Source organism: Cryptomeria japonica, chromosome 3 (genome assembly GCF_030272615.1).
Source record: "Cryptomeria japonica chromosome 3, Sugi_1.0, whole genome shotgun sequence".
NCBI lineage: Eukaryota > Viridiplantae > Streptophyta > Pinopsida > Cupressales > Cupressaceae > Cryptomeria > Cryptomeria japonica.
Window position 1 is genome coordinate 285,042,918 of NC_081407.1, and position 144,179 is coordinate 285,187,096.

At 36.7% G+C, this 144,179-nt stretch overlaps 2 protein-coding genes across 4 annotated transcripts; one reads left to right on the forward strand and one right to left on the reverse strand.

Moving 5' to 3' along the window:
• The first annotated feature begins 14,377 nt into the window (after positions 1 to 14,377).
• LOC131029621 (phosphoserine phosphatase, chloroplastic) lies at positions 14,378 to 70,836 on the forward strand. 2 transcript variants are annotated; one of them, XM_057960178.2, is made up of 7 exons: positions 14,378 to 14,849; positions 50,630 to 50,762; positions 50,841 to 50,948; positions 61,927 to 62,020; positions 65,268 to 65,417; positions 65,539 to 65,592; positions 68,001 to 68,250. In XM_057960178.2, the coding sequence occupies exons 1-7, from the start codon at positions 14,579 to 14,581 to the stop codon at positions 68,028 to 68,030; spliced, it is 840 nt and encodes a 279-aa protein (XP_057816161.1). In that variant the 5' UTR covers positions 14,378 to 14,578; the 3' UTR covers positions 68,031 to 68,250. The 2 variants fall into 2 exon arrangements, with proteins under 2 accessions (XP_057816161.1, XP_057816160.1); XM_057960177.2 differs by lacking the exon at positions 68,001 to 68,250 and adding an exon at positions 70,279 to 70,836 and having other exon boundaries at positions 14,382 to 14,849.
• Positions 70,837 to 105,107: 34,271 nt separating this feature from the next.
• Positions 105,108 to 111,992, reverse strand: LOC131029633 (BTB/POZ domain-containing protein At5g48130). 2 transcript variants are annotated; one of them, XM_057960203.2, is made up of 5 exons: positions 110,794 to 111,992; positions 110,335 to 110,590; positions 108,025 to 108,094; positions 106,737 to 107,879; positions 105,108 to 106,183 (listed from the first exon to the last, which is right to left on the reverse strand). In XM_057960203.2, the coding sequence occupies exons 2-5, from the start codon at positions 110,496 to 110,498 to the stop codon at positions 105,359 to 105,361; spliced, it is 2,202 nt and encodes a 733-aa protein (XP_057816186.1). In that variant the 5' UTR covers positions 110,499 to 110,590; positions 110,794 to 111,992; the 3' UTR covers positions 105,108 to 105,358. The 2 variants fall into 2 exon arrangements, with proteins under 2 accessions (XP_057816186.1, XP_057816185.1); XM_057960202.2 differs by having other exon boundaries at positions 110,335 to 111,992.
• Between the last annotated feature and the right edge of the window lie 32,187 nt (positions 111,993 to 144,179).

Below are 144,179 nucleotides of genomic sequence, written 5' to 3' on the forward strand. Positions count from 1 at the left end.
TCACATTGTATTGAGGGAGGTTGTGAAGAAGTCTAGTGGTGATGGAGGCAAACTTCTCTTTAAGGAATGTGAAACATAAATTGGATTTCATTGGGAAGATCATGGATGATCAACCGTGAAACATCTTCTCTTTTGATGATCCCATGCTCTTCCACATTGTTCAAATGACTTTGGGGGTTTAGTATATGGTCTTGAAGTACCATTATTGCACCAATGCAAAAATCGCTTCACTCCTCTTATCACGGTGTTTGAAATTCAGGGATAAGAAAACTACAAGGTGGATTATGTTGGTAGTGGTTAAAAGAGAGGGACACCTTGGTTCGGAAGGGTTGTTGTAGATGGTGGATCCTAGGGAGGGTTTCAACACTTCAAATGGCATATGGAGGCACATATGAGGGTATGCACCTCCTAATCGATCATTTCTCATTTGGAATGTGCCAAGTGATAGAGAGGAGTGGAAGGAGGAGGTACGTATTGGGTGGGATTTTCTAAAAAGCTACATTGCCGACTTGGAGAAGGAGTGAGCGTTGCAAGTTCAGACCAACCAAACACCTATGAGAAAGAGGCTCAAATTCAAAGTGGAGAATTATTGGGATGGATAGGCATGAAAGAAATCTTAGTGGGCCTAAATTTTTTTATTTTTTTTATGAATCTAATGAATTTGATAAATGATGTTTCAGTGGTAGGATCTCAGCTCAAGGTTGTATAATTTGTAGCAATGGTATCTATGGGTAAGGTTGGTGGGTCTTAGAGGGTTTGAAATTAAATGTTTTCTTGTAATATTGTATATTTTGTAAATCTTGTTAAAGGAGTAGAATCTCGGCTCAAGACTATATAATTCATAGTAATTGTAAGTATGGGTAGTTGGGGGTATTTGTTTTTCAAGGATGGTGGATTGTATAGGGGTGGGTATACATTTTGAAATAAATATGACAAATTAAGATGTAAGTTTTTTTAAAATATTAATATAAATACAATACCTTTAACCAATCAAAAAATAAATCCATAAGACCAAATACATCTCAATGAATAATGTCCAATTTATTCTTATATTTGTTACTACCTAGAGGAAAATAGTTTATGCTTTGTTTGTCATATGCACAGTGTTCACAAAAGTCAACTCTCATCAAAATAAGAAAAATTGTGCAACGATTTTTTAATTCAAAATAGTTTTTAAACTAGTCCCGCTTATGTGGACCAATCTATGGTACCACAATATACAAGTATTTTTTAAAATAGTTATATTGGTACAATTAACAATAGTAGTGGCGTCAAGCCTAAACAAATTCCCCTTCCTTCTTCCTCTTATATTGTCAAACTTTCTCTTACCAATTTGTAACCATGCATATCAAATGCTACATGCAATCTTTAATCATTCAACTTACAGATTGAATCCAAATTTCTCATTGAAATTGGAAAATGCAAAACAACATGTAGAGAGTTTTAAACCTTTTGTCACTGAAACACAATTAAATATTACCCCTTCTAGTAATAGGATACTGAGAGTTATCACTGAGTTATATTTTTCCTCCATTATATTTTTCATACGTGGAAAACCATTCCTAATGAGGAGTCATATTATACTATTGTTAGAGTTGGGTATAAAATGTTTTATACCATGCAATATTGGTTTAATATTATAGCCACCAAGATCAAGGCACTCCATGAAAGCACAAGAGATATCAACAACGAAAGAATAATAATTTTCTATCAAGGATGCAAATGATACAATGACATGAGATAATGTTACAAAGGGGAACCCTTGGATATACAGGCCAAGGTGAACATATGATGGCATGAGATTATGATATTTGCCTTGATCTTATGACTCGAGACATAATGTGATAACTATCCACTAAAAGTTAGAAGTTTCATACGTGGTCCTTAAGTAAACTTTAGTAAAATGTGTGATTAGGTCTTAGGTGTCAAACTTGCTCGACACAACAACGGGTACGATACTCCTATCACACCGAAATTCCCTTAATCATAACTTAGGTAAAATGTACACAAATGCAAATAATACAATATTCAAGAATGGGTTTAGCTACTAGGCCATGTTAGGTATCTATGTACAAATGCAATGCAATCAATGATGGAAGATGTCTGACACTAAATGATGAAGATGATCCAATATTGTTGAACAATATTCCTCTGCCTAGTAAGAAATAAAACCAAGATGGTGTGCTCCTCATTATTGAAAGGAGAGCGAGGGAATACAAACAAAATGTGATGCCTTTGAATTATGCTCAATTGTCTCCATGATGTCGAAGAGTGTTGGCTCCCACACTCATACCAAGCATTCTAGGACACACTATTGAAGATGAAAATAAAAAATCTCTTAAAAATTGATGTATAACATCATATAGAGACAAGGATACCTATTTTGAAGACAAAGGGACCTCCAAGTGTTGTTCATATGTATCCATAGTCATATAAAACTCAAAAGAATGATCATGCAGAGAATGAACAAGAGGATCAAAGTGCTCACTCATAACAATTGAATAAGGATCATCTTCATTAAAGAGGAGATTAATTCAACCAATGGTGTCTCCCAATATAAAATGTAGGACTTCACAAATGAATGTGTAATGTCTGTCAAGTGATCATCCCATGAATCCATGCCTAGAAGACAATATGAGTCTTACTGCACTAAATCATAAGGAGCCCAAACTATAGCAACACAAGTATCATCTAAAGAAAAAATCGACGAATGAGACGAAATATCAACACATAGACCTCTAAGATCTTAGAATACGAAAGCACTCCAAGATTCAAATGGTCATATTGAATCTCATTAAATATGTTCACACTAGATGTCATATCATGTGCATTAGTCAAATCAATAATAGGAGCAAAATTTGAGAAGGTGTAGACACAAAATTTGTGATCAACCTCCCCAATTACAACAATATCTTTGCTATGTGAATATCGAATAATGATAGAATCTAGTGGAAACTCAACACTCTCTCTTACTCCACCATGTGTTGTATGATAGATAGAAATGATTGATTAACAATGAAAGCACACAAAGAACATCATTGGATCTACTCTGTCATCCATATCAATAGATCCCTCCACAAAAAACACACATATATGTGTTGTTATCCATAAGGATATGTTATTATGAATAAGACAAATGAAGTTCAAGCATACCCTCTGGTGAAGCTATGTGATGCAAGGCCCCTAAATCAAGTATCCACTTATTTGAATCAAAATGTACAACTACAACAAGTACTTTCCTCTTATGTTTCTCTACCTTGATGATGCATAAGAAGAAGAATAAGATGACCCCCTGACATTGCTGAAGGTAAATTGACTTATTTCTTCTTAAGAGGATGCTTCAACTCATCATTTAAAAAAAAATATCATTAGTGTTCAACATGACCTATTTCTTGCAATGTGAATATTTAGATTTCTCCTTCTACTTCTATGGTGTGTTTTGGCAAAGCATTCAAGACGGTAGCTATAGAGGGGGAAATGAATCTAGTTTCCTCATTAATAGGAATTAATTATTCCTAAATCAAAGATGAAGAGGAGGATTTTGTGGGCAACTTTTGACAATATGTATACTAAGGGTGTCAAGTATATGGCAATGGATGAATTCAGTGAGTACTTCACTTTCTATAAAAGTAAGTTTTTTATGTATAGTTTGGGTACTCGAAGTGTTATGGCATCAAGTTGTTGTTATATGTTATACTATTTACTACTGCATTGTTATGGCTTGGCTATTAGATACAATTCCACGAAGTTGGAAATGATCACTCATAGATTGGGGTAAATAATGAGCTTACTATTGTTCTTTTTAGCTATGTTTGTTTTAGTACATTGGGGCTTAAAGTAGTTGTTTATTTTGAAACGTGTAATTTATATTATAAGTATTTTATTGTCTATTGTCATAGATCTATAGGCAACACATATTAGATTTGTATAATCATCTTTTGTTTTAGAAGTGCTAGGTGCAAGTTTCCTAATGGCAATGCATCGCTAGCTAAAGATGCAAAACAATCTATAGGGTAAAAATCCATATTTGAGAGGGGTATGTATTGATGTTGTATATTGTTAATATCTATTCATCAGTTGTACTATTGCTGATATATATCACAATATGGAGTTGCATACAACATCCATCAAGTTGAAATAAAATTTAGAATAAATATTGTTGTTTCGAGTTGACAATATCCCAACAACTCCAAGATCAAAGGTTAATTGTTTCCAAGTAGTATATTCATTATTTTGGAGGATTATTTTGTTCTTTTAGCAATCCATTTTGTTGCATAGATAAAATATATATCATTGCGCAAGGACTCTAGGTTTATATTTATTGGTGATAGTGCACATATGCAATCTGGAGAAAGCTTGAAAGGGAGAGACTGTTAATCCAAGAAGATGTTAAGAACGATAAAAATTCACAAGTAATATGGGATATGAGATTGCATATTAAATATTTTTTCATGATGTTACATAGCTCAAGAACATTTTTTAGAGATGTTTCAAGATGCTTAAGAGGAAGAAGCAACTTCATGCAAACACAGGATCAAGGTTTGGTATGCAATTATATATGATTGATCAAAGGACATTTTAAGATATTAAATATCCATATTTGTGGCATGGGAAATGAGAAAGTTTCTTTTGGCATGTGCAGTGGCTCTTTGGAAGTTTATGGCAAGTTTTGACAATTAATAGTTTGGTGAAGTTGGCATTTTCATTGGAAGTTCGTGGAGGTTAGGAGACACTTGGAAAAATGAAAAATTTCCTCTGTTTTGAGTAGTGGTATGGATGCCAATTTGAATTTTGAATTGGTTTCACATATAGATGAATTTGGTTCAATTTTCATTCAGTCTCTTGTTATTTTTCAAAAAAGTTGTTGCTTTCTCTTCATAGGATGATAAACCTTTGAAGGTTGTTATTCAAGGATGATAAATCATATAGGATTAAGGGTAGTGGATTTGAGGGTATTTAAAGTGTAATATCACATAGAGATTGCTAGTATGTCGAAAGTTAAAATTTCCTTATTTTTCATAGCAGTGCGGGAGGTTTTTAGGAGTTTTGGTGTGAACAAACTCATATTTGATTTTTGTTTTTTTGTAGATAGTAATAACAAAATTATTGGATGTAAATTTTTATTTTTTATTATTTCAAATTTGGTATTTTATTAATAATAATGTTTGGGTGTGTTGTAGGAAGTTTATTCAAAGATAGTGTTGCTCCTTGGTGCCTATAGGCACCAATTTAGTTCTAGATTTTGAATTGATGTTTGCATGAGTATATTTGTTTGAATACACCATTTTATACAAAAAATAAATTATTATTCCTTGATTCAATTCGTGCAAATCAATAATTTATCAAGTTATTTGAAGTTGTTTACTTTTTGGGTGTGTTTGTTCATCTAGTTGCCACCTAGCTGCTTAGTAGTGTTTAGGTAATTTTAGAAATTTTGGTAAAGATTAATTTTAAAGTTTTAAAATAATTTTAGATCTAATATAATAATTTTCAAGGGACATTACATCCATGCACTTCTCCAGGTGTGGGAATTTGAGCATATAGCATGCATGAAGCCAACGGGCTATTAGATAGAGATTAATTGGGTGAGACCATGAGCACATGCCTACACATTAACAGGACCATGAAAGAGAGGATATCTATTATATTTGATAGTTGGTTTTGACAAATTAGAGCCTACAAATATCTTATGGAGGTCGCATAGGACTATGATAGCATGATCAAGCATCCTAAATCAGATGGTGATGATTAAATGGTATTGACTCTTAATCGACTATTATGAATACATTATGATGCTATTCTAATATGATCAAGTGACATGACAATTTGGTCAGATACATGATCTCCCCATCTAGTATTGACTTATATGCAATCAACCCACAACACCATGAGACCCAAAGATGAGCCTTGATTGACTATACTAGATGTTGCCTTGAGTGATGCAGATGATGAGGACTAAGACACTTTTCCAATTTCCAATGAGGATGATGTAGATCTATCTTGAGGATCTACACTAGATGGTGGAGCATTACTTGCCATGCCATTTTGTTTCATGTAGGTTATCCCACGAGTGATCCCAGGCCATGGGATTACCAAAGACACAACTTAGAGGAGGACAAGGAGGATGATGATATAGATGGAGAGGATGAAGATTGAGATTAAGATTGGGATTGTGATTATGAGCAGTATTAGGATCATAATTATGAGCAAAATTAGGACCAAATGATCATAAAGGATAGGGGAGGAGAGCATAGGAGAGATAAGATGGATGATGATAGACTACTCGAGAGATCTACTTCTCAAGCACATGTATCGTGATCACCACCCTCTTCAATTGAGGCATCGAGTCATTATGAGAACGTGGAGACAAGTAGTGTTTCTACTATTATGCACCCAACTATATTAAAGGCCATAATGTCAAATACTCCTACTACTTCAATCAACTCCAATTGGCAAGATAAAGATCCATGTGAGATATTATGTATATACTCATTAATCTAAATATCATATGTTTGCTTCAATCTTGATATACATGATGAGATTCTTGATTTCATACTTGCTTGATTTATTATAGTTGGATCGTGATTATGGCATGACTTTGTGAGTCATGTCATAATAGAGATGGTATCTTTCGTAGACACCTAGTGGCCAATGTGGGCTAGTTGCATGCATTCACATAGTGTACAAGTGACGTGAGGACATATTCAATCTCATAGTGTAGTTGACAACAATGTATGAGAATAGGATGGTAGATTTATCTCACATGGATCCCATAAAAGATGAGGTGGAGAGAGTGTAAGCTAAGAGAGATCAACTACAATGTGAGCATATGAGAGTCATGGTAGAGGCAACAAAACTTAGAGGCCTTGTCTAGGGACTACATACAAAAAGTAACTCTAGGAGTTACTCATGTTTTGTAGTGTCACATAGATATATATACATCCCACAAACATAATTATTAGGACGTAAATATTCTACTAGTAATCATTTGTGAGGTGATGGGACATTTTGTTAATATACACCATAGTTTGTTCTAGTGGTGATATTGTTATACATCTTGCATTATAAATTATATATGTATGCTTTGCATGGATATCTCATGTGGTTTAATTCAAAAACAATGTCCTATATTGCTTTAATTAAATGCAACAAAGGTCTAAGTAAAACATAATGACAAGCATATATGTAAAATTTAATACACTTGTGATTGATTAAATAATCTAAAGAGATTCCTTAATAAGTGCAACAATGATTAAATTGATATGTGTGTAAAATATGATCTAATTAAACAACCTATCACAAGTGCTTAATTAAATACAACAAATGATTATGTAATATGCACATGTTAGGTTAAACATTGACATGATATAAAGAGCATTTATTTAACTAAATACAAATGTGATCTAACTAACATGGTACATGAAATACTAAATTACATGCTAACATAAAAGATATAATTTATTTGAAAGAGAAACTACAAAATTATTTCAAGACAATCTTATGTTTGTCATGAAATAAGCAATGTACACCAAGTAGAAACAATTTCCAACTATCTAACATAACATCATTAAAGAAGAAAGATGCTAGCATGCCATTTAGTAGTGAGAGAAAATAATATCAAGCATAATATCTATGTAAGTGACTATCCATTGCTACTAATTTATATGCACCTAATCTATACGCCGGTGATGATGTATGATCCTAACCATTTTGGGCTAAAATTCCCCTTTTCACTTGGAGGAGTGTTACTTTGTGTTGATTCTCATAGAACACCAAGTCACTAACCATGGAAGGTTGTTAAACATTATAGTTACATTGTATGTTATTTTGATAAACTTGAAGATGTTTGAGAGCATTTTGTTCAACAAGAATTTTAAGAAGTTGAAGATTTTGCTCTTTATAAGAATTGTCGTCAAGGATTCCCTTGAGATAAACTCGCAATGAATGAATCTCTAACTCTAAAGGCATAATTGCATCATCATCATAAAAAAGGTTATAGGGGGTGATACCTATATATCTATACAAATACTTCATAGGCCAAGAAAGCATATGATAATTGAGTATTCCAATCTTTAGCATGTTTATTAATAGTTTTCTAAAAGACTTAGTTATTTAATTAGAAGCTTCAACTTGACCATTTGATTAAGGATCTGCTAAGGTGTAGAGAAGAAACGTTGAATGTGAAATTCATTAGGGACCTTCTTCGCATATTTGGTCTTGAATGATGTGCCATTGTTAGAACCCAAAGTGGAAGGTAAACCAAATCTAGAAATGATATTCTCAAGGAGAAATTGACAAATTACTTCAACAATCGTGGATGAAAGTGAAATAGCTTTGACCCATTTTGTAAAGTAATTTGTATCTATATGATGATGCATATGTCCTTGGGAATGAGGAGATATTTTTCCAATAATATCCAAACCCCACACGGAAAAATGGCCAAGGAAACACTTGAGCTCAAAGTTCTTGGTTGGGAGCATGGATCAAGCTGCTATGTTGTTAATATTGAGGGAGCTTTTTGACAAAGGCAAATGAATCTTTTTCCATAATTTCCCGATAATAATTCATACAAAGTAATTTTTGGACCAAAGCTCTACCACCAAAATCCCCCTCACAAGCACCTAAATTGACTTCTTAAAGGGCAGTAGGAATCTATGATTTATTGAGATATCGAAGTAGAATACCATTATATCCTCTTCGATAAATAATGTTAGATAAAATGATGTAATGTGTGACAATTTATGTATACAAGATTGAGAATTATTAGTTGTGAGATTGGGAAAGGTACCATCACACAAATATTAAATAATGTGGGAGTAACACTCATCTGAATCCATGTTGTAGTAATAATAAATCTCAACAAAGCTCTCTAAAATTGTGGGTGAAGTAAGACTATGGATGATAAATTAGTGGTCCACAAATAAATCATCAAGGGACATAAGGGAAGCAATGCTTGCTATTACATTCATGTGTCGATTATCTTTTAGTGAAATTGTATCTATATGGTGTAAGAAGCAAAGTTCTTTAATAGTGTAAAGACTAAGTAATGACGTTGAGATAATTTATTTGTTTTGCTTGATGCATTCCCATTACTTGTCCTGTAATAAATTCTGAATCACTGAAGATACATAAGTGTTGAATTTTAAGGGAGATTCACATGTAAACTACCTATAAGGGCTTCACAGTACTTAATGATGTTGTTGGTACATAGGAAAATTAGACAATATGATAGAGTAATTGGCTTTACCAAAAGAGGTACTAATATGACAACAATATTAGAGCCAATTCAACATCTAGAACCATAAAAGAAAAAATACCATGTGTCTTATCTACATCCAAAAGGAGGACAAGATCACCATGAAATGAATCTTGTTTGTGAATAATGAATGGTGAAGGGGCATTATCTAAGTTTTCAATTAAGGCTTGGCCTTTAATTTGTTTTAGTGAAAAAAATTAAGGTCAATTTTTGTTAACAACATAATCCATTTAGTGAGGCATCCTAAAAGATCAATTTTAGTTTAAAAAAAATACTTCAATATATTAAATTTTATAATGACATGCGTTTGAGCATTAAGGAGATAATGTCTCAACTTTTGTATCATGAATACAAGAACAAGACATCGTCTCTTAATTGCAAGATATCAAACTTCATAATTGAGTAAAGTGAAAAATATGTAAGGGACAACATGCTCTTTACCTTCGTCATTGTGTTGTGCCAATAAAGTTATAATAGCATTAGATGAAGTAGTTGAAAAAAGAAGAAAATGACAATCTAAAACCGATAGTTGTAAGATAGGATGAATAGGCAATTTTTAAATCATCAAAATATTTTTGACAATCCATGTTCCATTTAGAATAATATCCTTTTTAAGCAATTGGGTGAAAGGAAAGGTTGAATTCACTAATTGTGAAACAAATCTATGAATGGCTTGGATCTTTCCCTGTAATTTGTGAAGTTGAGAAATATTCATAGGAGGTGGCATGTTGACTAAAGTGTCAATTTTCTTTGTATCTACTTAAATGCCATAATGTAAAACAATGATTCCTAATAGTTTTCCACTATTAGTGCCAAAGACACATTTATGAGGCTTCAAGCACGTGTTATATTTACAAGTGAATTCAAAGATTTAACAAAATATTTTGACATGACCTTGCGATGAAAAATATTTGTCCAAGATATCATTGGTGCAGTCATCCAATATTTTATACATGTAATCGTGAAAAATAAGAGTCATAGAACATTATTATGTGACACGCATATAAACTTTAATTCAAAAGGCACGACTACCTAGCAAAATGTTACCCATGGTTAAGCTATTTAAAATCGATCATGATGATTGATAAAGATTTGGTTGAATCCAAGGAAGCCATCCATAAATAATAGTAAAGCATAGCCCACAATGGAATCAACAATCATTTTATGTTTGGAAGGGGAAAGTCAACTTTTAAGGATGCTTTGTTAAGGTCTTTAAATCGAGTGCACATTCTAATATGATTGTCTAGTTTAGCAACAAAAATAATGTTTGAGAGCCAAGGAGAATAGTTGAGAGGGCAAACAAAGGCAACTTCTAGAAGCTTCTCAATCCCAGCCTTAACTAACAATGCAACCTGGGGGTCCATTTTTTGAATCCTTTGTTTAATAAGCTTGGCATCAACATGCAACACAATATTATGGGTCACAATTTGAGAATTAATATTGAGCACATTAAAAAAAATCCAAGTAATTTTTTTAGGACATTCATGTAAAAGAGAAGAATGTTCATGTTGTTTATCAAAATCTAAGCATTTTCCAATTTTAATCTCTATTTCAAGATTATCCAAGGCATCAATGGTATCTCTCATGATAATATTATTATGTTCAATAACATCTAATGGATGTGGGAGTTCTAGAGTGAGTTTGAAGATATCATTCAATTATTTAGATTTTTCTCCCAAAGTATGCTTCAACATTTAAACAATAGCGAAATCCATGATTCTGATGATATCAAGGAAGGTTATCGTAAGCTCCCATAAATTTAGCTAAGGAATTATCCATTGAGAGGATGTCAAATGAAGGTATTCCATAGGAAGAACTAACATCAATTAAGTAATGATTAATTAGAGGAAGGTATTTAGAAGAAGTAGATATCACATTCACCTTGAGAGATGGTCAATGAGATGCTTTTGTCAGTTTTTAAGGATTGTAATCAAGACCAAATGAAGCTTTACACATGTTAGGTTATATGAGAACTTTGATTCATTATTCAATTACACCACAACCATTGCCTCTATATCCAATCTAAAAATTGATATGAAAATCAAGACCATAAAGGGATGTCATAATTTCTGACAAAGATGGTGGAGCATCATAATTCTTAATTTCATGTGAAGAAGAGTAATTAGAAGACTTTGATGAAATAAAAGCTACAACAAAGATAATCTTAGATTGTTTAGAAGAATGGGAAACCTTCATGGGTGGCACTGAATCTACCTTTTGAGTCTCAAGTTCTAATGGAGAGATTTTAAACTGTCCAACATAGGAAGGTGTAAAGTCTAATGACCATCGATCATCCTCTAGGAGTACCTCCTTAGGCGAAGGAGTTTCATCAATAGGAGTTGGTGTATCCACTTTGCTTGAAGAAGGAATTGTAAAATTTAAAAGAAATTTAGATCCTACTTCCATTTGTAAACAACTTTGTAAGTACTTGTCAACCTCCAATGTGTACATCTTATTATTATAAATGAATTCATTGTGTGTTGAAGAGTAGAAGGGACTACTTGCATGTCATGAATCCACAATCTACCTGGAAGAAGTTTGTATGTGAGAGTATTAGGCATGACATGGATGGGCATGGATAAAGTCACACGAGCCAACATAATATGCAATATGATTGTACCTAATGACTATATACCACATTATCAAAGCTACAAATAGAGATAGAATTAGGTTGAATGAGAGAGCTATCCACATTTATATGATGCAACGGGTTTGTGCTACAAACATTAAGACCTAATTCATTGTCAATAAGGTACTTTTTATCTAATATTTATTAATGATCACAACAATCATGAGGTGGTAATATTGATTTTGAACTTCCAAAGCGAATAACTTGTGTTTTAAAAACACAATATTGAACTTTGTTGAATTCATACACTCTAACAAGTTTGCTACACTATTTTCTACAAGACATCTTGGAGGATCTCGTGGTATGTAGGCAAAGTTTGAATTGATTTCCAAAGAGAGATCTTAGTTAGAGTAGCAGGAAGAAACTTGACAAGATTATACTCCTTTATAAAGTGTTGAGTAAGACGAGGAGTGGAAGGAAGCACTGGTTGAGAAGTGGGAAGAGAAAAAGAAGGAACAAATGTTTTGGGATTAGGTTGATTATTGTTTCTCATGTTGCATGTGTGAGTAATTGCATTATAATGAGGTTGTTGCACGGTTGTTGTGACACTTGTTGATTCATCCTACTACTCTGAGTGAGTTATTCTTCAATGTTTAAGTAGTAATTAGGAGGATCTCTTACATATCATCTTACAACTATCATAAGGTATCTTCCATGCATGGGCACCCAAATACTACAATAACAAAGATGTTGTCATAAGTGTCATAGAATCTTATGATAGGTTTATGGTTATCATAAATGCCCTTATAACTTATGACATTTGTCATAACAACCCAAAATAGCTAATTCTCAAGGTGGGAACCAAGATCTTCCAAATTAAATTTTTAATCGTTACCATGATGCTTGTTTGGTAAATGTAATCTAGTAGCAACCTTGTAGTAAATAATTAATTATCGAAGCTAGTAAATAAAGATTTATTATACTAGTAAAAATAAATTACCATTGTTAGTGAAACCCTCCATCCCTTGAGTGACTTACAAACAATATTAAGGGTAATTAAATTATATGTGATTTATAGTGTTGATGTTATATTAATTCCAAAAAAATACATGACAAAAAAATAATTCATGGTTTGTTGGGGGTCAAAGAGCAAAACTATTAAATAACCCAATTGCTCAAGATTATTGGAAATAACTTTGCTAAGCTCTCATCCTCATATGTAAAATTCAAACATACAACATTACAAGATTGTAATTGGATATTTGAGTCTCCTTTTCATTACACACTTCAAATATTGGTTTAACAAAACTAAGAGGCAATGAAAAGATTACAAATATGAAGACAAGTGGTGTCTGATGTGGAGGATTGCATGCAATCAAATCTTTGTTGTTGAGCATATTATTCACCTCTTTTGCAAGGTTGGGAAAGTTTTGCAATAGTGTATCCAAGGTAAAACTGGGAATGCTAGTGGTATAATGGGTGCAAGAAACATTGGATGAATTATAATCAGGGTGTTTGATAGGAGGCAATGTCATGGTCATGATCATGGAGGGAGGAATGGCATTATAAAGTGGAGTGGACATAGGGCAAGGAGAAGAAATAGTATAAGTGCTATAATTATGGGAATAACACTAATGGGTAAATGCTTGTAAGGATGGTATGTGAGTGAAACATTAATGGAGTGAATAGTGGAGGGAACACTAGAGGAAGAGATCACATTAGGGATAAGAATGAGTGATAGTGGTCATGGAAGGATTAATTATGAAACACGAGGACTCAAAAAGAGGACAAAGGGTGAGAGGATACACCATTGGAAAAAGCTAACAAAGTATCAATGTAATGAAAACTATTTGTGTCAAATGGAGCACCTATCAATGCCTTATAGAAGAGTAGCCATCGTTGAGAAGACTGAATGTGCATAAGTGCATCAATAAACAAGTGTCTAGTAAGAGCAATATCTTGCTCAATCCTATATGTTTTTAAACTTTAAAAAATTTAGATATAAGATTAAATCCCTTTTTAGTAGATTTACGATTTGCAATGAAATTTGAATGAATTTTTTCACTTGCAACAACTGTAAAAAATAAATGAAATCAAATGAAATACAAATAAAATACTACACTTCTTTGATATAAACTAAAAATTGCAAATTCCTTTTTGCTTGACCCAAAGACATCTACGACCATTGAATCCTTTTCTTAAACCCAAAGACCTATATGACCATTGAATCTTTTTTCCTTGAACCCAAAGACCTATGTGACCATTGAATTTTTTTTCTTTTGACCAAATGAACATATGTGACCATTGAATTTTTTTCTATTTTTCTTTTTTCTATTTTGACCCAATGGACATATGTGACCATTGAAGTGCCTTCCCATTAAACCCTTGCCTACCTTCACTCCTTTTATCTTTTTTTCTACCTCCAAGTAGTTGTAATGATGGGTTTCGAGGGTTAGCTTCAGCACGCAAAATATAAAAATGTGGTCTCTACAAGCAATTAAAAAAATTACACATGGAAAACATTTTTAAAAGGTATTCAAATGCCAATTTACCTACTCCACCAACCTTATGAATCATGGGAAAATACCGCGAATCGGTGAGATGACATACGGGGGCTCCTCTTGGTAGCTCAAGTCATCCACACCCACCGGAAGCTTAAATCTTCCTTGTTCTGCTGAAGTGATACTGATTCAAGAAAATATGACTTTTCCCTAAAATTAAAGTTTCTCAATCCAACCACATTTTTTGTAGAGATGGCAGGGATAAGCAGAGTGCTTCTCTGCAATCCCTCCGAATCATCTGCTCTGCTTTGCCCTAGACTGCCAGTTGGGCTAAGTTTATCTATCCCTGTGTGCCTACCCAAATCAGATCTCCGCCATTTTTCAACATCCTTCTGTGCTACGAGGAGCTATAAGTGGGTCTGTTCAGAGACAAAGAAGAGAGCAGCTGGTCACATGATGCGTGCCCTCGGGGCTGAAGCCAGTCAGATATTACCCTTCACAGCCAAAACATCGCCTTCAGAAGGTAGATCTCTAATGTATTGGATCAATTTGGGAGTGAACTGAGATTTTTTTAATTTAGTTTGTCAATTGGTGTGAAATTTTAAACACCCCAAAAGATATATATCTTAGCTTTTGGGTGATTATTTATGTGTACACACACGCTTACATATATATAGGCATGTGTGTAATGTACACATTTGCGCATAGTTACATGGATTGAAACAATGCATATTGCCTGATTTCTCGCATTATACACATCACATCTGCCATAAATGGATCCGAAACAGCGTTGCCCATATACAATGCAGAACATGCTAGCAACCCACAGAGTGTGCAGTAAAATTAGCATTCTAGATTCTTCAACATAGACAACTCTACAACTTGGAACCAAGCCAATTTGGAGCAGCTTTGTGATAATGGAACCAATCAGAGAAAAACATTAATGCTGTAAAAATATTGGTGAGGATGGACACTTAGATGGAACTACCTGATAATATATTCAAAAAACCTGCTGCAATATGCTGAGGAGCTATTACTCCTCAAACAAAAGGATCCAAAACATTAGCTATATGCTATCAGACCAATTTAAATCTAGTATATTGTGGAATCTTATATGAGCTGAATATATATATTACAAGGGCAGTTCCTGATCGAGCTTGTTCAAGAATTTACCATAGACTGAGACGGGCTAAACGGGGTTAGTATTTTTCTGATCTCCATGACTTTTTTAAAAATCTATTAAAATGGCAATGTGCTGTGAGCAGTTAAACATTGCTTTTTTACATTTAGATATTAGTCTGATGGTTTCCACTGAAAATGTGCATAATTGGGATGCTGGGCTGATATTAGAAGCTACACAATTCAGGTTGTCAGAGTGGACAATGTAAGTGCATTTTGGATGCCTGTGATATGCTCTGAAGAAATGAATGAAGACCCTTTAGAATCAGCATGTTGTGAAAATGATTTATCACCGCCTTGTGAATATACCATGATCAAGTCCCTAGTTTAGTTCCAAACAATATGAAGGGTTGCAATGGTGAAACATAATCAATTTTCCAAATGCATATGAGTCAAGCTATGAATGGCAATATTCTAGAGGTTTACATCTTCACATCTCTCGCTAGGATACCAGTAGTATGAGCCAGCTCACAACAACAAAAAACGAAATGAAAGGGAGCCAGATGTCAAAATGGGTCATTGTACACTCTTCATTGTGGGGTTGAAAAGATTTACGAAGACAAGGATGAGTGTTGGCTGGTTAATGCCAGCAGATGCAAAGGCACCTCGATTAGTCTAAGTTTACACGTGACTAGAAAGGATTCCATGAATCATGCGAAGTGCACAAGCACGCATTTACAATGAGAGATCACAACAAAGTGTGAGTCTCATCATTTCCTCCTTGCTCAAAGGAAGGTGTTCTTATTTTATATTGTAGATAAGAAAAATACTTTGCAAAAGTTGTCTTGAGGAACCACTTGGCCAATTTGCTAGAGTGCCTTTATGATCAATTGGATAACTAGCAGTTTGCTCTTTTTGGATTGGCACAATTTAAAACCTTTTTTGATTGAGCAGATTATCATTGACTAATGATTTTTGAAAAATTGGAATGATAGACACATGACAAGAGATGCAAAACTCCTCCGGTTGAGATGGTTTGTACAACTTAAGATGGCTCACATTACCAATTTTTTGGATGCTAAATTGAGCAGCATTGTGTTTGACAACTTGGGGACTATTAAGGTCCATTTTGACAGGCTTCACCTTGTGGTGTTGTTTGATGTGAAACCTTTCCATATCCTAGTGAAATCAAATACCATATACCAAATTGTGAAGAATAGGGTACTAGATAAGAATATGGTACTTCTGTGTGAAGCTTTGTGCAAAATTTGCACAAAGGAAGTGCTGTTTCATGGAACTGTTGGTGGGTTGTGTTTGGAGCTGGATATGCAACCAGTATCTCAAATGTGCCAAAGCTTGAAAGCATAATAGATTTTGAAAGGAGAACGGTTCATGTTGATGTGGGTAGCCTGATTTTAGTTGTGTTGAATGATATGCAAGTAGTTGTTACGCTGCTTAATTTGCTAATGATCAACGTAAAAAACTTGGCGTAAGGTGTGATTAACAACCTCTGTCTAGCCATTACACCACATACGAAACAAAGTGGAGAAGTGCAACTAACAACTAAGAAGCTTCCTTAATGATTGACATGACTGGCTACGGAAGCTTGAATAGATATCAAAAGGACAGCGAGTGTCAACCTGAAATCATTCCAAACATGTTTTTTGAATAAGTCTGTAGTGTTGGGGGTATCAATTGTTTTGATGCATGGCATAAAGATTGCCATTATAAAATTAGCACACAACACAAAAATGCAATTATGCTGGTGTTGAATTATAGTCAAACAGCCGTTGAAGTATATGGAAACGATTCTATGATTGTGAAGGCACTTTAATGGCTGTTAGATTCAAGCTTTTGATTGAAAGGCTTAATTTGGCTGCAAAGATAACATCAACTAATAAAATCCTTAACAAACTTCCACAGGGGAGGGACCAAGCTTTCTTGAAAAAAAGTTGGAGTGGGGCTGAGAAGAACACAAAGCTGAGTGGCCTTAGATGGCAACCCATTCTTCTAGCTGTAATAAAGGAAAGGGGTCTAGTTCACTAGCTGTGGGAAACCTTTAATTATTGGACCAAGTTGTTGAATCTTTGGAGTAATTTTTTTCTTGTTCATCGTAGGATGTGCATTGAGTAGCCAAGATGTTTAAGTACTTAAGGAGGGCAAAGAAGATCCATCACTTCGTTGGAGGCACTATATTTGCTTGCCAAGTGCAATCATTGAACATAAAATGATCACATCAATGGTTGAAGTTCCTGAATTTTGGATTGAGAATTCAAGAAGTAAAGGCACTGATGATGAATATGCAAGGTGACCTTTCCTATTGAGAAGATTATGGTGCCACCTTTAAATTTTTTGGACTACATGATAAAATTCTTTGTCATAGATGATATAATTGAATTTGGTTTGCAATAAAAATTCTAAATGTCAAGTCTCTAGATGCCCTTCTTGTATAAGTACAACGCCTATGGCTTGTTGGCAAGTGCTATTTCTGTGATCAAATAGTTGCTGCAATTTGGGTTTGGCAAGCTTGAGAGCAAAGCAAAGAGCATCTTTCAAATGATAATATGCTTGAGCATCTAAATTCTATATAAAAGATTTCTATTTAGCATAAGCATGAAGGGGAAGGGCATCATGGGAATATTTATGAATGAGAATCTCTTAGAAGTTCATACTTTTGGAAATAACCGAGATCTAAAATGCTAGACAAAGAGGGCCATCTCAAAGGACCTTAAGTTTATTAGGATCCACATGTATTTCATGCATGATGAAAATGCCCAATTAGTTGACTGATATATGCAAAGGATTTCACCTTAGCTTGTAATTTGTGTCGGTGAATAATATTTCATAACTTTGTACACATGGAACAAGAGGTTATCCTAGGTCTTGTAATAGATGAAGATCTCATCTAGATAGACTACAAAATTGTCAAGATAGGGCCTGAAAATATCATTTTATGATGCACGTTAATGTGGCAAGTGCATAGGTGAGGCTAAAAGACAAGGCCAACCCCTCATAGAGCCAAAACTTTGTTGTAAAGGTTGTTTTCAAGAAATCATAAGGACATCATCTTAGCTTGCAATAAGTGTGGGTGAAAGATATTCCATAACTTTGTACACATGGAACAAAAGGTTATTATAGCTCTTGTTATAGATGAAGATGCCATCTAGATAGATGACAAAAGTGTCAAGATAGGGCCTAAAAAATTCATTTTATGATGCACACTAATGTGGCAAGTGCATAGGTAAGGCTAAAAGACATGGCCAGCCACCCATAGAGCCGAAAATTTGTTGTAAAAGTTGCCTTCAAGAAATCGTAAGGTTTTAGATGGTCTTGTTGATATCACAAAGTCAATTTGAATTTAGTTAAGTACTAGAGTTTGCCAGTTACTACAAATAGAAAGTGTTTTTTCATGAAGATTTTGTTGAGAGATGGTAATTTTGTGACAAGTGTGATTCATTATGTTAATGCATGATCGCTTTGGTAAGATAAATGATTGAATGAGAGATAAATGATGTCTCTCATTCAATCATTTATCCTATCGATAAATTATGATGAAAACTTCAAGCTATTAATCCTTCATTTGATGACCATTCTTTATTCACATACGTTCAACTACTTAGTTCGATCAATGCTTGACTATCGATAATCATCCTCTAGCATACTGATTAATATTGGTTTATATTCTAACGTATGAATCCGGATAATATCGGTTTGTCTTATTAACTGTGATCACCGATTATTAATCGGGCTAACCAATGTATTCCGATTTATATCGGTTAATATATTTAACAGTAAACAAAGATGATTATCGAATTAACTAAACACCGATTGGTATCGGGTGGCAATTTAAATATGCACCGATTGATATCGGGCTAACATACACCGATTGGTATTGGGTGGCAAGGTAAATACACACCGATGGTTATCGGGATGTTAAGATAAGTATACACTGATGGGTATGGGTTTGTTAACATACACCGATTCTAATTACTGTGATAAGCCAAGGGGCACGATCAAGTAATGTCTTGATCGGTCATGTCTAAAAGACATGACTGGTCAAGGCATTGCTTGATCGTACCCAGCATGCATTTACATATCAATTGGCATTTGTGAGAAGGACATCGAAATCAATAAATGCTCCTCTCACCTGCCATACAAAAGAAGATAATCAGATTTATCATATAAATAGATAATACATAGATCAAGAAAATATAAACGAGAATATATCTTGCATATTGAATTGAGAATTGAACATCATTTACACATTATACTCATGGAGATTTGTAAGATGTGTTGGGTTGTATCTTGCCTTTCTTGAGCAATTACTTAAACAAAACTTTTGTGCCTTTCTTTGAGTGTGAGTTGTATGAGCTTCATAACAAACCTTTTGTGCATGTCGCGTTGTAGGTGGCCTAGAGGAGCTCTGACCCATAGAGGAAGAAGAGTAAGAAACAACCAAGCTGCTAGAGGACTGCACATTGTAGACCTTGTTGATATGATGAGATAACTTTAGGCCAGGCTTTATGTCATGGAAGCCATTTGGAGAAGAGAAGTTGCCATGACATAAGACATTAGTGAGAATAGAGAGGGGATGCTCTATGCATGGAGCAATAGACATCAACTTTGTGGAGGAAGTCTTTGTAGAAGATAGGTTTTTGAGAGCCATATCAATATTTGGAAACAAAATGAGGTTTGATTTGCCAACCTATTTTGGAAGCTTGAATCCAAAAGAGTAGATAGATTGAATAACAAAGTTGGAGAGATATTTTGAATTTGAAGTAGTTGAGGATCCCTAAAGAATCAAGTAGACGAGCACAAAGTCATCGAGTTATGCTGCCTTGGGGTGGGGTTTTGTGCTAAGAGTTTGCATCATATGGGATACGTAGAAGATCTCAAGTGGTCACTAAGATCAAAGGAAAGTTTATGCTGTCAAGGTACACCTTGGACTTGTTCAAAAGACTTAGGATCTATGCAAAGGAAAACTGTAAAAGAGTAAATGAAGAGATCTATGGACTCAACATTTGGGTTGGTCACATAGAAGGTGATGCAAAGAAAGTTTCTAGGTGTGTCAAGCTGTTGCACATTTCAATTCAAGATGAGATATGTTTGCTGCAAGTGCTCTTTGTCAAGGAAGCCTATCTCAAAGTAGAGGAGACAAAGATATCCCAATAAGGAAAATGCATAAATTGGTTCTATGAAGAATTTAAGGGGCGATCACATTTCCAACCATAGAGGAAGAGGAGGCCACAAAGGAGGTGGCTTTAGAGGGACCTGCGCTAGATGTGGACAAGCTAGTAATTAGACATTCCAATATTTGAAATTCAAGTGAGAGTAGGGTTATTTATGGAAGAGTGCATGTTGCATAGACCGAAGAGGAGAGTGGACTGATATTGCTACTCTAGAGCATGGAGAAAACTTGATGATGTGCAAAGTGTTGCTCAAGCAGGCCAAAAAGGAAAATGAACCATGCTTAAGGAAGAGCATATTTTTTATTGAGTGCAAGTGAAGCGATGAGTTTTGTGAGCTAATAATGGAGGCAACACAAACAACTTGGTGTTAGAAGAGATAGTTCAAATCTGGGATTGAAAGTTGTTGCACACTCTATGCTATACAATGCCTCTTGATTTGAGAAGGGACGATAACTCATTGTGACAAAATAGTGTATGGTTGTATTTCACATTGGAGGCTATGCAGATGAGGTACGATGCAGTGTGATCCTAATGGATGTGTGATATATTGTTAGGAAATCCATGGCGAAATGATAGAAGTGCGAACCATAATGGGCAGAAAGACACCTTCATCATCATGTAGGATGCTAAGAAGTTTGAGTTGTTGCCAATGTAGGAAGAAGGCACTTTGATTCAGATAATGCTGAGAAATAAGGAGTTCCTTAAGGAGGTGAGGAACATAAAGGAGTGTTGTGTGATAGTGTGCAAGCTTGTGTATAGGGGAAATGTGTTGAATCTAGCTCAGAGGAGCTAGAGGTTGTAGTACTATTCAAGATGCATGTGGATATTGTAAAAAATGAGGTGCTAGAGGAGTTGCCTCCAGTTTGGAGTATCTCACATTACATTGATCTAATTATAGGGTCCCATTTGCTAAAGAAGGCACAACACAAAATGAGTCTAGACATGAGTGCAAAACTCTGTAGGCTGAAAAGAGGCTTAATCAAGAAGTGTATGAGCTCTTATGCAATGTCTGTAGTACTTGTGCCAAACAAGGAAAGTGAATGGAGAATGCGTACTAACTTTAGGGCAATCAATGAGAACATTACTAGGTATTGGATTCCATTTATAGTGGATGGATGACCTATTTGATTATTTGAGTGGATGAAATAGTTATTGAAGATTGATCTCATCAGCAGTTATCACCAGATTAGAATTTGATAAGTAGATGAGCAGAAGATCACATTTAGGAGATGTTGCTTACAATCTTGATCCCAAATTTTAAAAATTTTCCCCTGTCATTCTGCTGGAACTCTCTGGTTTTTGGGACATTTGATTAGGCAGGGTAAAATATGAGCATATACAGAGTTTAACTTGCTACCGACAGATACTTGTCACTACTACCAAGTGGGGTTAAGGCATTAGCCCAAGATTCACAAACAAGGCAAGTGATGCATCCTCAATCTGTGGAGTCCAAGCCCAAGGAGGTCCACCCCATTTGTCAAACATAAAGAGTATGCCCAAGTATGATATATCCAAACAAGCTAAGAAACGTGAAGATGAGGAAAGACAGAAGATTCTGCCCAACTGTGGTGCTTCTCACTTCTCTGGTCAACAGCAAAAGTGTCTAGGCAGCATCATTAGACAAAGAGAAAGTAGGAAACGCAGGGATATCACCATCATCTTCAGTTCATGTAAAACAAGAAATTAACGAAAATACCAATCTGCACCGTAATTTTCAAACTCTTCAGCCAATGAAAGAAAAATTATTATTAATCAAATGTGTTCCTATTGATCTTGGGCAGTCCTTGATATTGACAAAATCTTAAGGTGTTGAGCACCAGAGCATCAAAATCAGCGGCATTTCCTGAGAGAATCATCCTTTGGGTTCCACTGGTTTATATTTTGATCATTTAACGCAGGTATTATGATGAAGGATGATAGGTAGACTTCAGGGATCCAATTAGTATAGACACTAGACCAATAACATTACTACAATTTTGGAGCAACTAGAAGTCATTATTCTCTTTGCTAGTTTCAGAAATGAAGGTTTATGAAGCATGTGTAACACAATTGAAATTCCTCAGGAAAGAGAATTGCCGCTTCTTAATTACTGAACTGAACTATGATAGTGAAAACAAGAACCATCCAACTTTTGGCTCCTTGGTTTTATATTAGGACGGGAAGTCATTATCAAGAAAGAAGTCTTAGGAACAAAAAACAGTTATGATCCTTACAGCATCCATGTGAAGTTAAATTGGGCAGACATTGGAAGATATAGTTTAGAAATGGAGGTTTCATGAATGTCTGTGGGCAAACAACAACTTGAATGTGCTGCTGGGATTCTGCATAAATTCAGGCTGCTAGTTAAACAACTAGCAAAGTTGTTGACCCTGGCCACAGATACTTACAATGAGAAACTTGCATTCTGGATCAATATCTACAATGTTTTGATGATCCATGCTTATTTTGCTTATGGAGTTCCAAGAAATGGATTCAAGCTTTTCTCACTCATGCAGAAGGCAGCCTGCACAACAAGGGGCTATTCTTTCAATGCAATAGATATTGAGAATGTAATATAATGAAACCTCCTATACACCGCTCACAGATTGCCTGTTTTTGGCACTTCAAATGAAAAATATCAGAAGAACATAGTAATTATGTGATTGAGCATTCAGAGCCTGTCTGGTTCTTGCACAATTATTATACTCTCATTGGTTTGAGGAGAGGCTGCTCAAGTACAGATGTTGAATATGCTCATTTGTTACTTTGTTTGAAGAACAGGCCAGATAAAGACTCAAATTTTGTTGAGCAGTGTGAGTTTGTGTATGAAAGAGATATTGACGCCATTAAAGATCAGGCTTGTGCATCAGCCTTAGCGTTGTATGGATTGTTGCAAAAAGCTTACACATACATAATGTCTTCTATCTGGAAGAAGCAGAGCAAAAAAAGGCCCAAAAGTGTGATGCTGTCTTTTAATATGGGCAGAGTTATTCATTGAGACATGGAAGAGAAAGCAACAGCACTTCTAGATCAGAAGGAAAATGGAATTCAACTGGAGGTTGGAGTGATGGAGTATTGTGAGTCTCTTGAAGAATGTGGCATAACCAATTGAGAAGAAATTGAAGGAAAGTAAAAAATCACCAGGCCAATACAGATTGGTGGGGATGTTTTTGAGGTTATTAAAACTTTACCGGGTTCCGATGAGGTTCTCAAAACTGATTAGAGCCCGATGTGGTTCTCAAAACCGATTAGAGCCCGATGTGGTTATACAAACCACTTAATAAGTCAACAGCCTGTTTGGGATTTGTAAAAGAAGAGAAAGGCGGGAATAATGTTTTAAAAAAGGTTTCAATACTTTTTGTAGGTTTCAAAACTAATATTGAGGCCTCAAGGAGGTTTCATAATCTCTTCCTTTGGCCGACAACAACTGCACCTACAAATGAGTATGCAACGATATAGCAAAGATTGTATTAATGCCTCCAAGAAGAGTGGTCTCTTGGTGTGTGGTGATTGTGGTTGTACACAAAATGGATTTGTTGAAAAAGCTTTTTAGAGCTTTCAAGCGAATGCAATTGGCAGGTGTAAAGCCCAACTCCGCCAACCTTTTCCATGCATAACTCTTCCATTCAACAGAGTTAAAATGATTCTTCTCCATTAGAAGTTTCAGCAAATGGGTGGAATGGAAGACACTAGGTGCACAAAAAAAGGGGGAGTTTGAGGATACAAATTCTAGTGGGCCTGCAACAAGTAGAGGAGGAACTCCAAGATTGAGATTTCTTGATCGAAGTCTTAGACGACAAGGAGTAGTGCAACATTTGGGAATGTTTGATCAACATGCTTGGCGACCACAATGAGGACTCCCATAGCATTTGGTGTGTGTGCTTCGTGCATAATTATTTAAACATTTCTTACACCTATACCCTACATATGCAGATAAACATATGTTGGCTAGACAAACCAGCCTTTCAAGAAGTTAGGTTTTAGATTGGTTTATAAGTGCTAGAGTTAGGCTATGGAAGCTAATGGTGGAAGATATGTATCTACAAAAAACAAAGGAGTCATTTGACATGGATGTTACTTTTTGAAAGAGAAAAGAAAATGAGTCAAGGGATGAAACTGAAAGTCCATTGGGAGATGAAAAGAACATTAACAAGCATGGAAAGATGATGTTGGATGGAGGGGCGTCTTCAGAAAAGCAACCTGTTTCTAAATGTGAATGTTCCTAAGTTGATCAAGTGAATCTTATTCTTCCAAATTTTGCATGTGGTGGCATAAATGGTAAGGGAAGAGCTACAATTAAAGCCTTTGTTGAAGATCCATAAGCTGGTAGTCATTGTAAATGACACTTGAAAATACTCTTGGAGAAGAGGACTCACTTTTTAATATTTAAGGTCACTTAAATAATATTTTAACTTGTTGGTGAGTTAAATATTATATGCGCGAAAAATATGAAGTCTCTTTATTTTATTATTTGTAATTGATTCTTTTTAATTGGTCAGTTATGGGAATTGAAGGTTTTCCTGGGTGTTTATTTATTGTAAAGCTTTATACGAGAAGGGAGGATTGAGTTTTGGGAGGAGTGAAAACAATAGTGGGTTTCTTTCAAGCATGGCTGTTTGCATAGAGATTGTGGAGTCCATGAGCTCTCATTTTTGTTGAAGGAATAAGGAGATATTTGAATATGTGTGTTTAATTGTCTTCCTTTTGATTGTAAGTTTTCTTGTGTGAATTTGCAATATCTCTTTGATGCTTCTGTTATATCTAGTTTGGTTATATTTATTACAGAATTTTTGAGTTTCAAATATATATACTTGGAAGGGATTGTGGCTTGTCTTCCTAATTATCATTTGTGGTGTTGTGATGTTTTCACACATCGCCCCATTGCAAATGAGGACCCCCACTTTTTTGGTTTTTAGGGTAGATGTTTTGCTTAGGTTTTCCTAGTTTAGCAATAATTTCCTAGTGTTTGCCTTTGCTTATGAGAGGGTGTCATGTGAGAATGCAAAAGGGTGTTAAAATTGCAAGGAAATTATCCTAAGTGTCAAATTGCCTTAGCTTGTCAGTTTATTTTTCTAAGTGTTTAGTTTCAATTTTGCCTTGAAATGTGAGCGAAAACAATGAAAAGTCCCTACAATAGTCATTTTTCTGCTCCTAGGAGGAAAATAAGTTAAAAACGCACAAAGTCCTGATGGAATTCAATTTTCCACCCTTAAAAATTTGGGAAAATTCATAAAGTCCCGATGGAAATAGAATTTCCACTGCATAAATTTGATGAAACTAGGTAAGTGTGGACTTAAAAAGCATGAAAATCCTTAAAGTCCCGTTGGAGATCATTTTTCCATTGTGCAGAAGAGTTAAAATCCGTTAGTCCCGCTAGAGGTTGTTTTTCCCCTCCATTTTGAGCACCAAGTTACCTATTTTGAGCTTGTGACATGTGTTTGGAATGTTTAGTCTTGATGAGGGTTGTTTTTCCACTTGGAAAGAAAGTTTATAAGGCAAAAAATACATTAGTCCAGATGACCCATGTTTTTCCACTCTTGGGACTTAGTTAATAAAGCAAATGAAGGTGTTATTGTGGAAAGTCTCGATGACCTTGGAATTTCCACTTAGGACACAACAATGGAAATCAAGAGTCTTGATGAAGTTCGATTTTCCACTTAGGGCCTTATAGATCAACTTACCCATCAGAAATAAGGACAAGTGAATGAAATAAAGAGGAGTCCTGATGAAGTTTCCCTTTGGATGAGTCATAGTTTGATTACCTTTTCTAGGTGACAAATCTGTTTACCAATAGGACAAAAAGTTGGCTTTTGTGAGTGGATGGTGATGCCAATTGGTCTAATGAATACCCAAGCATGTTCATGTGATCGATGAATGAGGTCTTGAAGCCATTCCCTTTCAAGTTTGTTGTCTTGTATTTTGATGGCATTTTGGTGTTAGACAAGATTATGGAGGACCACCTTGCACACTTCCATAATTGATGGAGTTACACATAAATTGAAAGAAGTGTTGTTTTATGTGGAAGGAACTTTTATGCATGGGATTCATGAGAGCTCAAGACAAGTTGAGGATGGGCCCAAAGCATGGAGGCAATGAAAGTTTTATATGTGAGAGATCCTTATTTTTTAATTGCATGGATGACATACCATGAGCTAGAGACAAAAGCACATATGAAGATTACTTCATGGAGTAGGGATACTTGTTATGGAGACAACATTTGTGTATCCCTTAGAATTCAATGAGAGAGAAACACATTAGAGAGTTACACAATGGAAGAATAGAGGAAACTTCGGAAGTGATAAAGTGTAGGCCATGTTGAAGGAGAGAAATAATTGCCTTGATAAGTGCAAAGATGCACACAAACTTGTCAAGAGATGCAAACTGTGTCAGTTAGTGAAGGGCATGGTGTAGAGCACAAGGTTATATGAGCCATTCCTAGTGTTAGATAGACTTTGGGAGGAATTGTCCATGGATTGCCATGAACACAAAGAGATAATGACTGAATTTTAATAGTTTTTGACAAATACTTAAATATGGTGTGGTTTTTTCCTTGCAGACAAATGAATGAATGTCAAAGGTGGTGAATTTGGTTTTAAATGAAGCAACACAAATTGCATGGATTGCCACAAAGCATTACTTCTAACAAAGATGCCAAGCTCCTTAGTCATTTATGGTGGACATATTCAAAAAAGTTGGGTACAAGAGTCAATTATAGTTTTGAATGCCATTTTCATACAAATGGTCAAACAAAGGATGCAAATTCCTTGGCAAATTACTCAGATGTTTTGGTGTGAAATAAGCTTGCCCAATTGGACTCTATGTTGGCACAAGCAAAAATTGTGTACAATTTAGTAAACAAGTTGATTGGCAATGTTTTATTCCAGGTTGTGTTTAGGACAACATTGAGAGGTGTCACAAACCTATTGAAGGTGGATGGACGAAGGTATATCAGTACAAAGGTTGAGGACTTTTTGAATCACATGAAGGAGTTTCATGTGGAAGTCAAGAAGTAGTTGGAGGTGAGCATCACTAAGTACAAAGTACTAGCAGATGTGCATGGGAGGGAGAAGATTCACTTAGAGAGAGACTTAGTCATGGCGAACTTAAGAAAAGAAAGGTAACCTAGAGGAACATACAAGTAGTTGAAACTTGAAGACAGGCTCATGTAAATTTCTGCACAAATACTTTGAAAATGCATATGAAATTCTGTTGCTGGAAGGATTGGATGTCTACTTGATGTTTTCAATGTGTTTGAAGTTTATTCTATTCTTTGGTTGAAAGATACCACAGAAAAATAAATACCATGGCAGGACAGCATTGCTTCGAAGAGGCAGACATTGGGAGAGGTAGATACATGAAAAGCAACGAGATGAAACAGTGCAGATCCTTAATGAGTACATTTGGAAGGAGATTTGGCAGAGTGACTACAATAAGGGTAAAAGGCTAGAAGAGAATTTATGGATTCCCGAAACTGAAGTAGGCTGATTTGGGTGACCAAACTAGTCTATCACAAGAGTCAATTTGTGGGCACCCAACTCAAACTTTTCCCTTGGGCTGTTTGATGAAGGATCATCCTAGGGGTTGAGCAATCTTGCATGACCCATAAAGATTTGTGTTTATGAAATGTGTATTGAATGTTTTGGTTTACAGTTTTGTGTGTGTGAAAGAGAGCCGAAAGACTACAATGGTAATGCAAAGACCAATAGTTGAGACATTGGTGCCACATAGGCACATATGCTGGAGCAAATTCATCTTCTTGGAAATAAAGTATAGATCCCCGCAGAACAATGTCAAGCTGAATATGTTACATAGGTGATATTAATAAAGCCATGTAGGATTCAATCCATAACTTGGAGAGCAAATAGACAAGGAAGCCTTTTAGAGGTTGACAACTGTAAAATGATAATCACCTTCTTGTCAGATATGTTAGATCTTGCAGATTGTAGACTGTCACATGAATTCTAGAAATAGTTAGAGAATCAACAAACGTGCCAGAGACTTTGAAGGGTCATGTGAGCTTTGGGTACAAACAAAAGGTATGGAGGAGGCCTTTTAGTTCCCATGTCTTTGGAAGATCAAATGCCACTACATCAGCATAAAGGTGGATAGATTTATTTTGTAAAATGTTGAATTTAGGGCAATTTAATTTGTATTACTATTGGAAAGGGGCTATAATCATAGGTATAATTGTGCCTACTGTTGATGTGTTTTTTAGACACCTCAAACACAAAATAAAATACCAAAAGTATTCTATCCTCTCTTGATCAAAATCTTCTTGGATGCTAAGTTATATGATCAACCAAGATGACTCCAAGGTTTCTTTAGTCAGGTCTTGACGTGTAGATAGCTCAATTGGTTGATGTGATTGCTGGTAATCCAAGGGGCCTTACGTATATGTTTCTTAAGAGATATTACTTAGTTTCAAGGAATGCTTTTCGAATGATTTGCAATATGGCTCTCTTATTATTATTTTTTTGCTCAGTAATAGTTGTTAATTTTATTAAGAAATCAGGTTTTGGCCTGGCCCAAACCAGGTGGGGCTACAACCAGGGAGTCACCTCCCACAAACACAACAAACCCATTGACCTCCTCCATCTCATGAGAGTTAAGGATCAACCTAATACCATCATCCTTGGCTCTCTTATCCCTCTTCCTTTTAACCTCAATCCACCCTTCTTCTCTTGCATTTTCTAATAACTTTAAGTTGGAAGCACCCAAAACCACCTTCCCCCCTTCCTCCGAGCTTTGTGTGCCATCATGATTTTGCACCAGTGACCCCTGTGGCACACCCCATTTTTGAGCTAGATTTAGCCTTCAACTCTTGCATTTGCTCACTTCCTGCTTGATCCACACATTTGACCACATTGACACTGTCTTTCACCCCATCCCCTGAACCTCTTGTTTTTCTATGCTTTGATGTACCAGAGTCACCCTTAGTCTCTGGCACCTTACCCTTGCCAACACTGTGTTTACTACTCGCAACCTAAATAGCATTATGAGGCACCACCACCTTCTCTACCGTATAATGTTGGGTGGTCACCTCTTTCCACCAAGAAGCAGATTTCTCTGCTTTACGTCGGTCACAAGAAGTAGCCATGTGCCCAGTTCTAAAATATCTCCTGCATCTAAATGGAACCCCTTCAAAGTCCATAGGCTGCACCCAGTTACCTTTCGAAGATTGAAAATAAATTTCTGATGGGAGACCTTTAGATACATCCATCTCCACGAGAATTAGAGCAAAGGTAGTGTGCAACAAATTTAAAGAACCTTCATCAGCCATCAAAAAGGTTCCTAAAGAATTCCCTACAGCCTCAAAACAAGAGTCAAACCAAAATTGCATGGGAAGATTTGGAAGCCTAACCCAAAGAGGAATCCGATCAAAGGATTCCGACAAAGGGCTAAAAGTCGGGTGCCATGGTTTTAGCATCAATGAGCGGTTGTCCTCCCAACACAATTGACTGTCACCAAGAATTTTGTTCCTATCAGTCTCATTTTCAAAAACAACAACAAAAACTCCTGAGCATGCGGATAAATCTGCACACAACCTGTCAACAGAGGTTCCCAGTGAACAAAGATCCACTTATGGAGATCACCAAGGCTCGGCCACATACCTCTAAAACGCCCAATAAGCCCTAAACCTGAGAAAACCCTCTCATTATGATCCACCTCCTTCTTCAACTCCTCTGTCAGATTAACAATAACTGGCCCCGCCATTGAAGATGCATTCAATGCAGGAGAAACAGTCGAAATACCCGCCCGTTGAGGCTGCAAACCCTTTTGTGGCCTTTCACTCTTAGCTTATCAGCTTGATAAAGTATCCACTTTTTAGTGTTTTCTAGCACTATTTGACTGATTACTTCTGGTTGAGTGACTTCAGGAGCAGACCAATCTAATGAGGAAAGAGGCTTATCTTTCTCCTTTCTATAATGTGGCAATACTACATCTTCATCCCCTTCAATCTAATCTGGCACTCGCAACACTTTTGTTTGCCTGATCAACTTAAGAGATAGCCTTGAATACGCTTTTTCTGTTATCTCAAAATCATCAGCTGCATTAGCCCAATGGCCTTGAACATGCATGAAATGACGAAATTTCTCCTTGTTTACTACTCCAATGTTGTGGTAGGGATCAAAGTCACTCCCTGAGGTATGTGTCCTGAGATTGTAGTGTTGTAACTCCTCTTCTGATCCTTGTGTTGCTGAAATGGTGGAGCACATTTCAATTGATTTACCTTTCATGATTGGGAATATGTTTTTAGCTTTCTTCTTTCTCTTTTCAATTGCATCAAACTCGAATAACTGTCTAGAATCTAGATACTTCTAATAACACCATTCTATCTGTGGGATATCTAGGAAGACAATAGGCATAAGAGGCGCATCCTTTCTCAAGTAAGTGAATTTTGGGAAATGAGTAATACCAAAAACCATATTTCTTCACTAACTTCATAGACTCCTTAGATAACCTGATATGAGTGTGTAATGTCCCCTACCTGATTAACATAATTTGCCGATTTCAATATACAAAAATTGATTGAGAGACCAATCATGAGAACCAGTCATTGATATTCTTCAACTTATTAGTTATTAAGAAGTGCTTATTTATCTTCCTCATTAGATAATTAAACTCATTATTCATAGTTCTTAATATAGATATCAAACCTTGCTACTACTTCAGTTTTAAGGGAGAAAGGTCTATGTATGTTACCAAAGCGCTTAGAGACCAACTTCAATAGGTTCCCTTAAAGTTTACAGATCCAAGCCCTTACCTATCTTGGGTCTATACCCTCAAGGCTTATGGGTCGCTGATCCCCACCCTATCGTGGGACTTAACCTATTGCTTGGGTTTAGACTGCCCGTCTTTGGAACACCTCATCCCCGTCTTCATAAATACTGATAATAGCAGCAAGAATGAATAGTATATACATATTCTTCTTAATGTTTATTACCTTAAGAGTTCTTTCTGATTTACAATCTAATATTATTATTTTTTCTAATCAAGACATATATATATATATTAATTTATTTTTCAGACATTATTATAATTATATAACTGCAGAACAGTTCTCAGAAAGAAGCCTTGATACTATAACAATTTATGAATAAAACGTACCAATAGCAGAAAGATACAGTAATCTGCTTATATCCACCGATCTCTATTTTATTTCCTTATCATTCGATGCCTTCTTCCCCCTGGGAATCCTGTCCTTATAACCTTTTTCAATGGTCTTGTGTGCAAGGACGTGGCTCTCAGTCAACACCCTTTCCTTGCACCCCCTTCCGTCATCATGAGTTTTTTAATAAGCTGTTGCTAAGAATTAATGGAATCGTGCCTTTTCAAACAGCACTTCAATACTTGGGATTTATTTATTATATTATTTAATATTAATTATTATTGATTATAAATTAATATTAAATATTAAACATTGTTGATAAATTAATATTTAGATATTGATTATATAAGAATATAAGATAGAAATTGGTTATATAAGAAATAAATCAATAAGATGAGAAATAAGATAATTGATTTTATATCAATATTTATGTAGGGATATTACAGAGTGCCTCCTTGCAATGTTCTTACAATGTGCATGGTAAAGGCATCATTCACTCTTCTATAGTGAGCAATACTATTGTTCAGATGTAATTGTGGATATGCATCATATGATAACATTTGCCCTTCAGCTGGCTCGACTGGTGCTCTACAATTTAATCCCTTGTATTTACCATATCTAGCCAAAATGTATACCAAGTATGAACTCATAGAGAAAGTTTTTGTTTGTTCCACATTCTTCAACTGTACATGTAAATTATCACTTACTAACCTTGCCCAATTGATGATGTTACCTCCCTTAGCGACATCTTCGATGCAGTACCACATCCAAGGTTCATATGATGCAGTTTGAGGTGATCCCATTACTTTGTTTAGCATCATCACAAGTTCTGCTAACCCTTCCTTGAAGTCTGATTTGAGAAGTGTCTTCTTTGGTAGCCTCTTGTGACTTTTTCTAGGATCTATGATCCTATTCTTGTTGAGAATGTCATCACACACTTCAGGTTTGCTTTCATATAAGGCTAATGCGTCATCCTTGCTCTTTTAAATCATTGTGTCATATATAGGTACATTGAATACTTCAACCACTGATAACTTTGTGAAATACGCTATCTTCTTGCCATTTGGTGCTACAATTTGCCTTTACTCAGGGTTGTTTGCCTCATTGGGTAAACAACAGGAATACAAAAGTAATGCAGAAATAAACAGTGCAATAACAACATGAATACAAGAATAAGCTTTCCATTAATAACTCAGAGTGTATACAATGTTCATATCATTATCTGTTGTCAAAACCACACCCTTCAGTACCCGCAGGTAGTACAATATATAACAGTCGAAGGGGTGTGACACAACCGTCGCGACTCCAACTACCTACCTATCGGCTAACTAATTACTAACAAATAACATTACTACCAAAACATAAGATATACATATTTCCCGACAACATCATCCCCCCCCCCAAAAGAAGTCGTCTCCAACGACTACAACAAAAATGGAGACAATGCAACCCACACAAAATATACATCCAAGACAAAACTAGGGAGGGGGCTGTGGAAGCGTCCCTGAAGTAGAAGGCTGAGATGTCGGTGCATGGGCCGCCAAGCGGGCGCGAAGCTCATAAACTTGCTGAGTACGTGTAGTCACATCACGCTCCGCTACCAACACTTTCTCCAAAGCCGTCTTCACCATATGCGCGACTTCAAACAACTCCTTCTCTTTCGTATCCGCTGTCTCCATCATACAAACCAATTGATCCTGCAACAAGCTCCTCTCGGCAGTGACTGCATCCAACTCCTGCTGTACAAGGCTTCTCCCACTCTGCTCCGCCGAAACGCGAGTCTCCACCTCAACCTTCTCTGCACGGGCCATCTCAAGCTGCGCCAACAACTGGGCCCTCTCTACTGCCCACGAGGCCTGCTGACTGGCCACATCCCTCTCCAACTCGACTTGAGCAGCCTCGTGGACCACAGACTCATGTTGCGTACGCCTTAATGCATAGTAGGCGTCTCGGTAGACCTGCTCAATCTCTCGGACGATTGCCATCACCCGACTCTCCACAATGTGCTGACGCACAATCCAAGCCTGTAGCATCTCATCCATCTCAGTAGTTGGCCATCCCGGAGACTCAAAGCATGTAGCAAAGGGTGCGAGGCAGCCCACCTGCATAAACTGTAGGACTCTCTCTAACTCCACCACAACCTGCTGCAATGCTCGTGTTTGAGCCGTGGCCACCACTCGCCTACCCCTCATCACCATGTCAACTAAATAGGCCTCAATGTCCTCCCCCTCCTGTTCTGAAGGCTGTGACCGTGATGGAAGTGGCATCTGTGTAAGGGCGCCAAGGGGTAACTCAGAAGTCTCTGTCGGAACCGATACTGCCGCATCCTGTTGGTATGAGGGTACCTCCTCCGCCACTAGAGGTGTAGCATCCCCCTGCTTCCTGAATGGCAGAGACGACCTCTCCCGCCTCGTTCCCAACTGCTGGTACATGTGTCTCGCCAGAGGAATCGTCCAAGTCTACTACCTCAGCTCGAGTCTTGCGGCAAGGTGAGAATACAACAGCTCCCACAGGTTGTACCAATGTCATTTGAAATCGCTGCGTCAGCCAGCTCTCCATAGCCACGATCGACGGGTCTGTACGCATCTCTACGATCGGGGAATGGGTCGCCATAGCCATGGGCTCCTCCAACAAAGAGGCAGAAACAATCACCACTGCCTCAATTCCAACAACATCCAACCGCACCTGAGGCTTCATATCAACCACCTCCCTTAGCCCCTGCTCCTCATCGACCACTACCCGATGCGACGACTCCTCTGTACGCGACTCTGCCATGTCTTCGGTAAGTGCCTCCGTGGTCGGGGCTGGTCCCGAAGGTGGTGCCCGATTCGGTGGAGGTGATGCTACCTGTTGTTGGATGGGGCCAAGTGCAACTGGCGTGCGACTCTGCCCAAATGCCAGAATAAAGGTGCCTCCCACTCCAGATGACATCACAGGTGTGCCCATCGGTAGCAAGGGTGGGGCAAAAAGGACCCTCTCCTCCGTCGCGCTGCTGCTATCATCCTCCTCATCCTCCGCTTCTGAATCCTTTGTACTACTGGAAGTCTCACTCCCACTATCAGGTTCCCTTGAGGCTGCATCTACCGTCTGTTTCCGGTTCGCGCGCTTCGCGGAAGAGTGCCCAATGTCCAGGTGTCTCCAATACATAATAGGAGGCTCACCTGCTGCCAACGGTCCTTGCGGCCGTACCTCCAACTCTGCCCCCGGCACTACTTCCCGCATGGCCTCCAAGAACAGTCCTATAGCATAGTGGGGCATATAGAACGTGCGATGCTGTATCGTCAAGAACTCATACATGTGCTTTGCTAGCAACGCAGCCCAATCGTACACAATGTTGCTCATAAGCCCGTTCACGAGCAACATCTGAGGGAGGGCGATGTCTGATGCCCTACCCGATCCCGTCAACCTGCTCTTAATGACATCCATAATGCACCGCTAGTGGCCCTCTGCAACAAAGGTCTTACGGATTCCTCGTCCCTTCGTGGCATGAGCCACGCTGTCTAGCTTAGCTATCGTCAAGTTCTTGGATACTAATTTAATCCAATATTCCTTCCCCTCACGCTTCATCTTCTTAGCCTTTAACTCGATTTTCCTGCCCTGTCTGCCTGGGATGCCGAATACTCTGGTGAAGTCCATCGCTTTGAAGGATATGGTGACATCCCTCCCGAGGTACTCAAAAGTACTCGTGCGTGTGTGCTTGTCAAAGGTGTCCACCATGAACCGTAGGGCACCCTCATACTCGCGGATAGGAAACACGGGCATTCGAATAGCCCACTCCACTTCTGCCTTATGAAGGTTCTGCTTCACCAAATCATTGTCGGGAGTGTCCTGCCACCATTTCCAACATTCCGACCCATTCAGGCCTTCGAAGGTGATATTCTGAGGCGTCAATGTATTTTTTCCACTTGTGGCAGGTTGTGGTGCTTTCTGCTTTTTCTTTTGACTTGCGTTGGCATCCATGGTGCTGCCTGCAACACGCACACCTGACGATAGCACCTTGGTATTTTTATCCATCTGGTTGCTGGAGGAAGCCTGCAACTGCTTCTTCCAACTTCATTTCCCAGCCGACTCCATTAAGTTCTCCTGTAACTGATTTTTGGTTATAGCCGTACGGTTGCGTAACACCATTGTAACCACCTTCTTTGGTTGTGTATGGCTGCGTATGCCTGCGTTGCTTGGCGGAGTGTGTGTTTGTGTGTCTTTTGCGTTTGGGCGGGGGCTGCTGCGTGTGCGCGTCTATTTTTTATTTTTTCTTATGTTTGCGTTTGGGCGGAGGTTTTATGTTTGCGTGGGCGGGGGCTGTTGTGTGCGCGTGTTTTATTTTTTTGCGTGGGCGGTGGTGTCCACCGCACGATGGTCCTACCGTCGGTGTTGCCACTGCATGGTGGTTCCACCGTCAGTGTTGCCACCACATGGTGGTTCCACCGTCGGTGTTGCCACCGCACGGTGGTCTCACCGTACGGTGATTCCATCGTGCCTTTTTAAAATTTTTTTTTTTTAATCTTGACTGGAGGGTCCAAGTTCCCTCCGTCGTGGTAAACCTTCAATTTGGACCCATTGACGACATCTGATATCTCCTTCTCGTCTAGCGTCCACAACTTAATCGCCCCGTTTGCATTGGCCTCGCGTACCTTGAAGGGCCCTAGCCATCGCACTTTAAATTTTCCGGGTTTGATTTCATTCCTCCCATTGAATTTCAACACTAACTGCCCAGGAGTAAACTTCATTCGCCAAAGATGCTTGTCGTGCCAGACCTTTTGTCTTTGCTGGGTTGCCTCTGTGGCCCATTGTGCCATCATTCTTTTTTCGTCCAACTTGCTTAAAGCATACAGTCTCTCCCTCAGGCTCTCCATATCTCCGAGTCTGTTCTCTACTGCAATGCGAAGGCTTGGCACCATGAATTCCCCTGGCACCACAGCTTCTTGCCCGTACATGAGTTGGAACGGAGTTTGGCCTGTGGTCACCTTGTAGGTTGTACGGTAGGCCCACAAGAACAAAGGTAACTTTTCTTCCCAGTCTTCTCCCTCGATACCGTACGACTTGTATATCACACTCACAATAATCTTGTTGGTAGCCTCGACCTGCCCATTGGCTCGCGGGTATTAGGGGCTAGATAGAGAATGGAAAATCTTGAATTCTGTATTAAGGAGTTTAATCACGTGGTTCACAAAATGTCCGCCTCTGTCGCTTGTCAACTACATAGGGATCCCATACTGCATAATAATTTGCTCGTAGATGAATCTTGTTGTACTTACGGCCGAGTTGTCTGGTAGGGCTCGCGCTTCAACCCACTTGGTTAAATACTCAGTGGCTACCACAATGTAGCGACACCTCCTAGCGCGGCTCACTTTGAGCGGCCCGATGAAATCCAACCCCTAGCGCTCGAATAGTTCTTGAGCATGCGAAGGGTTGAGGGGCATGAAATCCCTTTTTAGTGGCCTCCCCGCTCTCTGGCAGGTATCACAACCTACTACCCATTCTCTCGCATCATTATACAATGTGGGCCACCAGAGGCTTGGTAGCAACACCTTCCTTGCCGTAGTGTTCGGTCCCATATGGCCTCCTGCGGGCCCCTCATGTGCTTCCCTCAAGATGCTTGGCACCTCTTCCTCCATCACACACCGACGTAACACCTCGTCAGGCCCCATTTTATACAATAAACCATTAATCAGCTGGAATGTGCGGCTTCTCAACACAAGCTTTCTTCGCTCTCCCGATGGCATGCCTTGGGGGAATACAGAGGTGGAGAGTTATTCCCCGATGGCAGTATACCATGGTGGTAGTACTGCGATTTTGAATAGGTGGGCGTCTGGAAAGTCGACATTTACCCCTTTTGGTGACTCTCCAGACCTGATCCGGGACAATTGGTCAGCAATGACATGGCTTTTGCCTGGCCGTACAATTATTGTGAACGTAAACTCTTGCAACAAGAGTAGCCATCGACTAATCCTTCCCTGAATTATCGGCTTGTTGACCAAATACATGAGGGCTTGATGGTCCACGTAGAATGTGAACGGTGTTGCCAACAGATAGTGTCTAAATTTTTGTACCGCATAGATCATTCCCAATGCCTCCCGTTCTGTTGTGTTGTAATTTTTCTCCGCTCTGGATAACAGTCTACTGGCAAAATAGACGGGATGATCCAACCCGTGATCTCCCACTTGGGCCAGTGTGGCACCGATCGCAAAGTTTGAAGTGTCCACATGGACATGGAACTCCCTGTCCTAGTTGGGGTAAGCGAGGATGGGAGCAGCTACCAGCCTTGTCTTCAATTCCTCAAATGCTTCACTCTTCGGGGTCCCCTAGGTGTACAGCTCACCCTTGCGAGTAAGCTTGTCCAAGGGGTGGGATATTTGTGCAAAGTTTTTTATGAACCTCCTATAATAGCCGATGTGGCCCAGGAAGGACTTTACCCCGGTGACATTCGTAGGAGGCTCCATCTCCACGATTACCCGTATTTTGTCTGGGTCCGTCTTCAGATCTTCTTTGCATACAATGTGCCCAAGCAATTTGCCTTGTGGTACCATAAATCGACATGTTTTTGGATTAAGGGCCAGCCTTGACCTTTGGCATCTCTCCAAGCACTCTCCGAGGGCTACCAAATGCGTATCTTGCCTGCTTTAGATGGACCAGTCGTTGAGGAAGGCTTTAAAATTCCCTACCGACATCTTGTCGAATATGTGTAGTGTAATTCGTTGGAATGTTGCAGGTGCATTGCATAGGCCGAATGACATTCAGTTGTATGCATAGACACCATCTTCGACCACGAAGGTGGTCTTCAGTTTATCTTCCTTGGCGATCGAGATTTGGTTATATCCGAAGAATCCATCCATAAATGAGTACATCTCATGGCCGGCCACCTCCTCTAGTATGCTGTCTGTAAATGGGATTGGGAAAGGATCTTTAATCATAATTGCATTGAGACATCGGAAGTCCACACAAATCCTTATTTGGTTAGCCTCCTTCTTTAATGAAATAACTATGGGTGACACCCATTCACTTGCCTGTACTTTAAAAATGATACCGGCCTCCAACATCTTTTCTATCTCGTCGTTCACCCGTGCTACATAGTTGCGGTTTATCCAGTAGGGTCTTTTTCGCACAAGCTGGGCTTCGGGTACCAACGGGATGTGGTGCACGCACAGTTCGGGAGGTACCCCCTTCAGGTCTTTATATGTCCATGCAAAGACATCTTTAAACTCCATAAATATTTTGAAGGCCACTGTCTTTAGCACGGGATCCCAGTCATCCCCGACTAATATATTCTGTGGGTCCTCCTCTCCCAGGTTTGTTGCCTTCAGCTTGGACTCTTCAAATTGAATTGGCTTGTCTTTCTCGAACTGATGTGCGGGTGCCTCGTCCACTCAGGCTTACCCCTCCTTATATTCTCTGTATTCCGGAGGGAAGACCTCTGGGTCGGCGGGCTCCTCTATCTGCAACATGTTCGTAGTCCTCCATTTGCCAATGGAAGAGCCCGTTGAGTGAGCACACCTCATCTTCAGAACATCCCTCCAATTTGAGTACCCCTTCACTGTTCGGCACCATCGCGTTCTTGCCCTTGCTTTCGTCGAGACCCCCTTCCCATTTATTAGAGTCTTTTGAGTCCGAGTTGGAAGAGGCGAGCTCTTCGCCGACATCTTGGGTCCGTAGGTCAATGATATATTTCCGCCCTCCCTTCTCCATGGAGTGTATTTTTCTTCCAGTTATGGTTCACCCTCGCGATGATCAACCACACTCTCCCCAGGATGGCGTCGTAGCCTTCCTTCTTCAAGGGGATAACTACAAAATCTAGCTGGAAGGGCTGTGTACCAATTGTCACTTGCTGGGTCATCAATATGCCGAGTGGCTTGATGCCGTGTTGGTCGGCTCCTACCAGATTAAATGTGGATGGCCACAGGGTAGGTTTTCCTAGCCTCTTCCATGTCTCTTTTGGTAGTACATTCACCCCAGCACCTCCGTCCACAATGGTGTCCTTTAGAATGGTCCTAAGTATGCCCATTTCTACCACAGATGGGTGTCTACCATTGTTCAAGGCTAGTAACATCGGGTCAGTCGAAGGGCTGACAGAAACCTCCACCTGTGGTGTACTCGAAGGTACGTGTGCGGTGCTTAGCACATTGCTGAGGATGGCAGTCCTCAAATGTGGCATGGAGTCTAGAAGGTCTTTTACCTTTATCGGTACCTCCATCTGCAAGACTTGCCCAATAATATTCTTTTCCGCTTTCACACGGTTTGAGGGTCTCCTCATCTCCGTGTCCTTCCGTTCTTGTGCTGCCATCTCTTGTTCAATGTCGGTCTTCGCCTCCCCCAATCTCTCCTTCTTTGTGCGGGGGTTGGGATACGTCTTCTTCGCTTGCGCACGAGTGATTGCCAATAATTCTTTGTCTTGGCCCGTCTTCTCAATATTAAGGAGATTCATCCCCTGTTTAGGACATTTTGTGTCATCGTGATCACCAGGGCCGCACCATCTACACAGGCTCTAGGGGGTTTCAGTATTTAGGCACTCCTGAGCGAAGTGCCCCCATTAGTTGCAGGCCCGACATTGAATTATTGGTCGCCCCTTAACGTCATACTGCATTCTGCTCCTATTGTTGTTGTTGTTGATGTTGTTGCCTCTCCCTCCTCTTTAGTTACCTCTATAACCACCGGATGATGCAGTGGCATCGGCTTGCGGCTTGGCGGAGCCCGCTGACAGTGAGGGTTGCTCTTGCGCGAAGAATACTTGGTTTCCTTTTGTTTTCATGTTGTAGGGGCACTCTTTGACGGCGTGTCCCAACATCTGGCAAATTTCGCAGAATGCTCTCTTCGGGCAGGTGCCTTTTGTGTGACCTTCTTCCTTACAATCAGTGCACCACTTGTCTTCGTTTTTGCTCGTGCTTCCTTTCATGTTCTTAAATTCCTTCAACATACGGTGCGTATCCTTTTGAAGAGCTTGCACCTTCTTACTTGATGATTCGTCACTGCTGCTTTCTCCCGAGGACTCCTCTTCTGTTGAGGACTTGTACTTTTTCTTCTGCGATATTTTGCCTTCACTTTCCAAATCCATTGCGCGGTTGTACGCGTCATCGTATGAGGTTGGTGGTACAATTTTCATCTTTCTCCGCAGGGATGACTGCAACCCTTCCACGAACCATCTCTTCTTTAGTCTGTCAGCCGGTTGATTCTCCATCTTCCCTAGTAACTCCTTTGACCATCGGCTGTATGTTCGCACTGTCTCGTGCTTTCCCTGCTTTGTGCTTAATATCTCCACCACGATCTCATTATCATCTCGAAGGAGTTGAAACTCCTTCTCGAAAGCTTTCTGTAGTTCATCCCATGTTCCCACCTTTACTTTATCCACATCAGAGTACCAATCAATGGCTACCCCTCTCAAGGTGGCAGGGACTGGACCACCCAATCCGCTTTGTCAACCACCTCGTTGGTTGACCATATTGTCTCACACGTACGACAGTGCCGTACAGGGTCATTGTTGCCATCTCCGTTGAATTTAGGCAACTTCTGTTTGCCTGCCATCGATGGGGGTCGTCTTCCTGGAGGTGGCTGTGGGTGTTTGTGCCCCTGCGCCGCTCCCTTCGACGTTGGTGGTGTGTCCTGCATGGGTGACTAGAGGTACGGTGTTTTGCCTGTTGTGTGTGGCACCTACAGCCGTACGGTCTTCCTCCCCTTTGTTCTCACCCGCGCCTGCTACTGGTTCCCTTTGGTGGTCCTCACTTCGCGGCGTAAGGGATAAGTTTTTGAACTGATCCCGGGTCTCTTCAACTAGATTCCTCCGTAACCTTGTTTTCTCCAGAAACTCTTCGTGGCTTCTCACCCTACGATGTTTTGGCGACGCGTAGAAATTTACCTTGGCTTCTGCACCCTCCGTGACACCTCCTTGGTTCCCTTCGGGCAACCCCTCGGCAGGTCGTCCTTCGGCAAGTTGCCTCAGCCTCCGTCTACGTTCTACTCGTCGTTCCAGAATCAAGGCCCTCTGCACGGCCTCCCACTCGTCCGTTTCTGCTTTCTTATTTCTATCTTTGTTTAATAGGTTGGGCATTAATTGCCATACATTTCCATAAATAACAACACATAAAACCAAAACACTTCTTTATTAATTCATTTCATTAGATACAACTTGTGTCAATATTATGACACCTTTATTTGAATATAGAATGTTCCTTTATCCCTTTGGGATTCAGGGTTCAATTCCTTCCTGGCCTCGTGCCATCCCACAGCGCTTCCCGACGGTTGCTTCCTTCGTACTGTTGGAGGATTTGTTGGCGTCGCGCTTCTCGGGCAATCTCCTCCAGGCGAGCTTGTTGTGCCAACGATGCTTGTGCAAGCAACCGGGGGAGGTGGTTCATCAACCGATTTACTGTTGGGCTAACTTCCAGTGCTGTCCACACGACACTTGGTGGGATTTCAGCCTCCGTGGCTTCTCGTCGGACGCAGGTCTCGATGGCTACCTAGAGCAGGATTGAAAATTCCCTCGTTGCAGTGTCTTCTCCGCTGTAGAGCTCTGTTTGCGCGTCGTCGGTCTCTGGGCTTATCTCACCAACGGGTAGGCCCATCGTGTTCGTGCGCCATCCGCTTCTTCCGTTCCCGAGTATGTCTAGGCAACGGCACCAAATGTTTGCCTCACTGGGTAAGCAGTAGGAATACAAAAGTACTGCAGAAATAAACAGTGCAATAACAACATGAATACAAGAATAAGCTTTCCATTAATAACTCAGAGTGTATACAATGTTCATATCATTATTTGTCGTCAAAACCACACCTTTCAATACCCGCAGGTAGTACAATATATAGCAACCGAAGGGGTGTGACACAACCGTCGCGACTCCAACTACCTACCCGTCGGCTAACTAATTACTAACAAATAACATTACTACCAAAACATAAGATATACATATTTCCCGACAACAAGGGTTGTAATGCCTAGCACATTCAAGGATTAGCTCGCTGCATTGGACTGTTGGTGGAAAGCTGGCTATATGAGAGATGCCATTCCTTGTGAGCTTCTTCGCCATTTTGGAAGTGTTGTATTTGCCTTTCTCGAACACTTGATCTTGGAAATCGTCCATATCCGTGTGTCCAAAGTTGGTATCACCAATCTTTCACCATTTGGAGGTGAGCTTGGTTTCAAAGAGTACGCCTTTGAATTCATTCTTCATTTGAGCTTGCCTCCTATTCCCTTTGGTCTTTGCTCCAGACATTTACCTACAAACAAAATAACTTTTATCACAACATAGATGTAGGCTTTAGTTTTAGTAATTGAATGATGTAAAATCAGATTTCATCTTTGATGCTCTAGTCTTGATTGAAATGTAAATTAAGCTGCTAACAAAATCTGATAAAGACAAATACTAACAGGTTTCAGATTATGATATTTCAAACAAAAACCATTCTATTGATCTTCTTCATACCTTGGCTAAGATGAACAATTAAAACCTTTCTTGAAATTTTTTTGAAAGCAACAGCTCTTAGGAGAGCAAAATCAGACCTGTATGTTGGCATAATTGGCATAACTGATACAAATCAAGAGTGGTGATTGAACCGGTAAAGGACTTTTTGTGATGAAGAGATTGAGATTGTATGATCGGATGACTTTGATCAGTTATTTGCGTTGTCATTGATGGCAACTGATGTTTACTATGTTGTATTTTGCCATCTAAGTCTTTTGGGTCTATCGGGAATGCCTGACCGGTATTATAGACAGTGAATTGGGAATTAGGGCCTTAACCGGTAAACGAGGAATGTTTTGATTTGATCTGGCGATTGGTGATGATTGAAGTGTTGCGGTTTGGAATGTGAGCTTGTATCATTGTAATATGTATCTGACCGGAACCACATCATGTTTTGGTTATCAAAAATCATGTTTATGATTTTTGTTGTATTTTTGCTAGGGTTTAAGAAGGGTTTAAGGACCAGTAAAGAATTCTCTTAATCGGTATTGATTTTTGGTTTGGCGGTGATCTACATCAAGTTCAAATGTTGGTGATGACGTGGCACAAACCTCGTGAAGTGTTTAAAAGATGTTTTGGCGCGTTTGGAGAGCGAATTTCTTGGGAATATGCAAAGTGCTTAGTGGAGTGTTCTAAGGGTTTGACTTTGTATCAGATTGAGATGCGATGATCATTCAACGGTTGTAATTGATTTGTAATTGATTGTAATGATCCATATGGTGGTCAATGATGATCTTTAATGAGATGTAAAAGATCTGTGATGATCTATGTTGTAAGTCTTAGGGTTTTGTAACCGACTAAGTTGTAAAGGTTATTTATGTCGGTACAGTTAATGTTTGGGGTGTCGGTGGTTTTGAGAAAAGTGTGAAGCCAAACTAGAGTATGAGATCTGCTAGAGAGTAGCAGATTTGGAGCTTAATTGGATCTGATCAAGCAAGCAGTTAAGTGCTGTACCTAGATCATTCACTGTTGTTCTCCAACAATTGCAGCAGTCAAAATCCCTTAACCGGGTAGGTCCTAATAGGCCTTACATTGTAAATCCCTTAACCGGGTAGGTCCTAATAGGCCTTACATTGTAAATCCCTTAACCGGGTAGGTCCTAATAGGCCTTACATTGTAAATCCCTTAACCGGGTAGCTCTATATTAGAGTGTTAAATCCTCTTGCGAGGTTGATTCTAACAGGTCAAAGCTCCTAACAAGGCTCATCATCTAAATCCCTTAACCAGGTGACTCCTAACAGGGTTTGCTCCTAACAAGGCATCATTGTAAGCTTCTAACCGGGCTAGGCTCCTAACAAGGCGCATTTCGAAAGAGTGCACAATTTTTGTGGGTACCAATTCCTACCGTGGTTTTCCCTATTTGGGTTTCCACGTGAAAAACATGGTGTTCATATGGTGAATGTTTTTATGTGCTGTTATGTTTTACTTTCAGTTTATGCATATTGATGAACACTTAATGAGCTGTTCTGATAAACCAGTTTAACAGTTGGTTATCAGTGATTACCGGTAATGGTAAAGAGTTTATTACTGGTTTATGTTTGATTTGAAGAAGTTTAATAAGTTCAAGTTTTAAGATTGAAATTATTGTTAATACTGATTCACCCCCTCTCAGTATTAACCGGATCTTCAGATTATCAATGTAGATGAATAATAAACTCAGATTTTGAAGTTCTTATAGCAAATTATAAGACCTAGGGTTTCTAATAAAGTAACCTTGCATTGAAATAAGGTCTTACAAATAAGATTTTGCCAAATATCAAGGTCTGATTTGACTAAACTTCACCCTTTATGCTGCAGTAGACCTGATACTATGTGAATTTTCACAAAATCTTTCTTTCAAAGTGGATAAAAATGTCTTCTTTCCAACTTGTCTTCCAAAATCGCTTTCTTTGATCAATAAATTTGTTGCTCTTTGCAATGAAGAATCGCTAGTCTGATGAAAATTCGCTTTCTTTACTGTATTTTGATCAAATGTAATGATCAAAAGTTAAATGCAAAATCGCTGTCTTCGAAACTCGTTTTCTTGAAGTGCAGATCTGATTTGGAATTGCCTGATTGCTTTGAGAGATGTTTGAAATGAAATCCAAACACCCTTCCTATATAGGCGTTGAATGTCCAAGAGTCATCTCTTTCACTTTAATCTCCTCTAGGCCAATTTGCATTATATAAAAAAAATGTTTTTTTTAAATTTTCAAATTGCTGGGCGCTCTTGTTGTGATAGCCGACTTGAATCAAGAAAAATGCTTATTTGATTTTAAAGGGAGGCCAGCTATTTTCTTTTGTCTTGTAAGAGCGGTGAATTCATGCTCATTTGTAGTAACTTGAGCGGTGAAATACCCTTTGTTGGCACCATATGCTAGGCGGCCCTAAAGACTTTATTTGTACTTCAGCATTTGCAAGTTCAATTGTTTGATGATTTCATCATTGCGAATTTATTAAGGTAATCAGCCTTTTCCCTCTCATTCTTACTTCAAGATCTTGATTGGCATTTGCACCTTCAGTTGCACTTATTATTTAAATTAGTCTTAGACTCTTCATTTGTACTTCAAGCCTTGATAGGTTTTGAGACCTTCATTTGTAATTGCAATTGCATTAGCAAACTTGACCGGTATTTTCTCATTCCTTTGTACTTCGGCATTTGATCTTCATTCGTACTGTCAATCAATATCAATCCTTACATTTAATGTGGCAGTATTTTGGGTTTCATTTGTACCAAGGACATTTTACATTTCGTTTGTAACACTTTCATTTTGCCAAATCCAAACTTGAAGTGGCGGCTTTTGAGGCTTCATTCGTACCAAGTTCATTTTGCATTTCGTTTGTACCACTTTCTTTTTGCCAAATCCGAATTTGAAGTGGCGGCTTTTATGCTTCGTTCGTACCAAGTTCATTTTGCATTTCATTTGTACCACTTTCATTTTGCCAAATTCGAATTTGAAGTGGCGGCTTTTGAGGCTTTGTTCATACCAAGTTCATTTTACATTTCGTTTGCACCACTTTCATTTTTGCATGAATAAAATTTTCCTTGCTAAGTTGCCATTTGGAGTTCATTTCTACTAAATTGATTTGAGCGATCAAAATTTAATTACTTTGCTCTATCAAAATGGATCAGAATTTTGTGTTCATTCGTACCCCTTCTCTTTGTCAAATTCAAATCTGATGTTGGCGGCATTTCAAGGTTCATTCATATCTCGATCAAATCAACATTTGGAAGATTGAATTTTACTTTGTCTTCATTCACCAAAGCTAATCGAACTTTTGAGCTTTGTTTGCACAAGATAGAAATTGACCAACATGCTTTCATCTCTCCTTAGCGTCAATTCTCCCATTGCCGATTGGTGATTTTGTCTTCATTTGTACAAACTTGATGATTTGAAACCCTCTCACTCATATGAAATTGTTCAATTTTGGCTTAAGGTGGCGGCACTTGGAGGACCAATTGCATTCAATCAACTAGGGCGGCCTTTTAAGGTTTGTTTGCACAAAACCCTCTTTCCTTAGCAAAAACTTCATCAGGATCACTCTTTTTGAGCAAATGGATGCCCTTGTCCAATTTTCACATCAAAAACCCTAATTTGACCTATAACATGAGATTTCACAATTTATCCATCCTTGAAAGCAAATTTGATGACTCTTTCCTCATTTCGACCTATGCCAATCAAAACCCTAATTCATACCACCTTAAACCCTAAGACCTTTCTTGCAATTAACATGCTTGACGATGACCTAAGGTAAAACCTCTAATTTGGAGCCTAACTTGGACTTCTAGCCACTTAATCAATCGACTTATGCTCCTGGAAAGCAAAAAAAGAAGGGGGCCTCATCTTCGATGGGGTGATGTGTGAAATGGTCACAACACCTACAATAGGGGATGAATTGTAATGCAAAGAGTCTCAGCAAGTAGGCGGAATTTTGCTGGCTGGATAGCACAAATTAGTTGAATACCATACATTTTGGAGTGGTCCTTAGTGCATGTAATTATTTTGCATATAATAGAGATTGCGATTTCTAGATTCTTTGTTGTTCTTGCTCAGTGCTTTCATTGTGTATTTTTAGACAATTGTTATGTGGTTGTTTATTTGACTTGCAACATTTTTTTTTTGTTGTGGAATTTTAAGTTATTAGTGATAACCACATCTTCTATCATTATTGGATGAAGAAATATAACACTTTTTGTTGTCACTTTGGAAAGAATTTTTCAATGATGGGCTAGTAGGGTAAGAAGAGCTAGGAGGTGTAGTAGATAAACTCTTATCTTGAGATGCAAAAACCTGGTTGGGCTTCATAGATCCATTTGCTGGTTTGCTTCTGCCTTCAAAGCAAGTTGAAATGTCTGCTCATGGAAACGATGGTGAAGAAATCTACCTCTTTATGAAGAGGAGAAAGCAAACTGGAGACAAATTTGATGCCCAGTATTGCATCAACATCTTGCACTTCCAACATGTTGAATATGTGTTGTATATTGTGCATGTTTTAACTTCCTTATAGACTGCACATCCTGCCATAACTAGGGGGTTCAAGGCATTGTTCCAATGGGGGTTCTGGGATGGCTAGTGACCCTTGAGAAGAGTGATTGAATTGATCAATTTATTACTACATTTTGAAGTTCCATTGACTTAATTTAGTCAATTGTGGACTTCAATAGAATTAATTTCTTCCTTCTTTCTCAAGCATCTATAACTCAATTCTTAATGATGTTTCTACTGTCTCTACTGTAAGAGATTTTATGAGTGATATGGTTTTAGGCATAAGCTCTAGAATGTATGGCCTCAAGGTGATGCACAAGTCCTTTATCAATAATACTCTCTTGAGATTGAGACTTTCATTCTAGCATCTTTACCATTTGAGAACTACCTAATAATTTGTTAGACGATTGGTGTGAGAATCTTATCATTTACTAATAATCTAAGATAAAAAATTTCACGAATGGTTTAATAGGAGATCGATCCTAGGTAGGAAGTGATGCAACTTCTCATATGAATAGAAATGGATTTCTGACTGCTAAGCCATACATGGGTAGGATATGTATGCCATAATTTAGTGAACCTACCTTGCAATGGGATGCCAGTGATTAGTGTCTGGCTGCATCTACTATGGATTGAAAAATTGATTGAACAAAATAATCTTATAATCTGTTCAATGATATACACACGTATATATAGAGATTACAAGACAACGTTCTAATTTAAGAACAAGTCGTTTAAAGTGAACTACTAAAAAGCTAAACGCTAAATAAAGCTTAAAAGCTAATAACTAAAAAGCTAAATGACCACTAAACAAGGAACTAAATATAGGTGACTAAAATATAATTAAATATTTTAATACCCTCCCTTAATGGTCATTCTATCTACTAACTACCCTACAAAAGACATTGCAGGTCTTTTGATCATAAACAAAAAGAACACTCTGCTGCGGAGACCCTCCTTGGATCTGCAACATGTTAATGACCAAGAATACCAGAATTCATCCAACCTGATGTTGGATAACCAAACTGAAACTTGAAACCACGATTTTGAGCAAAAATCAACAAACCCTCCAAAATTGAAGATACAAATCATCATTTTTGTGGAAAAAATGGTAAAAAATCTTGAAACGATTTTTGAGGAAAAAATCAAACAAAACCCTGAAACTTCGCATGGCAAGACCCAAAACATCATGTGATAAGACACCAAACATCATGCGGTAAACATCAGACATCACGCGGGAAAACACCAGACAACATCACGTGGTAAAATACTAGACATCACGTGGTAAAACAGCAAACTTCATGCAGCGAAATAGCAGACATCACGTGGTAAAACAACACTCCCTGATTTTTGAGTAAAAAATCAAGCAAAACCCTCCCATGATTTTTTGTGGAGAAAAATCAGAAAACCCAGACAAATAATTTTTTATGGATAAACATTATAAAACCCACGGAATAATTTTTTTGAAAACCCAAAAATAGCTGTTAAAAACCCTAGGCGCTGATGGCACAAACAGATTCCACAGGCAGAAACCCTTGCTGGTCGCGGGTTAAATAAAATGAAAATCCGTGGGTCTGAGAGCAAAGACTTCCATCGTGGCAAAACCCACGAAAGAAAAAATAAAAATGGAGGCGGAAATCTGCAGAAGCCATCATCGAGCAGAAACGCAGAAAAACAACAGGATCGCAAAAAAAACACACCGAGGACACGAAAAATCGCGATAATCGCGCTGTCTGAATCGCGGCCCCCTGAGACATCGTGCAACGTCGCCGTTTTTTCCCGACTTGGCCAAAAAACATCGCCGAAAATGGCGCAAAAACCACCGAAAAAAAACATGCAGGCAGTCGCCGCTGCCGTCGGAAACAAAATATGCAGAATCGCGAAAATTCGCAGTAAAATTAGGGACAGAAATCACGCGAAAATGAAACGCGACCACGGCAGGAAAATCACGAATTTTACAGTCGCGAAAAACACAGGAGGAGTGGCGAGAAACACAAAAACCTTCCTGCATAAACACAATCTGAAAAATCGTGCCGGAAAAACGAACGCCCTCTTTTAGGAAAGGAGAACAGCGCCCAAAACACGCAGAAAATTTGTAGTGCCCAGGGAAATCGCGAAAAAACTCCAGAAAATATTGTGCCCTAGCCATGTAGGCACGAAACGCAAAAAGCTCTCAAACTTGCAGACAGAAAACCCTTCAGTTTTCCAAACAAGGAAGCCAAAAAAACTTCAAAGATTTTTTTCATAAAAAAATCGAAAAAAAAAATTCTGGAAAAATATTCCAGGTAGAAGGTCTACCAATTTTTTATTAAAAAATTCGCCAAATCCTGACAAACCCCATCGACCCACTCTGATATCATGAAAAATTGATTGAACAAAATAATCAGATAATATATTCAATGATACACACACATATATATAGAGATTACAAGACGACGTTCTAAATTAAGAATAAGCTGTTTAAAGTTAACTACTAAAAAGCTAAACACTAAATAAAGATTAAATAAAGCTTAAAAGCTAATTAACTAAAAAGCTAAATGACCATTAAACAAGGAACTGAATATAGGTGATTAAAATATAATTAAATATTCTAATATGGATTACAATGATAGTTTCAGTGATGGCCATACACTAGTCCTTGTGCTGACATTTGTGTAGGATTGCTTATGTGGCTCTAGTTGTTGTAATTAAATAGGTTGCATTGAACATTGAATCCCTGCTGGTTGTATTTGCCACACGTTTCAAGGACTGGGACGTAAGTTTGAAGCATACAGTATTTTTAAATATACTTCATCATTCTTTTTGACAAAAACCTTGAAAAAATTATGAATGTTTTGATTAGAGGTAATGCATACTTTTTTATATGAAGATTTGATTCATTAGATGAAATTTCAACATAAGGTTTTATGATCCATTTTTTCATCAAGTGCTCAGTTGACAGTAAAGTTGTTTCTATATTGGAATCTCATTTATATCCATTTATTTTTCTATCACAGAATTATTGAAGATTTGGCGCAGTGCTGATGCTGTTTGCTTTGATGTGGATAGCACTGTCTGCATAGACGAGGGCATCGATGAATTGGCAGAATTTTGTGGTGCAGGGGAAGCTGTTGCAGCTTGGACTGCAAGGTGAATTTTATTTGTTTGCTAGCCTTATCTTGTTTTGTGAATTTTGTGCAATCATAAGAGTAATGAATTTTGATGCAGAGCAATGGGTGGTTCTGTTCCTTTTGAGGAAGCCCTTGCAGCTAGGCTTTCCTTGTTCAAGCCTTCAAAATCTGATGTTGCTAATTTTTTACACAGGAATCCTCCCAGGTATGAAATTTTGTGCTTGATATTTGTTTATTCTGATGATTAATTGCATTGATGTTTAGGGACAACCATTGAATATGAACATATATCTGAATCAGTTCCAGTCATTGTCCAAATTTCAACAAATGACATTTTTCTTAGAAAACTACATAGTTTTTAAGTTCTAAGTAATATTACTGAGAAATGAGGGGAGCATACTCATAGCCATAAGTCAAAATTTTGTCCATACTATGCAATATTTCTATTTAGGACAATGAACAAATGATTACATCTCAAAGTTGAGGTACTTGAAGTACTTTGAGCTAAATGCTGTTCCTCAACACAGTTGAAATCGTAGTTATAAAAAATTGGACCTGAAAAAAACTCAGCAGGCCTACAATTTGGCTCAGACTTGGGACTCAGAAAGAACTTGACTAAAACCTGGCAAAATTTTTGAACATCAAAAACACATAAATTTGTAAAATAATCTTTAAAAGCATGCATAAAACTGAGTTTACAGAAGTCATATGTCGTTTTCATTCATTTATGGATAAAAAAATAAATGCACATTTTAGTGTCATATGATTATAATAGACTAAAATCTGTATTTGTAATTTTAGAAGTTTCATCTGTGGTAAATATTGGCCCAAGTAGAATTTTAATTTTCACTTTTAAAAACCAGAGTGGAAGTCTGGGGGTGGCAGCCTCCATTGGGGCTGAGGGGCAGCACTCCTCATGGGCTACAGGGGCAGCATTCTTGGCATGTTCCTTGTTGTGATATAGTGTGGGGTCAAGGGGTGGAGCCCCTGCCACCAAGCCTAAGTTAAGCCCTCAAATTAATGCAATGTTATCAAAGGAACAATTACATAAATGAGAAAATGATTAAAAAAGAATATATTTTTTCCATTTTCTTTGCTGCTGACTATTTGCTGACCACTCAAATGAAATCATAAAAAACATTTCTGAATTTGAGTGTTTTCTAATGGGTAGGCTGGCCCTTTTTTCTGCTTGGCTAGTTTTCATGTTTATTTGTGAGTTTTTGTAGATTTTTGTGGCAACTTTTGTTGCAAGTTATCATCAAAAACTCAGTAGCAAGTAACTCATCAGTATTGTTTCCCTTGTGAGTTACTTGCAGATATTTTATGCTATTGTTGAAATAATTATTCAAGGTTGCTGTTGGAAGCTGGTTTACATCTCAGCTTCATATTGATCATGTAGATACACAATAATTTATAAAAATGCTCTAATAGGGAAGGCACCTCTGCAGTTGCAGGAAGCTAGTTGCCATGTAATGTTTCTTTTATAGGTAGAGCTTCTGCATACAACATGGGTTTGTATTTCAAATTAAAAGACACATCTGACCTTATAGCATATTCTACTGAAGTACAGATTCTAGGCTCAAACTTGTTAACAGAATAAATCCCTTTAAATAATGCATTGGAGCAGGCAACCTAATTGGAAAAATGTAAGCAAGGGAGGCTCCAACATGGAAAATACCAAGCTATATGAGGAACATAGTCAGATTTTAATAGGCGATGTGTAAATGTGTGGTACTGGTGATATAGATTGCATACTTGTGTAGTTCTCCAAAAAGCCAAATATTGATAATAAAGATAAATTAGGCATGTGTTTCAAGAACAAGGATAGGCACATAGATTGGCTTGGGTCTACTTTTGATACCGAATGTGATGGACAATTTTTTATTGTTTTCATCTGATCATCAATTGTGGCTTGTGGGAGATATGAATAGCATAACGGGAGTTATATATCTTATCTTTTGTGTTTTTTCCCTTAAAATCATACACTATACAAGGTAGTGGTGAGAATTAATTCATTCATAAAGGAAACGATTTACTGCTAAAACCACTTTTTCTTTTGCCTTCAATGTGTCAAATTGAGAGAAATAAATTGCATGGCCAAATAGTGGCTGTGCTAAGAGTAAAATGAGAGATAAGAGGGACTAGCTTGTTGTCACAAAGGTACTTGGATCAGGCAAGGCAACCGAAAGCATTTGGACTTAGATACCTAGTGGCCCTCCAAAGTAACCACACATTGATGAAATGCATATCCAGATGACACCAAAGTCTTTGATTTTCTCACCCAACTTTGTAAAACTCACCATCAACTAACATCTAAGAAGCCCCTTATATTGAGAGTCTCTTGATCACTTTTGCTTTCATGTAACTGCTCTAGGCTGATTTCTGTTAAAGTATTATTGTAATATTTAGTTTATAATGTTCAATAAGTCTTGAGGATAGATTTTAGTAATATTCTATATTCTTTTAGTTTTCATTTGCTTTCTTATTTGTCAATCTTATCCTTATCGGATGGATCTTTTGTATCTCATATTTAAGGAGACTTTTGCTCCTTTGTTAATATCGAATAATATCTTGATAATCATTCTCTTTGCATTACTTTCATGATATGGTATTAGAGCTTGGGATTTTGAAACCTTGGGATTGGCAAATGCTATTGTGTGTTCGTTTTTGTGGCAAAGAATTTACCAAAGGATTTTGTATGATTTCATACAAAGGTTTTTGGTGAATTTTTGTTTTCAACAAATTTGTAGGTTTTTATTTGTAATATCTCATAGGTATTTTTTTGAATTTTTTTTGGCAGATTTCAAAAAATAAAATCATGGGTTCTCTTTTGCAAATCAATGGGTTATCTCTTTTAGAAAATTGTGATCATGTTTCTGGTAAATCTTGACAATTTTTTTCAAGGAAATTTAGTGTTGTTTTTGGTTTGAGTCACACCATTTTTTCATTTTAGGGTTGCGACTGGTCTTTTGGACAGTGACGGAATTTATGGGTTATTTTTTGACAAATCGTGGGTGAAAACTGTGGCATTTTTTTTAATTTTTGTTGGGCACGACAAGTTTTTTGTTGATGCTGAGGTTTTTGGTGACTTGTCAGATCAAATGATGGTTCATATCATTAGTAGAAAACTAGTGTGGTTGTCAATAATCAGTCTTAGGTCTGATAATGGAGGTGAATTCTGTTCAAATGAATTCATAGACTTTTGTGCTAAACACAGTATCAAATGTCAATTCACCATACCCTATACTCTACAATAGAATGGAGTAGTTGAGAGAAGGAACCTTTCTATTACAAAGACGACTTGGTGTATGTTGGAGAACCAGAGTGTTCCCAAGAAGTTTTTGGTAGAGGTAGTTTACACTGCAGTGTATCTTTTCAATAGGCCTCCAACACAGGTAGTGAAGGAAAAGACTCTAGAGGAAGCTTGATGTGGAAGGAAATCAAAAGTGAGTCAATTGAAGGTTTTTTGGTTCTATTGAATATGTGTGGATTCCAAGTGCAAAGAGAACAAAACTAGACACCGAAAGTAAAAAATTAATATGCATAGGGTACAATGACATGTTAAGTTTTGAAGATCAGAGATGTAAGCAATCAGACATGTTAAATTGAGTGCTCGTTTAACCACAAGCAATGACTCAGATCATTGTTGCCCTCCCAACCATAGATGATAAACTACTATCGTCACCCCCGAGCACATTTCCTCTGAATAGACCTCCTTGTCTTAGGATCATCGAAGTGAATGAAATCACTCCTCATATATACATGGGTGATAACCTTTCACAAAGGGTCGGCCCTCATGACTCAAGCAATAATTAATTAAATTCATTTCATATTTAATATATGAATTGCTTCATCAAGGTCGGCTAATCTAGCAAATATAAAACATAGAGTATTAATAGCTTTGGGATATCTCCCACTGCTAACCACATACATCAACACTCCCTCTTTAGCTAGGGAGATATCTTTCTTGATATCTACAGGTCACATCACCTCATCGTAATGACTAACACAATGACTACACTCGTGTATTAAAGAAGCTTATTATCTCATCGTGATGTTTGACCACAATGGCTACTCCCATATGTGGAAAGGAAAGATATCACCTCACCGTGATATCAATTATTATTGTGAGATCGTCACCTCACAATGATGGTAAAATGCACAAGTCTTCATCATTGTTCGAATGTAACGTCATAATGACATTCACCATGGCTCATCCTAGAGGATGAATACACAAGTACAAGAAAATCATCATGGGTTCTCTCACGTGATGTTGTCATGGTGTCACACACATGACATCCACTATAACTCACACAAGTGCTAAGTCATGGAGTCTCTCACATGACATCCACCATGCCTACTCGCAGAGGGTGGATCCACCATACCTACTCGCAGAGGGTGGAACAAGGGTTGGAACCTCACACTTCTCTCACAGAGAAAAATGCACAACAAGAGCTGATACCTCAAACTTCTCTCATAGAGAAGAATGCACAACAAGGGCTGATACCTCAAACTTCTCTCATAGAGAAGAATGCACAACAAGGGCTGATACCTCAAACTTCTCTCACAGAGAAGAATGGACAACAAGGGCTGATACCTCAAACTTCTCTCACAGAGAAGAATGCATAAACCAAAAGATGTGGCTTCCTCTGAAGATGAAAAGTCAAGCTCCCTCTTAAGCTGAAATGTCAAGCTCCCTTTGAAGCTGAAGTGTCATGCTCCCTCTGAAGGAGATATCAACTTTCTGACCTCTTCGTCCAAGGTTACTTCTAACGATGTGTCAGACTCCCTTTGAATGCTGATTCTTCCTCTGCGAAGAAATGCAAGCAATCTTCCTTGAATGCAATCTCAAAGCATCTAGCGAAGACCTGATGGCTGCATGGCCTTCGGCCCTCGCCATCCCTCATCATCTATCATCAGCTCAACGACAACATATACGGATCACTCAGAGTTGTCAACACAGTAGACTGAAATATTATGTGAACATCCACAAAGAGTCTGCTCATTTTTTCACTAAAGAGGATAAACCTTAAGGTCATCAGCCCTGAAAAAGGATTCTCAAAGAACTCTTTGAAGCTCTCCATATCTTGTTCCACACCAACATTATTCCATGCGGCCAGCATATGGGAAGCTGTTGACACAAAGGATCCGTTGTCTTGATATATGGGAGCTCGAGGAATTTCTTTGATTTACACAGTTCGAATTTGCCATCGGATTTCCGAGGAGGAGAGCCTGTTGCTCTGTGTAGATCGCGTTGCTACCTTTGTGCGCTCTCTATCGTTGCTGAGGGGTGCCATGACGTGGATGACCCATGACCGCAGGGTGGCTATGCGTGCCAAGGGGTGTCGCTTGAGTGTTGTAGACCCCCACTCGTCGTTGCTCTGCAAAGGCCACGCGAAGGAGACCCCATAGACCCCCTTTGCCTCTCTGTGCAGCCTGCATGGAGGAGGTGGACACGTTGTTGCGTAGAGCCGCCGGCTAAGACGTAGACCTCACCTAGAGGGTGAGCGACAACAAAGATGAAGACGAGGGGCGAGGGCCGAGGGTGAATGCACAACACTGTTTGTTGATCACCAAGGGCCTAGGTGGGAGGGTCATGGATGTATGCCAATCCGCCCTTCAAAACCCTTCTCATGGATGATGGAATGTAGGTCTGATGTAGGGTCCAAGATAGAATTCGAGAATCATCCATGACTCCCAAATATCCATGATTCCCACTCGATGAAGGAAATTGACGCCACATAAGCTCCGACTTAGATGAGGAGATGTCTAGATTGCTTCAACAAATCTAATCAAATTTCGCAACCTTGCTCTGATACCATGTTAAGTTTTGAAGATCAGAGATGTAAGCAATCAAACATGTTAAATTGAGTGCTTGTTTAACCACAGACAACGACTCAGATCATTGTTGCCCTCCCAACCATAGACGATAAACTGCTATCGTCACCCCCGAGCACATTTCCTCTAAATAGACGTCCTTGTCTTAGGATCATCGAAGTGAATGAAATTGCTCCTCATATATACATGGGCGATACCCTTTCACAAAGGGTCAGCCCTCATGACTCAAGCAATAATTAATTAAATTCATTTCATATTTAATATATGAATTGCTTCATCAAGGTCGGCTCATCTAGCAAATATAAAACATAGAGTATTAATAGCTTTGGGATATCTCCCACTGCCAACCACATACATCAACATGACAATCATAAAGTCTACAAATTGATTGATGTGGATACTGATTGCTTGACATTCAACAGAGATGTGGTGATTGATGAAGAAGTTGGGCCTTTTCATCTCTCTTCTGACATCAAAAATATTGAATATTAACCTCTGAAGGCTAAAGATTTAGGTGTTCAACTTTCATTAGCTATAGTTGAAAGGGGGGACTCTAATGATTTTGAACAAGTGGAATCTCCTAGGGAAGGCACTATGTCATGTCCCCAAATTTGTAGAAAATATAATTGATATATTTTTACCATAACATATGTAAAATCATAATGAAATTATTATATTGCATTATTGATATCATATTATTAATTTACACTTTATATTGATTAATGATTATTTTAATTAGCAATGTTCAAAAATACATTATAAGCAATAGAAAGCAACTTACTAATTCTATTTCCCAAGGCCCGATAACCTTTGGTGAATCGGTGGGATGACTAAGTGTTACCCATGTTAGATTGTGGAGGGCCCCGCTAGGTAAAGGTGGTGTCCCTTCATACTGGCCACCAAGAGAAGTATCGTGACTTTCCACCATGATGGTTGGGGAGGTTAAATACCCCTCCTCCCTGTGCAAATCAGAGGAGGAGGAAGAACGGAAAATCAGGGGTCTGCTGGAAAGGAAAGAAAAGAAAGGAATCTCCAGGGCTGCCAACAAGGATAAGGGAAAGAGTCAACAATGACAGGTATGTATAAGTCTGACTTTTGATATAATATTAGAATATAACCAGTCAGCAATTTATATATATTAAAATCTTATTGGTATGTAATTATATATAACTGCTGTGTGTAATCTTAATCAAATGGGTGGCATTTATATGATATTAAGTTGAGAAGCAAATAATATATAATTATTCAAACAGTATTGAAATGATTATACATAACAGTACTGTTTGTTAAACATAATACATATAGATTATAGATATACATCTGTTAATGAATCCAGAAGGAATAAGGCAATCAAATGCAGTTTGTAATAAATTGCTATAATACTGTAAAATGCTAATAATATAAGATGCAGCAATGACACTTAATGAATAATTCTGATTTAAAGTAATACTAACAGAAAGAACTGTTAACAATCTGATATAAGACACTAAGCAATATGGTATAATGGAAGTATAATAACTATGTCAAATACAATTGATTATCATAATTAGTTGAGCTGAATAACAAATATGATTTCAGTGGGAATATCATAATTGGTTCATTGCATATGAGGGACCCTCTCTTAGGTACGCCACTCCATAGTGGATGCCTAACCCCTGCCACATGGAGCCAAGAGGGATGAAGCATCTGCTCTTGGGCTTAAGAGAGGGGGTGGTTGTGATGAGGGGGAACGGCGATAGGACACCTCGCTGGGTATGCCACTCCGTGATGGATGCTTAACACCTGCCATATGGAGGCAAGGGGGATATGGTATCTGCTCTTGGGCCTAGGAGGGAGGATTCCTTGGACACCCTATCCAACTAGCTAACTAGGGGACATTACACACTAGTACTAATATTAGAAGACTTTCTTTAGGAGAACCTGGATCAGGCAGCCCAAATCATGATGGCCATGTTGATTTGGATGGAGAGGTTTCCACAAAGCGACCTAAGTGGTGGGAAATTTTTTTTGGTGATGTTCCGGATGATGAAATGATTGCGGGTAGATCATCCATAGGCAAGAGAATAACATAGTTAACTTTTCTCTTGCGGTTAACATTTAGGAAGTTTATAAACCTTAGATGTTTGAGGAAGCACAAGGTAAACCTAAATGGGAAAGGTCATGCAAATTGGACATCAGAGTCTTATGATAAATAGGACTTGGGTTCTTTCAAATATTTTACCAGAGAAGAAACCGATTGTCTGCAAATGGGTTTACAAAGTCAATTACAAAGCTGATGGTACACTTGACAAGTTGACAAGTACAAAACATGGTTGGTGGCTAAGGGGTCCTCATAGAGAGAAGGCATTGATTATGAGGAGACCTTTGCTTCTACAACAAAGATGAGCACCATCCGTCTAGTTTTGGCCATGATAGCATAGTTCGGTTGGAAAGTCTAAATGGACATTAAGAGTGCCTTCCTCAATGGTGACTTGGAGGAGGAAGTCTACATGACCCAACCTTAGGGTTTTTAGGTTGCAAGAAAGGAGCATCAGGTATGTAGATTGACGAAGGCTGTTTATGGCCTGAAGTAGGCATCTAGATAATGGTACATTAAGTTGACATGTATTTGGTTCAATAGGGATTATAGAGAAGTCCTTTAGATTCAAATTTGTATGTCAATAGTGTTGGCAATGATATCACTCTATTGGTCGTTTATTTAGATGATATCATCGTTGCAAGTAGCGAGGCACATTTGATTGAACAAATCAAATGTGATTTAAGTACAACTTTTGACATGACAGATTTAGGCCTCATATATTCCTATCTAGTTGTAGAGGTTTGGCAGACAAGTGGTATTTTTATTTCTTAGCCTAAATATATGAGGAGTTTGCTTATCAAGTTCAGAATGACAAATTGCAAATTCTCGTCTATGCCTATGGAGAAATGGCCGAAGCTTTCAGCCAATACCAACTCAAAGGTGTTCAATGAGTCAACATTTAGGCAACTAGTGGGCTGCCTTATCTATCTTATAGCTACTAGACTTGACTTGAGCTGTGCTATAAGTTACATTTCTAGATTCATGACAACACCTAAGGTAGAACATTGGGTTGTAGCAAAGAGGGTGTTGAGACATGTAAAAGGGACATGACTTTGGCATTATGTATTGTAAAGAAAAGATTCTAAGTCTGGGTTTTTACACATGTTCAAATTGGGCAAGTTCCGTTGGCGACAAAAAATCCACTTTTGAATATGTTTTTAGTCTTGGTACGGGTGTAGTCACATGGACCAGTAAGAAGTAGGAGGCAGTCACTCTTTCCTCAATAGAAGCAGAGTATTTAGGAACAACCAAAGCAACATGTGAGGTAGTATGGCTTTAAAGGATGCTTTCAAACATGCATATGTCTCAAGCAAGGCCTTCATCTTTGTTTTGTGACAATCAAGGGGTGCTAAATTTCTCCAAGAATCCAGTCTTCCATGAGCATAAGAAACATATGGAGCTTCATTGTTATTTCATACAACAACTTGTAGTGCTCATGTAGGGCCTTCATCCTTATTTTGTGACAATCAAGGGGTGCTAAAGCTTTCCAAGAATCCAGTCTTTCGTGAGCATAAGAAACAAGTGGAGTTTCTTTGTTATTTTAGACAACTTGTAGAAGATGGATTGGTGGTCTTGCAGTATTGTCCAATTGAGGACCAGATTGCAGACATTCTTACCGAGTCCTTGAGTTGAAACAAATCTGTAAATTCTGGGATAAATGGGTGTACTATATTGATTGATCATTAAGGGAGGGTATTAAAGTAATATTGTAATATTTAGTTTATAGTGGCCAATTAAGTCATTAGGATAGATTTTAGGAATATTCTTTATTCTTTTAATTGCCATCTGCTTTCTTAGTTGTTGATCTTATCCTTATTGGATACGTCTTTTGTATCTCTTTAACGAGACTTTTGCTCCTTTGGTAGTATCAAATCTCTTGGTAATCATTCTCTGTGCCATTACTTCTCATAATAATTTCCAGGTTGTGGAAGAAAAATTCAGATACAATTATTAGTTAGTATGCAATATACTTATTACAAGGGGAGTTTTGACGAAGAATATATTTTAACATTTTATTCTTCAATTGGGGTATCATAGAACAGATTTGTTTGCTATCAACAATTCTCCCACAAGGGCTAGAACCTCATGTTTGGTGCATGTTGATATTCAATATTGTTTTCTCCCTAGGAGTTGGGTATAGTAATTTGTGGCTCCACCAACTTCACTATATCTACTCCCAATTGATGATGTGGCATTTTCATATGTAAACAATTTATCATTTAAGAACATGAACCTCCTTAGCACAACATAAATAATAAATTGAAAATGAACCTCCTTATAAAGAACATAAATTGATAGGATACACACATCTGATGATAGAAATGTACCAATTAATAGCATTCATATGCAAAAATACAGTAGAGATCATTGAATATAAGATGTTTGTTTGCAAAAGATGTCTTAATATCCACTCTACTTAGAAAGGAATGATCACCTCTAAGGTACGGCAAAACCATACACTATTCTTTAACGGAAGAAGCTAAACAAAATATCTCCAACTTGAGATCACAATGAAATAGGAATGATCACCTCTAAGGTATGGCAAAACTATACACTATTCTTTAATGGAAGAAGCTGAACCACAAAATATCTCCAACTTGAGATCACAATGATATAGAATACACATACTACACAACCTTCACAATGCCATTCACCTCTTTTATATAAATCTTCCACTAATAATAATGAAGTCAATCACTAATCCCACATAAGATAGTTTATTGCTCAATATAATTAGTTCCACAAGTTACCTATATGATCCAATATAACTTATATGGATCTATGCCACATGATCGCATCTTCATCATTCCAATTACATAATATCATATGCTTAGGTATGCAACATGCCATGCCGCCTTGACATGTTTCGTCTCCAAAACATAAGAAGAAACTGCTCTTGGATACTGCCCTTCCCTTGCCCAAATTTGTGCGCCCATGCAATAGATGCTAGATACAGATATGGCAATGAGACCATATTTGGGCCATATCTGATATGTTTGGAAACGGTACCACATTGTCCAGTGACATTAGGGTTATGAAAATGCATTCAAAATAGCAACACTTTAGGGAGGATGTTTATATATGTATTACCAAAGATACCTTTAATATAACAAAATATAAGCTAAAAATGTAGAAACCAACATATGTATAAATAAATATTTTAATGTTATGTTCTATGCCATTAGATATATAAACAATTGAACACATGTTATAGCAATAGTCTTTTTTTTATGAGTAAGTATTTACCGACAATTTTTTCATGCAGTCTCAATCCAGGTATACAAGACTTGGTGCAGAACCTGAAGGCCAAGGGTGTTGATGTTTATCTTGTATCTGGAGGATTTCGTCAGATGATAGAAGTAAGGCGATTATTTTCATCCTTAGGCAGTTTTTTTATTTTGGAAACATTACTACAGGAATTGTTGGTTTTATTGTTTTTAGCTGTGTTAACAACTAGCAATGTATTGTTATATATTACAATGAATGCCAAACACTTCACATGTGCTAACTTTAATTTGCAAAAAAATTGCCACATACGAAAACAACAGTAAAATTGCAGTCTTGGATTTGCAATGAGCAAATTTGTTGAAGCATTTTAAGGGTGAAAGAGATAAATGTGAACAAAATATATTGTAGTTGATACTTTTAAGCTCAAAATGTTCAGAGGGATGAAAAGTAAAACGTAAAATGGATAATTGTTCCTATATAATAATATATGCATGTATGATGCTATAGGAGGTTTTGAAGATTTAGTGGGTTGAGCTGATTGTTTGCACTGACAGTTTATGCAAAGGAGAAAATTTGATTTATTTGTTTCCAAATGCATATGGGGACTGCAATTCTCAAGTGATGATCTATGATAAAATTGTCTTTTTCTTTCTAGGTTAAAGAAGTTTGTTCATTATTTTTATTGGTCTGGCCCAGTAAAGATTATAAAAAATCATTCTTTTAAATTGTCTAAGATTCAATTTCACTAAAGACTTGTATGTGTTACCTATAAGTTCATGCTTCTTGTGTTTCATTCAACAATAGTTTCAAATTGCTTGTCCATATGTTCAATAGTGTTTCTGTCAGGTTTTTCTGCAACAGAAAATCAATCTACAGAGGATAAGAATGTTTATCTATTAAAAAATGGTTAGAATCAAACCTCTTAAGAATTGAGTTAAGGCAAATATACAGCAATCATATCTGACAATATTTCCTATTCACACATTAGGTAGACTAAATATTATCACTTACAAAGAATATATGTTAACTGCACTGTGTTCCATGTCCCAGAGTCAGAGTAGCCGGAAACTCCTTTGTCCCTCCTTGGGCATGTGTATCCCCATATCCAAAACGGATACTTATCCGATATGGCCTGGATACGTATCTGATATTGTACCCACGCATGCCCAAAAAACATTGATTTTCCAACCATGCCAAATACTATGTGATTTGATTTTTTAAAAATTTGACATAAATCTTCCTAAATTTAATTTAAAAGAACTTCATTCATGCATTTAAAAATAAAAAATAAAAATTGGTATAAACAAAACATACACCAAATGAGAAAGACAAATGAAATGTTTTTCTGGTTCAGTGACCTATTTTTTGGGTTATCTTTCAATGCAACTCTTATATTTTTGCATATTGTAAACTGTTAAATCAACTTATAATTATTTATGGAGCAATTATGTGTCTATATTGCTTTTGAAGTAATGAAAATCTCCTCCAATCACTTAGAAAATTGTGTTAAATATATATGTATGTGTTTTATATGAATGTCGTATCCAGCCGTATCCATATTGGGGTTCTTAAAAAATGGCCATATCCGTATCCGATACCGTATCTGTATTTGTATTCGTATCTGTGTCCATGCAACTTTGCCCAGAGTTTCGTTATCCATGATTAATAACTAGGTATGAAGGAGCATGACCCCAGAATAATAAATAAACATACAGAAAGTTTTTGATGTATTATTAGATGCACAATAAAGGGTCCTATGTTGAGTCTGGATAAATAAGTCTGTGTTGATTCTTGCCTGTTAATGAGTTTCATGTTAGGAATGTCTTTTAAATTATATATGTCCTGTTTTTGATTTATCTTTTTCTCTGTTTTGTCAAAGTGCTTTGAAAACTCGTAAGCCTCCTACTCCCTAATGGGCTGATTTCTGAGTCTTAGATTGCATGTCAGCTGTCACATTTTTGTTTGTTCTATGATTCCTTATAATTTGCAATCTCCCACTTTTGACAATCTTTGATACTTCTTGGTACTTATAGCCATCAGGAAGAATTTTAAAATCAGATAATTTGTGTTTGTGCTGTCATCAATTTCCAAGGAGATCATTAAGTGTTTTGAGAATTGTAACTTTGAAATTTCTATTATTGGGATGGGTTTCTATTTTTAATAATCAAGTCCTTTGCTTAACAAATTGTGGTTTAGTGGACCTAGTGGATTTTGTATTAGCTATCTACAGTCTCTCTGGTTCTTTGAATGCTCTTCTGTCTCCTCAGTTGTGTTGTTACACATTATTATACCGCAGCATTGCCCATCTCCTTTCTTGACAGGCAGATATAAGAGGAAAGAATGTTAAACCTTACATTGCTATCTATGAATGATCAGAGCAGTCGTTGCAACAGTTAAATATATCATGTATTGTGCTGAAGGGCATTTACTTCAGGCATCTTTGGGCTAACTACAAAATAATTTGCAAAACAAGTGTAAACAGAAAATATGGCCGTGACATACAAGAATCCAGTAAATAACGTGTGATCATTTATGAGTATCTTCCATGTTCCTATTAATGCAGTGTCCTAGAAGTTAGAACCTGTCTAGGATTGGAATCCTGTGAAATTCCTGCATCTAACGATATGATGTTCATTTTTGGAGGATGGTTGAGCTATTCCAGAGTGTGGACAATGAAGATGCTCCTATGTATTGCTGTTAAGATCATAAATGTTTAAGGAAGATGCATTTTAAAATTCCTATCAAGTGCTGTGCTTCCATGGCCATCATTCTTATCCTTTGTCTCAATGTTGCCAAAATGTTTGGTCAACTCTTGTGTGGCTTTTAACAAATGGTTGGCACATGCCGATAAATCAAAGTTTGTTTGTGCATTTTCAATCTGGCAAATCAGGTAAATCTGTTTGTATGATAGTCATTTTCTGTAATGAATTTTCTTTTAAATTGGCTGGCAGTCGCTAGACAATTCGTATGTGTTGACTAGTGATGTGCAAACCCAAGGTGGTATAGATTTTTAATATGAAGAGAATTTTTAGTTCAAATGCACTTGACACAAGTAGTGAGTTAACATATATTGGTTATGAGGATTCAAGTAAAAGATCATTTATAATGGGCAATAACTTCATAACTTGTCATCATGACAGGAATAACTTGTCATCATGACAGGAGTAACTTGTTAAGATGAAGTTACTGTTTTGCATGTTCTCTCTTGTGTAGATTTAATGCTTGTTGAAAATGCTTTCTTCCTAGTTATGTTGATAACTCTTCCATTTTCCGCAGATCTGTATTAATTGTGCAAACTATTTTAATCATAAGAGCCTGGCTTTCTTTTCTTTGTGCTTCTAAAATCACATTGTTTATAAAAGTTCAAATTTTGTGTAGCCTGTGGCAGAACTCTTAGAGATACCACCCAAAAGCATATATGCAAATAGATTGTTATTCGGTAGTGCAGGAGAATTCGTAGGATTTGATCCCGAAGAACCGACTTCAAGAAGTGGAGGAAAGGCCACTGCTGTTGCACAAATAAAGAAGGTACTAATGAAATCTTCTCAACACTCTGATTATTAAGGAAATTTGAAGGCTGGTTTATCCTTAAAATTCTTGAACTACAAATGTTATGTCAGTTTGGCTTATCTATAAAGGAAATTGACAGGAACATGGATACAAAACATTAGTGATGGTGGGAGATGGAGCCACAGACCTTGAGGTATGCTTGCAATGGCTCATTATGGATTTGTATGACTGATGTTCATCTTTGAAAATTCATTCTAACTTGTTATGAATGCCTTACAGTAGAGATACTCATAAAAGAAATGAATGACTAGTAATATTAATAGACATCATCAGTTTGTATTTTCATACTGGCATATCACATGAAAGTGGCTTGAAATAGTCTACATAACACTATGCTATAAAGATGGCTAGCAGATGAACATTTCCAAAATACAATGAGCTGCGAATTGTCTGTCCTAATTGATTTTTAATGGATTAGATATGCTGCTCTTGCTGATTGTATTTTGACGACAAATCTTGGTGAAACAGTAAGAGCACCAAAAATTAGGTTGTTGAAGAACTCCTCGATTTCTAATGTGTCCAATGTTCTTTTTCCTTCTTTGTTTGGGATCACAAATCTCACATCTTTTCTCCAAATGTGGTTCAATAGGTGATTTTTTTGTATAAGTCTTCGTGTCATAGTGTTATTGAAAGAGTTTCATTATTCCACTTACAGTTTGAGTTGTAGGGTCCTGAAACTTGAGCTGAAGCATAGTTAAATTCAGATTTGGGGACTTGGCAACTAAAAAAAATACATTTTCTTTAAAAAAACACATTTTATGCAAAATGTAGCTATTAAAGGTATCAAATGAGTGTTTAAACCGTTTGGGAAGTGTTTTCATTAGACATGAATATAAAAAGAGTACAGTATCACATCGAAATATGAATACACAAGTCAATTGAAAAAATAAATATTTATGATGAGTTTGTGATGATTGCCATTGAAAATCATCATCATAATTTACCTATCTATGCAAATTACAATAATTTACATTTTCCTTTTCACTTTTCTAGTGAGAAATTGGGTTGAGGGCCAACTCCTTGTAATTGGCTGCAGCTCCACTCTTGTACTAGAAGGCTACGGCTCCATCTTATAATCAGATAGTGGTGACTCTCCTTATGTCTTGTGTTCAATATCGTCTGCAATGATGTCATCCAATCTAATATCTCCTGCTTTTGCTATATTTACACTCTGCATAACTCGCCTCTTAAAATCAACAATCATGTCTTTTGTAAACATGGAGGTGTCTTTATCTTGTGCAATTGAGTCTGTATTGATCAATTTCATCCAATCCTATCGGCCCCTTGACCAACTGTGCCCACCTTTCTTGGGTGAAGGTGAAGGATGTATTATAGTAAAATTAGGTCATGGAAGTGTTGATTAGTCAACTTATTGTTTCTTTGTGCGAATGGAATCAAACAAACTCTACTTATGCTCACATTTAGAAGCGCTACAAGTTTGAAATAAACTACAGAGGGCTAGCTTTTGAAGATTTGGGGTATTTCTACCCCTATCTTCACACTAAGAACCTACAAATAAGATATTCCAAAGTTTGTAAGATACAAGTGAACATTCTTATTTTTTGTCATCCAATTCTTGGGTTGATCTCTTGTGGACATCCAATTTCAAAGAAAAGAGCCTTCCCTTAGCTACTTGTAATTTTGTGATTCCCAATTAATCAGGTCTTTCACCTCAACCTCAGGTGTCATCCTTGTAATGCAAAGTCCTTACCTAAAGTCTGTATTAATGTTGTTGAATTCATATGAGAAGAAAAACATGGAGTTGAGGTAATGCTCAATTGCATGAATGGGTTGATGGAATTGATTGTTTCACCTCTGTTCAATGATCTTCAAATGAAATCAGCTTTGTGTCTGTCTCCTTTATAGTAGTTTCAGATGTTCCCTTGACTCTATCCATGGTCTTCATAAATGTATTCCCTTAGGTTTTGCGTGACCTCTATTAAGCAGAGAACCCTGTCCAAAGGCTTTGCCACCTACAAATGAATAAAAGTAACAATTATGATGAATGTTTTAAACAAATTGAAATTGAAATTGAAGTGCCTTTGACAGTTTCTATAGCTTTGTTTGCAAAGACATCATAAAAAATATCTTTGTCACCATTTTTCATCAACTTTCTTTGAATACAACGAATCTAACCATATTTGATTCACAAACATTTGCTTCGAAAGTGTGAACAAACTACAGATGCTTTGCAATGTTAGGAAGTTAGTTGCAAACCTTTTCACACTTTTTCACACAAGCTCTTTACTGTTGGTGTGATCTCTTATCAAGATAAAAATAAAAAATCCAAGGGTTATTATAAATGTATTTTGTATTGTATCAAAGCTTCATGTACTGTGATAAAAGAAGGTGAAGACAATGGACAATGAAGGGGTCCAAAAAGTGATGGGTGCTTCTCTAAAGGAATTTGCTTGCTGCCAAGTATATTGCTGCATTATTATTTGCAACTTGCACCACATTTTTGATGTTCACTTCTAAGTTCTAACACAACCTCCTCCAGCATTGGAATCACAAATTTTAACATTTTTTACTTTATTATAGGCATCTATGGACTTCAAAAACACCATGTAACCATTTGAAGCTGCTAAAGTGTTGATGAGGGTGTAACTCTCCCCATCTCTCCACTCATCTGAAAGTATGGTGCATCCAAACTTGTGCCATTGCTTTTCTTGTTCTTCTAAAGTTGATTTTTGCATTTGTAATAGCATCCTATACTAACCGTCCACTCAAGTCAGATTGAAAGGGTGTTTTGTACTCTTTAGCTGTAGTTATCAAAACTACAAGCAAATGCTTCTAGTATGGGCTCTTCATCACATTGAAAGGAATGTTGTAATGCTAGAAATTAACACAAGTCTTATTTGCTTTCTTGTGCATCTCTTTGTTCCATGTACCTTGAAGTAAGGGTTTTGCTCCATGTACATGTCAAGCTACAAAAAAAACTTATGATTGGGCTTTGCTCAAGCTAGACAAGGTAGATGTGTCAGCAAATGTGTGGACCATGACTAGAGCCCACAATCTATGCTATTTCCATCTTTGTTTTTGTTGACAAGTTGCGATTAATGGTTGATGCTATGGTTGTTTTTGCCCTCACACTCGTTAAGTTTTTTTCACCCAACAATGCAAGGGATGCATCTCTCATTTGCTTCATTTGTGGCATTGGGACATGGTTTGATGTCATGTTAAGGAATGTATGTGAGATGGTACATGAGGTAATTGATGCTTCCACGAACTTTCTTTGCACAAAATTTGCAATAATTGTCCTTGACTTGTCTAGGTAGGCTATGTTTTAAGTGGCGTCCATTGGTTGACTTCCTCTTTTGATTCTGATGCCATTATATACTAACCTGACATTCATAAAATTAGAAAAAATAATTTTTAACACAACATTTTTAACTAGAAAAAATTGTTTAAAATTAAAGAATATAAAAATAGTTACTTGAACCTGAAACATAAAATTAAATTAACATAAAATGCATTTTGAATGTAATACAATAATTGAAACAAATAGAACTAAATAATTTAGCAAAACAATAGTTTTTCATATCTCAAACCTTAAACACTACCTAAGGAAAAAGTTAGTAATTTTGTTCATTAACAATAGCTTAAGTCAATGTTGCTGTTCATGGCATAGAGTGACGATTAAATCATGACATTGTTGTTGTAGCTACTAAGGTTCAAACCTCCACTGGGCCATTGTGGTTGTGGGTATTGTGCCTCACTGATCCAATGTGCTCACAGATTTGAACCGTTGTGTTGAAGCAGTGGGTGTTCATGCCATTGTCTTTGTGCTCCAAACCCTTGTTCGTTTGGTATGCTCATGGGTTCCCTGACCCTGTTGGGCTCGCTGGTTTGGACTATTTGCATTGAAGCCGTGCATTCATGTTGGGGATGAGGTCCCCTGTGTGTGGTCTCACTTGGCTTGGGATAGGCTAAAAATTCTTGAGGTATCTTTAAAAAAAAGAAGCTTAAATCAATGTTATGCAGATTGAATTCAATACTTCCAAATATAATTAATACTTAAACATTTTGGAAAGAAATTACATTCTTGCAATGTTTGGAAAAAAAGAAGGAAAAAATAAAAGAAAATAATTTTAACCTAGAATCTTGAAACTGCACAAATTTGCTCCTCAAATCTGCTCCAAGCTTATCTGAACTCACTCAAGAAAATTTTGCAAATGTCGTGTGAGGAAATAGCATGGGCGAAGAAACTTAAAAATAAAAAGAAGAAGTGCCAGTTTTTAGAGTTTTTCTATGTTCCTTTCCCACATACACTGTCATCCTGTGTCTGAAAATCCCTTGTTTCAAGTTCCAAGTTTGAGTGCGAGTAAATCAGTTTGTAGGAAGAGTCCAAGCAATCTACGGTTCAAAGCATAAAAAGGCAGCTTTTAGGAGTCATTTACAAAGCTCACATGCTTTGAAGTTTGAAGTATATAACAATTGGATGCAACATTAGGTGCCCCACATAAACAACCGTCTTGATTTTCTGTTCCGAAATAATCAAATAAAGTTTCCCTAGTTCTAATATAAAGATTCTCTTGGTTTGAACTATCGTCAAGCTTTTATCCCTTTGATAAGAAAGCTGTGCAGGTTCTTGTTGATTTCAACTCGCAGTTTAACAAATACATGATTAGTAATTATTTTATTTCTCTTTCAACACTCTTTTGTTATTTCCTATTTATTTTCTTACTTGAAATTGATTATTATTGTTTTTTCAAACTAAGCGGCAGATATTTGTGAGAGTTTTTGGTTACTTGTAGGGGATGCTTATTTGTTATTTTCTAATTTTCTTACACTTGATGTAAACTTTGGTGTTCTTAAGGCAAGACGACCAGGTGGAGCAGACTTATTCATTTGCTACGGAGGAGTACAACTGCGGGACAATGTTGCCCAAGCTGCTGATTGGCTTGTTCTGGCCTTTGACAGTCTCATAAAGGAATTGAACTCCACGTGTTGATTCACTTTTCAGTGTGAAATTTGTTTGGTGTATTAGAGCTTCCAGCTCAATTTGTTCTCGTTGGTTTTGTATGCCAAAGATTTGAATTTCCTTTCTGATTATATTCTGTGGTTTGCATCTCTCAAGGGGTTGGACTGCCCTGGGACACTCGCAAATGTTGGGTGTAAAATGCATAATAAGTAGATGCAAATCTAGCCCCATTTATTTCTAAGGAGAAAAAAAAACAATTCTTGAGATATATAGCATTCAGGAGAATAATAAGGGTGCACGTTTCTTGCAACTAGTAATTTGTATTCTATACATGATGTAATATGATTCTGTAGTCTATTTTCTATGCTATCGTACACCTAATGACAATGTATCAATGTACTCTAACATGCTTCGGTATTGCATATCTAATGGCATTGGTCTTCAGTGATCTCACATGTTTTCTGTTTCTTGGAAGATACTGTAAGTGCTTTTGCAGATCGTCTGTTTGATTTCTCATCACATGCTTGCTCGTGAGTGCAGTGTAAAAGATGGAAGAAAAAGAACTAGTTTAGTAAACAAATGAACTTCAAATTTTGTTTTCTATTGATGTATAGTTTAAAGTGTAAAGGTTTAGGTAGCTTTTTAGGCCCTTGCAAAGCAAAACACTAGTTTGTTGTTTGAAACCTCTCTTGTGGAAGCTCACATGAGGATTGCTGTTTTCTTTGCCTTATATATTGTTTAGTGAGGTCTTAGAGTGAGAAATGTAGTCATCTAATTATAATTAATTAGGATCTATTCATATTACCATGTGTAATAAAACTCAAGTCATGTTCTTTTTCTCACTAGTAATGGGATTAGTACGCATGTTAGGATCTAATTATATCTTCATCTTTATAATAAGGGTTTCATTGTATGTTATAATCATCTTGCATCCAATGAAAACTCAAGCCGCTTTATAGCAAACTGGTTGCTTTAGTGATCCTTGGGGTGCTCTGGGAGTTTAATCATCAATTTCAATAGCCAATTGATTTCATCCATGCAATCTCCATGTTATGTTGTTGATGTATCTATACTTGAAAAATACTTAAATGAGGTATATAAAAAAATAAAATAAAAAAAATGATTACTTTAGGGTTGGGGGCTTGGATCAATTGGCGAGAGATTTTTGTGGTAGGCATGAGGTCAATAAGTCTAGTCCCCCCTAGCCTACGTGGTAGTAGAGGGTGTGTCATGTCAGCGTCATTGGTCACGTTAAAATTTTTACTCAGAGCATTGTAGTTTATAGGGGGCTAACCAATTCCTACAATCTAAAAACAAATGCATTACTTCAAAATATCAAAGTGGTTAATTAAAAAACATATGTGCACGTGCCAAAGGAGAAGATGTCTAAGTTGGACTTTAAAGTGGAGAAATGTATCTTAGTTGGTTAGAGTAATGGGTTGAAGGGATACAAATTTTGGAATCTTATGACATGGAAGATTGTTTATATTTGGAATGTGATCTTTAGAGAGATTAGGTATCCTTCTATAGTTGAGCAACCAAGTGGTGATGTAAAGAGATTGGTATAGAACAAGCAAAAGGCTAAGGATATTGTAGTTGCAACTAAACTAGAGGTTCAAGATGGACATAATGAGGAGGTTGATTCAAAGGAAGGAGAACAACCTCATACCCCACTCTTAATAATATATGTGTGTGTGTATGCATGTATGTGTGTGTATGTATGTATGTGTGTATTTTGTCTTTGCATACTAATGAAAATGTTCTAGAATTTTGAAGGAGGTAATGAAGTCTAACGAATGTTAAACCAAGAAGTCCATGAAATAGGAAACAACTGCATTAAACAAAAACAATATATGGGAGTTGATATAGATGCCTAAAAGATAAAAAAACTAACTGGATGCACATGAATTTTAACTTGAAGTTTAATTTTTAGGGCAAGATTGAGAAGTATAAAGCAAGGGTGGTTGCTAACAACTAATCAAAGGTAGAGGGAATTAATGTTGGTGAGATAGTTTCTCTTGTTCTAATTAAGTAAATTGGGATATAGGGCTCAAACCTTTTAACAAGATATTTTCTCTTGTTGAAAATCCCACATTTATTGAATTTATTTCATCCATTGATATTAGTTTTGAACATAAGATTGAGAAAGTGAATCTAAGAGGGCTTTCTTGCATGAGGATTAGGATGAAATCTATATGTCAATCCAAAGTATTTCATGGTAAAGGGTAAGTAGGAAATGATTTGTAGGTTAAAAAATCATTTTATGGTATAAAATAATATATTAGGTTTTTACACAATTAATTCATATGTTTTAGATTTGGGATTTGTTAGAGTTAAACTAGATCATTATGTTGATTATAGGAACATTGGTGATCAATTTATTATTATCATTCTTTATATTGATGACACGTTGACCAATAGTAAGAAGGAAATGATTAAGGTTTTACAATTTGATTTTCATTAGTCTAATATAAAGAATTTATGGGCCATTAACTTTTTCTTAAGGACGAAGATCAAGAGGGATGTAGATAACATAAAATTTTGGTTAAGTTAAATGATGCATGTTGATTCGTTTTTATAAAGATTCAATATGGATGAATGCGAATTGATGACTTCCTACTCCTATGAGAATAAATATTTTAGTTGAGCACTATATGTCTTGTATATAATTGTAGTAGGTAATTTGATAAATGATATGGTCTACACGAAACCAAACATTGTCCAAGATTTATAAGTACAAAGAAAGCTTGGTTGCTAAAGGTTACTCTTAGGTAGAGGGAATTAATGTTGGTGAGATATTTTCTCTTTTGCAAAGCTTCTATAAATTATTGGATTTGTTTTACCTATAATTATTATTTTTGACCTTGAGGTTAAGCAAATGGATCTTACTTTCTTGCATGAGGATTATGAGGGTTAGAACTATATGTTAAGTCAAAATACTTCGTGGTAAAGTGTAAGGAAGACATGATTTGTAAGTTAAAGAAGTCTCTTTATGGCCTAAAATAATATGCTAGGTTATTATATTAGAAATTTAATTCATATTATTTAAATTAAGGATTTGTTTGAGTTAAATTAGACCATTATGTTTTTTATGAAAAGATTGGTAATCGAATTATTGTTATCATTATTTATGTTTATGACATATCGATCAATAACAATAATGAAATGATTAAGGTTTTGCAATTTGATTTTCATTATATCTTGATATGAAGAATTTAGGGGCTTAGTGGCCATAAGGATGGTTAAGTTAGAGGATGTATATTGGTTCTTTTTTGTAGAGATTCAAGATATATGATTGCAAACTAGCGACTTCAAATTCCTACTGTGAATCTTTTAGTTGAGTAATGTCCTTCAAGAGTTGATGATTAATGACATGAGCCATGCATCATTTCCAATTATAGTAGGTTATTGAACAATTGTTTTTGATTAAGGAAAACAAGTTTTGAAGGGACCTGAAACCCTATACAAGACAGGTTTTGGAAGGACCTGCAACCCGAACCGAAAGATAAACTTGAAAGTGCACTCAAAGAAACAAAACACAAATGAGACTCGACACAGCCAAACAAAAGATGGGGTACTGTGTAGGGGAAAAAGCGAGACTAGGTTAACATGTCCTAATCCTACCTTTTGACACACATTGCGGAATACGAAAGAGCCTAGAGGTATCACACAATTGGCTACTTCTTTTTGTGAAAGAGAGAGCCACGGGCTACCTGTTAGGGTTTCTATTCCTTTGTTGTAATTGAAAGATAAAATGATGCAAGTTCAATTCCTAACCTCAAAGTGCAAGTATGAACTAATAACAAAATTGCAGAATTGAAGTTAAACAATGGAAAGCTGCAAACACAAGGACAAGACAAGAATGCAGATGCGTACCCAGATCTAAAATTTGAGTGAAAATGTTTGGGACGGGGGCGCGGGCGCCACTATCCTGATTCTGCCCCTGAAATTGCACCTGAAACTGCTATTTTGCAACCTGGAAAACTGTCGGAAATGCTGTCTGACAGAAGGACCAGGGCGCCCAGCGCCCCTGTCCCAGGGACCAAGGCGCCTAGCGCCCCTGTCCTGGTAGGACCAGGGCGCCCCACGCCCCTGTCCTGGCAGGACCAGGGCGCCCCACGCCCCTGTCCTGGTCTTTTGCTCTGAAACTTGGTGTATGGTTCGGTCTCCGTCTGCTTCTTTCGGATCTGCAACTTGCGGCATCGTCTGAATCCCAAAATCTGCACTTATATCTAAAAAGGTGTTTTGGGCGGCTATATAGGGTTTTGCCTTAGTCAAACCTCCGCTTTGGTGATTTCCACCTCCACGAATAGCCAAGTTGTATTGTAAAAGTAGTGTGTGTGCAGACCTTGTGTGTGTGCAAGATCTTAAAATGCAAGTAAGCAAACTAGAGCAACCTAGAAAGTAAACCCTAATTGCTTGTAAATGATAATGTAAATGCTCCAAATCAAGATGTAAAGAGATCTAAAGCATGAATACAAGTGATATAATGAGACTTATGCAAAGACATGAAAACAACATGAAATCATACCCAACCTCAAGGGAGGGGTACAAGCCAATTTTCAGTCGGTGATCCCTTATTGCTCTTCAATGCCTTCAAAGCCCTAAATGGATGAATGAAATTGATAGATGCTTGATAGATGGATGTTGAATGTTGTTGAAGTCTTTAAAGATCTGCTCTTTCGCTGCATAGAAGGTCCTTGAAACCAAAATTCCGGATCCTTTCCAATGAAGAAAGAGAGCTCTTATATATGAAACCCTAGGTCTTAATTTCAACTTTTGGTCGACCTAGAGATTGAATCTCCTGCCAATTTCTTGGGGTTAAGCTTTATTTTATGATTGGATCGCGCTCCTAAAATTTCGGGAAAAATGTCCGAGACCGTGTGCACTCCGGGCGCCATGGTCCCGGCGACTTTTCACCAAATTTTTAGGGCCATCGGATATGATGATTTTAGAGAGAATCCCGAAGTTACAAGTGATTTCGAGATGTTTTGACCCCCGAAATCAAGCTCCCAAGTTCAAAATAGGACTTAATTAGGGTTTTTGATTAAATGATGTATTGGAGGAATAAAATGAAAGGGGCACACTTTAATGAAAGGGCCCAACTTTATGATGTGGAAGATGATGAAATAGGACTTTAGATCTAATTAATTTGATTAATTAAGTGCTAAAGGAGAAATGCAATGTAAAATGCAAATTGCACCAAGGCGGGTGCTAAACTAGGTGTGAAATTGTACTGCTTTAGCAAGTGCGTACAATTTACGACGCTACATTTAGCCCCCACTTTAGCGGTCATATGAGTACTACGTGCATATGCAAGCTAAAGTACAGAAAAGTAAACATTATTTGAAAAAAAATATATCCATAAGTCCGTCGAACGAAGCCCCCAGCGGTATCTACAGTACACAGTTAGGAACCGCACCCTACAAAACACACGTTAGATCACAAAATCAGCTAATGCTTACTAAGGAAAGTGATGAAATTTGCGAGTAGCTATATGCCCCCCCTGTTTCGGCTTGCTTATTAGGGAGGTGAAACAGGGTAACATGTTTACTTACGACAAATTGTGTGAGCGATTATTGATGAGAGATGTTCACTAAAAAGGCTTCATCAGAGCACATTTTGGAACATCAAGGGAGTAAGGGAACGAAAACATGATTCCTACGCAACAAACGGTTCGAAAATCGCATCTCCCAAACTCAAGTTATGATGAAATGAGTGATATAGAAAAATTAGGGTTTTGAAAGTAAAGGTAAAGGAATGAAAGTATATACCTTGAAAGTGACTATTGCATTTGTCACTTTGTTGATTTCTGAGTATTGTTCATTGCAGCGGAGCCCACATAGCCATCATCATGCCTTCACGACAACCGGAGCGTCCCACGAGGATTGAGATCATGCGACAGGTCGTGATCGATGACGAGCCACTAGATGAGGTGAGTTGACTGAACTTTGACTTTCTGCATTTCTGTTGACTTTGAGTTTCTGTGATCGAATGCGGGCCCTGGAATCTGACCCTGGGTCCCACCCAGGGTGCCATGGTCCTTTCAGGGCGCCGTGGTCGCTGAAGGGCGCCATGGTCCCTATGGGGCGCCATGGTCCTCTCAGGGCGCCATGGTCCCAATCAAGACTTGGCAAGGGTTAGCTTTCGATGTTCGTCAGTTTGCGTATTTGGCATAGATGATTTTGATGATTGATTACTGATTACACTGATGTTTTTGTATTGCAGGGTCTCCCATACATGAGAGAGCACACGACGGGGCAGATTCTTTGCAGCTTGCGAGATCAGATTCTCCGGCTGACTCAGGCAGAGAGAGACACATTATCTATAGTAGGTTTGTGGTATATGATTCTTATGCCGGCCATTCAATTTCATCCTACGATGCTGATGGCACTCATGGAGCGATGGGATCCTGACACATGTACATTCCAGCTTCCAGTAGGGGAGATGATAGTGACACTTGAGGATGTGTACCGCATACTTCGCCTACCGATCAGAGGAGCTACCGTGACATATGCGACCGATCGGTCAGCAGAGGATCATCAGAGGGAGCAGGTATACTGCATAGGGAGAGTCATGCCGAGTGAGACGAGAGGTCGCATCATGGTCAGTTGGCTCTTACGTCCTACAGGAGAGGTGCCCCTCATGAGACGTCTTATGATTGCCATCATTGCACTAGCTATCTGCCCTAACGGGTGAGGTACGCACATGCATGGGGGTCTCACATGGTGCATCAGGGCTATGGAGAGACATAGGAGAGTATATGCCTGGGGTTGGAGTATGCTTGCACATCTCTATCACGACCTCGAGGAGTATGTTTTTGGACAGGGTTGCAGCTTGATGACATGCACACTTCTGTAGGTGTGGATATTTGAGCACTTTACATGCACCAGGCCTGTCGGCTATCCGATGAGTGCGGCTAGCGAGCGACCTAGGGTATTTGCTTATCCACTTACTAGCGAGTGGAGATTCGGGGATCTACTGTATTGGAGAGTGACATTTGATAGATTGACAGCTGAGGTGACTGTATGGAGACCATATCTGTGGATGCACAGATGGGATGGGATGGAGAGACAACTAGCATGCTTACAGAGGAACCGCCTACTGAGAGGACAATATCCACATATCATAGTCCCATTCTACTTTGACCGAGTACGAAGGCAGTTTAGGCTAGAGCAGTGTGTTCCAGCCGATGTACCCATCTACACTCGACACTCACGAGTCCTTCCCAGACCCAGAGCAGTAGCGAGACCTACGATAGATGATATCGAGATCACAGATATAGAGGGATCCGATCAGGATGTGGTCACTGATTATGCCGCAGATCCCGGAGCACAGCGCAGGTATCTCTCATGGTTTGTGAGGACATACCCGGGGCCTATCTTTCCACCAGGTCACCCGACAGGCCATCTAGGTCCATGGAGACATGGAGACCGAGATGAGGATCAGGGATCCAGGTCGGAGGAGCCAAAGGAGGGAGAGGGTCATGAGGAGGCAGGAGGTCTTGATCCACCCATAGGAGATCAACCTAGTGCCGAGGAGGAGGAGGAAGTAGAAGAGGATGACACAGATAGAGATGATGATGAGGAGAATGAGGATGCGGATGAGGACAAGGATGACAAGGAGGATGAGATTAGAGATGATGAGGAGGAGTTAGATGCAACTCCTCACCATTCAGGAGATGATACCATAGCCTTAGATCCTCCCATTATTCCCCAAAAGGGGGAACACGAGGCGGTACGGAGACCTGTACCCATCACGCACAGATCATTCGAGCATGGGGAGCCTAGTAGTTCCCAGTCACAGATGCTACCGTACCACGATCCCTACTGGCGTGAGGGAGATCCAGGTATAGTAGGTTTATATTGATTGATTAATGTTTTGATGACATAGACTGATACTAACACAAAATCTGTTCTACTGCTATAGCTAATGTGCAGGAGTGGCGTTCCCTGATCCAGCAAGCAATGACAGATATTTCCATGACAGCACAGATCCCTAGTTCCTCACAGGTTGCTTATAGACCTCAAGGGAACGCGGGTCGGCATGATGACTTGTTTTCCCCATTTCGAGTACAGGTGGAAATATGGAGGGAGAGAGAGCGAGCTCTATCAGAGGACCTTCAGCGGGCACAACGTGATCTAGCAGCAGCTCAGGCCGAGGCTACCTTGTATCGCGCGATTCTTATGGATAGGGATCGTAGGAGTTCCTCTCGGAGTCACTCACGATCTATATCACGCTATACACCTATGGGTCCACCTTCACGGCCAGATCAGGAGGGAGCGTCTAGTCGTCACTCTCCAGCCACTAGCCCTAGGGATAGGAGATGATCTTATGATGTAGGGTAGGTCACATTTTGGATGTATAGTGACCTACCTTTGTATATTGATCCATATATATATATATATATATATATATATATATATATATATATATATATATATATATATATATATATATATATATATATATACATGCTTCTTTGTCTCAAACGTGTTATCCTTAATGTCTAAAACAATGTGTATTTTGATTAAAGTTAATACATTTGGTAGATGTACATGTATGTTCTGAATTTAATTCCCATGTGATTGATTTCTCAATGCTCCATGATTAAATTGATACATGTGTGACTTAAAAAAATAAAATATTTAATCAAGTACTACATTGATGATAGAGAAGAAATATGTGTTAACCCTAAGAATCATATAAGTAACATGATACAACTCTACTTAACACATAAAGACATTGTATAATATGCCAGCATAATGAAAATGTAAATCTTTTGCAATTTACATAGATGAATTTAAGACAAATCATAGAATAAAGAAACACACTTGTCAAGAACGAAGCAATATAGATTAAATAAAACATCATTTAATCCTATTTTCTCTAACAAAGATATGCTAACATATTATCCAATTCTGAAGAAGTGCAAAGAAGATACATGAAATAAAAGATAGGAAATGAGGAATTAAGCATAGTATCTATGCAAGTGCATAGCATTTATAGGTTCTTTAAGAGGCGTACCGTCTACACCCGCTATTTTATAAGCACCTGATCCATAATCTTCAATAACAATATACGGTCCAAGCCAATTAAGACTAAATTTTCCCTTTTCTTCAGGTAAGGCATTCACATTGCATTGATTCTCATAGAGAACTAAGTCACCCACTGAGAAGGAACGTTGAATAACCTTATTGTTATAGCTTCGTTGTAGAGTTTTGTGATACGCTTGAATATGCTCAAGAGCATTTATACACCGTTCATCAAGCATCTCAAGCTGTTGAAGTCTTTGTTCTCTATAAGAGTCATCATCTACTATACCTTTGAGAGAAACTCTAAGTGATGGAATCTCTAATTCTAAAGGCATAATAGCATTAGCACCATAAACAAGATTATAAGGGGTGGTTCCTGTAGCAATTCGTACACTCGTTCGGTAGGCCCAAAGAGCATAGATTAGCTGAGTACTCCAATCCTTACCATGCTTATTCACGGTTTTGCGAAGAATTTGTTCAATTATCTTATTAGATGATTCGACTTTGACCATTTGATTGAGGATAGTATGGTGTAGAAAATCGATGTTTGATATGATACTTCTCGAGGAATTTCTTCACGCCCTTGTTCTTAAATGATGTCCCATTATCGGAGATTATAGTGGAAGGTATCCCGAATCGAGAAATAATGTTTTCTAGAAGAAATCGACAAATCACTTCAGCAGTAGTAGAGCGAAGGGGAACAGCTTCTACCCACTTTGTAAAGTAATCTGTTGCGGTTATAATGAAAGCATGTCCTTGAGATGAAGGAGGAGAGATTTTACCGATAAGATCCAGCCCCCATGCAGAGAAAGGCCAAGAAGCTACATGAGAACGAAGTTCTTGGGCAGGAGCATGAATCAGATTATTGTGTTGTTGACATTGATGACATTTCTTAACAAATGAAAAAGAATCCTACTGCATAGTTTGCCAATAATATCCCATATGAAGCAACCTTTGAACCAAGGATTTGCCTCCAAAATGCCCCCCACATGCACCTGAATGCGCCTCTTCAAGAGAAATAGGGATTTCTGATCTGTTAAGACAGCGAAGGAGAAGACCGTTATAACCCCTTCGGTAAAGAACATTAGAAAGAATGATGTATCTAGCGGACAGCTTGCGAATTCTAGCCCTAGTGTTCCTATTAGCGGAATCAGGAAAGGTACCATCGGTCAAGTATCTTACGATATGCGAATACCATTCATCTGAGTCTATAAAGTCACAACATGTCACCAAGCTAGAATCATCCACAATAGCTGGAGAAATAAGGTTGTGAATAACAAATTTAAGATCAACCGCAGGGTCCTCTAAAGATACCAGAGAAGCCACACATGCCATTGCGTCCGCATGTCAATTATCTTTTCGAGGAACAGGTGCCATGGTATAAGAATCGAATTTTTGTAACAAAGAGATAGCAAGGTCTTTATATTGTGATAATTTGTCTTGTTTTGCTTGATACAGTCCTGTTACTTGTCTTATAATCAGTTGAGAATCTCCAAAAATATGTATGTGTTTTATATTCAAAGCCAAGGCTGCCTTTATTCCTGCTATAAGAGCCTCATACTCAACAATGTTATTGGTACATAGGAAATTGAGACGATAAGATAAGAGAATGGACTTCTTTGTAGGAGAAATCAGAACAACACCTGCCCTCGATCCCGTACGACACTTAGAGCCATCAAAGTATAACTCCCAAGTTTCATCTTTCTCTGTACAAAGAATGAAGACGTCAAGAAAAGACTCAGGGTTAGGGAAGGAGAAAGGTGAAGGGGCCTCAACTAAGTGATCGGTCAACACTTGCCCTTTAATTGCTCTTTGTGAAACAAATTTAAGGTCAAATTCAGTTAACATCATAACCCACTTAGCTAGGCGCCCTGATAAATCAGTTTTAGAGAAAAGATGCTTCAAAGGATCAAACTTTACCATGATGTGGACTTCTGAATTTAAAAGATAATGTCTCAATTTCTGAGTCGCAAACACCAAGGCCAAGCATTGTCTTTCTATCGCAGAATATCGGGTCTCATAATTGAGTAAGGTACGACTTATATAATAAACCAGACACTCCTTACCCTCTTTATCATGTTGTGCCAGTAATGCTGCGAGAGCATGAGAGGAAGCAACTATATAAAGAAGAAAGGGCTTAGAAGGTTCGGCGGGTTGAAGGATAGGAGGATTAGCCAAATATACCTTTAAATCTTCAAATGCTTGCTGACAATCTTCGTTCCATTGAAAGGTGATATTCTTTTTGAGAAGTTGAGTAAAAGGAAAAGTACGATCCGCAAGTTGAGATACGAACCTACGAATAGCTTGAATCTTTCCTTGTAAGCTTTTGAGTTGAGACACATTTCTAGGAGGTGGCATGTTGACAATAGCATCTATTTTCTTAGTGTCCACCTCAATCCCACGATGCGAAACTATGAATCCTAATAGTTTTCCACTATCCACACCAAAAACACATTTTCGGGGATTCAAGCGCATGTGATATTTACGAATTCTTTCAAAGATTTGACGAAGGATCTTAATATGATCTATACGGAGAATGGATTTGGCTAAAATATCATCAACATAATATTCTAAAATCTTATGCATGTAATCATAAAAGATAAGGGTCATCGCTCGTTGATAAGTTGCGTTGCCGTTTTTAAGTCCGAAAGGCATCATTACCCAACAAAACGTACCCCAAGGAGTGGTGAAAGCAGTTTTGAATTGATCTTGAGGATTAATGAAAATTTGATTGTATCTTGAAAAACCATCCATGAAGGATAACAAAGCATGTCCTGCTGTAGAATCAACTATCATGTCAATGTTTGGGAGGGGAAAATCATCTTTCAAAGAAGCTTTATTTAAATCTCGAAAGTCAGTACACATTCTTATTTTATTATCTGATTTAGCCACAACGACAATATTTGAAATCCACGGGGAATAATCAATAGGGCAGATAAATCCAGCCCCCAATAATTTTTCAATCTCAGCCTTAACAAGCAAAGCTACCTTAGGATTCATTTTTTGAATCTTTTGTTTCACAGGCTTAGCATCGGGAACTAAGACAATATTATGAGTAACAATCTTAGGATCTATACCAGGCATGTCAGAATATGTCCAAGCAAAGATCTCAGGGAATTCTTGCAATAAATCTGCATATTGTCTTTGTTCTTCTTCATCCAAACATTTTCCAATTCTAATAGCTTTTTCTTCATTGCAAGGATCCATCTTAACATCAATGGTGTCACTTATAAGAAGATTACTTTGTTGAGGAGTATCCTTTAACTGAGGGAATTCTTTCACAATCTCATCGTTATTAGTCTCTTTTCCAAAATAGGCTTCAGTGTTCAAACAATAAGGGAATCCCCTATTGTGATGATAACGAGGAAGAGTATCATATGCTCCTAAAAACTCAGCTAAAGCATCATCGGTAGGAAAGACATCCAAAGCACAGGCACACGAAGGATCCCCATCAATATACTCAGGGTGTCGCATTGGTAGAGATATAGAAATGACATTAACACTAATACATGGTCTCTTAGAAGCTTTAGTGCGCTTGTAGGGATTATAACCAAGTCCAAAGATCATATCATAAAGATTATTCTCTAGAGGAACCTTTATTCCTTGTTCGTGAGTGCCACAACCATTTCCATGATACCCATGCTTAGCTAGAATATGAAAACCACGACCATAACGATCAGCCATTTCAGAAAGAGAAGGTGGTTTTTCATAAGACAAAGAATCAAACTCTTCAGAATTAGAAGTGTGAGGAGAAGAAGTTTGAGAAGCGGCCACGAAATTATTGCTCATAGGTTCAGGTAAGATTGATTGATTTTTAGCTTCTTCCTTCTTTTCAACTTTAAGCTCTCTAGAAGGAACCTTATATTCACCTACAAAGGTGGGATTAAAATCAAGAGATCCCCAATCGTCTTCTGCGAGAACCTTCTCAGGATCAAAATCCTTCTCATGTGTAGATTCAAGTCGAGAAGAATCTTCTTCAGGAGCTCCAGACTCATCCAAAGAATTTTGATCATCAGAGAGTGAGGATTCATCGATAGGTATCTTGTTTAAAGAGTCATCACTAGACGAGGAAGGCTTAGAAGAACCCCCTTTGGAAGTAGATGTTTGCAAACAAGCTTGGAAATTAGTATCACCTATCAAGGTATATGTCTTATTGTTATAAATAAATTTAACTTGTCTATGCAATGTAGAGGGGACAACTTGCATACTATGAATCCAAGGTCTCCCTAATAGCAAGTTGTATGTTAGATTTCCTGACATAACATGGATAGGAGTAGGCAAAGTAACAGGTCCCACTGTGAGGTGTAAGGTGATAATACCTAATGAAGTCTTAGCCACATTGTCAAAGCCTCGAATGGGACGAGAGTTAGGCTCAATGAGGGATGTATCCACATTCATCTTATGTAATAGATTAATGCTACACACATTAAGGCCAGAGCCATTATCTACTAGTTTTCGTCTTATAGCAGTGTCATTTATGATAACCACAATCATCAAGGGATCATATTGATGTTGAATTTCACTAGTAGGCAACTCATCTTGAGTAAACACAATTTGAGCTTTAGGATTCATCATAGAGTTAACCAAAGACACTATATTACTAGATGTATTCGGTGGAGGAACATTCAAATCTTTCAAGGCATCTTGTAACATTCCGTGATGAGCAGAAGAAGTTTGAATCAAATCCCAAAGGGATATCTTAGCAGGGGTAGTTTTAAGTTGTTCTATGAGATCATATTCCTTGCCAAGAACCTGTGAAATACGTGGAGCTTGCGGAAGAATTGGTTGAGGATTAGGAAGAGAAACTGGAGTAACAGGAGGAGGATTAGGTTGCCTATTATTTCTAGTATGATAAGTATGGGCAACCGCATGATAACTCTCTCTAGTTAATTGCTTGGCATAACTATAAGGACTTATAGGTTTTCTTCCTTGCACACTGATGATAGGTTTATTCGGAGTAAGAAAGGAATCATACCCCCCTTGGACAGTAAGGAGAGGTGATTTAGGAACTTGAAAGGTGGGAGAAGGACAAGCACCTTGGACTTCAAAGAGAGGCTTATTATGCTCATTCAGGTTTATCATGTTAACTAATTTAGAAGTTTTGTTCTTGTTTAGAGATTTCGATAAAGCCTCAAAGTCATCAAGAGCATCATCCAACAAAGCATGATCATATCTATTAAAAGGTTTATCTTTTGATTCAAAAGGAGACATATCGTCATAGAGGGGATTATTGAAAACAACCATGTTACTAGATTCAGTGGAAGAGTTGATAGGAATGTACCCTTGAGAGGAACCATTCGACTTATCCTTCTCATCACAATGGAATGGCATAGTAACAAGGTTTATGAGTCTTTGGTAAAATGAAGGTTTGGCATCTTTAGGATTCAAAAACTCATCTAAAGCTTCATCTAATTCATCTTGGCTATACTCATAATCAACATAATTGCATACATCATCATAAACATGAACATCTTGCAAATAAAAATCTGAGATTTTGAAATAAAAGTTGCATAGAATTTAAACACACAATACAAAGAAACAAAGAAACACTCTTTTTTTTTTTTTCTTTCTTTTTTTCTTTTTTGAAAATGAAACACACTAAATCTAGATCTAGATCTAACAAATGCAATGCAAGAGAAAGCAATAATAAGTTTCACGTCGGGTTCACCAAAATGTGTAGGGGAAAAAGCGAGACTAGGTTAACATGTCCTAATTCTACCTTTTGACACACATTGCAGAATACGAAAGAGCCTAGAGGTATCACACAATTGGCTACTTCTTTTTGTGAAAGAGAGAGCCACGGGCTACCTATTAGGGTTTCTATTCCTTTGTTGTAATTGAAAGATAAAATGATGCAAGTTCAATTCCTAACCTCAAAGTGCAAGTATGAACTAATAACAGAATTGCAGAATTGAAGTTAAACAATGGAAAGCTGCAAACACAAGGACAAGACAAGAATGCAGATGTGTACCCGGAGCTAAAATCTGAGTGAAAATGCTTGGGACGGGGGCGCGAGCGCCACTGTCCTGATTCTGCCCCTGAAACTGCACCTGAAACTGCTATTTTGCAACTTGGAAAACTGTCGGAAATGCTGTCTGACAGAAGGACCAGGGCGCCCAGCGCCCCTGTCCCAGGGACCAGGGCGCCTAGCGCCCCTGTCCCAGGGACCAGGGCGCCTAACGCCCCTGTCCCAGGGACCAGGGCGCCCCACGCCCCTGTCCTGGTCTTTTGCTCTGAAACTTGGTGTATGGTTCGGTCTCCGTCTGCTTCTTTTGGATCTGCAACTTGCGGCGTCGTCTGAATCCCAAAATCTGCACTTATATCTAAAAAGTTGTTTTGGGCGGCTATATAGGGTTTTGCCTTAGTCAAACCCCCGCTTTGGTGATTTCCACCTCCACGAATAGCCAAGTTGTATTGTAAAAGTAGTGTGTGTGCAGACCTTGTGTGTGTGGAAGATCCTAAAATGCAAGTAAGCAAACTAGAGCAACCTAGAAAGTAAACCCTAATTGCTTGTAAATGATAATGTAAATGCTCCAAATCAAGATGTAAAGAGATCTAAAGCATGAATACAAGTGATATAATGAGACTTATGCAAAGACATGAAAACAACATGAAATCATACCCAACCCCAAGGGAGGGGTACAAGCCAATCTTCAGTCGGTGATCCCTTATTGCTCTTCAATGCCTTCAAAGCCCTAAATGGATGAATGAAATTGATAGATGCTTGATAGATGGATGTTGAATGTTGTTGAAGTCTTCAGAGATCTTCTCTTTCGCTGCATAGAAGGTCCCTGAAACTAAAATTCCGGATCCTTTCCAATGAAGAAAGAGAGCTCTTATATATGAAACCCTAGGTCTTAATTTCAACTTTTGGCCGACCTAGAGATTGAATCTCCCGCCAATTTCTTGGGGTTGAGCTTTATTTTATGATTGGATCGCGCTCCTAAAATTTCGAGAAAAATGTCCGGGACCATGTGCACTTCGGGCGCCATGGTCCCGGCGACTTTTCACCAAATTTTCAGGGCCATCGGATATGATGATTTTAGAGAGAATCCCGAAGTTACAGGTGATTTCGAGATGTTTTGACCCCCGAAATCAAGCTCCCAAGTTCAAAATAGGACTTAATTAGGGTTTTTGATTAAATGATGTATTGGAGGAATAAAATGAAAGGGGCACACTTTAATGAAAGGGCCCAACTTTATGATGTGGAAGATGATGAAATAGGACCTTAGACCTAATTAATTTGATTAATTAAGTGCTAAAGGAGAAATGCAATGCAAAATGCAAACTGCACCAAGGCGGGTGCTAAACTAGGTGTGAAATTGTACTGCTTTAGCAAGTGCATACAATTTATGATGCTACAGGTACAACACAAGAAGGACCCCCAACAAAAACCAGCGGGCTGCAAAAGACCAACAACCCCAACCCAACCAGGACGGATCAAGAATTTGACCTACCCTTGTGGGATCGAAGGGTCATATCAAAAGAGGACTGGGACAATTTAGATTTTTTACTTTTAACAGTAATCCATCCCTCCTCAACCCTAGCAACAACCTTTTGCCAAGAGGATGGGTCCAGAATAGTGGACCTCCCATCACCAGGAGGAACAGAGCCAACATCCAGAGAGGTAGGGACAACATAAATCGGAGAATCAGACAAAGATCCAACAACAATTTGGGAAGCCAGAAGGTCATCCACCAAAGAAGAAGATCCAACAATCTTCAAATGATCAGTGGGGATGCCACCGCAAGCATCCACACACTCCTGAGGAAAAGCTACACTAGAAACAGAGGCAGTAGCCAGAGGTGCAATACCATCAGCCTGAGGAACTTGCGCAACCACCTGGGAGAAGCTTTTCTTTTTAACAAAATAGTGTTCAGAGGAGGCACCCTTCCACCAAGAAGTAGATCTTTTTTTCTTTTTATCTGTTTCACACCGTGCAGCAACATGCCAGTTTGGAAGCACTTTCGACATCTAAAGGGGATACCCTCCAAGTCGAGCGGTTGGACCCAAGATCCCAAGGAAGATTCAATCTCTATCTCAGCTGGAAGCCCTTTAGAAACATCAATGTTAACCAAAATGCGAGCATAAGTAGAATGATAAATTTGGTAAGAATCCTTATCAATCATTAGGAATTCGCCTAAAACCTCCCCCACTTCCTCTAGCAGAGAGTCCATCCATAGATGAAGGGGAAGGATAGGGAGCCTAACCCTGATAGGAATCTCATTAAACGAATCAGTAGATGGGTTAAAACCTGAGAACCAGGGTTTAACCATCAAAACATTGAACAATGGTTATGATCTACACCATACCAGCATTGGACTATAGTGAAGATGATATTTAGATATATTTGTGACACTTTAGATTATTCTATTTTCTAAAGGGGAGGTCCTTTAACAATCATGTAGGAGTGCTATACCAGAATCGTAACAATCTGGTAAGACCCTATAGTGGACCTACAACAATTTGGTAAAGGTCTTTGATTGGATCTTCAACATTCATATGGAGGCATTATAATAGACCTACAAGAAACATGTAAGAGTTCCTTAGTGGATATACAATGATTTTCCAATGTAGATTGGGTAGGAGATCTATAATTAGTTATGTATGTAACCTATTTGGTGGTATAGTTAATTGCATGAGCAAGAGAGGTAGTGGTTGTTATTTCAACTAAAATGGCAAACTATGTGGTATCTACTCATACTTGCAAGGAGGTCATCCATCTTTAGATATTTGATGTTGATATTGGGTTGAGACAAGATATAATGCATATTCAATATGAGAGTCAAAGTGACATTAACTTAGCAAAGAACCCTACTTTGCATGCATGGATCAATGAAATAAAAATGAAACACCATTTTGTTTGTAATATGGTGTATGAAAAAAAATCAAGAAGGTGGATACTGTGATAAATTATGTAATGAAATGGTAAAGTCCATGAACATGGAGAAGTGCATATAATGCAAGTTGGCAACATGAGAATTTCAACCCCTAGTAGTTAGGTTAGCTTTGTTGGAACCCCTTTTCTCTTTTGCAATATATACAATGGGAGAATATTACAATTAGGTGTTGTACACATTCCAAATCTCGACACCATTATTTACCTTTCCTTATGACGGTTCAATCTTGTAGTCAACTTTGACCTTGAGCTACTTAGAATCAACCAAAGATTTTAAGTTTTTTCGAACTCAAAATTGTCAACTAGCACTCTTTCTTACTAGTCATTGGGACCTGACTTGGTATATTTTTATGTGATTATTTGTTATGTCTTTGTATTTAAATTTTTTTATTTATGCAAGTAAACAAATGGAGGAATAGAATGTAATGTATTAAATCATAAAAGAACATTAAATCTAGGAACACTTAGTTTGGAGCTTAAAATAATGCATGTCTACATTAGAATCAACCCATAGGTCATTGCATAGTTGTGCTTAATATCTTTTATCATTAACCCAAGGCCATAAAGTTGGTTTAATAAGAGGGTTTGTTGAAGGATAAATTGACCCTCATGAATCAACAACTTCCTCTAAGGTATTTCTAAATACCACACATCCTTGCAAAAATTCATGCATTAGAGATTGAGGCGAACTAGGTATTAGAAATCCAATCTATTCAATCAATCTTGCAAGTTAGAGGGCAACTTTGTGCATCGAATAACTTTTATGGAGCTCAGGTTTAACCTTGAGGATATCAAACCCAACCTACTGAGAATTTTAGAACTATTTCGAATCTTAGACAAATATGCACTCCAAAAACATTTATTTCTCAACATTGAAAATCAGTTTTATAGAACATCAACTTCACTAGACATTACTTATCATAATTCAATCTTGAAGTCAGGTTTGACCCGAAGCTACTTAGAATCAACCCCGAATTTTATTTTTTCTTTCAAAATCAAAATTGTCAACTTTTACTCTTTCCTACTACAAATTGGGAGTTGACTTGGTAGATGTTTGTGTGATTAGTTCTTTTGTCTTTATATTTAAAAATATTTACTTGTTCAAGTAAACACATGGAGGAATAGAATGCAATGTTCTATCATAAAATAACATTCATTCTAGGAACACTTTAGTTTGGAGCTAAAAATAAGTGCATCTCTATATTAGAATCAATGCAGACCATTGCACACTTGTGCTTGCTATCTTCAATCATTCACCCAAGGCCATAAAGTTGGTTTGATAAGTGGGTTGATGAAGAAGAACTTACCCCTTTGATTCAACAACTTCCTTTAAGGTATTTCTAAATACCACTCATCCTTGCACAAATTCATATATTAGAGATTGAGGAAAAGTAGCTATTAGAAATTCACAGTCTACTTGATCAATTTTGAAAGTTAGAGGGCAATTCTTTGCATTAGGTAATTTCTGTGCAACTTAGATATAATTTTGAGGAGCTGAAGCACAATACATAGATAATTCTAGGACTATTTTGAATACTAAACCATATGCACTCCAAAAACATTAATTTCTCAACATTGTAAAATCAATTATATACAACATCAACATCACTCTTATAACTATTCTTTAAACTAAATGTCTTATCCCTTTCACATTTAATTTTAAAAAATAATTATAATCTAACATTCTTAAATCTAAATTCTTATTGTTTCCATTTATTTAGTTTATCCTAGATATATGTAGAAGGGATTCTATTCCCTTACAATACTATTATCCTAAATGGTTTAACTACGTATCAGAGATTGAGACGAACTACATATTAGAAACTTATAGTCTATTTGATCAATCCTACAAGTTAGAGAGCAATTTTATGCATAAGATGACTTATTTAGAGCTCGGGTTTAGCCTTAAAGAGATCAAACCCAATCTATAGAGAATCCTAGCACTATTCTAAATCTCAAACAATATGCACTCCAAAAGCATTAATTTTTCAACATGCACAAATCAATTATATACGACATCAACATCACTCTTATCCCTATTCATTAAACTAAATTTCTTATCCATTCACATTTACTTTTTCATAAACAATTATAAACTAACACTCTTTACTCAAAGTCCTTATTGTTTCCATTTAGTTAATTACCCTAGATCTATGTATAAGGGATTCTATTCCCTTACAATAGCATCATTCTCAATGGTTTGTTAATAGTTCCATGATGTTATCCAAAGGGAGTTTTCTTGTCCCATTCACATTTGAACATATATCTTAGGTATTCCAATCAAATAACTTCCACAATCCCATGTGAAGGGAAATAAAATTTGTAATTCATTCCCGACAAACCTCCTAAATATTGATGCAAAGCTCCAAACATTCTTACACTCCCCAAGAGAAGGAGTCATTGAACATTTAAATGGAATTATTAATACAAAAATGTAAGCTCTAATCACATGAGGGGATACCATCCTTTTTTTAAATAGTATTTCATGGTAAAGGGTAAGTAGGAAATGATTTGCAGGTTAAAGAATCATTTTATGGTATAAAATAATATATTAGGTTTTTACACAAATTAATTCATATGTTTTAGATTTGGGATTTGTTAGAGTTAAACTAGATCATTATGTTGATTATAGGAACATTGGTGATCAATTTATTGTTATCATTCTTTATATTGATGACATGTTGACCAGTAGTAAGAAGGAAATGATTAAGGTTTTAAAATTTGATTTTCATTAGTCTGGTATGAAGAATTTATGGGCCATTAACTTTATCTTAAGGATGGAGATCAAGAGGGATGTATATTAAAATAAAATTTTGGTTAAGTTATAAGATGTGCGTCAAATTTTGGTTTAAGTTAAATGATGCATGTCGATTCCTTTTTATAAAGATTCAATATGAATGATTGCAAATTGATGACTTCCTACTCCTATGGGAATAAATCTTTTAGTTGAGCACTGTATGTCTTGTATGTAATTGTAGTTGGTAATTTGATAAATGATATGGTCTACAAGAAACCAAACATTGTCCAAGATCTATAAGTACAAAGAAAGCTTGGTTGCTAAAGGTTACTCTCAGATAGAGGGAATTAATGTTGGTGATATATTTTCTCTTTTGCAAAGCTTATATAAATTATTGGATTTGTTTTACCTATAATTATTATTTATGACCTTGAGGTTAAGCAAATGGATCTTACTTTCTTGCATGAGGATTATGAGGGTCAGATCTATATGTTAAGTCAAAATACTTCGTGGTAAAGTGTAAGGAAGACATGATTTGTAAGTTAAAGAAGTCTCTTTATGGCCTAAAATAATATGCTAGGCTATTATATTAGAAATTTAATTCACATTATTTAAATTAAGGATTTGTTTGAGTTAAATTAGACCATTATGTTTTTTATGAAAAGATTGGTAATCAAATTATTGTTATCATTATTTATGTTTATGACATATTGATCAATAACAATAATGAAATGATTAAGGTTTTACAATTTGATTTTCATTATATTTTGATATGAAGAATTTAGGGGGTTAGTGGCCATAAGGATGGTTAAGTTAGAGGATGTATATTGGTTCTTTTTTGTAGAGTTTCAAGATAGAGGATTGCAAACTAGTGACTTCAAATTCCTACTGTGAATCTTTTAGTTGAGCAATGTCCTTCAAGAGTTTATGATTAATGACATGAGCCATGTATCATTTCCAATTATAGTAGGTTATTGAACAATTGTTATGATCTACACCATACCAGCATTGGACTATAGTAAAGATGATATTTAGATATATTTGTGACATTTTAGATTATTCTATTTTTTAAAGGGGAGGTCCTTTAACAATCATGTAGGAGAGCTATACGAGTCTCGTAACAATCTTGTAAGACCCTATAGTGGATCTACAACAATTTGGTAAAGGTCTTTGAGTGGATCTTCAACATTAATATGGAGGTATTATAATAGACCTACAAGAAACATGTAAGAGTCCCTTAGTGGATATACAACAATTTTCCAATGTAGATTGGGTAGGAGATCTATAACTAGTTATTTATGTAGCCTATTTGGTGGTATAGTTAATTGGAAGAGAAAGAGAGGTAGTGGTTGTTATTTCAACTAAAATGGCAAACTATGTGGCATCTACTCATACTTGCAAGGAGGTCATCCATCTTTAGATATTTGATGTTGATATTGGGTTGAGACAAGATATAATGCATATTCAATATGAGAGTCAAAGTGACATTAACTTAGCAAAGAACCCTACTTTTCATGCATGGATCAATCAAATTAAAATGAAACACCATTTTATTTGTAATATGGTGGATGAAAAAAGATCAAGAAGGTAGATATTGAGATAAATAATGTAATGAAATGGTAAAGTCCATGAACATGGAGAAGTACATATAATGCAAGTTGGCAACATGAGCATTTCAACCCCTAGTAGTTAGGTTAGCTTTGTTGGAACCCCTTTTCTCTTTTGCAATATATACAATGAGAGAATATTCCAATTAGGTGTCGTACACCTTCCAAATCTCGACACCATTATTTAGCTTTCCTTATCACGGTTCAATCTTGTAGTCAACTTTGACCTTGAGCTACTTAGAATCAACCAAAGATTTTAAGTTTTTCCGAACTCAAAATTGTCAACTGGCAGTCTTTCTTACTAGCCATTGGGACCTGACTTGGTATATGTTTGTGTGATTATTTGTTATGTCTTTGTATTTAAATTTTTTTATTTATGCAAGTAAACAAATGGAGGAATAGAATGTAATATCTTAAATCATAAAAGAACATTAATTCTATGAACACTTTAGTTTGGAGCTTAAAATAATGCATGTCTACATTAGAATCAACCCATAGGTCATTACATAGTTGTGCTTGCTATCTTCTATCATTAACCCAAGGTCATAAAGTTGGTTTAATAAGAGGGTTTGCTGAAGGATAAATTGACCCTCATGAATCAACAACTTCCTCTAAGGCATTTCTAAATACCACACATCCTTGCAAAAATTCATGCATTAGATATTGAGGCGATCTGGGTATTAGAAATTCAATCTACTCAATCAATCTTGCAAGTTAGAGGGCAACTTTGTGCATTGAATAGCTTCTATGGAGCTCAGGTTTAACCTTGAGGAGATCAAACCCAACCTACTAAGAATTTTAGAACTATTTCGAATCTTAGATAATATGCACTCCAAAAACATTTATTTCTCAACATTGAAAATTAGTTTTATACAACATCAACTTCACTAAACATTACTTATCATAATTCAATCTTGTAGTCAGGTTTGACCTGGAGCTACTTAGAATCAACCCCAAATTTTATTTTTTCTTTCAAAATCAAAATTGTCAACTCTTACTCTTTCCTACTATAAATTGGGAGTTGACTTGGTAGATGTTTGTGTGATTATTTCTTTTGTCTTTATATTTAAAAATATTTATTTGTTCAAGTAAACATATGGAGGAATAGAATGAAATGCTCTATCATAAAACAACATTCATTCTAGGAACACTTTAGTTTGGAGCTTAAAATAAATGCATCTCTACATTAGAATCAACGCAGACCATTGCACACTTGTGCTTGCTATCTTCAATCATTCACCCAAGGCCATAAAGTTGGTTTGATAAGGGGGATTGATGAAGAAGAACTTAACCCTTTGATTCAACAACTTCCTCTAAGGTATTTGTAAATACCACTCATCCTTACACAAATTCATTTATTAGAGATTGAGGAAAAGTAGCTATTAGAAATTCATAGTCTACTTGATCAATTCTGAAAGTCAGAGGGCAATTCTTTGCATTAGATAATTTTCGTGTAGCTTAGATATAATTTTGAGGAGCTCAATCCCAATATATAGATAATTCTAGGACTATTTTGAATATTAAACAATATGCACTCTAGAAACATTAATTTATCAACATTGAAAAATCAATTATATACAACATCAACATCACTCTTATAACTATTCTTTAAACTAAATGTCTTATCCCTTTCACATTTAATTTTCAAAAATAATTATAATCTAACATTCTTAAATCTAAATTCTTATTGTTTCCATTTATTTAGTTTATCCTAGATCTATGTAGAAGGGATTCTATTCCCTTACAATACTATTATCCTAAATGGTTTAACTACGTATCAAAGATTGAGACGAACTACATATTAGAAACTAATAGTCTATTTGATCAATCCTACAATTTAGAGAGCAATTTTATGCATAAGATGACTTCTTTAGAACTCAGGTTTAACCTTAAAGAGATCAAACCCAATCTATAGAGAATCCTAACACTATTCTAGATCTCAGACAATATGCATTCCAAAAACATTAATTTTTCAACATACACAAATCAATTATATACAACATCAACGTCACTCTTATCGCTATTCATTAAACTAAATTTCTTATCTATTCACATTTACTTTTTCAAAAACAATTATAAACTAACACTCTTAACTCAAAGTCCTTATTGTTTCCATTTAGTTAATTACCCTAGATATATGTAGAAGGGATTCTATTCCCTTACAATAGCATCATCCTCAATGGTTTGTAATAACAATAGTTCCATGATGTTACCCAGAGGGAGTTTTCTTGTCCCATTCACATTTGAACATATATCTTAGGTATTCCAATCAAATAACTTCCACATTCCCATGTGAATGGAAATAAAATTTGTAATTCATTCCCGGCAACCCTTCTAAATATTGATGCAAAGCTCCAAACATTCTTACACTCCCCAAGAGAAGGTGTCATTGAACATTTAAATGCAATTATTAATACAAAAATGTAAGCTCTAATCACATGAGGGGATATCATTCCTTTGATAAATCCAAACCTAAAAGACAACATGAGACATGAGAGTAATCTGGGGAGTCTCAAATGTTATCATCACAACATAAAAATGCAGGAGCTAAATTTCTTTCCAAAGTCAATGGGATAATTAACTTGTGTGTCTTTTGTACTTGGCATTAGTTTTGAAATCTGTTCTCCAAATGGGCATAAAAACATGACATACAAAACAATAGTATTGGCCAAATAATGATGATGCACGCGCAGAGAATACCCAGATCAGCTATCAGCTTCCATACAATGGAAAAGTTAAAAGACACTGCTTTATATAGTTTATGCAATATAGCCTTGACTATATTAATGTATTGGAATGTATAAATATATGCTACTGTCTGTGAAATTCTCATTGTTTGTTTAAGACATTCTTATTTTGAAGGATTTCATGATTTTGTCCTTTGTTTCAAAGCAACAATAGAAAATGGCACTCTTAGTCTTGCAGCATGTGGGGTTTCTTGTGACAAAATTTGATGGTTAAGAACGATATTATATATTGTATGTAAAATTGGGTTGGTTATTTATAGATTATATTTATTATTTTTTAAATTATATGTAAGATTGGGTTAGTCAATTGTAGGTTATATCTATCACCTTTTTTTAAATAGTATTTAAGATTGAGTTGGTCATTTACAAGCATATCTATTATCTCTCTTTTCAATTGTATGAAGATTGGGTTAGTGATTCGTAGGTTACATTAGTCACTTTTCCTTTTAAATGATATTCAAGATTGGGAACTCGTCATTTATAGGTTAGATCTATTACCTGTGCTTTGAAGGTGTATGAAAGATTATGTTCACCATTTAGAGGTTACGTCTATTACCTCTCCTTTTAAATTGTATGTAAGAACATGTTAGTCATTTGCACATTTCATTTTAAATTGTATGTAAGATTGGGTTAACCGATTATAGATGAAATTCATTACTTCTCCTTTTTTGAATGAATTAGTCGTTTGCAAGTTATATTCCTTACCTTTCTTTTTAATTTATCCTTCTATTTTAAATTGATAGAAATATTCCTAACTATTCCGCAACCATTTGATTAATAGGTACTATAATATGAATCCTTAATTCTAAGGTTGGCTAGAGTGAGTTTTGAACTTGGGAGGAGAGAAAACTATTGAATTATTATTCAACAAAAAATTATGTATTTTGAATTGTAATTTCAATATTGTTTAGTATATTTTTTTAAATTAAATTATTTTGTTTTTAAAATTATATTGAAACATGAAATAAAATTACTTTACCATTGTATGATATTTTAAAGAAACAATTAAAAAATAAATGGTAAAATATATAACTTAAATTTGATGATTTACTTTACATGTCATTTTTTAAAAATTATTTATTTGAAATAATCTTTCAAATATTAAACAATATCTTTAAAAAAAAAAATCTCTCTTAACTAATTAACTATTAAAATATATCTTATTAGATTTATATTACCTTTCAAATATTACAACATATCTTATCTTTCAAATATTAAAACATATCTTATTAGATATATATGCTCTCATATTTAACTATTCATTCAATTCGTACTCTAGTTACATTATGATAGTTATTTATGTGATCTAATTAATTTTAAAGTTTAACGATTTATGAAAAAGTTGTATTTATAATTAAATTATTTATTATTTAGGTATGTATTTACAGTTACATATTATTATTTTTTAATTGTATATAAAATAAATATTTATTTTTTACGTAATTAGATATTTAAAAGGTGTTTGAGAAATGTTAATATTATTGATAATAAAGAGGGGTAAAATATTTATTCAAAATAGAAGGAAAAGTACATCAAAAGAAGGCAAATTGTCCAGCCAAGAGAAGACTACAAAGACTTATCGTGATCCACAAGTTGGTCCAACATGTGAGACAACGCTGGAGATAGTTGACCCCTATCCCCAATAGACCAACCCTCCATACATTCAGATGCCCATTTGGCAAGAGAATCAACCACCCCATTCCATTCCTTGGGAATGTGAATGGAAGTGACCGACTCAAAAAAGCTACACAACAAAAGAATTTGTCGAATAATAGTCTGAAGTTGCCAACTAAAACCCTCAAAGTTCCGCTGATTCAACAAAGTCATCACTATTTGAGAATCAAATTCAACTACAATCTGTTGCCAACGAAGAGAACAACAACGCTCCACCGCAAGAAAAATAACAAGAGCCTCCATATAATTATTCGTGTGAACTCCTTTATAGATAGAAAATAGAAACTAGACTTGCCATCACACCCCACACCACCAATACTAGCATGCCCTAGATTACCCCTAGAAGACCCATCAGTGTTAATTTTGAAAACACCATGAGCAGGAGGGTTCCAATGACCCACTCTAGAAATGTTCTGTAAAGGATGATGACACCTATTCTCATAACCTATCAAGCCATTTGCATACCAAGAACATGAGCATCCCCTTGAAGAGGGAAATTAAACTGGGTACATATAGAAATCTCCCTAGGATCCAAACCACCAACAAGGTCACATTTAACTGAAACAGTTTCTTGAAGAGAGTACAAAATTTTCCACCACACATGTTGAACAACTAACTTAGCATCCTGGAAAATCCGACGACTCCTTTGCAGCTAGATGTGCCAAATAATAAAAGAGGGTCCTAAAGACCAGGAACCTGGAGAAACGAGGTGCGAACAGGAGCTTGGCCCCATTGGTCAAAAAATTCACTAAGGGAAGGAACATGCCAATAGGGATGGTTCCAACAATCCCACCAGGAGTGCCAAATCTTCGTAGAGAAGGACCACTTAAAGAAAATATGGGAGATAGACTCCTCACTATTACAACAAAGAGCACACATAGAAGGCCCACATAAACCCTGCTTACACAAACACACACCAAAATAGAAACATTAATAAATAAATTAGTATGGTGAAAATCTAATCTGAAGCAGTCATACAAAACACATGAAAATATAAACAATTCTCTATTGAACTTGGGAATCATTCCATAAAATTATTTAAAAGTTATATTCTTCACTAACTTCAATATTTATGGCAACAAGTTTTTCTCCTCCTCAATAATATTTTCTAATGCCATTTGGGCAATTTGACAACATAATAGTCATAGGTTTAGTATTAATCTTGTGGTTTGCTAAGAGGTTCACTATCTTCACTATCTTGTTTCCTTCTTTATGCATATGGGTGAAAGATATGGTAGTATGCCTATCTATAGATAGAAATATAGGTAAAGTATGCCAAAATATATCATATTTGTTCATTATTTCACTTAAAATATTATTATTGTAATTAATATTAAATTATTATTATTATATTATGATATTGTAATCAATATTAAATTATTATTAAGATATTAATATTTTTTTATATCTTTATATTTCTATTAAACTCTTCACCAAAAAAAAAATCTATAAACACTACTTATAATTATTATATTATCATATGTTTATATTATTATTATAATATTAGGTTACATAATTACAGAATTGATTAATAATTAAACTCATAATAAGTGGTAGTTAAGAGAAGAAAATAAATACAATTTTTTTTTACTTTTCATATATTTAAGTGTCACATATTTATTAACACATATTTGTGCATCCATTATTTGAATACACTCAACAACTATTCCATACCTTGAAATTTAACCTAATGTTACAACCTTTAAATCCACTTGTACTATCACTTTTTCAAAACTATCATATTCATGATTTGTTAAGCCTCATGATTAGAATTTGTTCCCAAAAAACAAAACAAAACAAAAACCTTGAAATCACCAATCTCATCTATAAAGATGACTCTAGTATTGGCCTTGCTAATGTTGCTCCTATCAACCATTAAAATTCATCTTCAGAAACCAAGAGAAAGATGCTTCCAATATTCATTCTTTCACTTGTCTAGTTTTTCTCTTATTCTATTGAAATAGGAGGCTTAATCAATGATATTTATACAACCTAAAATCTAATTATATTGTGAGTGTTTTAATAAGTGATTTAAATAATTTAATACCTTAAATAATTTCCTATATAAATATGTTTTTTTAATGAAATATCATATTTTTTATCTTAATAATAACTTTATTTTAAATTATTTAATAATTAATTTAGAGCATTCACAATAAAGTCAAGTGCTTGGTTGAGTAATAGTTGTTATTAGTCCCTATTATAGTAGGTGAGCTAGTTGTTGTTTGTACTCATCAATAAATAAATAATTAAATTAATCTTGACAAAGTTCAAGATGTAATTTTTTAATGATAAATGATCATAATATTATTTATATCTAATATTATTAATATTTGAAATGTGAAACATTTATTATCAGTGTCCACTGATGTGACTCATGAAAAAGTAAAATGTAACTGTCTTATTCAATAAATGAATTGAAAATAAAGAGTACATATGAACAACTCCTTTCTCTAAATATTATATCTATACATTGACACTTCTTTTAGTACACCTATAAACTTAAAAAACAAAAGGATAATGATTTAATTAAAATTAATTAAAAAATTTAAATACATTTAATTTAATATAAAAAATAAAATAAAATAAAAATAAATATTTTTACTTTTAATTAATTAATTATACTTATTATCTATTCAATTATATTACTTTTTATTGTAATTATTCAAAATATATTTTATTTGATAAAAAATATTTATTTATATTATAATAAATAATTTTAATGAATATCTATTAATTTTTTAATTAATTATTATCAACTATATTTTAAACATATTAATACAACAACAAAACAACAAAATATTTATTATAAAAGCACATTCTTAAATCAGATATTATTATTCTATTTTATTGTTATTAATTATTATTTAGCTTGATTTAAGTTAAAATATGCCATCTTTTGACTTTTGTGAAGGTGTTATTTTATTACTCCAATTCTATATGAAACTTTTACATTCAGATTCCCTTATATTATAAATATCTCTCCCCATTTTTTACCTATATTAATTACATAAACATAGGCATGCCGTAAGGTATTGATATTTATATCTTTTATTGCGCATTTACTAAAGTTTTAATGGCTTATACGAAAATATTTTGAAGCTGTCCGTAATGGTTTGGCGTTTCAATTGACAACCGAAGCCAAAATTATTATTATTTTTTATTCAAAATTCTTTAGTATAACAAAAATTAAACCATTGGGGTTTAGCTATATTAAGTTTATATCTTACATTATTACAGTGCATTTACTTTGAATTATGTCAGTGACTGTCAGGCCAAGAAATTCGTTGCTTTCGATCAGTGTACTGCTCTTCAACTTTATATATAAATATCAGAATTGGATTGATAATTATATTGTTATAAAATTGAATTAATTGTATAGATTTAGTTTTGAGCTTGATGGATATAGTATAATGGGGATCTGGGTGGGCTTGAAAGCGACACCACTAAGGAACCGTTCTTTTCTTTTTTGCAATAGTTTTTGTCACTGGAAAGTCTGGTTCCATGATAATATTGCTACTACAGTTTTTATGGTATTGACATTATGATGGTTTACTGCTGTTTATGGCGCTTGTTGGACGAGATTGGTAGTGCTTTTTTCTGTTTTCTTTGGGTCACCAACAGTCCAAAGAAAACCCTGTCAAACTGGAAAGGAATAATAATAAAGATATTTATTTATAAAAAAAATTATTTAATGATGGTTATTGATATGTTAATTTAAATGTGTAATTATTTGGGTTTATTTTTATTCATGTCCATGTGATTTCTACATATCTAATGTTTACAAATACTTTTGGAAAATCCGTTAATATGTAATTTGTTCTTAAGATGATGCAAATGCTAATGTAATTTGTTTTATACACTTAAAATATAATTTAAATACTCTCAATTTTAAATTAATTCTACATTATTTATTTAAATTAAGACAATTATTTAAATACATCAGTGTACTTGATATCTAAAATAAGTTGCATTTAATTGAGATTCATAATGGTTAGTAAGGGAGGGAAATATGGAAAGAAATTGAAAGTTTCAAATTTAGAGATTTTGAGTCAAAATATGTGATTATGAAAATGGTCTTAATTAAATGCAAACCCACAATTCTAAACTAAAATAATGAACAATTAGATATGGAAATGAGATTTCAATCTTGAATATAAAAGATAAGAAAAATAAATTAAGATAATTATTTACTAATTTCACACAATTATACATTAATAACAAATAAAAACAATCTAATATCTCAATATACAAATTCCACAATTACTATGTAGAACACAATTTTACAAATATGAAAGAAATCTTCATTTTTTATATAATCAAAATACTTTAATATATTAAAAAAATTATTGAAAAAATTCATATGAATATGGATGAATTAAAAATCAATGAAATAATTGCAAATTGTTAAATTGTAGGTGAAATAACTTTCAAATTAAATTATTTTGCCACCATGCCATATCTATAACACTATACATTGTCATTCAAAAAAATAATAGGGTTGACAATTTAACCATAAAATCTAAAGCATTACAACTTTTTTCTCAAAAATTGATTGACAAATTATTTTTGCAACTAAAATCAACTAATAAAAAATACACAGTAAAATCAAGCTATGACATATACAATAGTGATCATGTCATTCAAACCATCAATACAACTAGCATTTGATTGTATGAATTAAATGCTTTAAGAAGTCATTTTTAAAAAAAGAGAGAAAATTGTTTTAGTCCTAATTGTTTAACAAATATAAAGTTGCTTGATGGCTAATGTAAAAGAAAAAGGGGGAGAAGGAGGATCTCAACCATTTAACTTTCCCCATACATCAGTAAGGGTATAAAGTATATGTGGGAGGGGCCTATTCATCATCATCTTTTTCTTTTTCTTCTTCTTTAGTAGCATGAGCTAGTGAAATAACAAGATATAGCCAAGGAAACTTGTTGGAATCAAACCAGTTAAATTACCACCTAGAGGTTCCTCTCGTAGGTGGCAGGGAGGTAGAGCACCAAGAAGAAAGTCATGACCAACCCTATTGACCATGGTCCCTTCTTGTAGTTGGGTAGAAGCTTAGGAATGAGCCTCTTGGGTGCCTCAAGCAAAAAGACTCCTTCCATAATAGTGCCCCTTAGAGTAAGAGGGAAACAAAGGAACTAATGCCACACACAAGGTGCATTGCCCTATTGGTCGATGAGAACTTGTAAATGATCTATCTCAAGTACAAGTTTGTTAGCTTGGACTTGAATCCCTAGTAAGACATTAGAACATATTATAGCTTTATAAAACATGTTGATCAACAAAACAATTGGCAAATATAGTTGAGTTTCCATCTTTCCATATGTTGAAGATAATCTCTACCCTAAAAGTATGCTAGATGTGGTTGAATTTGTGAGGAATGTGAGAACAATCCCTTGAAGAACCATGTGCCATGAAAAAGGCTTTTCTTTAAAGGGCTTGAAAATTCATAGGTATTGGTCTAAAAAAGTTGGGTTCTAGGAAAAAAACAAAACAAATTCTCAAGAGACTGTGAATACCCATGAAAATGGCAATGAGGTTTGAGAATGCCCAAATGAGATAATATGGTGCCCTAGGAAGGCCTTGAAAAATAATACATTAGACAAAGTTGCCAATTTTGATTCTAGAATGACCAACTAGATGGTGTGAAAGATTTGTTACCAAACCAAGACAAGTGATTGCAAATGCCATCACTAGTTTAGTATAGGAACCGTGGGCAAGTGGGGAGAGAGCCAATGATATCCATGTTGTGGTTTATAATTCTAGAAAGTGGTGAGTAAAATTTTGATTATTGCCAACTATTCTTAATATAGGGTGTGCATGCTATTTAATACATTAAATAATTATTTGTAATGGTAAAAGAATTAATTTTCCATTTATTAATATTAATCAAAAGGTTTAATTTAACTTTATTATTGTTGTTGTGAACAAGGATATTACCTAATTGGTTTACCTCTTAGGTCCTGTTCACACTAGTCTTTTTAAGTTTACTTGTGGTACACGTAGGATACTTATCCCTTTATGTCTTATAAGATTAAGATACTTTTCATAATTCATGATATCCTACTTCTCACCTTGGTATCTTAGTAATTCCATATTCATTTTATTTGCATTCTTTGATACAAATACAATTTGCTTTTGTCATATTGATCTTCTCATTTCCTTGTGCTTTTCATTAGACCTCTAGATCTTGGGTGGCTATCTTTATAGTCAAATCTTACAAAAACAATACACATAGTTTAATTGTGTATTAATGGGGTTGATGTCTCAATAGAAATAACCATTATTAAAATTATGGTTGATTGGTTTAGAATGAGTGTATTTGTTTGCTTGAATAAAATAAATTACTTATTCCATGACAACATATTTAGTCCAATACACCAAGATCCTTAGAGTGATGTAAATGATATAGTGGAAGCAACCCTCCTACGAAGATTATGATTAATAGTTCCTACTTACAAAATTGTTAATTGGTTGGGATGAATATGTTTGCTTGTTAGGCCTTCCTATCAATGAGGTAATGTCAATGCCGCAATGAAAGCAACCATATTGACTAACATAATGATTGATAGGGCCTACTAAACATAATGATTGATCAACTAAGATGAGTATGTTTGCTTGGTTGGGTTTATTGTCTATACACTAATGCCAATGCCACAATACTCACATAATGGTTAATTAGTTAAGACGTGTATGCTTGCTTGCTTGATATCCCTTTCTTTCCCGTAGTTGAAAATTCCAATAAAAATTTCTTTCTATAAACTTCTTAAATTTTTTTTTTCTTGGCATTGCTTCTATCACTAAAACTATTTCATATTTGCATATAGTACTTCTATGACTAAAAAAATTTCACCTCTACATTTGGCCCTTCAACACTAAACAATCCTCACATCCACATAGTAATCAATTCTACGTTACTTGGAAGGCTTATTCTATGACAACATATATAATCTCTAATATGCCATGTGCTTTATGCCAATACACATTTGCCTCCTCATATCTATATCCAAAAAAATTAAATCACATTAAGTGGAAGGCTCGATCTACACCCAAATCAATTAATTAGATGAAAGTTCACAAGGAGTTGGTTTTGGGCTGCCTTGGTTTGGGAGGGTGGTCGATGGTTGAGAAGCCCCTTCCCTCTTGCTCTTTGCTCCCTTTCGATTTGTGCTTGACCTCTAATCTTGGGAGTTCCATTAGGCACGATTCTTGCATGGCTTTGGAGAGGAATGGTGTTTGTGCTCCAAACTTGTTGGAATAGTTTGACTTCTTACCACCATGAGTTAGTCAATCTTTCATATGTTTGGACAGCTATTTAGTACAAATTATTATGAGATATTTAATTAAATTTTTTAATTATATTATTTTTAATTAAATTTATTGATCAGCCTTCATCAGTAATGATTTATAAAAATACATTTTTCATAAGTGAGAATGGTCTATTTAATACTCATTGCTTCTAGGTGATGTTCATAAGGGTGAAGGATTAGATTTATCATTTATTCAAGGGGCCACCCATCACAATACTACTTCTACTCAAATATAATTGACCTTAGAATTTCCCCCAAGATCAAGTCCATGCATCGAAAATTCTACAACGTCACTCATCCAAATAATTCTTGAACTCAAGCATGGTTAACCATAATTTTTTTCAATATCAAGCTTATTATAAATTTATAATTAAATTTGATGACTGAACTCCTGACAAATCTGGATACTTTATCTTTGCAGACATCACCTATGTAGATCTATATACACTTATGAAAGATATGGTTTATTTAAAAACTATACAATCAGATCTGATAAAACATCACATTACTTATAACATTATTCTTAATATTAATTATAACATTATTCTTAATATTAATTAATTTGTCCCCAACCTTAAGTCCCATTAAATTCAAATCTAGAAAGAGATGCTATTGCAAGAAAATCAAACAAATTATTGATTTCCAAACAATAGACTTTTCAAAACAATTTTAAGAAAATCAAACACATTATTCAGATAACCAGTTTTTGCTTTAAATGCCAACATTTACTTCAATAAAAACCTTATTTTGGTTATTATATACAAATCTCTGCAAATTGGACTGTCACTATATAAAAACCAAGTATATTTACTCCTCTCAAGATACAAAAACAATGCCATATTTTGAATCATTTCATTCCTTGAACTGGACAAGTTACAAACTTGTTTTTCCTTTGTAAAGATCTTGTGAGCATAGTCAGACACCAGCCCAGCTTGATTGAATTTTATAAGTATTTTAAGAATAAGAGAAATTTCGACGATGTAAATGATGGAGTTGAAGGACTGCTTTGTCTGGAGGGTTTCCTTTGTTTTGATTGACCTCTGCGATTGTATCTTTAGCTTCTCTTAAATCGGGTGGTGAATCTGAATCTGAATCTATTTCTTGTATTTCTATATTCTGATCAGTCTTCCCCTTCCGAAAACTAAACCTCCTGAGATTTTTCCATAACTTCTGAACAAAGTTTGCATTGGATTTCCTCTGCGAAAGCCAATTTGGTTTACTTCTTGTAGTGAATGCATTGCATCCAGTATCAACTGGTTTACTCATGCTAATCACTCTAAAGCTCTCTGACTTTCTACTGGATTGAATGCTTCTGTCTTTGTCCGATTGCTTTTTGTTGTCTTCAAGGTTTTTCTTCATTGTACCGAGCTCTTCCTCCAGATTCCTCAACCTGAGGCTTGTAGCTTCATAGTCTGACTTCAGATTTGCAGCTTGGCGAAAAGCTGCATCTCTTTTCAGACAAACTCCTAATGGCAATCCTTCCTCATCCTCGCCAGTTCTAGATGTAATAGCATCTGATAGAAGATTCCCTGATGGGATTGAACTTCTCTGAAGAAAGGCCAATGGGTCAATGTTATCATTCCTCTCAAGTTGCACAATGTCAGAATTGGGCCAAATGCTGCGTGTTTGCACTTGCTGCAGGAACATGGCTTGGACTATTAGTCGCAGGGGCATTAGCTCATTCTGAACAGCATGAATACATGCTTCTTGTGACAATTTCTGAACCTTGAGATATTTGCACACAGAAAGGCGTTCTTCATGTGAGAGTTGAGAATGTGCCTGCACGAGTTCAGAAAACAGGCATCAACTAATGACTCCTTAATGTTGAAATATACTGATTAGCAATAATGTTCAGACCCTAATTATAACAGATCCAAAATTTCCCATGATTGGAAATTTTTGCTGTTAGACTAAACAGAAAATGCAGTCAAACAATTAAGCATTGAGGAATGCTAAACTTTAATGGGAATGGAGACCTTATCAAAAAAATATTTTGTTATTTGGAATCAAAAGCTAAACTGAGTAAGATATTGCATACTTGTCTTAATAGTTTCTGGATTTGACTGTGTGATTGGTTTTCTCATCAATGTTTTGGATCATGCTCGATGTTCCATGATTGGGATGAGTAAGTGAAATCTATTGGTCTCTTTTTAAGCTTACTAATCCTGATGATGGATCATGGAGCATGATCCAGAACATTGATAAAAAAAATCAATCACACAGTCAAATCCAGAACTGTCAAGACAATTTATCATGGACTGTGGAAATTGCATGCATTTATTGCATGAGCATTCATGCTTCAAGAGACTACAGGATGGATTGAAAATCTTACCGTAAGGTATGTGTGGATTGCTTTGTAGAGTAAATCATGACTAGACCTTGCAGAAGGAGGCAAAACCCCAATAAGTTCAGAGAATTTACTTGGATTTAAATTTTTCTCATAAGCAATCTGTGCAAGATATTCATCCCAGAGACTTGCCACAGTAGCAACTGTCTCAAAACCTGATAAATTGCTACTAGTCCTCTGTATTCGTGAATGGTCCATTGTAATGGATTGCTGATACATGAAAATGGAGACTATTTGCTTCATACTTTCTAACTCTTTGTTAAAACCAGTACAAGTGACCGAGTTTGTTGGCAAGAAAAACATATCAACTGTTGCATATTCCAGTTGAGTAGCAATTCTAGCTTCCAAATGATCTTTATATTCAATGTTAAGGTTGCAGCTTAAACACACACGAAGCAAAGAAAACAGGAAATCAAGAGGTTCAGAATGCCCTTCCATAGGAAGCAGTCTGGTGACACAATCTAATAAGCCATTCAAGTTGCCATTTCTCTTTTGTTTTTCAGCTATACCATTTGAACCCTGTTGTCTTTTATCCCCAAGTATCCATTTGGTACCATATTGTACAATCACTCGACTGATCATCATCTCTTCCATTCCCTGCTCCTGCATTGAAACAATGATCCTCTCAAATAGTTCCATTGACATGGTTAGAAGATCCTTTACCCACCAATCATTGTTTGTCATTTGTCTTGAACTCGCACTGACATTGCTTAGGAATTGGGATTGTGTTAATTTTACATTTCTCTGTTGAGGATCAAGAACTTCGATGCAGGCGATGTAGGCTAAAGAGTCTATGCATCTACTCACAATATGAATTTCCTCAGCTAATGGAAGCAAATTTTCACATTTCTTGAGAACAATCAAGGTATCTTCCCAACTTTGAAGGACAACCTGAGTAAAATACACATCACTTCTCTCACAAAGGTTTCCTCTGGCATACTCTTCAGTCATTTCCAAAACCTCTGCTGCACATCTCAAGGCAGCAACATTGAAGGGGTCCATAAGTATCGTTGACCCGTAACAGAAGTTTGCAACAAGCTCAAATACTTCAAGTTGTATATCCAGAGTGATCTCTGATGCATTGGATAGATTTCGTTTCAAAAATCCACTCTTTGAAACAAGAGGATACTGCAGAGAAAGTCAAACACCATACACGAAATGTTAAAAAAAAATTGAAAATTTGTTGAATCAGAGTTCAACATCGGAAATCAGAGTTCAATTAATTATACCAGAGATTATGATCACATTCAAGGATGAATAATAAGTTCTCCACCTTATGGAGCTTGAAGCTGGAATCCTCGACGTGAACAATGACACTGGTAGGCAGACCTGTTGCTTCGCACCTGCATTAAACAATATGAAGAAAATGGTTACTTCTTAAATTGTAATACAACTGCTGAAAAATTTATGTTTAGTAAAATCAAGATGGCTTGCATAATAGGAAAGCAAAGAAGTTGTCACTCCATTAATGTTTTACAGAAATTTGGTATTTGCAAGACTTGCACCACACCATCAAAATCTCAGATCTTACAGAAAAATTCAGTTCAACCACAAATTTTAACAAAGGAAGAAAAGAATGGGAATTTGTTTCAATTTTCGTAGGATTTCCTCATAAAAACAGAACTTGAACATAAGATGCCGGGTACCCTGGCTATTCCATCCGGATAAAAAGATCAACAGATAAAACATTTTCAAAAAATAGAGAAATAAGTTAAAATTGTTCTAAAATAAATGCCCTATGTTACAGAAAGGTATCCAGTGTCATGAATACCGAGTACTCTAGTTACCTGTGTTAATTTGCGCCTAAGATTAAATCGTTGACACGATTTTAGTTTCAACCAACATATTTCATATGAAAATGACTATAACAGATCTGATTAATCTGAAATAGGATAATATTCAGAGCTATTAGATTTCTACAATTCATTCAAATAAATATGCAGTTTTTGGATTTGATGGTTAATCAAATCCAAAAACTCAATACTTATTATAAGATATATTTTCAAAAGTTCAGAATATATGCAGAAAACAGTTGATGCACTTGTTTACCGTATGATAGAAAGGATTGCTATATCAAGTATTCAGCAACACATTTTAACAACTGCAATATGTTGACACAATGGATCGACGATAAATCCTCAACATTCCCTGATTAACAATTAAATTATCAAAAAACTGCTTGCTACATTGAAAATTTTCATTTTCATGTACATTTATTGGTAGGAGGATTGTAATATTTCAAGGTAAAATAGAGGCAATCCTCTCATACAGAATCTTTAAGAGATCTAGATATTACTCCAAATTATTTCCTGTATATTCTATCTGACTTATGTTCACCCTCGGATGTGAAATATAAGCACTATTGCAGACTTGCTACAGTAAAAAACAGAACATAAAATTTTTATATTTATATGAATTTCTTATCTTTCTCTCTCCAGCAACACCATGACTTGTAGCAGTTCAAAGAACCCAATTCTCACTTACACTTAACTTTATGTGGACATTCCTTGTGCCAATTTCAACACTGATTCCAGATACACCAAAGCGCAGATACAAAACAGGTCACTTTACTTAAAATCTGTTGATTTTTTGTTTTATTTTGAGGGTAACATGCATTCTCCGTACCTGTTACATGCCCATTTTTGGCTGCATCTTGTTGAATACAGACAACTATTTAATCCCCAAAGGCAAGATATTGCAACTACTGGGGAGCCAGGTAATTGACCTATAATCTTGAGGGGGAAAATGGCTAGTTAGAAGGTTAAAAATGATTTTGGATAGGGAAAACTTTCTTGCTAAATATCTAGAAATGGAACTATTGGGATTTATTCTTTCTGGTGCTGGGGGCGACCATTTCTCCTGTGATTAGGCCACCAAGATGTGCTGATATCTGAAACCGTTCCATATCTTGTGCTGGAGAATTGGATTATTCTGGTAAAGGCCCCGCCAAGACCATCAGATATAAATCAGTAGTTGTCTTCCATGTTGTTCACAACAGATCGGAAGAGTTTCGGTTTCACGAATTACCACTGAGATCTCGAGACCGGGCCATTGCAATCCAAGGAGAAGAAACGCGGGGCTTCTGAAGTTTGAGCATCAAGAAGACTACTGCATATCATCTAGAAAAAATTTCTACAGCTGAACTTTGAATTTGTGTACCTTAATAAACATTTGAACCCTGAGCCTCCCTAAACCTTCTGAGCTCAAAACAGAATTCGGAAAGAAAAAAAGAAGTTCAACGGCCCAGAAAAATTGAGCCCAAAATTATGTATTGCTTTATGAATTCTTGCATCTTGCCAAGAGTTTGATTTTGATGCCAAGAATTCTAAGCTTAAAGCTACAGACATCTTTTATGGGTTAATAACGAGAATTCATGATCTAATGATTGAAGAAAACCTACAGTGTGCTCCAGTTATCCATTGATAAATACAACATTTCCAACAAAAACTAGAAAAAAGAAAATGATATCTTTCATCCAAAACACATCTTACTGACTAACCAAATTCAAACAAAGCCAGATCTGTGACTGCAGAAAAGTGAGACAGTTTTTCCTTTATATTTCCAAGCTCAAAAGCTTGCTTACCATGCCCGGATATTGTGTTGAAGTGCAGACCCAGGAGATGAACTGGATGATCCAATATGGCCACTGCTCTTTTTCTGCATGTTATCTTCTCCCTTATAAGCCGCATTCATAACCATGACCACATTCCTATCCTCTTCACTTAAAGGTGTTGACTTTAACATCATGGCATTATCCCCCTCATAACCTTCATAAATTGTGTCAGCTCGTCCAATCTCAGAAGTATTCCCATGGAGATCCTTCCACCTCCTTCTCTCACCTGGAACCATTTCTACAACTTAAAAACCAGCAAACAACTTGGGTTTCCACAATTTTACTGAGAATCCTTCAAGCAAGCCCAAAACATGGACTCCAGGAGCTTACGGTAATCTTCAACAGAAATTTCTTCAGGCAAGCATAAAACACAGATTCCATGAACTTGCAGTATTCTTCAAACAAAATTTTAAGTTTAAGATTGCATACACTTCAAGGAAGCATAAACGAGGACCCCACGAACTTGCAGTATTTTTCAACCAGTTTAGTCTCTCCAAAACATTCCAGGACCACTGCTCTGATCCTACTGCATCAGATACAGCTGCATTTGGATTCTGAAGTTCATTCTAGTAAACTAACCTATCTAATCTTCCTCATTGTAGGACTCATTAAGTACAATTTGTTCAATGAAATACTGACTGCTGTGAGTCAAACTTCAAACCAATGCAGGTGCACTTGATACGTTCTGAAGCTCACTTTCTAAAACAATATCTCTGCAGTAATCCTCAATGGGCGTGGCATTTTTGCACTAACAATGACTGTTAGGATCCAAAATTCAGCAAATCTCTGCAATCTCAGCAAGTGTGCATCTCATTTCTCATAACATTTGCACGAGTTTTTCTACACAGCATTTAACAGTTGACATTAACCAAACTTCAACACATATTCCCAGTATTTTTCAATCTAGATCTCAGTATAAATGCATGGCTTTTCATACAACTATCTGTGACTTTATGTGGATGACATCATTGTCATTCTCTTGACTGCTAAAAACCCGAACTTCAAAACCAAATATGCGGACTATTCTTGAATACCCATCTCTGTGTTGCACCATAAATTCATGACTTCTGCTATAAACCACTGGCTGTTAAAACCCAAACTTCAACAAATCACTGCAATATTCTCCAATGCCCAACACCGTTTATCCACCATTAATGCATAATTTGTGTTACCAAACAAAAGACCGTTAAAATCCAAGCTTGTAAACCAAACATCTGCACTCTACTTAAATGCCCATCTTATTCACCATCATAAATGCACAGCTTATGTTTCAAAATCTGACTGTAACAACCCAAAACTCCGAATTTTTTTAACTACTCCTTACAAAATCACAAATAACCTCAGTAATACATAAAGTCAAGCATTGAATGTTCTGCACTGGACATTAATTGAACATCGGGTCCGCTGGATTTTTATGGCAAATGCACCATCTTTAAACATTACAACTACATAGAGGGTGTTCTAGATAGATTTTAGTATTGAATTAAATATTTGAACAGATCTGGTTTACCCACTTTAAGTCATACATGCATGCAGAGATTAGAGATGAAGTCAATGATGAGTTGGTTGTTGTAGAATTTTGAATGATAGGGTGGCAGTAATATGCTGGCTAAGCCCGTTATCTCTGCTACTTCTGAATTGCCATTGGAGTAAATTAGGTATTCATATCTCACTGCAAATGCATGTCGATCTATTTATAAGCTCAATCCGAACCACCTACAAAAATAAGAAAATTGTGTTCAAATTATTATTTTTGGTTTGGTTGTATGGCTAACAGATTTTCTGATAAGAATTAGTATTTTTGGTTTGTTTGTGAGTGTTTTAATGAATTTTCTGTTTTTAAGTATTGTTGTTGGATTAGTTATTATCTTGTTGATGAATTTTCTGTTTTTAAGCATTGCTGTTGGCGTAGTTGTAAGGTTGTTGAAAATATTTAATGAAAAATAAGATAGCAGTTTGTTGTTGTTGGTATGGTTATAAGGTTAAATATGTTTAGTGAAGATTGGGAGGTAATTGTATGTTCAAAGGTAGTTCATAGTTAGTATTGAGGTTTAATTTTATATGTATTTATTTCAATTTAATGATATAAAATTTTGTAAGATATTGGTTTTAAAATTATTTTATAATAATATTGATGAATAATGCTTTATATTCATTGTATTTTATGTTATGTATGTATATAAAAGATATATATTCTAATAAGATGTATAAAGAATTATAAATTATTTTGGATTGATTGGAGTTGTGGGAGTGGTAGTTGAACAACTAAATTTTAAAGTTGAGAAACTAAATGTAATAATTAGGTGTATTTAGTTTTAGAGTTGATGAAGAAAGGTGAAATCGATGTGTCTCTAGAATCTGTTGTCCTTAAGACTAGAAGTTGATCCTCTCTATTTATGTTTTGTCATAGACTTGCATAAAATATGTCTTTGTCTAGGTTGAGTTTTTGGATTTGAGATGATTGCATGGACACGTTTTCGCTCTAATAGCCATTAAACCAAACTTGCAATTTTTATGTTTCTACTCTTTAGTTCATTGAATTCACAATTATACATTATACTTTGTACACTAGCAATATTTTAAAATGTCTTTAGTGGGATCTACTAGGTACATGTTCCCTTAGGTCAATCCCTAGAGAAGATGGAATGTATAGCCATGCGAAGGATTGAAGACAATACTTGAAATAGTGTAGATATCCTATGATGATGCAATGCATATGATAAGGCTTAGTCTCTAGATTAGAAATATTTTTTTATTAATTAATCTAGTAGAACATTGAATTATAAAGTTTAGATATTTCGTATTTTTCTAGATACTTTTTTTAAAAATATTCCTTGTTGTAGAAGTATCTTTGTATTCCTTTATAAAACTTGATATAAAAAGGATTTGGTAATTTTTTCGTTTTTTTTTAGAAAACTTCTCGAGTGATTTATTCTTGCATGCTTTTATCAATTGGTATCAAATTTGTGTAATTGCAATCTTAGATTAGGTCTTCTAAAAGGCTTTGGCCAATCCTTACTAGATCCCTCATCTTTGGTTACCACAGTTCTAGTCTCTTTGATTATTTTGATTGGTTGATTCTCTAGGTTTATTTATAGCCCAAAGATTGAGTCTCCTCGAAGGTTTCACCCATTACCCTTGCTAGATCTCTATAATCTTTGTCTCAAGTACACCATTGCAAAGCTTCATAGCTCATTTTTAAGGACTTTGGATTTTTTTTTAAAGGTTTCTAATAATCTCTTTATTGATCTTTGATGTTCACACATCCAACTCCTCAAGATATTTAATTTAAAAAAAATAAAAAATTCGAGCTTTCAAGCTAAGTTATGTCCTCAAAAGATATGTTGCTTTGTAACCATCAATGCAGTTTTTTATATCTACTTGTTCTTTTTGTAGTGGCTCCTAATTGGAATACATGGTGATAAGATAATCTAAAAAGTTAGTGAATGCAAGTCCTCTCCAACAAATTCTATAAAGCCAACCAGAAACCTAAAATCATTGCATGCAAGGGTGTGTGCAGGATCATGAGGGCCCAAAAAGTGGCGATGAGAAAAAAAAATGTGTTTTTCATTTGCCCAAAAATGTGGAAATTTGCTTTGAATTTTTACATGAGTTGGGTAATAGTACAAGAAGTCATGGCAACAACCAAAGCAGAATGAATATTCGTTACGTTAAGGATTAAAAAAATATAAATATAATATTATATATTTGTATATGGTGAAAATGGATTGATAAACTATTGTAAAACCAACAAATATCCAACCACATAAAACACTAGTTCTACAACTAAAAATCCACCATACACCAATCAAGAACCTAAAACATGCAAAACATCAACAAAATAGAAAAGATTATACCATTCACATGCTTAGTAGGGTTTGATCTCTATTGTTTTCTATCTCCATTGATCTTGCTTGATATGGTTGCTCCGAGATTTTGTAGTGTGCACTTGAGAGCTCAACAAAGAACAAATTGTGGCTGTGTAGATGCTTGATTGCTTGATCACATGAAGGTTGATTAGATGCATTGATTAGCTAGATTACTAGATTATTATGGTTGACAAGGATGAAAGGATCCTTTTATATATAGAGTACCCTAAAAATGGAGGGCTAGGATTAAGAGGTGGAGGGATAAATGGTCGGCTAGGATTAAAGGGTGGGTATAAGAAATGATAAAATGTTAGAAAGGTGGTTAAAGGTAAATTAAGAGATGAACAACAATTGTCATAGAGGGAAAAAGCTAATTAAATAAATAGAGATCTATTTAATTAATAGAGAGAGTGGGACCAATTAAATAAATAAAATATTTATTTAATTTAAGGAAAGGATAATTTAAATAATTAAAAATATTTATTTAAATAGGGAAAGGCTAGAAGAGGATAAATGAATTAATTGAATAAATAAAAACCTATTTAATTAATAGAAGGCTTGGGATAAAATAATTAAATATTTATTTAATTAGGCTAGGACAACTTTAGGTGTCTACATTTGGCCCCTCTTTGAGACAATGCATCTTGTTGCATTGGCTCAAAGAAAATAAGATCAACCGATACAAGGTTTGCCCCAGGTAAGGAAGACAACATGTCCACTCGAGAGATTGGGTGAAAAATTTCGAAAAAAATTGCAAACAATCTCTCAAAAAAGAAGAATGGATAGAAGGGATAAGGATAAGACGACGGGGTCAAGCAGGTGAAAACTATACTAAAAAAGGATCAACGGGTAGGAAAAAGGTACTATGAGGTGAGCACAACTAGATAGGGTTCCACAACCTATATATAGCGGCCACGGGGAGAGATATCTCATTTACATCCATAGCATTTGAGAGATAAGAGCGCAGAGCATCCAGAGAGCTTAAGAGAGTAGTCAACAATTGAAGAGAAATGACAGTCAGATTGGATCGGTTTGATCGAGTTCGATGCATTGAGTGGCCTATAGACATGGGCAAGTTGCTATGTACCTCAAACTTGTTTGTTGATTTTTCTTTTAATGTGCATTTATTAGGCTAGATTAGAGGTCAAAGCTAAAATGTGGAAGTAGGTTTTTTAGGTTTTAGGTGCGTATATGCTAGGTTAGGGCGTGTATGTGTTGTGATGTTGTGTATAGGATAGATATGTGCGCGTATAGGTTTGTCATTGCATATGCATTGCTGATTACTACATATACCTGGATAATGGTGTGCATATGTCTGCAAAGCCGCGTATAGGTCTAGTAGTGACGCATATGCGTGTGACACTGTGCATGTGCTAGGTAAAACTATGTATGTGCAGTAATGCTGCATATAGGAAATGCCTTATCACATATATGTCAAAATAGGCAAAAATCAACAGTTCTGTGATAAACACATGTAATCAATTGGATAAACTATCGAGATGATAAATTCAAATAGGTGCCTCAACGAGGATAGGATTAAATTAGGGCAAGAATCAACGACAATGTGATAAACATGTATAGCCAATTGGATAAACTATCGAAGTGATAAACTACGATAGGTGCCCCTGGCGAGGTGTAGGATGCTAAGCAATTCTAGGATAAGCCATTGGATTGATAAAATTTGGCGAGTGCTCTAGCAAGATAGGATTAAGATTGAGTGCAATGTGATAAACATATACATTGACAAAAATAGTGCCATGTGATAAAAATAAGTACTAGATAGGGATAGAGCTTGATAAGCAACAACATGTGATAAACATAAATACTACAAGGCTAGGATATGATAAGATAAGATAAGTTGAACCATGTGATAAACATAAGTACTACTAGGACTGATGCGATTGGTTTGCTATGATTGCAGGGGTATCTAGCTCCATGAGTCATGGGAGAGATTTCCTATGACACAAAGGCTACAACCAAATCCAAGTGTGGATGACCACACAACAATAAAGGCGATGGGATTACGACATATCATGTTCATGCTTGAGATTTGGACAAACACAAGACTGTAGATTTCTCTTGTGAAGAGATGGCACTTTGAGACTTGCTCCTTTCATTTGTTGACTGGCGAGATGCCAATCACTCTCGAGGATGTACACAAGATTTTGAGGATACCGATCACAGGGGAGTTGGTCATCTATGATCGAGATGGGGATGTCGATGCTTTGTAGTGAGTGTTCAGGGATCCAGATCTAGTGATCATAAGACGACACCTTAGTTGGGAGGTTATGTTTAGGAGTGGACATGCATGGGTATCAGTGGTGGGTGGAATTATTAGCGAGTTCTTATGTCGTGACAAGTCGACTCATGACTTGGCTACTGGATGGGGTAGGGTTCTACAGATGTTGATGACAGAGAGCACGAGGTTTGCATGGGGTCCCTATGTACTTGCACACCTATATCATGAGTTACATTAGTTTGTATACCTCGGCAGTTGTGGCCTTAGATGCTAGGTTACTTTATTATAGGTTTGGGCGTATGAGCATATAGTTGTGACTAGACCAATTTGTTTCAAATTCAGAGGTCACGAACATGCCTACTTTCATTACTATTCTATGATCACTTCCCAGCCTCGGTTAGGGAAGTTGGAGTATTGGTGCAGAGTTATAAATGACATTGATACTGTTATATGGAGGCCATACTTGGACTGCAAGGTTTGGCCAGAGGATGAGACATAGTTACCCTTTTGCTTTAGGACCAGATGTTTGATAGGGCATATGCCTTATATCTTGGATAGACATCTACCTGGCCAATTATCTAGATAGGTTGATGGGATACAATAGATGCCGAGGGGCTTTGGAGAGTTTGCTCATACTATTCGTGAGTAGGTACACTCAGGACTAGTTCAGTCATATGATGTTGCAGTTGTAGAGTTCCAGTTACTTGTGCCCTTCCCACGCCTTATAGCCCCATCAGAGCTAGTTCCAAGGTTGGATGATGAGGATGATGATGGGGATGGAGGACCTAAATGGAGGAGGTGAAGGAGATGGGGAGCGAGGAGAGTGGTTTGAGAGAGGAGGGGAGTAGGGGATGATGGAGGTTGGGGAGGAGATTGAGGTCGAGAAGGGGATGGATGAGACAAAGTAGGTAGAGAATGGAGGCCACTCAGAGGGAGAGGGAGACAACTAGTATAAGGTTCCATACAAGAACAAGGACAGATCCAGGGTGCCCAACAACAGGAGAGGAGAAATGAGGAGAGGGTGGAGGCTGTAGGAGGAAGATGAGTTGGATTCCTTTAGAGATCTAGAATAGGGACACATAAATGAGATTGAGGATCTAGAGAGAGAGGTGGCTTGATTGAGGAGATAGTTACAAGCGGCCCGAGATGAGCGGGATAGTGCTATAGAGTGATACACAATCGCTAAGGAGGCCATTCAGACAGTGAGGGCCACACAACAAGGAGATATAGGATCAAGTTATGCTTGTTGTTTGAGGGTTGGGGGTGAGATTAGTTATTGGAGGAACCTGTATGAGGTCCCAGTTCCTCCACACCTCAGGGCAAGGAGCTATAGGTAGGGTTCACATACCACTATCACATGGAGAGATAGGCAGAGGGCTTCTAGTGGTGGACTTTTGGGACCACCACCACCACTAGGGTCAGCGAGAGGAGGGTGGCAAAACGATCCAGGGGCTAGGCCTTCATAAAATCAAATTTCATCAAGACCTACCGCCTCTAGGGGAGGGACTTCATCATAGCTCTCTTGAGTTTGCTTTTCTATCAGTTGATTTTGTTTGATGATGTAGACACCTTCAAGTGATTTTTAGTTATATGATTTTTGGACATCATTGTATCATGACACATTATTTTTTGATCTATGTGTGAGATGATCTATTTTGGTGGTGACTATATGCATGTGTGATGTTATGTGATGCATTTATGATATATGATTCTATATGTTTATGATGTTTATGATGATGATGCATTTTATTTATGATGTTCCTATAATACAATACGATGCTTATGAAATGTATGTTATTTTCTATATGTGTATGCTATGTATGATGATGTTATGCATGCATGTGATTCTATATGATGTCTTTACATGATCTATGATGTGATGTGTGTACTGAAATGCATTTATGATTCTATATGGTTATGTGATATGCATAATGATGTAATGTTCCTATTTATGATGATGGAGATGTTATATGCTTCTAATGATATATGATGGATGCATGTATGTCCATTATGCTTATATAATATGCTAACAAGTGGTGTGTGCAGGATGTGATCTTATGATATGATTATATGCAAACTAATGTATGAATATGCAAGATGGATGTAAATATGAATTCTATGTATATGATATGTATGGTGCATACTAACATGTGATGATGCAGATGGACACTACATGAAATACATATAATTTTGGTGTGTCATCATACTCATTCATGTGATTCCAGACTACACGAGCGCGAGGAAGGATGATGGAGGACACAAGGGAAAAAGGGATGGAAGGTAGAAGATATGGAGGTGAATGAGCTTCTTTTGCTATTATCATCATAGCTTCTTATGGAAAATATAGTCATTCTAACATTTGCATGAAGATCAAACAGTTGCAAACAAGGAATGCCCCACTTCACACTAGACCCACAATGTCCTCATATCCTTGGACAAGCCATAGTATTACTAAGAGATAATCCATGAAAAACAAATAGGTGAACATACCCCATCCTCGCATTTCTAGTCAAAGACATCTTGGAAAAGCTAAAAGACATGTCACCACAAACGATAAAATCAAAAGAAAATTAAAGACTTGACACCAACATAAATTGAAATCCTCAAGTTATAAGTGTCTCTTGCCACATATGTTAACATGTTTTATTTGATCACAATGTTGTCATCCTGATAAAGGACATATAATGTTGAAAAACCCTATTCTAGTGAAAGTCTTCTGAAAGATTGATTTGTTGAAAGCTCATTGCTTCTTGTGTCTCATCTAAAACTGCCTTATTCCATGAAACTAATTCTTTTTTACGGAGAAGAGCAAAAATTTTATTGCAGATCAACGATGCAAGTGATCTTTTATTGTAGATTGTGTGCAAAAAGAAGGAAGGAATGAAAAATATGATGCTCCTCAAAACATGTGATGCCAAGAATCCACTTCCATCACTATGTTTATGATATGACCCCAGTTATAGATAGGACCTGATTTATTATGGGTGAAATAAAAGAGTGGAAAGTATTTATTATGGATGGTGAACCAATGTTAGGTAGATCAATAACAAGCTGTGATGGGAATGGGCAATTTTATTATGGAATGATAGGTTGTCTGTGCAAAGTAAAAGTGAGAAACTAAGTCCTAAAGGAGCGAGGAGAAAAAGTATCTACACATGGCATCGGTAACCCAATTTTCACCATGGTACTTGCCTAGGGCACCATCAAAATGGTTTTCATCATTGGACAAATTTATTTCTCTTTAATTTTTTTTTATAATTCAATTTTTTTGTGTTGCAAGGCGCTTGTTTTCTAAGTTTTCACCAAAGTGACTATTTTTATTTTTGATATTTTCTTGATATTTGTTTGTATTTTTTATTAGGATACTCTGAAAAGCTATGTATAAAACCTGCGAAGGTGCATGCTGCTGATTGGATCATCCAATGGTTCTCCCTCTGGCGTTGATAACTGATATGCACCTAATCCATAGACTATTGTGATGACATAAGCCTCAAGCCAATTTGGTTGAAACTTGTCCCTTTTCTCTCTGTCTTGTTGATTTTTGGGGTGTTCTCTTAAGACCAAGTCACCGACCTCAAATGTGTGAGGTTTTACCTTGTGATTGTAACTATGACTCATAAGTTGTTGATATGCTTTGAGATGATTGAATGTAGTTTGTTGATGCTCATCTAACAATTTTAAATCTTGCAAGCGGGAGATCTTGTAGTCTCCATCACCGATAAGATCACATAAGGAGACACGTAAAGAGGGTAACTCAACCTCAATGGGCAAGATGGCTTCAACACCATAGACAATTGAATATGTAGTAGCTCCAGTAGGTATGCGATAGGCCCATAGTGCAAGATTAAGTTGGATATGTCAGTTGCGACCAACGTCATCGACTATCTTTTTAAGGATCTTGAGGATAGTTTTGTTAGATGGTTCAACTTGACCATTACCTTGGGGGTTGTATGGAGTGGAAACAAAGTGATGAATATGGAATCGATCACAAAGATCACAAACATCCTAATTCTTGAAGGGACGTCCATTGTCTATGACGATGGAAAGGGGAACACCATATCAATAAATGATATAATTGAGAATGAAAGTTGCATTCTGCTTACCTATGACTTGTGTGATAGAGATGACCTCAATCCACTTTGTGAAATAATTTGTGGCTGTGATGATGAATTTATGGTTGTTGGAAGATGGAGGGTGAATCTTGCCCATGAGATCGAGTCCCCACTGAAAAAAGGGCCATGGAGTAACCATCAATTGAAGTTCCTGTGCTGGTGCATGAATTAGGTCTCATGAATCTGACACTACTTGCATTTCCTAATAAACTTCTCCATTCTAGGCCAGTAATAACCAGTCCTTGTAAGTTTCTTGGCTAAGGTTGGACCACTAGAGTGAGCCCCACATATACCTTTCTGGACTTTACGCAATGCAATTTGAGCTTCATCACTTTCTAAACATCTAAGAAGAGTACCATTGAGATCTTGTCGCTAAAGTGTGTCAGCTATGATGAAATAATGGGAGGATTGGTGAATGAAGGTACGACTTTGGTTATTGGAAAGGTCAGGTGGAAGGGTGTTATCATGGAGGTATGTGAAAATGTCATCATACCAAGGGGAATTTGGACCAACAACACATATTAATTCTGATGGAGTGATCTCATATGCAGGAACCAAAAGATTACCCACCAAGAACTCACAATGGGTTTCATTTTGTGGCATGTCTATCAAGGAGGCAATGGTAACCATAGCATCTGCAACTCAGTTGTTCTCTCTTGGTGTTTGTTCAAAGACTATATCTATGAAGTGTTTCTTGAAATCATCTACCATTTTCTTGTAGGGCATTAGTTTTTCATCTTTTTTTTTATAATCATCATTTGTTTGATGGATTACAAATTGAGAGTCCCAAAAAACATGAAGTTCTTGGATCTTCCATTGAACTGCGATCCGTAGACCTCTTGTCAATGCCTCATATTTTGTAATGTTGTTTGTGCAAGGGAAGAATAGACGATATGATTTAGGAATATAATCCCCTTGATGTGTAATGAAGAGTATGCTTGCTCTTTCTCCATGTTGAGTATATGAACCATCAAAATATAATTGCCACGTAGTCTAGATTTTGTCACTATGAAGATAGATTCATTTGGAAATTTGGATATAAGAGGAGAATCGTCGATCATTGGTGCATCTATAAGTTGGTCTACAATGACTTGTCCTTTAATATCTTTTATGTCCACATACTCAATGTCAAATTCTCTTAACATCATGACCCTCTTAGCCAGTCTACCTATGAGAGTTGCTTTGATGAGTAAATATTTTAGTCGATCAATCCTTGCTACGAGCTTTGTCTTGTGAGTTAGCATGTAATGACACAATTTATACAAAGCAAAAACCACGACAAGACACACATGCTCAATTGGAGTATAATTAATCTCATATCCTACCAATGTGTGACTGGTGTAGTAAATGGCTCGTTCTTTTCCTTCATGGTCCTATTGTGCCAAGAGTGCCTCCAATGCTGTAGTTGTTGTTGATATGTAGTGTAACAATGATTTTCCTTGGATTGGTGGCATAAGCACTAGTGGATTCAAGAGATAGTCTTTGAGGATTTGAAAAGCCTATTGAAATTTATCATCCCACTCAAACTTGATGTTCTTGTGAAGTAGATGTTGAAACATATGACACTTATCTATGAGTTGCACTATGAATCTACATATTGACTAAAATCTTCCTTGCAATGACCTAAGTTGGCTAATATTCTTAGGATGAGGTATCTCTAAAACAACTCTGACTTTTGTTGGATCTGCTTCAATACCTAGTTGTGAGACAATGTATCCTAGGATTTTCTCGGAGGTCGCTCCAAAGACACACTTCTTGGGATTCAATCTGACTTTGTACTTTTCCAAGTGATCAAAAACCATTGATAGGATATCTAAATGTTCTTCCCTTGTAATAGATTTTCCCAAAAGATCATCTACATAGTCCTCCATAGTAACATGCACAAGGTCATGAAAGATTGTTGGCATTGCTCTCTGATATGTGGCCCCTACGTTCTTTAATCCAAAGGGCATGACGTTCCAACAAAGGTACCCCACAGATATGTAAATGTTATCTTGTGTTGATCTTCAGGTGCTATCCTAATCTGATTGTATTCGGAGAATCCATCTATAAGTGATAACATTGTGTGTCCTACTGTGAGATCGACGATCAAATCAATGTTTGGTAGAGGAAAATCATCCTTGAGACAAGCTTTGTTGATGTGTCTAAAATGTGTGCATGTTTTGATGCTGCTATCAGGTTTTCTAATAGGTACAAGATTAGAAATCCACTCAGGATAGTCAATTGGTCTGATGAAGCCAACATCCAATAACTTTTCAAGCTCAACTTTTACTAATAGTGCCACATGTGGATGCATCTTAGACAACTTTTGTTTAACTGGTTTGGTGCTTGAAGTAACTGTCAAGTGATTCATAACCAAATTTGTATCAAGTCTAGGCATATCTGCATATGACCATGCAAAATTTATTTGTCTCTCTATGAAGAACTTTGTGAACTTTGGTCGCTCAATTTCTATCAATGATTGTGCAAGAAAAATATTATGTGGTACCTCCTATGTTCCAATGTTTGTTTTGATGGTTTCTTTGATCAACATACATGAATTTTCTTGATATGATGTAATGGGGAGAGTGTCAAACCTTCCATCCTTCAGTTCCTAAGAGAGGTTTTTACCATTGGATGTGTCCTTTCTTTTTACTTTTTTGGGGTAAAAAAACGCCACGGTGCAGTTTTCACTAAAAGACCCATTATTTGTTTTCATTTTAATATTTTTGTGACTGGAAGGTTTGTCGCTCTCTCCAAAGTATGCCATGCTATTGAATTCAATTATGTATTCTTCTTTGTGGTCCCCAAGAGGGAGATCATCTCTTATACCAAGGTAGTTATTGAAGGCCTCATCATTTTGGAACGTGTCAAGTTGTGGAGGCTCTTGTTGGTCCCAATGAATGAGTTGTGGATGGACAAGGGGAAGGCCATCAGTATGTTCAAAATCGACAGGTGCAAGGGTAAAGATACAAGAATCTGCGTGTATGTCAATAAGGTTATCGAGGTTGTCACTGCTACTCCCCTCATTAGTCTTGATCATGAACAAATCTAAATCGACATCACTAGAAGGACACTCAACAATGAGAGTTCTCACTTTTTGTGGTTTTCACCTAGAGCCTCGAGACATAGAGGGTTTGACATCCCAAAAAGTCTTTATCCATGATTCACTACTATCTTTCTTTTCTTGAGTTGTAGAACTAGATGATGTTGCTTGACCAACTCTAAATAACTCTCTAATTTTTTATTTTTTTAGTGGGTTCACCTAGTTCTCTGATTTTTTTTGCAAACTCATAATCACTAGATGATTTGTCACAGCCCCATTCCATTCATTTGAACCTGTAGAATAGTTTCTCTCTTATCATTGGTCATTAGTGGAAGCGAGATGAGTGATTTGTAATGTTGCTTGGGAATCAAGACCATATAATCTCAATGGTGCAAAAGCAAGTCCTTTTGTTCATTATTTTTTTGTTACTAATTTAGGTTGCAACGGTTCAACAATACCTTTCTTTTGGAGGCCAAGAGGACCTTTTCCATCATATCCCATCTTTTGTAGAAACTTTAAGCCTTTTCCATAATTCTCAACCGGTATTGTGATGTGGTCTTGATTAGGTTGTTCTTCTGGTTTCTTATAAAGCATCTTGTAAATATCTTCTTCTTCTTCCATTTCACCCCATTTCTTGAAAGTAGTGGGATCCCATTTGATAATGATTGTTGATATTTGTCTTCAAGGATGTGGTCTACCATAATTCTAAAGAGAGTCAATTAATTGTCTTAGATACATGGTTTGATTCAAGTTATATTCTCCCATTCCTTTGTCTTTGAATTTTCCTTTAAGTTCTTCTTTCTTTGAAGCGAAGGTTTTTAATGATTCCGGATCAATGTATGTCGAAGATGGAGTAGCCTCTCGATTAATTGGGACTATTGTTTTATGTCTTGGTTGAAGATTGTTGCAATATATATAAGGATTTGGATCACCTTTGACTGTCACTTCAACTTTATTGTGTGGAAACTTTATACATTGGTGATAAGTTGAAGGCATTGCTCTCATTTCACGTATCCATGGACGTCCCAAAGGTATGTTGTATCTGAGATCAAGATCAAGGACTTGGCAAACCACATCCTTTATTATTGGCCCAATGCTTAAAGGTAGGATGATTGTGTTAGCAACAATCAGGAAGGAAGACTGAGAGGGGGTGTGAATCAGTCTTCACTAGGTCAAAGAAAATTAAACTTCAAAACATAAACTGATAAACTGTAGCAATGAATCAAATAAGAAAATTAACAACACAACACATAACACTAATATTTTGACATGTAAAACCTGGTTAAGGGAAAAACCACGATGGAACCTACCCACTGTAAGATGATACTCTGTAGTAGTATGTGAAAATATTACAATGGGGAATGCACATGCATTCAGGTACACTGCCTGGAGCTCACTGCTCAAAAGATATATTCCGAGAAGGCTACAACCCTCAGGGAAGTCTCACTGACTTACAATATGAATCAAACTACAATTCGGAGGAAATGAACTGCAATGATAGCATCTACAAATGCCCGATGACAGTTTCGGTTAGGCACAAATGTCTGCTCTGCAACACCAATCTCACCACAAACTCAACATCGAAGGATAAATCTCTTGTTTGAACATTCACCTCTCTCTGATAATTCAGACACAATACCAACACCTAAATTACATAAGTATCTCACCTATAAATACAAATCATCAACCTTGATAACAAGGTCAGCTAAACCCTCAACCCTCAACTCATAATTACAAAAATAACATTACACGATACAAAGATCGATCACCAGATCAATATTATGATTTACATTGCATAGCATGGACCTAATTCGAATTCCCAAATGATCGCATCCACCATAAATCATGCCAAGATCAATCGCAACATGCTACACTACCAGAAATACCGCATAACACAAAAATCATTACTGGTTCATAGAAATCTCCAAAAACTCACACAACGATCAATGTGGATCCGCCAAAAAAAAAAAGACATGACTAGGAAACACCAACAAGCACATTAGAACCATCTGGAATAGTTGCACCAACCCCACTTTTCAAATCTTCATCGATCAACATCTAGAAAGCTCAAGAACACAACCAATCGACAACTATCACAAAGAAAGATAACTTGCAGAGCACAAGATCTGATCACACTAGAATATACTAGAGGAAATACCAGATTTTGCAAAACAATGATCAACAAAACCAAACTTCAAAACTGGATCAAAAACTCTTTCCAAACTCACCAAAATAAATCATAGGAATATGTTGACATCAATGACAACAACATATCCTAGCAACAACAATGATAACAACCAAATCCAACAATATCCCCAACAATCCAACAACCTCCCCCTTTGGCATTGATGGCAACATATGAATGTGAAAAACAATCAATGCAAAGAAAGAAGATATCACCAACAAACTCCCCCTAAGATCAAAATAGATAAAGTAATTTTTCACATGATCTCTCTCCCCCTTTGACAACAATGCCAAAGATCTCCAAAACAGAAAATCAAACTCCCTCCCAATACATAATCATGAATCTCTCTCCCCCTGGGATACACAACCAAATCAACAGACTACTCCAGTAGAGGAGTGGCATCAACTCATCAATTCGGATAAAAGAATAAGGCTTTGAATTGCACCAAATCGATGGAACTTAATGCATCTAATTCTCATGAAGAGGGGTGGTACTCCAGCTTCACCTTCACTTCACTGACTTTCTCTCTCAAGTAGTTATACTTGATCGATTTATGCTTAGAATTTGAATGTTGCACCGGATTCTTGGACATGCTTATAACACTGGAATTATCATAGTATATAACAGTAGGCTTATCATGAATAACTCTAATATCTTTCAACATTTGCTTCATCCATACTATCTAAGTGCAATTACTAGCAACAACAATGTACTCAGCTTCAGCATTAGATAAAGACTGAATCTTGTTTCTTTCTAGCCCATTAAACCAACTTCTTACCTAAAAAGAATGCTCCACCGGTAGTACTCTTCTAGTCGTCAACATCACCAACACAATCTGCATCAGTGTAAGCACATAACATGAAATCACCATTCTTCGGATACCATAAACCATAATCCATAGTTCCCTTTAGATATCTGAATATTCTCTTAACAACAGTGACATGACTCTCCTTCGGATCAACTTGATATCTAGCAGCCATACACACAACATGCATAATGTCAGGCCTAGTCTGAGTAAGATATAGTAGTCCACCAACCATAGATCTATACAAACTTTGATTAGCTTTAGGAGATTCATCATTTTTAGACAGTATACAACCAGTCACCATAGGAGTTCCAACTGGTTTGGAATCATCTAGTCCAAACTTCTTCAATAGTTCCTTCACATACTTAGTTTGAGATATAAAGATACCTTATCCTATCTATGCAATCTGCAAACCTAAGAAAAACTTCATCTCACCAATCATAGACATCTCAAATTCTTTCTGCATATCACTGGAAAACTTCATAGTCATACCATCACCACCACCAAAGATAATGTCATCAATAAAGACTTCAACAATCAAAATGTTATCATTTTCAATTTTAAAGTACAGATTATTGTCAGCAACACCTTTGGTAAATCCCAATTTCAACAAATATTTGTCTAATCTAGCATACCAAGCTCTAGGATCTTGTTTTAGTCCATAAAGTGTTTTCTTCAACTTACATACCATGTCTCCATCATCTGACAGTGAAAATCCATCAGGTTTCTCAATGTAAACTTCTTCCTCTAGATCACCATTCAAAAATGCAAATTTGACATCCATCTGATATACCTTGAAATCTTTATAAGCATCATAAGCAAGTAATAGTCTAACAACTTCAATTCTGGCAACCGAGGCAAAATTTTCTTCATAATCAATCTCTTCACACTGTGAATACCCTTTGCAGACCAGTCTAGCTTTATTTTGGACTACTTCATCGACTTCATTCAGTTTCTTCCTAAAAACCCACTTAGTACCAATAACATTTTTGTCCTTAGGTCTAGGCACAAATTCCCAAGTATTGTTCTTTTCAATCTGATCCAACTCTTCTTCCATGGCTCTAATCCAGTTTTCATCTTTACAGGCTTCAACAACATGTTTAGGTTCAACTTTAGAAATTAGACATACTTCTTCTGCAAGTAACCTTCTTCTAGTCATCACACCTTTATTCTTGTCACCAATAATTTGATTCTCGGAATGATTTAATCTAACATACCTCATAGTCTTCTGATTGTTCTGATCCTCAGGTTCCTGCACATCATCACCAACAACAACAACATCTAGATTAAAAGCTTCTACCACATCATTCTGCTTAGGTTCTTCAGGCTGAATACGAGTTAAAATAACATGTTGACCATCATCATAAGCTTTGATCTCGTTCCCAAGGTTCACATCCACCTTCACATTTGCACTCTCAACTATCTTTCTCAGTCTCTTGTTATAGCACCGGTATGCTTTACTCTTTGTGGAATATTCCAAAAAGATACCTTCATTACTTCTAGCGTCAAACTTTCCAAGATCCTCATCTCTCTTTATATTACATTTGCTACCAAAAACTTTGAAATATTTTATAGTAGGAATATGACCAAACCAAAGCTCATAAGGGTTCTTACAGGTATCACCTTTGATATGAACTTTGTTGAATGTATAAACTGCAGTGCTAAATGCTTCTCTCCAGTAGACCTTCAAAACATTTCCTTCAATCAACATGGTTCTTGCAGCATCAGAAGCATTACGGTTCTTCCTCTCAAGAATCCCATTATGTTGTGGAGTCCTAGGAGAAGATAGTTGCCTTTTGATTCCATGCATCTCACAGAATGAATTGAATCCACCAGAACAAACATCTCCACCTCTATTAGATCTCAGACACTTCAGCTTCAATCTGGAATCAGTTTCAACTTTACCTTTGAATATCTTAAATTTCTCAAATGCTTCTGATTTTTCTTTCAAAATAGATAGCCCACATCATCCTAGAATAATCATCAATTAACATCATAAAGTATCTATCACCCTGCACACTTCTAACATTTGTAGGTCCACATAGGTCAGTATGTACAAGATCCAACAATCTATCAGATGTATAAGGTTTTTTCTTGAAAGAAATCATTGTTTGTTTACCCAACTGACACTCCTTACATACCAGATTAATAGGTTTAACAAATTTAGGTAGATCTCTAACAACTTGTGTAGAACTGATCTTAATCAATGAATCAAAGTTTACATGACACATTCTTCTATGCCACAACCAACTCTCATCTATCTTAGCAATCAAACAACTATTCTCACCAGCTTTCAAATGACAAGTGTTACCTTCAGTCTAAATCCCAGATGAAATCTCTATACCAGAGGCATTCAAGATCTTGCATTTACCATCCTTGAATTGTAGATCATAAGCCTTATCAACCATCTGTCCAACACTCAGAAGATTATGCTTGAAACCTTCAACATACAAGACATCATCAGCATTATGTTTACCATCAAAAGAAATAGAACCTCTCCCATGGATTACACAGGCTTTGTCATTACCAAATCTAACTATTACACCATCATATCTTTCCATGCTTACAAATTTGCTTTTGTTACCGGTCATATGATGTGAACAACTGTTGTCAATCACCCATACACCCTTTTCCTCTACCTTAGCGGCCAAAGCTTTCTCCTCAACAAGACAACTTGTGGAATCACCAGGTATGAGTCTATCTTCTTTAATGGCAATAAACACAACTTCATCTCCTTCTAATTTATCATCTGTAACACCTTCATCTGTAGCATAATAACAGTTTTTTATGGTTCCTAAACTTTTGGTTAGACTTGTAAGGCTTATCATACTTTTCATGCTTCTCATATCTATCATTCCTATTATACTTATCAAACTTATCTTGTGTGTCATACTTAGCCATTCTCTTTGGACATCTAGAAGCAAAATGTCCTATCTTATTACAAGAAAAACATTTCAAGGGAAACTTTCCATCATACTTACCAACACCTTTAGGCAATCTCCAAGCAATCAGTGCTTCAAGCTCATCAAGCTCTTTTTCTTGCTTTGTTATCTCTCTTCTTTCTCTTTCATATTTGGATATCTTGCACTCATCAGGATCATACTTTTACTTACTAGATACCGATGTTGATACTCTAAATGCAATCTTAGACTTTCCATGTGATTCTCCAAATTCACTTAGCTCGAATGCGGCAAGTTTTCCAACCAACACATCTCTTGTTACTATAGTCACACTCCGGATCTCATCAATAGAAACAACCTTATGTTTATAAGTAGGAGGCAAAGAGCTCAACACCTTAGCAACAATCTCATCTTCCTCAATCTTTCCACCGACATTCCCGATACCAAGGACAAGTTAATTCACTTTAGCCATGTATGAATATATATTCTCATCATCTCCCATCTTCAATGTTTCATACGTTCCTTTCAAGCTCTACAACTTAGCAACTTTCACTTGGCTATCACCTTCATATAGGATCTCAAGCTTCTCCTAGACCTCATGTGCGGTTTGAAGTCCCATAAAATTTGTCATTTCAGAATTAGTCAGGGAACTAGGCAATGCTTCCTTCGCTTTGATGTTATATTCTGCTTCCTTAACCTCATCAGGAGTAGATGGTCCATTCTGAGGAACAACATAGACATTCTTAGTAATCTTCCAGTAATCTTCTCCAAGAGATTTCAAATGCACCTCCATCCGGCTCTTCCATATAGTATAGTTACTTCCATCAAACCTTAGACTATCCTTCTTGAAAAGAATACCTTGAGTTGCCATCTCAGATCTCCTCAAGTGATTAAGCTTCTACCAAACGATCTAGATCTGATACCAATTGTTAGCAGCAATCAGAAAGGAAGACTAAGAGAGGGGGGGTGAATCAGTTTTCACCGGGTCACAAAAAATTAAACTTCAAAACATAAACTGATAAACTGTACCAATGAATCAGATAAGAAAATTAATAGAACAACACACAACACCAATATTTTGACGTGGAAAACCCGGTTAAGGAAAAAACCATGGTGGGAACCTACCCACTATAAGATGATACTTTGTAGTAGTATGTGAAAATATTACAATGGGGAATGCACATGCATTCAGGAAAACTACCTAGAGCTCACTGCTCAAAATATATATGCCCAAAAGGCTACAACCCTGAGGGAAGTCTCACTAACTTACAATATGAATTAGACTCCAATCCGGAGGAAATGAACTTCAATAATAGCATCTACAAATGCCTGATGATAGTTTCGGTTAAGCACAAATTTCTTGTCTGTAACACCAATCTCACCACAAACTCAACACCAAAGGATAAAACTCTTGTTCGCACATTCACCTCTCTGATAATGCAGACACAATACCAACACCTAAATTACATAACTATATCACCTATAAATACAAATCATCAACCTTGATAACAAGGTTAGCTAAACCCTCAACCCTCAACTCATAATTACAAAAATTACATTACATGATACAAAGATCGATCACCAAACCAATATTATGATTTACATTACATAGCATGGACCTAATTCAAATTCCCAAATGATCACATCCACTGGAATTCACACCAAGATCAACCGCAACACGCTACACCACCAAAAGTACCGGATAACATGAAAATCATTACCGGTTCACAAAAATCACCAAAAACGTGCGCAACGATCAATGCGGATCACCAAAACAAATAGGAAATGACTAGGAAACACCGACAAGCATGTGAGAACCATCCATAATAGTTGCACCAACACCACTTTTCAAATCTTCATCAATCAACATCTAGAAAGCTCAAGAACACAACCGATCGACAACTGTCACAAAGAAAGATAACTTGCGGAGCACCAAATGACGAACCATCAGAAATGAAGATCCAAAACAGTTGCACCAACACCACTTTTCAAGTCTTGGATGAAACACCTTGTAAAATAACTTTACCCCTTTGAGTAGTGACATTGCATTCAAGGGTTTTTCCATTAGATGACGAAGATGAAATTTCTTTAGGTTCAACGCCTTGTAAAATAACTTTACCCCTTCAGGTAGTGCATTCACATGGTTTTGTCTTTGATAATTATGGTAGACACATGGTTGTTCATTTCTAAAATATGGTTGATGGTGTAATCATAGGACATATTGGTATGATTGGCATTGAACTGTCTATTTTCATAGCTTTTCCCTTATCATTTTTTGGGAATGGTTCCTTCAACATCACAAGCTCTTGATTGGAAGTGTGATCATCAAATTCTATCGTGCGATTGTCAATAAGATCTTGGATGAGATTATTCAATCTGTGACAATTATTGGTCTTATGACCTTTTCTCTTGTGATACTCACAAAATTTATTGTCATTCCACCATGATGGATTCACCTTTGGTTCAAATGGTTGATTATCTGGCAATGTTATGAGCTTATTGGCAACCAATTTCTTCAATGTGGTTTCAATTTGTTTTTCCAATGGAGTATACTTCCTTTGAGGTGTTGATGTCCTTTGAGTGTTTACTTTATTGTTGGATGAATTAGCACTGGGGAAAGTTAACTTTGGTTTAACCACATTAGGATCCACTACCCCATCATTAATGGTATTCTTGTTTTTGTTCCAAAATCGGAGTTTGTCTTTCCCATTAGAATCGTGTTTGTTGTCCTTAAATAAATTTATGGTGCCTTGCTCAATGAGGACTTTCTCAACTACTAAACCCTTTTCAATGAGCTCCTTAAAGGTAGACAAACATGCTTTTCTTAGTTCATATCCAATAGTTTTATTCACATTTTGGGTAAACATTTCAACCATTTATTTTTGTAGAATTTGACAAGAGCAACTACTAGACAAACTTCTCCATTGCTGTAAGAATGATGCAATTGACTCTCCATTTTTCTACTTTGTATTACATAATGTTGTCATTGATACATCCATTTCAATGTTATATGAGAATTTTTGTATAAAGGCCTCTACCAATTCACCCCATGACTTGATCCTAGGTGGAAGTTGTGAAAACCATTCCATGGCTTGTCCACCTAAACTTTGTGGAAATAATCTCATCAAGTAGGATTCCTCTCTTGCCACTTTTATGCAAGCAATGAAAAACTATCTAATGTATTCTTTGGGGTTTCCCTTTCCTCTATAATTTCTAGCCTTAGGTGTCACCAAATGTGGAGGAAAAGGAGGCATTGGTATTATTTTTCAAATGGATAAGGACATATGTCATTGATCATATAATATTTTGTTGGTGTTTGCATACTTGTCATTTGTTGTTGCAATCCCTTAATCTGTTGTTGCAAATCATTGCTAGGTAATGCTTTGTCTCTTTGAGGTATTCCCATGCCCGAGCCACTGGGTGGAGGAGGAGGAATATAAGTCATGTAAGGATGATATTGTTTGTATATGTGCTCATATGGAGGAGGAACATAATTGTTTCTGTTGTATGTGCTATTTGGTATGGTATTATGATGAGGAGCACTAGGCCTAGGGAAATTGTATGTGTCATGACCATGTGCAAAATTAGTATTGTAGGTATGATCTTGATTGTTTCCCCCAAATCTAATATGAGGTATCATTGCATAGGTATTGTAATGATCTTGGATGTTCTCTTGTTGGGTATATGCATTGGTATTCCTTTGCCTTGGTAGAGGATGAGCATGAGGTTGCTCATGCGTGTTTCTAACATCATTGGTATAAGCATGAGTATCAGTCATTTCGAGTTTTTAAAACAAGGATGAGGGTGACTCAAGCACAAGATGTTCTCGTTTATTACCACCATCATGACCACTAGCATTAGGTTGATTGGGATCCTCTTCTAAAATTTGTGACACATCAAAGTCATAGGGTAATCCTGCACGACTTTGCATAAACACTTGTAAAAGGTATTGACAATCTCTTCTCATGATTTCCTCAACCAATCTATTAAATCACACATTGGATATACTGTGTTGAATGTTTGTGGTAGTAATGGACTCATTGTCATTTTCATTTTCTGGTGGATTAGTGTGATTGTCAAATATCTGTGGTATGTAAAACTCATCTCCATCAAAATCACATGTACTCATGTTGAGAGATCTTAGAGCTTCTTCGACTTCTCTTCTAGACCTTTGTGAACGGGTTTCAACCATGAACTAACCTTGGCTAAAATGGAGGATGGAAGAGAAATGTGAAGACCATGGAAGACCAAGAGGATTCTAAAATGGAAAATGAAAGAATCTAGGGTTGTCTTGCAATGTCCCAAAAGTGTAAGTTCAAGATAAATATGATAAAATCTAAAGCAAGGTGTGACTTCCAAACAGATGATAAACTATTGATAAGGTAAGTTGACCTCAACTAAAGATAGCCAAGTGGTACCCAAGATGATAAATCTCATTCGGGAACCACCTAGTGATGTGATGTAATGTGTTTGCAAGATAAGATGAGGACTACTAAATAACTTTTTGACTTTAGTTGAAAAAGTGTGAATGGAAGACTACGAATGATGTCTGAAAAATATATGAAAAAACAATGACAAGTGATGGTTGACTAAAAATGAAGCCCTACAGAATCTACCTTAGAAGCTCTTATGATCTCAGAACATAGACATAGTATGAGTTCACAGACGTGTCAAAATTATACTTATACATAGTTTTAGAGTCCAGATACATGTTTTCACAGTTGCAATGTAATTCTCAATTATGCTTAGATACGCGATATAAAGTTGCAGATACGTGTTTTTAACAGTTCTAATGCAATTCTCAGTTATTCTTAGATACACGGTATAAAGTTGAAGATACATGCTAATAATGTGCATACACGATATAAAGTTGCAGATACGCATTGATAATATGCACAAATGCGACAATACTGAACACAGACGTTGTTTTACTATGCATATTTTTTTCTTGATTTTGTTCCAATACACACCAGAAAGATACTCAGACATGATAATCTGTGTCAAATATACATTGGAAATAAGCATAGACGTGACCAGAGAGATCGTATACGCGTTGAAAGTGAACACATATATTTCTGGTAAATTTTGTATTCTATTCAAAATTTGAAAATGTTGAAAGTGACAACATCTCAATGTTGATTGTTTTGTGGCAAGAAAGCACAACAAACAAGAAGACACAATGCCTAAAGTTGTTATTGTCAAAATTTTGAGTGCAAATGTGTATGTCCAATAGGCCAAAACAATCCAATTTCTATTGGTATAACACAAATTGAAAACACTTGTAAACAAGCACAACCTATGATGGAAAGAGGATACCACTTGTTGAGTTCCCATTGCGGATAAATCTGAGCTACACTTATTCAGAGCAGATAACTTAGAAGATTAGTATCACTAGCTCCCCCACCACGACACTCACTTCTCGGGCATACCAATCGTCAAATTTATGAAGACTCGAGGATCTCAAGAAATTTGTTATCTCTACTTTGATTTCCCCTCACCTTCCATTGGACCTTGGACCTTGGGTGGACAATTTCTCTTACACCCAAGGTCCAATGGAAGACGAGGGGAAATCATACTTTTGTTATCACCTTAGGGTTAAACACAAAACAAGCCAAAAGCACAAGTCACTTCAAACACGTTAATTTACCCCCAATGAAAATGATGTGACCCTAATTAAACTAGGAAATAAAAGACAAACACACATCTAAATTACCCTTGCAAGCAAATCATTAGTAGTTTCAATGATTATCCCAACCTGCAAGCAAACTTGTTAGGTTAATTTTAGAAATCCCAAAACAAAATGTGAAAAGGGGCCTTCAACAAAATGATAGAGACAACTACACTACTTCGTTAGGCCACAAGCGGGTTAGGGAAAAAAAAATCAAATTTGAAATCTAACCCTAATTGAAAGACAAAGCAAATGTAGAAAACATAGATGTTATACCTGACGCGAATGTGGAAAGACCCAGGCTGAGACCTACCAAAAAACTGTAACCTACAAAAAAATATAGAAAACATATACACGATAGAACAAATCTTATACATGACAATAAATGTCACATACGTGGCATGAAATCTCAGAAACGCGACTTTGTGGAACACAAATGCAACAAGACTGCACACAAACGCAATAAGAAACTATGAAAATGTTGTCAAATCTGAAAACGCATACACGAAAAAAGGATATTAATACATGCTAAAATGATACATTTACGTGCTAACATAGCTCATAGATGTGATAATATGATGCACATATGCAATTCTCGTAAACCCTCAAAACAAACAGACTGGACAAAACACAGACGTGATGGAATGATGCGTATATGCGATTTCGGCTTGTAGCAGTTGCTAATCTCATTTGCAACTCAAAAAAAATGCTTCAAAATGCAAAATGATGTTAGAAAAAGGGACTAAGGTCCCACTAGGTGTGCCAAAATGTATATGGTGAAAATGGAATGATACTATAAAACCAACAAAGATCCAACCACATAAAACCCTAGTTCTACAACTAAAAATCCACCATACACCAATGAAGAACCTAAAGCATGCAGAACATCAACAAAATAAAAATAGTATACCATTCACATGCTTAGTAGGGTATTGTTTCCCATCTCCATTGATCTTGCTTGATATGGTTGCCCTCAGATTTTGTATTGTGCATGAGAGCTCGACAAAGAACAAACTGTAGTTGTGTAGATGATTGATTGCTTGATCACATGAAGGTTGATTAGATGAATTAATTAGCTAGATTATTAGATTATTAGGAGTGGCAAGGATGAAATGATCCTTTTATATAGAGTACCCAAAAAATGGAGAGTTAGGATTAAGAGATGGAGGGATAAATGGTCAACTAGGATTAAATGATAGGTATGGGAAATGATAAAATAATAGAGGTGGTTAAAGGTAAATTAAGAGATGAATGAGAAGTGTCATGGAGGAAAAAAAGCTAATGAATTAATTAAATAAATAAATATATATTTAATTAATAGAAGAACTGGACTAATTAAATAAATAAAATATTTATTTAATTTAAGGAAAGGATAATTTAAATAAATAAAAATATTTATTTAAATAGGGAAAGGCTAGAAGAGGATAAATGAATTAATTAAATAAATAAAAATATATTTAATTAATAGAAGGCTTGGGATAAAATAATTAAATAAATTGTATACACCTAAAAATGGTCTGAAGATAATTAATTGAATAAGCAATTATTTAATTAATCTCCCTTCCCAATTTAATTAAATTCATCAACAATTTGATTAAATACCCACTTTCCTCTACTTATTAATAAATCTAAGGATTTATTTAATAGGTTCATTTCAATAATCCCCTTTGATTAATTAATTCAAATTAATTAATTCTTCCCCATCAAATTCATTTCTTCTAATCCTCTAATTAATTAAAACAAATCAATAATGAGTTGTTGAAATTAATTAGCCTTTTCCTATTATTTGAATTTTTAAAATTCAATTCTCCTAACTTTTAACCACCTAACCTAACCATTCCTAAACCTAACCCATTCCATTTACCCACATGTCCCCTTTCCTTGAACACTTTACCCTCTCATGAGCAAAGCTTTGTGATACTTGTCACTAAGTGTTCCCTTTCATCTAACCTCTTCTAGAATCTTTGTGACACTTGTCACTAAGTGTTCCCTTTCATCCAACCTCTTCTAGAAGCCTCTTGACACTTGTCACCATAGAGACGATAGATGTTCCCTTTAATCCAACCTCTTTGCCAACCTCCTCCAATTTCACCATTGATATCTTCAGACTTAATCTTGACCATTGATTCCTGCCACCTAACCCCTAGCCTTGGAAATCCTATAAATAGACCCCATTTTGGAGAAATAATCATCCCATCTCATTTGCATTCAAGCATTGTTACTATAAGCATCTAGCTTCTAGTTTATAATTTTAGCATTGTTATCATGTTCAATTTTAGCTTAATTGCATCTTCATTCTAGCTTATTTCATAGCAATATCATAGAATCATATAGCTTAAATCATATATCTCATCTAGATCATGCATCTTCACCATTTAAATCCTCCATTTAAGTGTAGTCAAGTCACTGGAATTTGCATAACCAAATTTGAGAGGAAAATTCATACTCGCATTTACTAGGAGGCAATAGATCGATTAGCTATGGTTTTATCTTTCGTTGATTAATTTTCTAACCATTTCTTGTAATGATTTATTGATTGTTTTATGTTGCAGCTGCAAGTATAACAGGTACACACTTCACAAGCATGACATAAATGATGCAGCCATAATCGGTAGAAACCCTCAAAAGAGTTAACTGACTTATGCAACAAGAGAGACACAACGAAAGCAGTAAGAAAACATAACAAATTCACATGAACAGATCAGATTACAGCCTTAGAAATTCCAGAAATCATCTGACAATCTTCATATTATAATCAAAGAACATCCGGTAGTTAACCAGTTACATGCAGGCTTCAAGCCATATACAATCCAACTAGGTTTCTAAGAATCAACCGGATCACAACATGTGAATCTCAATCCTTATTCTTAGTTCTACTTCCTTTGCCTCCACAAATGATTACATAACATCATATTTATACCCACCATAACATATCCGGGTTGGCCTCAAAGGATTACATTCACCAATGCAGGAAAATGAAACGTGTAATTAGGTCGGCCCTAAGATTTAAGAAATCTTTTTGGAAAATAACAACCAAGTGATGCGGTTCAGCAGGAAGGTTGACCAAATGCCAAAGAACATCGAACAAGACCCAAGATGGATCCACATGCTAAGAATCACGCCCGTAATGAAGGAAAACCAATCGATAAGCACAAGAACTGTCCCAGGAACCCAGAAACAGCCAACCGGAAGTGATAACTAACCGGAGAAGAACCCAAATGAACTAGAAATCTAGAATCAACCACATGAAAACCGCTAGGAAACTACAAACAAGATTTGCCAAGAAGAACAAGCAACTACTGGTACATACCGGTAAGAATACATAAACTGCACAAAGAACTAAATAAGAAAGGAAATGTTTTTGGTTGATGTAAGATTTCTCATCGACCGGGGATGCTCCTGCATCAGACAACCCAGGTAGAAAAAAATGTTCCATGAGAGGCAACTCATGAACATCTAAAAGGATTCAGAATGAAGATCCCATGCTCATTTCTGATCCAAACATCTTCTTTATCTGCCAATCTCTGCTCTATCTTTCCCGATGCTTCAACCAACTTATTTAACCTATGACTCTCTTTGTTTCTCTTTCTTTTCTTTAGATCTACACATTGCCTTTGTTTCTGCAATTCTGATTTATTTATGCCACAAGACTTTATCTGGTTTGTTACCGTCAGCTCCCTGTTATCCGGTTCCATCTACCCATCAGACTCATCTTTCATATCCTTCTACCAACTCATGTCACCCTTTCGTATAATCTCTGCAACTGGTTCTATCAGATCTTTCTTCAAAACCTATGGTATAACCTCTGCAACCGGTTTTGTCAAACCTTCCAGTATAACCTCTACCACCGGTTCTTTAAAACCTTCCGATATAACTTCTTTCACCAGTTTCCTGTGAGATTTTTCCAACATCAAGGGCACAATGAAAAGCATAAAGAGAGACAATAGAATGACAAGAACAAACTGTATTCTCATCAATATACAAAATGATCAATTGGATTAACCAATACAATGAATATGGGCCTACTTATATAGGCAAGGCCATATGGATATGTGAGCACACAATCATGACATGTGTCTCAATGAGAAACAAGGGTAGGTAGGAGAAATAATATAATATTCCACAAGAGGTGGATGACCCACCGAATGTGGAGTGTAACAACAAGATAAGGCCACAAAAGGTGGAATTTCTCCTACAAGCTATATCCCTATGTGTACACTTCCCTAAGTGTCTCATATCCAAACTACGAAGAGATGCATTATCCTAAGTTAACTTAAGTAAAGTGTAACAATATCCATGATGAATATTTATTTACATGAACACCCCCCCACCCCTCAAGTGCAACTTAGGGGAATAAAGACTCAAGTCAACAATGCAAGATGGGTCCCAGCTACTAGGCCATGATAGGTACCCATGTACAATATGTAAATGCAAGCAAAACTATGCAATGCAATCTCTCACAAACGGAGAAAGGGAGAAAACCCAATGGGAAAAAACTCCCCCCCAAAAGAGAGATGAATGTACAAAAGACTCTCAAAGAAGAATGACAAAACCTCAAAGAGGAAAAAGTCCCCCCCATAAGAGAGGAAGGAGAAGTCAGCTGACCCCCCCTAATGACACATCTCGCATCCCCAAGAGAGCTCGCAACTGCTGGAACTTACTCTCGGTGAAAGGTTTGGTAAAGATGACGGCAACCTGCTCCACTGTAGGACAATACTATAAATCAATGACCTACTCCTGAATTATCTATCGGATGTAATGCATGTGGATCTCGATGTGTTCGGTTTGCTAATGCTAGACCGGGTTCTTTGAGATTGCAATAGCACTTTGATTGTCACAATGTAGAACTGTCGGTCGTGGAGTGGTGAACCCAAACTCTGTGAGAATATGTTGAAGCCAAATGGTCTTAGTCACTGCGTTAACAACTCCTTGATACCCAGCCTCAGTCAAAGAGAGCGCAATAACATGTTGCTTCTTGAGGCCTGAACCAAGATGAAAGTTGTAACATAAAGTAGACTTACGATCATCAAGATAGCTAGCCCAATCGGAGTTTGTGTAACCAACCAAGCGAATTCATGTGCCTGCTGCATAGTGAATCTCATAATGATGTGTACCCTAGATGTAATAAAGGATACATTTGGTGGCTTTCCAATGAATCTCATGTGGTTCCTGCATGAAGTGGGAAACCATGCCAACTACAAATGAAATATCAAGGTGTGTGTGAGTCAAGTAGATGAGACTACCCACAAGTTGATGATACAATGTGGCATCAACTGGTGGAGAAGAGCAGTGAGCCTCAAGCTCGACTCCTGAAAGAAAGGGAGTCGGTGTAGGCTTACAATCAGCCATATGAAAGTGTTCGAGTAGATCAAGAGCATACTTGGGTTGCGATAGTGTAATCCTGAAAGGTGACTATGAAATCTCTATCCCGAGAAAGTAGTGCAAATGATCCAAGTCAGTCATAGAAAATCTATCATGCAAAGCAGATTTGACCCTGCTAATGATGGATGTGGTGCTCCTTGTAATGATCAAATCATCAACATAGAGCACAAGTAGCAAGTGAGAGTCATCCTATCGCAAAATGTAGATATTCAGATCAAAATGAGACTTGGTGAACCCTGCTGAGAGAAGAAAGGAATCCATCTTGGCGTACCAAGTCCTGGGGGCCTACTTGAGGCCATAGAGAGATTTCCTTAGTCTGCAAACCAAGGAAGAATCTTGGATGAAACCCTTTGGCTTCTCCATATAAATCTCCTCATCAATATCCCCATGAAGAAAAGCACTCTTCACATCCATCTGATGTACAACCTAACCATGAGGTGCAACAAGTGTCAAGCGAATGGAGTTCATCTTGGCTACGGGTGTAAAGGTCTCAATATAGTCAACACCTGGAACCTGAGAGAAACCTTTTGCAACAAGTCGAGCCTTGAACTTATCCACACTACCATCCGCTGCAAACTTGGTCTGATAGATCCACTTACATCAAACCATCTTTCTCTCCTTAGGGAGAGGGACTAAATCCCATGTGTTGTTCCTCATCAAGGAACTATACTCTTCCTCCATAGCTTGGTTAGGAACCCTTGATGCTTCCCAGAATGTTTGCAAATCAAAAGTGGTAGCAATGAATGCATGTGGAAGGTGTCGATGTTGTGATCAAGTCCTCTGTGTATTTGAAGGATCCCCAACAAGAGAACCCACTGATTCAAGTGTTTGTCAAGCCCAACGAGGTCTAGGTGGAGGTGGAGAATGAGGCTCTCAATTGCAAGTGGACCCTTGCGGAGGTGTAACCCTGCTAGTCGGAGTTGAAGGAGTCTCATCATCTGAATCATTGTCATCACTATCCATAATGGAGGAAGGTGGAGGAGGTAGAGAGGCTAAGCTAGGAGAGCTTTCCTCAAAATGAACACCTCACGTGTCTTAGGATCCATCAATCGATATACCTTAACATCCTCAAGATATCCAACAAATATGCAAGGCCTACTATGAGGTTCCAATGCCTTGTGTTTCTGTGGAGGTATGTGAGCCCATGCTGAACACCCAAAGACTCTGAAATGTCTCACCATCGGTTTCCTACCTGCCCAAGCCTCAAAAGGAGTAATACCTATCAAATCTTTGTGAGGAACCTAATTTTGGATGTGTGTGGCACAACAAATATCCTCTGCCCAAAAGGCGGGATCAAGAGAACGTGCATGTATCATACAACTAGCCATTTATTTGAGAGTTCTATTCTTGCACTCTACAACTCCATTCTATTGTGACGTATAAGCAATAGAATGTTGAAGATCAATCCCCTCAAATTTACAAAAATCTTCAAGTCTTTTATTCACATATTCCCTTCCATTATCTGTGCGAAGAATCTTGACCACTTTCCTGGATTTCTTCTCCACACGAGCCTTGAAGTCCTGAAATCTGTCAAATACTTTGAACACTCTTATGAATAAGAAAGTAGACCCAAGTGAAGTGGGAGTAGTTATCAATGAAGGTGAGGACATAGCGGGCCTTACTAAATGAAGGTGTTGGAAGTGGACCTGCTACATCGTTGTGAACAAGTTGAATAACTTTCAAAGCTCTCCAAGCTTTCCCCTTATCAAACTTCTCCTCGGGATGCTTGCCCATGGAACACCCTAAACATACACCCTCTGAAAAAATGATTCAAGGTAGACCTTTGACCATGTCTTTAGTGCTGAGTTGCTGAAGATAGCGGTAGTTGAGGTGACCAAACCGCTCATGCTATAGCTTACTTTTTGAATTTGAATGAGTAAGCAAGGTACTAGAAGAAGAACTTGATACAAAGTGGGAGAATGAATAAATCCTTGAGTTGTCATTGAATTTTCCCACTGCTACCAAGGCATCATTATCAAGTTCCTTTACCACAACTGAATCAGGTGTAAAATCAACCTTTTTCCCATTCCCATAGTGAGTGATTTGGTAGATAGAGAGAATATTGGTAGACAAGTTAGGAACATAGAGAACATTCTCAAATGTTCCATCATCCATGTCAATTGAACCTTTCCCTTCAACCTCAACTTGTGTATCATCACCTATGCAAATGTGAGGTACCTTTGAGGGGTCCAATGAAGAAAACTACTCCTTTGTAGAACCCATGTGATAAGAGGCACCCAAGTCAAGTATCCACTATTGTGAAGAACCTGTTGTAGCCACAAATGCTCACTGTTTTCCCTTAGACTGTGAGGAAGAGGAAGAAGATGAATCCTTCTTTGTGTAGGCTGATGGCAAGTTGATGTTTTTTTTTCTTAAGAAGATTTGTCAACTCATCAACTTGCTTAGTGTGGCATCGATGCTCATCATGACCATACTTCTTGCAATATGCACAAGTTGGTTTATCCTTCTTAGGTGGAGTCCCCTTCTTGGAAGAGGATGAAAAATCACCTTGTGATGGAGAGGATGATTGCCCTTTTTCCTGTTGTGGCTTTGACTTAGATTGCTTCTTCTTCTATTTGGAATCTTTGCCTTGACTCCCTTGACTCGCTTGATTATCCACCAAAGCCTTGGACTTTGAAGACTTGAGAAGCCGCATGTTCAACAACTTAGATTGTTCCAATATCAACATTTCTGTGAAAGCATCAAATGAAGGCATAGTGTAGGAACTCCCCACTGTCAAACGATGAGTTTGGAAGCTTGAAACAAATGTTGCATATTCTGGTGCAAGCTTGTCCAACAAGTTGAATATCAACTGAGCATCCTTTTTGTCAATTCCACAATCCTTAAGCTTTTCTCTTAGCTCATTTACTTTGGCGACATAATCTTGGATTGTATCAAAATTCTTGGGATCCAAGTTGGTGAGCTCATTGTCAATCTTGTAACCTCTGATTTCATCAACTTAACCATACAATTTCTAAAACATATCCCAAGCCTCTTTGATTGTAGTACACTTCTCAATGTGAAAATTGAGGTCATTTGATAGATACTTATGCAAAGTTCCAAGAGCCATGCAATTCTTAGTGGGCCATTCTAACTAAGCATTAGGATCAACCTTAGAATCATGTGGTGCTGCTATTGTTCCATCTATGTAATGCGTGAGACCTTTTTCCATTAATTTGCTCCATACTTTAATTTTCCAAGATACATAATTATGTGGAGTTAAAGGTGGAAATTTATGAGGACTCATTGCAACAAAAATGAAAGAGCACAAGGAAAGAGAGACACAATCACATAAGACACCCCCCCAAATGATGATTTGGCACTTTATACTTAGTGTGTGTACAATGGGCCACTTGTAAAAAATGGCAAAGTGGACTTCTGATTTCAACTTTACAACTACCTCAATAAGGCCAAAGGAGACTCAAACTGATAATGCAAGAGATCTAAACTAAGATCCAAGCAAGTTACAAGTACCTAGTAAGCCAAAAAAGACTAATATATGAAAGTACAATATCCACTCAAAATCTCTAAAAAATGATCACAGATTATGAAAGTAGATGAAAAAATATGCACTTTCAAAAAAAAATGACACCTGAAAAGGAGGTCGTATGAACTCAAACGAAGCCTTTG

What these genes read in the sequence shown, in the direction of transcription:
- LOC131029621 (XM_057960177.2), top strand. Translation starts at nt 14,579, where the DNA reads ATGGCAGGGATAAGCAGAGTGCTTCTCTGCAATCCCTCCGAATCATCT. An exon ending in TTACACAGGAATCCTCCCAG is followed by an intron (nt 50,949 to 61,926) that starts GTATGAAATTTT and finishes TTTTTCATGCAG; the next exon opens with TCTCAATCCAGGTATACAAG. An exon ending in GATTTCGTCAGATGATAGAA is followed by an intron (nt 62,021 to 65,267) that starts GTAAGGCGATTA and finishes AATTTTGTGTAG; the next exon opens with CCTGTGGCAGAACTCTTAGA.
- LOC131029633 (XM_057960202.2), bottom strand. Translation starts at nt 110,600, where the DNA reads ATGGTTCCAGGTGAGAGAAGGAGGTGGAAGGATCTCCATGGGAATACT. An exon ending in CCAGCTTCAAGCTCCATAAG is followed by an intron (nt 107,880 to 108,024) that starts GTGGAGAACTTA and finishes CTTTCTCTGCAG; the next exon opens with TATCCTCTTGTTTCAAAGAG. An exon ending in CAATCCACACATACCTTACG is followed by an intron (nt 106,184 to 106,736) that starts GTAAGATTTTCA and finishes GAACTCGTGCAG; the next exon opens with GCACATTCTCAACTCTCACA.